We start from the raw sequence: 144,179 nt of genomic DNA, 5'->3' as shown, positions 1-144,179 counted from the left end.
TCTATTTATCTTGGATAGAGTATTTTATATTTATATTTTTTAGAACCATGTATTCTGAAGGATGCTTCAAGTAAAAAATGTTCTTGTTCAAAACAAGTAACTTTACTTGAGAGTACTTGTTTAAAATAAAGCCTATCAGAGGCGAGGTAGGAAGGGGGAGGGGTGAAATAGATGATGGTGACTAAAAGTATACTTATCATGACGAGCACTGAGTAATGATGTATAGAATTGTTCAATCACCTGAAACTAATATAACACTATGTGTTAACTACACTGGAATTAAAATAAAAAACAATAAAAAATGCAAGATTTATATACTTCAGATGAGCTACTCTCAGAGGTTACTGTGTTACTGTGACATTGTATTTTGAGACAGTGAGTTTTTTAGGTGGTAATACCATCATGGGTAATATTTTTAGTAAAATATGTTTTCAGGATGTAAATTTATCTCTGAGTCATAAGAACATTCCATAGTGTTAGTAAAAATAATAAATTATATATTTTATAATAAATATGAATAATAAAATCTGAGCATATTACTAGAATGGGTATTTGAAATGTTAGAGCTTTTGGTTTAAGGAATATTTTCGAAAACTAGGATTAACAAAAATAGTCTAATAATTTTTGTTTTCTCCTTTTTTGTTAAGGCTGCCATTCTGTTATCAATGTATGCATATTTTTTATTTTATATAAATTATCTCCAATTCTTATTCAAAATATTATTTCTACACCTTAATTTAAAGAGCATGTTTATCTTGGCACAATGTTCCAAAGATCAACTTTGGTAACATTTTCTATCCTAAGAATAAAGCTCACAGTTATGTGAGGATTCAAAAACAAACACAAACAAATAAAACTGACATTTTTTTCAATTGAAAATTAATGATTAAAATATATCTAAGGATTGTCAATATATTGATTTGAGAGAAAGAATTCTGTCAGTTTTGTAAAGTTATACTGTCATTAAGTTCTCCAGTCTTAATAATGAAGTTGAAAGAAATACACTATAATTATGGTCCATTTTTCAGGGAGACACATTTAAAAACTTAAGTCAATTTACTGAAATAGTAATTCCATGTTTCTTTAAGTATCATGCATTTAAATACATATTTTAGCTTCTATGTTGTGTTTTGGGTTAGATATCCTTTTAAAATTATTTCCACATGAAATTATTATTATTCTTTTTAAGATTTATTTATTTATTTTGAGGGAGAGAGAGCAAGAACAAGCAGGGGATGGGCAGAGAAAGACGGGGGGAGAGAGAGAGAATCCCAAGGAGGCTTGCACTGTCAGTGCACAGCCCAGTGTGGGGCTCGATCCCAGGAACTGTGAGATCATGACCTGAGCTGAGATCAAGAGTCACAAACACTTAATCAACTGAGCCACACAGGCACCCCAACATATGAAACTGTAATAAGAGCTCTTCACATAATTGTCTCAATCTCTTAGTGAATATGTATAATGTCTTAAGAACATAGATTTTTTAGTCCAATGGGCTATTTTAATTTAACTTAATTGGGCTTAGGCACTTACTAGGTATTTAACATTAAGCACATGATTTTACCTCTCAGTGCCTGAGTCTTTTAACTGTAAAATAAAATTACTAATTTTACCTCATAATGTGAACGTATAGGTTTAACTCATAGGGATTTATGAAGTAATCACTTGTAAATCACTTGGAACAATCACTAACACTTTATTAACTATTAGTAATCGTACATTATTTTACTATAAGTCCAGGGGTCTAGTTCTTCCTTTAGAGATCTACTAGGGACTAATTACTCATTTTTAAAATGAAAAAAGAAAAAGAAAAAGAAAATATAAAACTTTATTTGGTGTCATATGATATCATTTCTAAAGTGATATCATTTCTAGAATCTTTTTGCTTCTCTCTAAATTTCAACAGTTTAAAATTGGCATGTACAGCTTAAATTGTTATGTTTCTGACTTATCAAGATACCAAAATGCTTTACATTATAATACAGTTTCATTGTAATTAGTACATTATAATAGTTTCATTATAATTAGTATGTTGTGTTAACATATATTTATAGACTACTAGATAGAAATAAAGCAACATCTAGGGTTTCATTAACGCATGAGTTTATTAATAAGCGTTTAATACAAGCTTGTGATTTGCTAGGTAGTATGTTAGGTGCTAAGGATACCAAATTCACTAAGATATGATGCCTCCCTTAAAAAGCTATTGCATTCAATCCCAAAGTGCAAAGAATCCTTTAATAGTAATAAAGAAAAAAAAGAGCAATAGTTATATAGATAATGACTGTTCTACTTATTTCTTTTCCCAAAATTGTGCTGAATGATTTAGAATTTTGGATAGTGATTTCTTAGGCATGTTTAGACTAATACTCCCAACAAATTATTACTTAACCTTCAAAAATTTGATATCTTTCTCTGAATACTCTTGAACATGATTGTACATCCTCATTAAAAAAACAAATACAAAAAAAAAAACCATAAAAAAACAGTCCACCTATCTGCTTAACTAATGTGTTAATATTTCTTAATCTTTATCAGAGTGTATCATATTGTATCACTCATTTGTCACTTTTCATAAGTTAGGAGCTCCTTGGAAGTAAGTACTTTGTCTTTATCTCTTGTAGATCCCGGTTTCCAGTGTATCTGGATCATTTGGGTAATTATATACACACAGATGTAGACAATACGCTTGTCCAATGGTGAAGGCAAAATATATAGGAGGACATGAAAGAAGTGAGTAGAATAAACATAATTTTTATTTTATTTTATTTTATTTTATTTTATTTTATTTTATTTTATTTTATTTTTATTTTATTTTTATTAATTTATTTTCAACAGGGGAATTCAAATACCGCTTTCTTTTTCTAAAGTTTTTTACTTAAATTCTAGTTAGTTAACATGTAGTATAATATTAGTTTCAGGTGTGCAATATAGTGATTCAACACTTCCACACAACACCCAGTGCTCGTCACACGTACATTTCTTAATCCACCTATACCACCCAAGCCCCCACTCAACTCTCCTCTGGTAACCATCAGTTTGTTCTCTATAAAGAGTCTGTCTCTTGGTTTGCCTCTCTCTCTCCATCTCTCTCTCTCTTTTTCCCCTTTGCTCATTTGTTTCTTAAATTCCACATGTGAGTGAAATCATATGGCATTTGTCTTTCTCTGATTTATTTCACTTAGCTGTATACTCTCTAGCTCCATCCATGGTGTTGCAAATGGCAAGATTTCATTTTTTTTTTGATGGCTGAGTTATAATAGTCCATGGTGTGTGTGTGCAGTGCAATTGCCGGAACATCAGGTAGTTCTATTTTTTTAACTTTCTGAGGAACCTCCACACTGTTTTTCAGAGTGACTGCACCAGTTTACATTACCACCAACAGTGTAAGAGTAAACATAATGTTTTAAAATGTATGTATTTAGAAATGTGAAATAACAGAATGTTTGAAATGAAATTGGTTGCTACTAAAATCAGCAAACTACAAGTTTGATAAGAAAAAATCCTGTTTATCAATTTTAAAGGAAAAATTTGAACATCTCCTGAAGACATTTAAGGATACAAAACAAAGTGACTAGGTAACATGACATGAGCCCAGACCTCACTGAACTCTCATACACATAATTATAGAATGGTCAAGAAAGTATAAATATTGCTTTTTGTTTTTAACATTTATTTATTTTTGAGACAGAGACAGAGAATGAGGGGGGGGGGAGAGTCAGAGAGAGAGGGAGACACAGGATCTGAAGCAGACTCCAGGCTCTCGGCTGTTAGCATAGAGCCCAATGTGGGGCTTGAACCCACGAACCTGAGCTGATGTCAAATGCTTAACTGACTGAGCCACCCAGGCACCCCAAGAATGCTATTATTTTGAAAGAAACTTTAGGGAATTGTCTTTAATACAGTTCAATATCACAAAAATTTAAAAGCTGATTGCAAGTTAACTTGTCCCTGACATTAAAGCTTTCCTTTAGTATTTACATGGAAAATAAGCTTGGAGAACTTAACAAACAACCTTTAATTTGAAGAGACAGAATGCATGGGAAAAGATGAGCAATGATGAAAATAGCTAGTGTACATATTGGTGATACAAATCACCAACATTATTTACATTGGAGCTATAGATTATATGGATGCCTGTCTGTGTCAAGGTATGATGTGGGGTGTGTGTGTGTGTGTGTGTGTGTGTGTGTGTGTGTGTGTGTGTTGGGGAGCAGGGGTGAGGTGAGGAAATAGCTTGTTATAACATAAGGCATCTAGGAATATCCTCTAAATATACGCAAGGGCAGGCACAAATGGTAACTGGAAGCCGGACTAACTGCAAAGTCTAATGAACCCTGTATCCTAGCTCATAAGAAAGAATAAAACCGAAGGGAGAAGAAAGTCCACTTCTGGGATGGCTCATAGTTTTGACTGTCATACTGGTCTACCAAATTAATAATGTGTAATGTTAATTTATGTTAAAAAGCCCCCTCAAATTTAAAGTATGAAAAAAAGTTTAAAGTAATGCTGTTAATACTATAAATGAAATTTCTTCACATAATTGTTTGCCCTTACTACCTGCATCCTCCAACTGTCTCTGCCCACCCCCAAAAGAAAAACAACAAAATGAAAACAAAGATGAATTAAGAACAAAAAAAGAAAAATAATATCCTGAAGCAGAGCACAGAGATATCACCTATTCAGATACCTATCCTGCAGGCACCCAACTGATAAGGGGATGGGATTTGAAAAATTCTCACTAATCTCTTCCAATATGTAGAGAGAAGTACAGCAAATTCATACCCTTATTTTCAAAATCAATTTAGCATGTCATTTTTTTTCAGGACACTAACTTTCAATACCCAAATTTCCTTAGGGTCGCTACCATGCATATTGGTAATTATATGTAATATTTCCAATTTTAATGAATCATGCTCAATTATAATGACTTGTTATCCATTATCTCACTAGAATGTAAGTTACTTAAGTGCAATAGCAGTTTGGTTTACTTTTGTAGATTTCACAGATCATTAAGGCATGTTGATTAAGTAGGCAAGCACAATATAAGGTGCACTTTAAGAAAAATAAAAAAATCTAGCAACATGTTGTTAAAAGCAACATTTTAGTGTAATTGCCTATAGATATAATACTGTATACAAGTTTGAAAGAAATATATTTATATGATCATTTGTTTTTATAATAAGACCCAATGATCATGGCCAAAAACAATACCTAGTTTCCCTAAAATGAGATTAAATAACATTAATTTTGCATTTTGTTTACCTGATAGTGAGCAAGTTCGATAGAGGATAAAATAAGTGACGATACTTCTCTCCATAGTTGTGTTTTGCCTCTCCACCAAATTGTTGGTGAAAACAATGTATGTAAAAGATGCTGTGATGGGCACCCATTTTTCAAGTCATAGTGCTCACATGTCTAATCATCATGTATATTTGTTATATGAATAAAAAGTTATATACCATTTAAAAACAGTTGAAACTGTTAATTTCACCTTGAAAACTGAGTAAAGAGGAATGAAACACATCTGTCATACCCATGGAGGTACAGAACCAGGAAGCAGAGAAATATTAGAAAATTTTCAAGGAGATATACCAGGTTCAGTTTCTTTACATTCAATATTTATAATCTCCATTCATTTGCTACCCAAATAACTAGATAGCCCAATAAACAATATTAGCCAAATTACACCATTTTAAGTAATCACATTTTGAATGAACAAAAATTTCACTGAGATCAAAACTTTTACAAGAGTGGAAAGTTCAAGGGTAGTGCATCTTTACCTCAGACCCTACAAAAATGCTGGACAATAATAGTTAATGTTCACTTTAGTCTCTATTTGGAATAATTTTAGTTATAGTTAAAAGTCAAAATATTTTAAAATCGAATATTTTACTCATTATCTCAATGAATTTTATTTATCTAAAAAGTATTAGAGGGATGTCTGGGTGGCTCAGTCACTTGAGCATCTGACTCTTGATTTCAGCTCAAGTCACGATCTCATGGTTCATGGGTTCGAGCCCTGTGTCAGGCTCTGAGATGGCTTGGGATTCTCTCTTCCTCTCTCTCTTCCCCTCCCCCCATTCACACTCTCTCATTCTTTCAAAGAAATAAACATTTAAAAATAATAAACCGTTATTAGGGCTCCTTCCACTTATTGAGTACTTTATGACCAATTACTCACACACAGATTTTGAAAATAATTTTCTGCCCCTTATTGAAATGAGAAAATTTAGGTTTAGAGATTAAAGCAAGGTCACAGAATAATTCAGCTTGTAAGTAGCACAGCTTGGATTCTAATAAAGATCTTCTTAATACTAGTACATTATTTTCCCTACTATAGTGTGTAAAATATATGAAATAAATTACAATTGCATACAAAATTATAATTGGAAAGTATAATAAATGTTCTTTCAACAAATTTTATATTAGCATTATATTCTTTTTGAATAGATTTTTCATATATTACTGCTCTGTACTTAATACTCAAAAAGCAGGAAATTGTTCAGATATTTCCATCATATAAATTAGCAATTATCAGGTACTTCTTATCAGATACTTCTTATCATAAGGAAGTAAAAAAATACTAAAATAGCTCAAAGTCCTCTAAACTTCAAAGGATTTATGACTCTCAATCCTCTCATTAGCAACATATTGAAAATGTAACAATGAGAGTGGAGTAAATCTCATTAGCTTCAGGAAGGTACAGAATCCTTAAATTCTATTCTGGTCCTTAATTGTACTACACATACTTATTGAAATAAGAGGTGGACAAAATTATTTGACTACACAAATTGGGTTTTAACTACATATGTGGAACTTGAAAATATGTAACTGCTTGTGACTAAGTCTTTCTACAAGAGGTCTTTCAGGTTTTACCCCTCCCTTGTATTGAGAGTAGATTTTTGCTTTGGAGCTGTCTCAAAATGAAATTAAAATCATTTAAGTCAATACCCACATTCCTCCAAAGGTTGTATGGTTTGGTCATTGTGAAATATTGGTGAAGCCAGGAACCATATTAGCAAACATCAGGAAGGAGATAATCTGCATATTTACCACAGTTCTACCATACATTTGCTTGAGAACACTTATCTTTATGTCTATCTGAGTCATATTACCCATTCTCTGCCTATTCTAAATTTTCCAAGTCTTATTATTATCTCTGATTGTTATTATAATAAAGGGTAAATTAATCTATACCCATGCTTTAAATTACTGATTTTATGCATATGAATTACATCTTTCTTCACCCTAGAGCTTGTCTATGTCCTCAGAGCCATATATCTAACAGCCTATAATACAATTACTACTCTGATATTCTGTAAATTCCACAAAATCACTATCTCAAAAATTGTAATACTCATCTTCTTCCCTCAAATTCCCTCTTTTTCTAGAATCCTGTCAGTGAAGATAGTCACAATCCATAATTCTTCAAACCTGAAATCAGTGTCATTTCTGTTTCTTTTTTATCACTCCTTTTATTCAATCTGCAACCAAGTTTTAATTGAACATATTAGGGATTCCTTGCGTTTTAGTCCTCCCCACCCCCAGGACCAATGGCAGTTATCACAGATCCCTGAAATTCCTCAAATATGTGCATAATCAATGGAATCTCAAATTTAGTTTGGAGAGTTGGTTTCCTGGGACTACTTCTAGTACCAATTACTCAATCAGGGTACTGCAATGAAATACTTGGCATATTCCAGTTGGGTGATTTAAAGGGATCTTAGTAATGAGACCATTCACAAAGTTGTGAAGGTGTGGATAGGATAGAGTGGAAACAAACAAAACATAGTGTAGCCACCTCTAAACCAGAAAAAACAGAATGTCATTATTCCTCCTGTGCCTGAAAATAAGAGGGGAGTAAGGGAGAATCAGAACTTGGACAATGAGAGAGTTTGAGTTAAAGGTTTCCTGAAAGGAGATGTGACTTTAGGTTGAGGAATAGCCAGGCCACAGGAAGAAAATCTAAGGAACAAACACTTCTGCTCTTGTTTTGCATTGGCTGAAGCAGACACTAGAGAATAAAGCAGCCCATTAATTTAAATCAGACTCCCAAGCCATACAAAAGGATACAAAGGACAAAAAGTTATCTTAAAGGACTCACAGATGAACAACACAATCTTCAATCCTTATGGGAAAGAGCCTTCATGATGCCTGTCAGTAGGATTTCAGAGTTGGTATACCAGGGTTCAGTTCTTCCCTTTTTACAGAGGGGAAACTCACCAGGGTTTTCCTTTATTTTCTGCTTCACATTTGTATATTAAACATTACTGGGGGTGGGGGAAATTCCTCAGTTTAATTCTTACGTTGTCTAAGTACAAAAAGCCACGTGCAGAATAATGGAAAAGACAGAATATTACCAAACATTCTTGGATGCTGACTGAATATGACTTAGGTTGCTTCTGAACCAGAACAAGTTGAACTTACTCTGAACAGAATAAGTTGTCTGACAGTAAAAGTGGTACACTTTCACTTTGCTTTAATTTTATTATCAACAATTTTTGTATATTAATTTAGGTTTATGATGGATATCTGAGTTCAAACTTTTAATTTAAACTAGCAATTCTCAAGTTTGTTCTTAATATATGACAAAGTAAGTGACTTCAAACAAGAGAAACAATATAATTTACTAAGTGGTTTTGGGAGAACTGCAAGGCAAGTTGTAAAAACAAAAAAAAAATCTTTACTTGATCATACAATAAAATACATGTGAAGAAAGATTTAAGGTTAATCCTGTAAACAAATTTATAAAAATGCTAGGAAAAATGGATATTGTATCTGTGTGGACACAATAGGCATACATAAATACATATTTTCTATAAAGATTGAAAACAAAAATCCAGTTTTAAAATAGTTAACTAAAAATGACCCACATAGATATAACTGTATTTACAAATAAGGAATTTAAATGTATCTAATAGATAAACAGAAAAAGTATGACAAAATTTGAACACAGGTGAAAATGCAAATTTAAACTAATTCTTGACACTTGCCTTTTTTGCCTATAAAAGACAAATGAAAAGAGAATAAACATACCAATTTTCTGAATCCAAAAAGTCTTTTTTCATAATAACTCCTCACTGTTGGTGAGATTATGGAAAGTTGACAGTTCATATTCTGCAAGTGGCAATGTAAATTGTTACTTTTTCCCTTTGATCAACCAATATGTCAAAATGACTCAAAAGTCACAAAAATGCTCATTTCCCCCTAACCTATTATTCAAAGAGGGAAGAATTTATTCTAGCAAAATAATTCACCAGAGGAAAAACTCTTCCTGAGCTAGTTTGTCATTCTTTTGTAGGATAATATTGGAAATAATCTAGATTCTGGATAAGAAAATGATGCTTGTTACTATATGGCATCATTACATCTGAATTTCTTTTTATTCCAAATATAATTATGATTATTATACATACAACATAGAATATGGTATGATATAATAATAGTAATAGTTGTTTATATAGTATTGATTACTAAAACTATAAAATTGAGCAATTTATTTCGAGTTGAATGAGAACAAAAACATTTTTTTTTTTTTTTTACTTAAGATACTTTACAAGAAAATGTTTCTTAGGTCTCTTTCCTGTACTAGTCCCTTATTCCAATAATCCATGGGTTTTGACAGGAACAGAACAATATGAAAACTACACAAAGAATATCATATTAGGGAAGGAGAAAAACATTGCACATTGAAGTTATATTGATAAGTGCACCATATTTCTCTAATTCTTTCCCTCTTTTGTGTATTTATCTGTAATGTTCTATATACAGACTCTTTTGTAAATTCTGCCTTCCACAACATAGCCATATTCTCCATGTAATTCTTAGCCCCGTGTAGAAAAAAGATCTGTCAACAATAAAGACTGCAGACTAAACAGAAGAGAAATAAATCAATTTTAGCTATATTTTCAAAAGAAGCAGGTACAATCTTTTATAAATTACTATGACCCAAGACAGTAAATCATGTAATAAAAGAAACAGCTAGCAATTTTGGTCAGGGAATATTTTTTAAAAATATAAAGCTGTGTGAATTCAGTATTTTTATTTGATGACCAATAAAAGCTCTATTTCTTCCACTTATGTGTTGTTTCTTTGTTATTGATTGTCTGTTTCAGAGGTGTCATGCCAGTTAATGTCCTATACATTGGGGGGGGTTATTCTTTCATCAATTTATTTTTTGGAAACTTGGCATACATTGTGACAGACATGTGCTACTCATTTCAACAAACTATTATTTTAAACTTTGGTGGTCATATTAGTGAAAGAAAACATTTCATACAGATTAATGACTGGATAATCATTAAAATCATCTTTATATAATTGATAAAATGCAGGCATTTCTGATATCTACAAGAGAATCTTGGTTGGCTTCTCTGTTACCCCACTTTAGGTGAAAACCAAGCTACCATTGGTCCCATGATAACACTATTAAAAGAGAGAGATTTCTTAATATTTCTATTTTATTGACCCTTTATTTCAGGATGGTCAATATTCTTTTTTTTTCTCAACATATGAAGTTTATTGTCAAATTGATTTCCATACAACACCCAGTGCTCATCCCAAAAGGTGCCCTCCTCAATACCCATCACCCACCCTCCCCACCGTCCCACCCCCCATCAACCCTCAGTTTGTTCTCAGTTTTTAAGAGTCTCTTATGCTTTGGCTCTCTTCCACTCTAACCTCTTTTTTTTTTTTTTTCCTTCTCCTCCCCCATGGGTTTCTGTTAAGTGTCTCAGGATCCACATAAGAGTGAAACCATAGGGTATTTGTCTTTCTCTGTATGGCTTATTTCACTTAGCATCACACTCTCCAGTTCAGGATGGTCAATACTCTTATCACAAAATAGTAATATCAGATTCATTTAATTACTAAATACGACCATAGTATCTGCTAGGTTCTGTCCATATATATATTTTTTAAAGGTCATGCGTTCAAGTTGGGGAAGGGCAGAGAGAGAGAGGTGAGAGAGAGAATCCCAAGCAGGCTATATACTGTCAGAGTGGAGCCCAATGCTGGGCTCAAACCCATGAACATGAGATCATGACACTAGCTGCAGTCAGACACTTAACCAACTGAGACACCAAGGCGTGACTCTATCCATATGCTTAACGTTTGATTCAATTCAGTCTTATGAGGCAGTCATGGGGAAAAGCCATATCAAACTTACTGGAAAACAAACAAACAAACAAACAAACAAACAAACTCATTTACTCCATTATATCAACTGGATAATTAGTATAGTTCATATGTTCCCAAACATCTTTCAATAGATCTGATGCATTTTGCAATGCTCCCCCATTAAAGAAAAAGTTATTTATGTTAGGCCTTATCTTTTTACAAACACCTCAAAAAACACATTAATTTATGATCAGTCCAGACCACTTTGTTATATGTTCATTTTAATCTCCATTTGCAATTCCTCTGAATAGCTAACTGGGAACAGAGTATTGAAAAATTAATATTAATTACACTTCAAATTTATTCAATACTACACAATTTCCAAAGCACCTTAACAAATCTGTATCATTAGAAAACTATATGATCGGGGCAACTGGGTGGCTCAGTCGGTCAAGCATCCGGGTCTTGACCAGCTCAGATCATGATGTCACCATTCATGAGTTCGAGCCCCGCATCAGGCCCTCTGCTGTCAGCACAGAGCCTGCTTCAGATCCTCTGTCCCTGCCCCCCTTTCTGCCCCTCCCCTGCTTGTATGCTCTCTCTCTGTCTCTCTCAAAAATAAGTAAACATTTAAAGAATTATATATAAAAAAGGAAAATTACATGATGTATGCTAAACCCATCTCCCAGATAAGCTTCATTTGCCTCATACAATATATATTACTCATGACAAATAGAACAATAGATACAATGCTACTCTCTTGTTTCAAAATAGGTGCTTTTTCTGAGATACATGCAACCTGCTAGAAATACCGAAACAGAGGAAATGGTGAAACAATTTTTTCATAGAACTCCCAGATTGCCTGAGATTAAGTAAGATAAATATTTTCTTGGAGAAATGTTTGTTGATTATTCTCAGGCCCAAGTTCAAGAATAGATGACTCCGTCCCTTATTCACTCTTATAACTCCCTGTATATGCCTCACTGCAACTGTCCTTTTTTAAAATTCTATATTTACATAGGTATTTGATTAAAGTTTTTCTACCAAACAAACTTCACACTTGAGGGCAAAGATAAAAATCACCATTTCATGGACAATTTTGTTCTTAGCACGTGGCATATTTTATGCATGCCAAGTAAATATCAAGACTTCTGTTGAAAGAATGAATCAATAACATAAATAAATGCTATGATACAGTATGAATCAATAACATAAATAAATGCTATGATACAGTACTGTCTTCATTTTATTTTTTAAAAATTTCGATAAGAATACACTCTGCTTTATAAAAACCATCAAAGAACCTAAAGTATTCCTAGAATACACAATGTTATACCAACTGTAGAGACCAGCAGACACCAAGTTATTACCTAAATGACACCATAAATTCTAGACCTAACAATAACTCTGATTTTAAGGTCAAATTCTATTTCAGATTTGGACACAACTTAACTGGAGTCTTTTCCTCCTGTTTATGTCTGTTTTCCATAATCTTCTCCTGTCCTCAACACTCACGTCCAAATATTCCAGACATTTTCAATTTAGCTAATTATTTACTTGAAGAATGAATATTAATTACCCGATACAATTGTTACACAGCTAGAAACTGGATGTCCAATATGTATTTGAATTCTATTATTTTTCTATGTGTGCACTACCACTCATATTTAATCCTTGCCCACAGGTAACCCTAGTCATTCCTCACTTCACCAAGTATTATGATGTGTCAATGTAGGTTCATCATTCGTAACAAATATACCATTCTGATGAAGGATACTGATAATGGGGGAGGCTATGGGTGCGTGGAGCAGGGAGCATATGGGAAATCTCTGTACCTTCCTCTCAATTGTACTGTGAATCTAAAACTGCTAAAAAAAAATCGTCTTAAATTAGCCAAGCACATCAATATAGTTTTGCCCATGAAATAAAGTATATGAATTATTGTGCCAGAAAAATTACTTTTGAACTTTATCCTGCCAAATTAAAAGTGCAGAAATTAATCACATTGCCTTTTTTTGATAATTTAGAAACTTTAGAATGATACGAGGAATTCATACAAAAATAAATGATAGTTTTTTTAACAGTTCACTGAGCAGAATGTACCTGTAGTACCTATGCATAGATAGTGACCTGTGAAAAGGAATGATAGCAATAGTTTGATTTATATAATGTAAAACAATACATAAGACACATTGTGTCACTTTATTTTTGTGAATATATCAGTTCAATGATATATGGAATAAACTGAATAGCGCTGACTGATGTTTATAATGGGAGACATTTTCCCCTGCTGGTTAAAATTTTATTTCTCTAACAAAAGGAAAATCAGGTACTTATTTTAAGCATTTGGTTTTAAGGCCTATAATTTATGTTGTAATTAATATTGAAGTTATGTAAGACTTATTGTTCATTAATAGAAATCTTTTCAAAAAATGTTTTATGGTATAAATCTAAAGGAAATTTTAAGATGCGTGTCTTACATTTCATTATCTTGAACCATTGCTTTTTGTTGAGAATCTCATTAAGTGCCTAATAGCTTCTAATGTAATACTCACTTAACAACATGACAGTCTCCATGGAAACCAAACAGCAAGATATGGATGTAGTAACATAGGTTAATGTACTGTATTTTAATAGTGTAGGAGTTCCCTAAAGCACCACAGCATTGTTTTTTCAAAAAATGTGTGTTGTTAAATCAATGTAATATTTAAATAGGAAAAGCAAATAACTTCTTTTATAAGATCTATTCCTGTCAAGAACAAATAATTCATGTCAGTAATTATTTTGAGCATCTCCTATCTACCACTCTGAAGGCACTTATTTTGGGAAATAAAACTACATCAGTTACCTACAGTCCCTGATTTCAAGAAACGTCAAGATTGAGAGAGCAACAAACACAAATTATAATGCAAACATAAAACTAATGTGATGCCAATGCTGAGGATGGTGATGGCAACAGCTTCCTATGAACCAGGAAATGTGCTAAGGATCTTTCATAAGAAAAATCTATGTCATGCTAAACAGATATAAAGATATCCCTACTTTATTATTGAGGAAATTAGGCTAAAAAGAATTAAAATTTTTTTAAAAAGTGTAGGAACTGGAAGATAGGGCTACTATTTCAATGTCTCATTTATAATAGCTGAATAAATTAGATATGGTGATGTGGTAGAAACATTTCATGAATATTTACTATCATGTATTTAATATATAATAAAAGGTATCATTTGTTAACTTCATTTTAATTTTCAACTGGAAAAAGAATTCTTTCATACTTATTAAAAACCAGAGCATGATCTAACCAAACAAGGAGAACTGCTGTCTAAAATGCAATGACCCCAAGGAAGGTCATTTCAGCAACTCAATTAAGATGGTCTTCTTCATTACTTACAATTATGTGACTCTTGAATTAAACTTCATTATTCTTTCACTCTAAGAGAAATACATTTACTATTATGTCCTCACTTACAAAAACTGTTTTTTTTCCTTTTAATATATGATGTTTATTTGGCACAGCTTGACCTCCAAAACTACCCTTAATTACTATTTCATCCCTCTTTCAATTCTCTTCCATATCTTACATTTTCTTGGATATTACTTCTAGACTACTATATGCAACAATTATTTATTTTCACTTTTATAAGAGTAGTGTTTATATTTCACCGCATCATCTTACCCTGATAAGTATAATTTAATAACTTAAAACCAGGATATGATTCTGAAAAATTAGGTAACTTCATGTAGTTATGTATTAAAAATATATAAATATAAATATTTATGATGTATCTTAAAATATATATTATATGAAGACATGATAAACAAAAACATATACTATATATTTATATCTATTATACCTAAATTGAGACTAACAATTCTTACCTCATAGTTTTATTATGCATATATGTGCCAAGTAAGATAATACGCATAAAATTATCAGAAAAAAATTTAGACAGTTGTTGTAAAAGTCACTTTTAAAAACAAGTAAATGTAAGATAGCAATAGATCATAAATAATTCAATTTTATTGAAAATGGAAAATGTTAAAGCCCCAAATATGAAACATATTCCTGATAAGTAGTTGACAGTGAAATTAGAAATGAAGAAAGAAAATAAGAGGAAAACTTTCAAAAAACGTTAAGGTATATAGTGACTATAAGATTTATATCTTCAAAAAAGAAGTAGAAATTTCCCCTATTAGGCCATCTAGAAAACCTTAGCTTACTTTTTTATAGGAAACATATATTCTTCTTCATATATCTTTTCCTCACTTTTTTTTTAATTTTTAAAAAAATTTTTCAGTTTATTTAGTTTTACAGAGAGAGAGAGCGAGAGACAGCAAGAGCGAGAGAGCACGAGCAGGGGAGGGGCAGAGAAAGAGAGGGAGAGAGAGAATCCGAAATAGGCTCCTCTCTTTCAGCACAGAGCCCAATGTGGGCTCAAATCCAAGAACCATGAGATCAGGACCTGAGCCTAAATCAAGAGTCGGACATTTAAGAAACTGAGCACCCAGGCACCCAGATTTTTTCCTCACTTTATTAGAAAAAAATAATAAATAGAAAAGTCCAGAAAATTACACACTAAATAACCATGTCTTCACTACTTAGATCCTCACATTAATTGTGCTATAGTTTTTTTTTTTTATAACCTATCTATACATCAACCCTTTTATCCAACCAGTAATGTATGTTATATACCTACAAATTTCAAAACTGTAGTTATTTAGTAGACTTTACTCCTAAACATTTCATGATTATTATTAACTATAGATAAATTGTTGTTAACTAGAATTAAATATTATCTTTAGGTAGAGTTCAATATTTATTTAAAGAGTTTTTTGTAGTAAAACTCATGTAATGTTTTTAAACATATCTATCACTCAATGGTCTTTACAAATTCATACATCTGTGTAGCCCAGATCCCTATCAAGCTACAGAATTCCCATTACCCCCAAAATTTCTCTCATACCTGTTCCTAGTTCTTTTGTACCTAGAGGTAAATAAAAACAAGTTATTCCATCTTTTTTAAAATCTTTTAAAACTGATTCTGTTATAGACCTTTTATAAATGTGTTCAATAGAGTACATAGTCTTTTGTGTAAGCCTCCTTTGTTCAGCATGTGATTTACGAAATTCACCCATGTGGTTGTATATCCTTTTTATTTCAGAGTAATATTCCATTGATAAATATGCCTTTTTTTTTTTTAGTTCAATCTCTTGTGAACGGAAACCCAAGCTATTTCGAAGTTTTGACTATTTTAAATAAAGCTTTTGTGAACACTCCCATGCAATCTTTTCAGATACATGTTTGCATTTCTCGTAATTAAATATGTAATTGTGGAATTGCTGCATCATCTGGTAGGCATATTGTAGGTTTTGTGAGACACTGCCAGATCTTTCCCATAGTTATTGTACTATTTTGTTCTTCCACAAAAATGTGCAAGAGTCAAAGTTCTCTGCTCACTTTTCTGGTGGATGTACACTTTAGCTTGACGTAGTTTTAATTTGCATATCCTTAATGGGTAGTGATATTCAACACTTTTATGTGCTTATTGATCTTTTGTGTTCCATTCTTCTGTTTCATCCCATATCCTCCTACCTTTTCATAAGGTTATTACTTTAGTATTAATTTGTTGGTATGTTTTACATATTCAGGATAGAAGTCCTTTGTCAATTAATATGTTTTTTCTATTCTGTCAGTCTGTGACATCCTTATTCATTTTCTTAAAAACAAAAATGGGATGCATTTTCCTTTTATTTACATAAAGACATACTTAATTACAGTGAGGCCCAATATTTTATTTATGTTGTAGTCATTGTACTCTGGGCTCAGTTTCAGAACTTATGTATACATCCCAGTTGTAATTATACCTGTTATATTTTCTTCCAGAAATTGTAACTTTAGTTTTTATTTTTATGTTAATTTTTAATTTTTACATATGGTATCTGTTATTTTCAGGGCATATGTTTTTCTGTCCATTTACTTTCAGCTTACCTAAATCTTTATAATTAAAGGTCATCTCCTGCATTTGTGTCTTGTTTTTTCTATCAACTTTTATAATGTATGACCTTTTAAAATTAAAATATAATTAACATACAATGCTATATTAGTTTCAGATGTACACTGCAATGATTCAACAATTCTATAAATTACTCAGTGCTCTTCATGCTAACTGTACTTGTTTCTCTTTTATTTCACCATCCTCCTACCCACCTCTCCTATGGCAATCACCAATTTGTTCTCTGCTTTTAAGAGTCTGTTTTTTTTTGTTTTTCTTTTATTTCTTTATTTGCTCATTTGTTTTATTTTTTAAGTTCCACATATTAATGAAATCATAAGGTATTTGTCTTTTTCTGTCTGACATTTCACTTAGCATTATACCCTCTAAGTCCACCCATGCTGCAAGTGGCAAGATCTCATTCTTTTTTATAGATGAATAATATTCCAACATATATATCACATCTTCTTTATCCATTCATCCTTGATGGCCATTTGCGTTGCTTCGGTATCTTGGCTATTATAAATAATGCTTCAATTACTAAGGGTGCGTATATCTTTTTGAGTTAGTGTTTTTGGTTATTGGGGTAAATACCTAGTCATGGAATTACTGAACCATATGGTGAGATTATTTTTACATTTTCTTGAGGAACCTCCATACTGTTTTCCACATTGGCTGCATCAATTTATATTCCCACGAACAGCACATGAGGGTTTCTGTTTTTCTACACCCTCACCAACACTTGTTATTTCTTGTCTTTTTAATTCTAGTTATTCTGACAGTTTTAAGGTGATATCTCATTGTGGTTTTCATTTTTATTTACCTGTTGATGAGTGATGTTGAGCATATTTTCATGTGTCTTTTGGCCATTTATATGTCTTCTTTGGCAAAATGTCTGTTCATGTCCTCTGTCCATCTTTCATTGTTTTCTTTCTTTCTTTTTTGGTGTTGAGTTGTATAAGTTCTTTATATACTTTGGAATTAATCCCTTTTTGGATATATCATTTGAAAACATCTTCCATTCAGATGATCTTTGACTTTTAATGGACCTATTTAATACACATATTTAGATAATTATATTTAACATAAGTATCAATATGAATGGGATTTGGTGTGTCATTTTACTATTTTTGGCTTATTCAATCTTACTTTGTTATTCTATTTCTACTTTCCTAGAATCAGATATCCAGTTATATACTGGCTTTTTTTTTTTTTAATTTTTTTTAACGTTTATTTATTTTTGAGACAGAGGGAGACAGAGCATGAATGGGGGAGGGTCAGAGAGAGGGAGACACAGAATCTGAAACAGGCTCCAGGCTCTGAGCTGTCAGCACAGAGCCCGACGCGGGGCTCAAACCCACGGATCGTAAGATCATGACCTGAACCGAAGTCGGCCGCTTAACTGACTGAGCCACCCAGGTGCCCCTATACTGGCTTTTTAAATATCTTAACTAAGACACAGCTGACATGTAATAATCAGCACACATTAAAAGTGCACAGTTTGATAAGTTTCGACATATGAATAGATCTATGTAATCATAACTACACTCAATATAATAAACATATAAATCCTCCCCACATTTTTCTTTTTGTAAACCTTTTCTCTTATCCGCAAGCAACCACTGACCAGGATTGTTCAAGAGCAGCACTTTCACTTTTTGGTCTGGATAATGTCTTGTGCATGGTAGGTCATTTTGCAGCATCTCTGGCCTCTACCTCTGGCCACTTTCTCATTATATTCACAATAGTTACCTACACATTTATTACCCCAAATAATCAGTTTCCTTGAAATACTTTAATCATAAACAATAGATCAATACAAAAGACAATCTGATAAATCACAAATGAAGGAATGAGGAAAATCAAATAAATTTGGGTTCTGCAAACAATATCAGTTATTAAGATACCTTTTCTATCTGTAAGAAATCCACAGTATATAATGCAAAAGAATCCCAAAACAATGATTTCATTTTACCCACAACCCACATAGCCCAGACTTAGGTTGAGAAAATTCAGGCAAATAGTCGTATGATACATACTTACTAAATAAAAAGACTTCACAACAGTGAGCACAAGATGAATCTGTAAATAAATTTATCATTTATAATGGCTTATGCATTAACTTTTTGCATGCATTTGGCTTTGCATTTTACATTTAAATAAAAACAAATTACAACTTTTGAGGGGAGAAAAAAAAAAGATTTGTTAAATGGAATGAAGGAAATCTCATTTAAAATTGAATTGGGAAGGGTCTCATGGGTGGCTCGGTTAGTTAAGCCTCTAACTTTGCCCTAGGTCATGATCTGGCCATTCCTGAGTTCAAGTCCTGCATCAGGCTCTGTGCTGACAGCTCAAAGCCTGGAGCCTGTTTCGGATTCTATGGCTCCCTCACTCTCTCCACCCATCCCCCACTCATGCTCTGTCTCTCTCACTCTCAAAAATAAATAAACACTAAAAAAAAAAAAATCTAATTGGGAGGGCAAGAGGAGAAGCATTCACACCCTACCAACTCACGATCAATTGCAGAACTCAAGAGGAAGAAGTCACCCTGCATTTTCCAATAAGAAGACTACTTTACTAATCCATCAGGAGGGAGGATGATTCCTCTTCTTGGTGAAAAACATCTCAGTCAGGGAGAAACTGCTACAACTCAACAAATGAGAAACTGTCACCACTCTGAACTCTCATTTTCCTCCAAAGTACTTTCATTCAAAATAGCCCTTCCCAACTTCCTCCATATTTTTTCTATAAAGTAATGTCCTTGTCCTCTATTCTCTGGACTTGCCTATGGTTTTGAGATAGCTTGCATGTCCCAAACTGCAATTCCTCTACTATCTTCAAATAAAACTATTTTGCCAGTAAATAATTTGTTGTTTTATTTTCAAGTTCAACAGAATATTTTAGAAAGTCTAAGATAGGTTATTTTTTTTAACGCCATGTATTCTGTGGTGCAAACTTTTAATATAATAAGTGTTCTAGATATTTAGTGATGTGAAATAAACTACCCCATACTTAGGCACATAATAAATAGCATTCCCTTATTTTTACCATCTATCATAATCTCAGGATTGACTGGATTCTACTAATCTGTCACTGGTCAGAGTCTCTCATTCAGACAGTGGCTTGTGCTGGAGTCATTTAAAAAGTTCCTTATTCACTGTTTGGTGTCTGGTTTAGTAGGGAAACAGTTGGGAGTAGTTCAGACTCCTAGCACATCTTACTCTGTTTGCTCTCCTTAGCCCTGTAGCCTCCGTGTAACTGAACTTCTTCTTATGGAAGCTGGAGGGTCCCAGAGATGTGTTACAATAGAAACCAGCAGAAACTACATGTTTTTTTCTAACCTCATCTTACCAATTATCAGTCATCAGTACCACTTTCACCACAGTCTAACCATTAAGTCATTCAAAGGAGGGGCATTATTAACTCCAACTCTATCAAAGGTGTATCAAAGTATTAACAGGTAAATTTACATCAAAGAGCATGCAATAGGTCATTTTTATTTACTTGAACTATAAATCTGTTAGGCAGCTAGTTAGGCATGAGCGAGGAGAGAGAAAGCAGATGCTGGTACACTTGCAGAGCCACCTCAGTCTCCCACCCCCAGGGAGGGTTAATAGCCACATCTTCAGAGCCACCACTAAAGGCTAACAGAACAGGAAAGGCCTAACCACAGAGCTGGCTCAAAAGCCAAAAGGGGACTTTTAAGAGCTGAGCGTGCACACAAAGGTTGCAACTTGCCCTTAAGTATTTTCAAGGTCACAGCGAAAGCTCAGCAGACAATCATATATATACAGTATGTAAATGAGTACAATTATAACAGAATGCATCATGGGTAGGCACATATGCAGAGGCCAAAATGTTATAGAACCTCCAGCTGTCATTCAGAAATGTCAGTCAAAGCCACATTCACATGTACACAAAGCAGGCTTAAAAGGGTGAAGCTAGAGCTTCTAGGTGCCCTTGCCAATCTTATGCCGGTAATGGCCCACTTTCTTGAAAGTGTACTATCCTAATCTACTCAATGAACCCTATCTCCTCATTCTGATCTCAGGTCTTCCATTCTTTGATGCATCTGGGACAAGAACCGAGACAGCCAGGAACAAATCTATTTCTTTATTTAAAATTTAAAAAAAAATGATAATTACTTCAATCCTGACCTCATGAATTCATCATGAGGACTTTGGCTGTTCTAAATCTTCAGTATATCTGATTGTCTCATTCTACAGTTTTTCCATACCTGAGATATTACAGTTACATCGAACCTGTCCACTTGCATTCTGATGAGCAATAATGAAACCTTAGTTTACAAAAATTTTCTCCCATTTGTAAGCAGGCATGTGCATGCAGAAGTCAAGAGCGAGGGTAATCCATTTCCACCACTTTCATTTCTGCACCATGCATTCACTAGGCAATACACTTTATCATTATTTTGCACAAATCAAGAGACTTTCAAGAAAATGCTATTATAATATTACGATAATCTGTGGTATTTCAATTTTTTTCACATTTCTCATGATGGAAAATATTAATTACAAAGTCATCATCTCTTTCTAGAACAATAGTTTGGAGGAACAGGTGCATGTGATCTTGGTCTCAGTCTGGAGCTCATTTCAATCAGCTCAGGCGGGCTGCATTTTTAAAGACAGCGCTATTAGTTGTCTCATTTGTTACAACCACTCTTTGCAATTCTCACATCTGTCAAAGTCCATACAAATAGCCCCCTAGAGGAAGCAGATGTTACAAAGTTATAATTTAGATGTTTGTTTTGACTTTTAGACAAAATCTGGACAGCAAACATCCTGTTCTGTTAAGTAGCATTGTCAAATGCAAATGGGTGATGAATTTCTTTTATTAGTTTGTTACTGCTTTTGAAATGCTTATCTCTATAATTAGTACTAGGGAAAACATAATATTCTCAGAATGCTTAGCCTTTAAATAGATAGGGAAGTAGTGGGGCAGGGAGGGATGGAGGGATGTGATAGATAGCTGATAGATGATAGGTGGATATAATAGATGAGACAAATTTAAATAGATATTGATATATCTGAAAGTCAAGTGTGATTTTAAATTGTAATGATATAATAATGCTAAATTGGTTTAACAATATTCATAAATTTTTGATTTACCCAGAAAATATTACACCATTCATATTTTAATCAAAATAAAAAATATTAGATATTGATTACTGAAGGAAGAAGATAGACTTTTGCAAAATGTTAAATTAAGTTTTGGTTTTGATTTTATCTTGATTTTTACTTTGTTTATACAGCTTCTGTAAGCATATACCTATTATTTCTGAAGAATTAATGGCAGGTTAAGAAACCCTATTAGTTTTCACACTGCGGAATCTCGGGGTTTTTTTAAGTTTATTTATTTATTTTAAGAAAGACAGAAAACACGAGCTGGGAGGAGCAGAGAGATAGGAAAAGAGAGAATCTCAAGCAGGCTCCACACTATCAGCTCCTTCCCACAAACCATGAGATCATGACCTGAGCTGAAATCAAGGGTTGGCCATTCAATCAACTGAACCACACAGGTAGCATTTTCATTTCGCAACTTATATTTTAATTTACAAAACACAAAGAAGTAAATGAACTAAATTTAATTTTTAGTTTGATATACCAGTAGACACATTTTCTGCTTAATCCTTAGCAGATGTCCTATGATGATAACATTAATGATGATAACAAAACCAAGCTACAGAATGCAATAGATAAACAAAGATCAGGACATACCTTTTACTGTATAGAATTTTTTTTTTCCTGAAGTGATTTTGGTGTGTCAATATCCAAATGCAAATTTTTCCCTATTTTGAAATTCTAAAACATAAGTTTATTGTATAGAATTTTTACACAATTCTACATAGAATTTTTTTTTCTGAAGTGATTTTGGTGTGTCAATATCCAAAAATCAAATTTTTCCCTATTTTGGAATTCCAAAACATAAGTTTATTCTGCTTATATAATATTAGCCCTATTATAAATGTAATGAAAATATTAAAGCTACAGTGAATTGTCTATATATTCTTGTTTTCCCAAGTAGAAAAAGAATACTTATTTTTTCTACTAAGTTTATAGAAGATGGCATGATTTCTTTCTACAGTGAATGAAATCCACTTCATTTTCTTAATTCTTCCAAGCTAGGTTAAATGTTATTCTATCACATAAAAATGAGAAAATATCATCCTCCTTGTCTGTAAGTGAATATGAAAACTTATAAAATTATTCGTGATTTTGTAAGTTACTAAGAATAAAAATTATAAAGTATTTCATATTTCTATGATACAAACCAAATCTAGATATTCATGTACATGTATGTTATGCCATATACTCAATTGCTTTTGAAAATTTTTCCTTAAAACAGGGGTTAGATTTTTTTTATTATGAAATTTATTGTCAAATTGGTTTCCATACAATACCCAGTGCTCATCCCAACAGGTGCCCTCCTCAATGCCCATCACCCACTTTCCCGCCCCTACCACCCCCCATCAACCCTCAGTTTATTCTCAGTTTTTAAGAGTTTCTTATGGTTTGGCTCCCTCCCTCTCAACAGGGGTTAAATTTTAATAACACAAATTTGCAGAATGCTGTCAATAATTGTTCACGTTCTTCTTTGTTTCTCCAAAATCATTAATATGATCATGATTTAAATATGATACTTAAAATAATGGCTTGTATTAATTAAAAATAAAATTTGAAAAGGGGTGACTGAGTCTGTTGGTTAAGTATCCGACCTCCGCTCAGGTCATTATCTCACGATTCATGGGTTTGAGCCCCATGTCGGGCTCTGTGCTGACAGCTCAGAGCCTGGAGCCTGCTTCGGATTCTGTGCCTCCCTCTCTCTCTGCCCCTCCCCCGCTCACGCTCTTTCTTTCAAAATAAATATGTAAACTTTAATTTTTTTAATGTTTATTTATTTTTGAAAGAGAGAGACAGAGACAGAGCGTGAGGGGGGAGGGGCAGAGAGAGAGGGAGACACAGAATCCAGAGCAGGCTCCAGGCTCCACATTGTCAGCATGATCCTGACGCATGGTTCGACTCACCAACCATAAGATCATGACCTGAGCCGAAGCAGGATGCTTAACCGAAAGAGCCACCCAGGTGCCCCTAAATAAATAGACTTTTAAAAATAAAATGAAGTTATAACATTAAATTAAGTCAGTGTGGTTAAGACACTGAACGAACTCATATTTAAAAATTGCCATTATATTGTTCTATTTCTATTTCCAACGGTATTTTATAAAGTTTTAACTATCATTTGCTAATGCTAATTTTTAAAAATCTGCACCAATTTGATAAAGTATGCTATATAATTCTTTTTGTACAACATTTTCAAGAACTTATTAAACACTTGAAATCCTCATTTGTTGAATGAATTGTTATATCTTGCCATTATTATTCTAAGGGATTCACATGTATTTATCTGTTTTTGAAATCCATATATTTTTAAGTTTATTTATTTTTTGAGAGAAACAGCATGAAGGGAGGAGGGGCAGAGAGAGAAGTGGAGAAAGAATCCTAAGGAGGCCCTGCACATTCAGTGTGGAGCCTGATGTGGGGCAAAAATCCATGAACCATGAGATCAAGAGCTAAGCCTAAACCAAGATCAAGAGCTGGCCAATCAACTGACTGAGCCACCCAGATGCCCTTGAAATCCATATGTATATCATGAGTATTAGTATTCTAACATAATAATTATTAGAAAATTTCATTATCTTTTCATTTATTTTATGGTTAAATTTTGTATAAAGCATTTAAAATTATTTATGTTGTCTGTCATATCATTATTTTTATGTGACTTATTAGTTATATTTAATCAATAGAACCATTTTTATCCCAATATGATACAAATGCATTTACTAAAGAATTATTCTGTTTTTTTTTATTTACATTTCCTTAGACAATAATCACACATTGAAAGATCATGTTTAATATGTTAAGTTAAATTTATTTTAGTCCCCAATAATTAAAATTTGAGTAAATCATTATGAGGTAATTTAACTTCAATATTTGCTTATTTCAACAGTTATTATATTTCATGTGTATAGTATCAGTATTAGTGTCATGGTATGTCAAACATCATAAATTTTACATGGAAACATTCCTTCCTGTTATTCTTTTAAAATTCTTAATGTTCTTGTCCTATAATTCTTAATTTTTTTAAGTTTATTTATTTATTGTGAGAGAGACAGAGACAGCACAAGTCAAGGAGGGGCAGAGAAAGAGGGAGGCGGAGAATCCCAAGCAGACTCTGCACGGTCAACATGGAGCCCAATGCGGGGCTTGAACTCATGAAACTGTGAGATCATGACCTGAGCCAAAACCAAAAGTCAGATGCTTCCTGAGCTGAAACCAAAAGTCAGATGCTTAACCAACTGAGCCACCCAGGTGCCCAGTCTTGTTTCATAATTCTTATATGCTGTTGGTTCACAAACTTGTCCCTGTACATGGAGGGCAAGGAGAGACTAAAGAAAGAGGCAGACCAATCCAGATTAGCAGGTAGCAGTATTCATAAGCAAGGGAACTTATTTATGGGGCTTGTCTTGGGTGGCAACAATAAAAGTAGACCTCCATACTCACCCATCAAGTCTTAAAAGTATATGTAGAGGCCTTAACTGGGTTTAGTCACAATTCAGTCCCATTGGTCTCAATCCATCTACTCTCTCAAGGCTCCATGGAAGGGAGCCCAGTGTGGGTACAGTAGGCAGAGTGTACGTTCCAAGGAAGGGAGGGCTGAGGAACCTCTGATTTCCCTGTTGTAGATTTAGGGTCAACTGGTAGATGCATCCTCTTGATACGCACCTCTAACACATGCACATGAGTATGTAATTTTTTAACGTTTATTTCTTTTTGAGAGACAGAGAAACAGACCATGTGTGCATATGCGAGCGGGGGAGGGGCAGAGAGAGGGAGAGAGAGAATCCCAAGCAGGCTTCCTGTTGTTACCATGAAGCCTGACATGGGGCTCAATCCCACGAACCATGAGATTGTGACCTGAGCCGAAATCAAAAGTCAGACCCTCAACCGACTGAGCCACCCAGGTGCCCCATGAGTATGTATTAATACATGATGCATGCACACACACACACATAGTTATATATACTGAGTGTATTATATATAAATATATTGGTAAATAAAAAAATAAGAGCATGTATCTAATATCCTATTATGGACTGAATGTCTGTGTCTCAACCAATACTCATGTGTTGAACCCCTAACCCTCAATATAATCGTATTTGGGGGTAAGACTTTGGGGAGGTAATTAGGGTTCAATGATGTCATCTGAATAGAGCCATTATGACAGGATTAGTGCGTTTTTAAGGAGATGAAGAAGCCAGGGCTCTCTCTCTCCCATATGAGGATTCAAAAAGAAGGTTGCCATCTGTAAACCAGTAAGAGAACCTTCAACAAGAATCAACCATCGTGGCACCTTTATCTCTGGTTTCCAGCCTCCAGAATTGTAGTAAATCAATTTATGTTGGTTAATCCACCCACTCTATGGTATTTTGTCAATGCAGGCCAAACTGACTATGATATATTCTATTCCTATATCAATCAACGTAAAGAAAATTTGGGGAAATAGCACAGGTAGGTTTAAATGTATTTAAATATGCTCTTATTTATACTATAGTCTTACATATGTGGGAATCAAAACAAATAATTTTCAACATTATTAAAATAATTTCATTTTATTTTATTATAAACTTTAATTAATATAATAATATCAGAAACTGATTTTAAACCTATTAACTTTCTATACAAATATATGGGAGTAAAATATAATTAACTTATATAGCAAATAGCAAAAAAAGTTAATATCAAGCCAAACAGATACAAAATACAAATACAAATACAAAATACAAACAGAAAGCCAGTAATGAATATAAACATAATGTGTATCTATCTTTATGGATAAACTAGATACATGTTTAAAGGTTAAATGCAAAAAAATAAAATAAATAAACACAGATGTAAATTCCTTTAATCTTCCAGAGGGAAAAATGACTAATGAAGATACCTGAAAGTATTAAAAATATAGAAGACATTCTTTAAAAGCAAGTGTAGCACTGGTATTTTATAAAGAGAGCACATGATTGATATAACTAGACTAAAAGACCCTTTTATATTGGTAATGCATACATGCCACATCAAACATCTATTTTTATGAGACAAAATACATCACGCTGAAATACATCATAGTAAATATGTTACCAATTCTTTCTTTTTTTCTGGTTTCTTGTGTGGAATTTATTTTATATAGGTCACTGAGGTTTATTGTGTACTACTGTTACATTTGTCATGGTTTAATGAATGAAGCAGAAGTGCCCGACCTAAAGTCAGATTACGAGTATTTTGATAAAAATTATCTCCTTAGAGCATGACAAATGACTCAACAAGCCAGTTTCTTTCTAGAGACATATGGAAATGTCAGTTAAAGGTAAACTTTGTAGCTCTGCAAATGGTAGTGATTGAGGGAGCAGCATGACTAAGGTAGTGTGCTTATTAAGAATAACATGATAAAGTAGCCTGCATTTGTTCCTGTGTCCTGAATAAGCAGCTAGGCTCCAAATGAGGTTGTCTACCTCATGTGGTGTTAATAAAAGAAAAGAAATAATGAAAAGCCATGTTGCAATTAAAAAGGATAGACCACAAAACATATAAAATTGTATTCCACAGTATGTGGTAAAGATATCACTTAGTTGTGTGGATTCTATCCTGAAATAATTTAGACCAATAAGTAAAGGGAGTATCATTGCAAATGAAAAACTTCAAAAAACTACAAGTGACTAATTGTTTATACAAACAAGCACATAGACTGAATATTACTATGTTGTAGTAGGTTAAATATACAACTAAGTTATAATAAATACATGTGAGATATATTTTCATGTATTCACTAATTGCACATGTGTCACCAATCTGGAGAAGCCTTTGAGAAAAGATGAGTATTTCAGGTGATTTTAAAATATAAGGAGTGGTGCCTGGGTGGCTCAATTGGTTAAGCGTCTGACTTCGGCTCATGTCATGATCTCAATGGCTCATGGGTTCTAGTCCTGCATCCGGCTCTGTGGTGACAGTGTAGAGCTTGGAGCCTGCTTTGGATCCTGTGTCTTACTTTCTCTGCACCTCCCCCACTCACACTGTCTCTCTATCTCTCTCTTGCAAAAATAAATAAACATTAAAAAAATAAGATATAAGGAGTGTATCCAATTTTTATATTTTAAGTAAGAAAACAGAAAAATAAAAAGTATGTATCACAGGTATAAAATATGAAAATCCAACTGCCTTTCCCCAGAATTTCTGAGTGAAGTATGTGACAGAATAAGCATGAAAGTACCTCGACAGGATGCTTGACACAGAATAGATAATTGCTACATGTTGGATCCCTCTCTTTAGATTTAATTTTCAAGTTTTCATTTCCCTTAAGTTTTTAGAAATTCTAGGAGTCACAGACTGAATTAAACTCCTCCAGAGAGCAGACAGGCTATATAATGAGCAAAACCACTGTACTGGTTGTAAGAAGATAAGGAATGGTAAGGCATCGTATCATCACTGTGCCTTCACACTTACCAAGGTGTGTGCACAACCTCAACAAATTGATAAATCTGTATTCAAAAAAAAAAATTAATGTTTTATTGATTTTTTTAAGAGAGAGAGAGCACAAGCAGGGGAGGGGCAGAGAGAATGGAAGACACAGAATCCGAAGGGGACTCCAGACTCTGAGCTGTCAGCACAGAGCCTGACGTGGGGCTAGAACTCATGAACTGCGAGATCAAGACCTGAGCCGAAGTCAGTTGTTCAACCGACTGAACCACCCAGGTGCCCCAGAAAATCTGTATTTTTACTTAAACTTTTCTAAATTTCAATTTTTTGACAATTTAATCTTAATTAAAACACTGTAAAGAACAAATAAATCTTATTTATAGAGCACAATAAGTTTGCAGCCTTTGATTTTGCTAATATACAAATTTGATCATGATTATTGTCATGTTCTATGATGTTTATATTACAAGTAGCAGAAGGGAAAATGAAATTTTTTCTTGGTTATTATTTTAAGTATTGGCTGCTTAACAACAAAGGATGCAGGAACAGTCAATGTGATGTAAAAGAAATACAAAATAATAAGATTCTACTATAAATACTTGTTATAATAGTGATAATATAATTGATTTACTTTGATGTTCACTTTCCATACCTGAAAATGAAAAAATATGATTGGAAGATATTTAATATCTATTTAAATTCTCAAGTTCAAAGGTGAAAAATGGCATTGAAATTGTGTCTCAATGTTCAAACCTTTATACTAGTAAACCAGTTAGAATCAGCTGATAGGCTTTCTGTGAGGGATAACAAAGAAACTTCTTAAAGGCAGTTAATATGTATTATTTATCTTTATGTTTTTGGAATCAAATACTGGCCTCTTGAAAAGGTGGTGATTCCATATTGTTAAAAATGTTAAAAATATTTAATTCAATAAGCTTTAAAGTTAAATTTTGCACTGCTCTAAAAAAATCAATATAGGAATTTAAGGTGTCATTTATATCTCTCTGCATGCATAATTCTAAGTAAAGATATGAATAAAGTATGTAGTAAGAGAATATTCTACAGAGAACATTAACTTTCCCACCAAAATTTTACTCATATTCTTCTTGACAGTATTGTATCATGTAAGGTATTTAACACATGAGTGAAAATATAGAACTAGAAAAAAATAATTCTTGACTATTTTTTCTAAATATTTTTAAAATAACTCCTAAAACACACAAAAATTATCTCTTGCTCTTTATAGTAAAGAAAAACTGTGTATATCTATACCTATGTCTATATATCGATATCAATATTTTTATCTTCTATATTTAAGTGTAACAGTCCTGTATTTCAATGAGGAAAATTTTTATCCTTAAGCACGTATCCTACCAAAAATGGTATAATGATTAATGATAGAAAATGCCAGATGAATGGATATCATAAAAGCTGCCAAAACTTTGATTCTTTTGCAACTTACATTTTATCTTTCATAGTCTCTTGATGTAGTTATACATTATTAATGCAGAAACCTGTTATTGCATTCATGAATAATTTAGGGTGTACAAAATGGCTGATGGAAGGTTGAGAAAGAAAAGATGCCAGCACAGAGTTGTGCAAAGCACAAAAACAAATGCTACTCTTAACACTGTGTTCCATGTGTTCAATCAATTGCCTTGTAAATTTTGGTGCTAACTCTGTGATTAAGTAAAGTGAGGAGATCTCTGGCTTCACTACTTAGGAGGATATACATTTTGTTTTTCCTTTTGGAATTTTCCTCTTATGTAAATTAACTTCTACAACAGAGTGAAAAGCATGTAGCTATATTAGGAATGGTTCTTATGGACAAAGCTGATTTACATTCATCAATATTATAACAATTTATTATATTACTAAAGTGCTTTATTAATTATCCAGTTTTATTTTGCTAATGAATACTACATTAAGATGATATATGTGAGAAATGTATGTTGACATTCTTTAATATATGTGTAAGTCTTAATATGTTTTTTCTAGATTAAATAGTTTCTGCCTAAGTTTAATGTGTGGTTCAAACAAAGGTGGACAGGGGCGCCTGGGTGGCTCAGTCAGTTGATGACCGACTTCCGCTCAGGTCATGATCTCACGGTTTGTGAGTTCGAGCCCCGTGTCGGGCTCTGTGCTGACAGCTCAGAGCCTGGAGCCTGCTTCGGATTCTATGTCTCCTTCTCTCTCTGCCCCTCCCCCATTTGTGCTCTGTCTCTCTCTGTCTCAGAAATAAACATAAAAAAAATTAAAAAACAAAAACAAAAAAAAAACAAAGGTGGACAAAACCATCCCAATCTCTTTCACAAAAAAAATCATGTTTTTTTCATGTCGCCCATAAAAAGGGGGATATGACTAAAACAGGCTTTGTGTTAATTTATTAATCATTTAATTAGTGTAATTTTAATGAAACACTTCATGAAAACTTCTGATTCTGGTAACTGTAGGTTAATGCTGAAGGCCAACTTCTCTACTGAGGACACCAAAAATTATGAATAAAATAAAATAATAATTGAAATATGAACATCAAAGTGTTAACAGCATAATAAGGGTTTAATGGGCCACATTTTAGAAGAAAGGAAGAACCTATAAACATGTGTCTACACTTGAGTAGTTTTTGTATTCAGAGGCATTTTTCAATTCAGAAAATATCCACGTAGAAAATTGAGCTTCAGCTTTTAGAGAGAAATGGGAACATGGGTGTGCAGAGCCTGCTTAGCTAAAGAGGAGAGTCTACTCTATTTCTGTCTTAATCTGGAATCCCTTAAGGCTACTCCTTCAGACTGAGGGTGAAACAGACGTAAAACTACACCTTCAGCCTGTTCTACCTCAGGCCTAGAGTTTGGATTAAATTGTCCTTGTCTCCTAGTGCCCCCTGCCCTTCGAGTATCTAGCACAGAATTAAAGAATATATATTCTCAGAAAGTTAATATTATCCTAGATCTAAAATTCTTACTACAAATAAAGTTTTAAATTCTATATTAAGCACATACTCAATAGAAGCCAGGCACATAAGATTTTATTTTATTTATTTTTTTTTTTTTTAATTTTTTTTTTCAATGTTTTTTATTTATTTTTGGGACAGAGAGAGACAGAGCATGAACGGGGGAGGGGCAGAGAGAGAGGGAGACACAGAATCGGAAACAGGCTCCAGGCTCCGAGCCATCAGCCCAGAGCCTGACGCGGGGCTCGAACTCACGGACCGCGAGATCGTGACCTGGCTGAAGTCGGACGCTTAACCGACTGCGCCACCCAGGCGCCCCAGGCACATAAGATTTTAAATACCATGCCTGAGAAACACAGAAATAACAGACAATAGAAGCATATTCAAAAAGACAGATTTGAAAATGAGCACGTACTGGTACTGTGTGATTACAGATTAGTTATAACTGAATAGAGAAAATGAACTACTTTAAGGTTAGAATAAATTTTCCAAAATTTTACCTGGGGTAATAAAAAAAACTATCAAATATAGAGGAGGATGAAATAGGAATATCTCACATATGTTTAATCCCAGTACCAGAAGAAAGAGAATAGTAAAAAGCGATATTTGAAAAGTTAATGAATGAGGTATTTTCCAAAAGGATGACAAATACAAATCAGAAAATTCTACAATCCCACAGAATCGTAAGCAGAATAAATAAAAAGAAATCATCACGAGATACTTCATGGTGAAGCTGCCGAAACGAAAAAGTGCAGGAAATATTAAGGAGTACCAGATAAAATGTAAGACTTCCATTAAAGGAGTGAAAGACTATAATTAATTTTTCCAAAAACCAAATTGTCTGCTTAAAATACTGAAGTCACCAATGCACCACAGAAAATTGACTGTATTCTGTTACTCTATAATCCACACGCAAAAAATAAAAGACACAGAAAGTCATGGTCAATTGTGTGTCAATAAATCTGTTCATTGTGATAAATCTGAACAATTTCTAAGAATAATATAAATTACTAAGCCTAAACCAATAGTAATTACCAACATAATTACTCTTCCTTTTTCATGTCTTCCTGTACTTCTATCCTTTCATCTGAAGAATGTGGTACAATGTTCTATTTTTAGCAGCCATTTTAAAGAATTCTAATGATAAATTCTTTCAAGTTTCATCTAAACATGTCTACATTTAACCTGCATTTTGAAAGATAACTTTATTGAATATAGCATTCTAGGTTGGCAAATATTGTTGTTTTGTTGTTATATTCAAAGATGTAAGATAATATCTCTTCATCCTTTCATTGTTGCTGAAAATATCATCAGCTTTATTGTTGCTCCTTTGGAAAAAAAAATGATCTTTTAACTAGAGACATTTTTTTTATGTAATTATTCATGCTTAGTGTAAATATTGATTTATGTATATAACAGGATGATAAATTTGAATATTATTTCAAGTTATTACACTCACTTTTAGTAAAATCAAATGACCATGCTCTTCAGCCTTTTTAGGCTTTTCAGTGCCTCCAACTATGATCGGAATGATTTTTTCCACTGCACTGGTACTATGCTTTACCATAGGACTTGCTTTGTTCTATTGCACGTGGGCAGACGCCAAGTCTGCCAGGGTTAGCCAAGGACAATGATACGTCTTTGAAAGACATCGCAAGAAAAAAATAAAACATATACCTACATGCTGTCCATATAAATACATAGACATACAGATATAGATATGGAAATACATATATATACACACAAAAGAATCTAAATTATGTAACTATATCATATATAATTTACATAATTAATTTTTTTTTATTCTCAAGTTAGTTAATATACAGTGTAGTCTTGGCTTCAGGAGTAGAACCCAGTGATTCATCTCTTACATATGACACCCAGTGTTCATCTCAAAAAGTGCCCTTCTTAATGCCATCCACCCCCACCCCACCATCAGCCCTCAATTTGTTCTCTATTTAAGAGTCTCCTATGGTTCGCCTCCCTCTCTGTTTTTATCTTATTTTTCCTTCCATTCCCCTATGTTCATTTGTTAGGTTTCTCAAATTCCACATATGAGTGAAACCAAATGATGTATGTCTTTCTCTGACATTTCATTAGCATAATACCCTCCAGTTCCATCCACGTTGTTGCAAATGGCAAGAGTACAAAGAAAAATTGAGAATGATAAATGAACTCATGTTTATATCAGAATATAATACCAAATGGTATTGGTCATGTTGTAGTTTCAAAATTTTTAGTGCTCTTCATTTAGATGAGATCATTTCTAACATACATACATGGATTTCATTCAGGAATTCTCCATACCTTTTATAGACTTCCATGAGAGCAGTTATGCTTCCCAATGGACTGATACGATCATCACTCAGTGAGTGTCAAATACAAGTTTTGACAGTATTAACTCTAAATTTTGACTTATTTCTTCATGTTTCTCAATCCTCTCAGTCCTTCTCCCTCTTTTTCATTATGAGATCCCCATGGATGAATCTACCCAAATGACTCTGCTTTTTCAGTAAATCGTAGGATATATTAAATTCAATAGGATGTTACAGGCAAATACCAATTAATCAAATCTAGTTCAACAACAGTAACAAGAAAATATTATGGAATATCAACCTCTGTGTCAGGGCTCCAAAAAAAAGCTCTTTCTTCTCTTAGCCAGGTGCAGATACCTAACTCTTATGGTAAGTCAATAGAAATTTAATTTTAGTCTTCTAATATTTAGGTGAATATGTCTTATCGAAATAATGGTTAACAATTTTGATATAACACTTGAACCATTTCTAGTATGTGAAAATTGATTTCTAAACTGTTAACCTGTTCAACATCATGCTTTTATTTTTATACATTCTAAAATTAAGTTTTTCTCCTAATATATCAGAGATAAAATATTGAATTCCCATATTGCTATTAATCTCTTTAGGAGTGCTCCTAGTGTAAAACCACTTAAAACCATAAATGGCATAGTGATTGAGAGGAAAGAGAAGTCATACGCAATATATTTGGTGATTCCCGAGTCAAACTTAAATGTTAAGTTAAATTAAGTTGACTATGATAAATTGGCAATATTAAAACAGGCGGACATGTTGTAGGATGCTGTAAAGTTAATGAATGATCTTAAGGCAATTAATTTGAGATAAAGTAACAGTGTGGTCCTTAAAAATGACGTGATTATTTTACAAAAGGGAAGAGGATGTAGACATGTAGAGAAGTAGAAGTATTATTACATCTTTCTTTAGTTATATAGAGTCTAATCGTTATGGAAGAAATTGTCCTTTTATGTGTTATATAATTCTCAGTTTTTCTGGAAATTTCTTTTTATAAACTTTTATTTTGGTATGAATTCAAGTTTATAGCAACGTGAGAATATGGTAAGAATCTCCTGTATACCTTTTAACTATATTCACCAATAAATTCCATTTTCCCAGCTATTTGTCTTATTAATCCTCTTATCTGTTCTCGGTCTATATCTCTTTCATTATTATTATTTTTTAGTTATTATTTATTATTTATTATTATTATTTATAGTTATTATTTTAATTTCCCTAATGATTGTTAGTGTTTAGCATCTTTTCAAGTGCTAATTGCAATACAAATGTCTTCTTTGTAAAGGATTTTCTCAGATCTTTCACCTGTTCTTTATCGGGTTGCTTGTCTTCTTACCATTTGGGTTTTCTTATGTCTATATAGTCTTGATGCAAGTTCCTTTATCTAATATGCAATTTGCCAATATTTTTCCCTAGTCTGTTTCTTGTCTTTTCATTCTTCAATTAGTGTCTTTGGAGTAGCATTTTCTTTTTTTAATTTCAATGGCATATTGTTTGGGGCATGATATCTTAGAAATCTTTTCCTAATTCAAGGACATAAAGTTTTTCCTATGTTTTCTTCTAAATTTTACAAACAGTATTTGTTAGTGTTTTGGTTTTTTCATCATAAATTTGCGGCATATCATTAAGGGATAAAGACAAAATATCTTCAATATATAATTTGACTAACATGTACTAGTGACTGACATTTCAGAAAGTTGTGCACCATGAAGTTAATGAAGTTAGTATATGTAAAACTTCTAGAATGGAGTTTGTTTCATAATTGGCACAAAGTATCATGCTGTGCAATCAAACATGTTAATATGCTAAACTGCTTCAATAAAAATGTGATGCATGGTATGTATGTAATGAGACATATTAATGAGACTGTAAACACATACCAACATGTAATAATCACTATACAAGTTTGTTTCTGTGTTATTATCCTTTTTTCAAATTTGTAAATTTAGGTTCCTTTAATGGTATTGGCATTTATGAATCCTTAACAAATAGAATGCTTATAGCAGAAAAACAATTGGCTAATTTAGTAATATAGAAAAATGAATGGTAAAATCACTGGTACCATAGCAAAGTGGCAAATTATTGATTATAAATCATTTTAAAGAATTTATGTAAACAGTACTAATGTTCTCAGTGGTTATATATTTGGTTAATTAAAATATTTACATTTTCTATATTTCCTACCTGGATTTTATTTAAATTTTTTAAATGTTTATTTATTTTTGAGAGAGAAACAGAGGGCAAGCAGCAGAGGGGGAGAGAAAGGGGGAGACACAGAATCTAAAGCAGGTTCCAGGCTCTGAGCTGTCAGCACAGAGCCGGACATGGGGCTCCAACCCATCCACCATGAGATCATGACCTGAGCCAAAGTAACTGACTGAGCCACCCAGGAGCCCCTGGATTTTGTTTAATAGTTGATTATACTTTGGTATAAAAATGTACTCTTAAGGATTAATAACTTGAGGTTCTGAAAAATGGAATATTTTAAAATTAAGTGGTGCTAACACAGCCTTAAGCTAGAAAAAGATTGATTTATAACACATTTAAATTGTCAATATTTTATCATATATTCACTCCATTCATATCAGAATGAACAATATTAAAAATAAGTAATGTACTTAGCAGTTAATATTTTTGATGTGATTTTCAAAAGTAACTATTTTAATTAGGTCTTTTAAATTATATAGAAGTCTAGGGGCGCCTGGGTGGCTCAGTCGGCTAAGCGTCCGACTTCGGCTCAGGTCACGATCTCACTGTCCGTGGGTTCGAGCCCCGCATCGGGCTCTGTGCTGACGGCTCAGAGCCTGGAGCCTGTTTCGGATTCTGTGTCTCCCTCTCTCTGACCCTCCCCCATTCATGCTCTGCCTCTCTCTGTCTCAAAAATAAATAAACGTTAAAAAAAAAATTTAAATTATATGGAAGTCTAGTGTAGCATTCTCTATTAAAGTTAAATGGCCAAGTGAAAATTTTATTTACTCAGAGCAACACTTTCAATGGGAGTATATCTATGTGTGTGTTTTTATATTTTTAATACAGATTTTGAAGTATTCTCTGATAAGTGTGAATGCAAAATCTACCACCACTGACACAAATGCGGAATAAATATTTGTTCATTATATATTTGGTTTCCATTATTGTCCACTATATTTCTCAATTTTATTCTGTTTAAATTATTTACTCATTATACAAGAATTCTCATGATGAATCACAAATGCCCAAATATAAGAATCACATATTCAGTACTTATGAGAAAATGATGCATAATTATTATGACTTTTTGATGTATACTCACGCACACACAAAACCCTAATGACTAATAGACACCTCTACATGAAAATATGTGAAAACTTGTATTTTAGGCCAAGGATTTTTAAACATATGTCTTTTTTAACAAAAATAAATGTGATATCTTATTTTGGATCTTTGAAAAACCTCTGTCAGAACTTCAGAAAAATGTGAACAGAGTCTATATGTGAAATTATAGGACTGTATTAATATCAATTTTGGATTTTGATAATTGTTCTATGGTTTAATAATATCTTCTTGTTTTTAAAGTATATTCATTGCAGTACTTACATAATAGTTTATATATAAAAACACATGTATACAGTCAATATTAATGCTAAAGAAAGAGGAAAGGGGAAAAAGGAGATAAATTATAATTAAGTAAATATACATCATTTGGGGAATCTGTGTCTAATACTTATTCAGAAATTATTTTTGTAACTTTTAAAATACAAATTTTTCACAATAAAATATTTTATAATTGAGACTAATTCAGTGCTATAATTTTAAAAGAATATAAATATATCATGTTTTTATAAATTAAATAGTAATGAACATACAAATGAACATACAAATCTTCCTCATAAGGTTCCATAGCAATGCAAGAAACCAAATCAATATCCTGGCAAATGAAAAGTGACATGTATATCCTATATTCAATGAAAATTTTAAGCAATTAAGTTGCCTTTTATAACCTTCATATGCTCAATCCCCTAACTAACCTTTTCTCTATCTCTAGTGTTAGCTGATTTTAGATTAATGTATCATTTGATGTGCTTACCCTATACCAAATGTTCTGTGACAAATTATTTACAAATGTCAATGTTCCAATTTAAATCAGGGATGTTTTAATTTAAGTCAGATTTACTTTTCATTTAGTTTCCCTTGTGTTTTTATATTCTTACTGCAAGGATCAGATTAAAAGTTTTAAATTAAAAAAAAAAAACAAAAAGCAAACTATGAGATATTGATTAAACTAATGAAATGGTCTGTTGAAAGCATATCATCCATAATTAGCTACATTACTTTAATTTAATTCACTTAGTATTTTCCTATTTATGTTTTTCTATGCTTGTTCAAATAGGACACTTAGGTAAAAACAGTAATAAGCCTTAGATAGCTATGTAAAAAAGAAACTTGGAATACAGAATTAACTGAGACTTGATACTTGATTTGTATCCCAATCCATGATAATATTTACTATAGGTGCAAGAGATGATTTTACTGTTAAAAAACGGAGAGTAATTCTATATTTTCTACTGATTTTGTAAGAGATTAGTCTGTTTGCCACATTTCCTTTGGTAGATTCACCTACCCTCAAAACCCCTAACATCAGACCAACAAGTATTCTTGGGAGAAATTAATCAATAGTATCATCACACTTAGGAAAGACTTCTTCTCAAATGTAATTAAAATTGTGATATTTGGGGGTAATTTATCTACTATTTCTGTGTGACAACAGGACACCTGCCTTGTTTCTGCCTACTGTATCTTTTCCAGAGATAAATCTAAATACATTTAATGTATATTTGGGTTAATCTTATTTGACCTTTTTGTTATTTATTTATCTTTACTGTGCACTTTTGTTGAATTTTATCCAGTCTCATCATTTCCTTGGTATTTATGTTTTACTTTACAATTATTTCAGTGCTTAATCTAAAAATCACTAGTTGCATTTTGATGAAAGGCAAATATACATTTCCTAGGAAATGCAAAGACCTTGGAAAAATTCAACTGCATATAGTTCCCTTTTGAATTATATGTTTATTATGAATATTGGGGCGCCTCTGTGGCTCAGTTCATTAAGCGTCTGACTTTGGTTTATGTCATGATCTTGCAGTTCCTGGGTTCCAGCCCCACATCAGGCTCTGTACTTTCAGCTCAGACCCTGGAGCCTGCTTCAGATTCTGTGTCTCCCTCTCTCTCTGCCCCTCCTCTGCTCATGCGCGCGCTCTCTCTCTCTCTTTCTCTCCCTCTCCCTCTCCCCCTCTCTCTTTCTCTCTCTCTCTCTCAAAAACAAATAAACATTAGGGGCATCTGGGTGGCTCAGTCAGTTAAGCATCTGACTTTGGCTCAGGTCATGATCTCACGGTTCATGAGTTCAAGCCCTGCATCAGGCTCTGTGCTGACAGCCCAGAACCTGGAGCCTGCTTGATTCTGTCTCCCTTTCTGTCTGCTCCTCTCCCGCTCAGGCTCTGTCTCTCTGTCTCTCAAAAATAAACAAATATTTAAAAAATTAAAAATAATAACATTAAAAAAGATTTGTTTATTATGTATATTTTAATTATTTCTGTATGTTAAATTCACCAGACATTGTTACCCCAATATAGTCAATATTCATCTACATTTACTCAAATATGTAGCTCACTTTGCTCCTGAAGAATTATCTGTATCTGCTTTCTATTCACTTTCCTCCTATACCATCACACTTTACTCCAAACTATCTTACCCTTATTATCAAAAAAAATGATCAAGGACTCATTAAATAGACTTCTCATATCCAAATTACAACTATTTACTAGCCACCTGAGTTTTTAGCCATCTCATACTTAGAGTTTCTATGCCATAATTGTCTCATCTATGTAGTGAGTATTGAAAAAAAAAAGTATGTACCTTATTTCTCATTCCAATAAATAAGTTAATATATTTAATGTGCTTAGAACAGCACCTGCACATATTAGGTATTATACTTGTGTTATTTTTATCACCACCAATGAAACAGTTCCTTCTAAGGACAATACTAAACAAGATATCTATTTACCAATTTTTATCTTTTGATAAGCATTTTACACTATGGTTGCAGCATCACTTTGGATACACATTTTTAAGCTTTTCTGGCCCATTTTCTCTTCCTCTTAGATTGTTACTTCCATGTTTCTTTTACAGAATTAATGTCTTCTTCCCCAACACTGATTGGATTCCTAAGGATTCTGTCTTCGTCTTTCTTCTCAATATATTGTGAGAAATATATTTGCCTAAGCAATCATATTTATGCCCACATGTTTAATTGCTGGGTATACACAAGTATTTCACTAATTTATAAATATTTCCCAGTTATATTACTTCTATATCAGACATATATATCCAAATGCCTACCTGGCTTCTCTCCTTTGAAATCTCAAAAACATATCAAACATCAAGTGTACTCTTCCCACAAAAATAGACTTAAATTTTCTTTCCAGTATCTTCGCAACAACATAATCAACAATCCAGTTATGTGATGGTAACAATTTGATGACATCTTTAACTTACCCTCACTCTCCATACCTAATTGGTCACCAGATGCTCTCAATAGAAACTTCTGATTATATCTAAAACAATTCAGGTTTCTCTGGATCCCTGAATATTTTCTTATCCCAATATAAATCTATATTCTTCATACCAATTTACAATGATAGCCTCTATATATGATTTATTGTCATTCTGTCCCATCAATCAGAGGCAAATTCATTAATTTAAATATCCAAATAACTACTATAACTAATATTTTAAACTATTTTCTACTGCCCTGTTAACAAAGAATAATTTTTAAAAAACTTAATATGCCTTTATATTTTGGTACCTATCTCTGCCCGTCTGTACCTTGCAACAAACACACATCTTTGGTCTCATCATCGCAACTATATTACCCATATAATTCCTATAGGGCACCATGTTCTTTCCTATCATAGAGTCCTTGCACATGTTGTTCTGTTCTGTGTGGAAATCTCTTCTTTTGCCAAATTTGAGGCTACTAATACATAAGATTTAAGTTATTTCACTTCATTAGAAAAGATTTTCCATACATACTTGACTAGATCAAATTCTCCAACTGTAAAATTTCCTGTTACCACATATCTTTCTTCTTGTAACACCAGTCACAATTTGTACATGGCTGATTATTTTCATATTTTTCTGTGTATTTCATGGACATCTGTTTTTCCCATCTTTGGGTCTTTACGTCCTAGTATTTAAAAGGTTTATGAGGTTTATTGGATCCTGATTATGTATTTTTAGATCAATTAAGAGGTCTTGATTGAGATTCATCAAGTTATAAGTGAGAGAGAAGACAGGGGTTGAATGTATCACCACAGAGCAGAAAGCAAAGAGTATACTGACAGTCAATAAACTATTGGAAGAAGATGGGTCCACAAAGGATATTTGATAAGCCATGATAGAGAAAAAAAAATGTAAAAAGATGGAGTGGTTACATCAATAAAGTAGAAGATATTAAAGAATCAGTGAGTACAATATCCAGTGATCCTGAGAAATCAATAGACAAGCAGAACATTTTCAGTGGAATTAACAATGCAAAAATAATTGGCTATCTTTTTAAAAAATAATTGTCCATCTTAATCACAGCATCGTGCAGTGCTATTTCACAAATAACACTGTATGGGTTTGATTACTAAGTAGGAAATTATAAAGGAAATATAGACTCCTATTTAAGAATATTATCAGTGAAGAAAGACCATATAAGAGATGAATGAAGAGGAAAATTTTACCATTGTTATTTGAGATGTTCTATTTTTATATTAAATCAAAGAAATATAAAGATGAGGCTGAAGTTAATGGAAGAGGAGTGATTCCGAAAGCCTAGAACATGAGGAAAGAAGAGAAATCACAAGCTAGACACAATTAAGGTACATACGTGTGAATACAAAAACAAAAACAAAGCAAAACAAAAACAAAACAAACAAAAATTATATGATGGTGGAATTGGGTAGTTGAAAATTAAAATGGAATTGTATGTCAAGAAAAGGAACTAATGCAAGTTTTGCTTATCGTTATTGATCTTCTGTAAATTATCAAATTTCCCTTGGAAAATTAAAACAGAACGAGCTGAGAATATGCTCATGATGTTAGGATTGTAAAATTAATTTAAAAAATTGGATTAGCAGATGAGGATCTTTAGAAGAAGTTAAAGGGAGGCAAGGTCGTCACTGACTACTGAGGAGCACTCAAAAGAAGTAAGAATATATCAATTCATAATGTGACATCTATATATGTATATCATCTATATCTTTATACATATACATTTTCCATTTGGTTGTCTATTTGTGAATTTATTTAGTTATACATTTACTTACTACTGATTTATGCTTATTTGTAGTTATACTAAGGATAGTGTTTATAAGAACTGAAGGCCATATTTTACTTGATCCAAAGCTGAAGTGTCTTATGGTGGAGAAAATAAGTCTATAATAGTAAGAAGAAAGAGGATAATGGAAGGTGAGTGCAATAAAAGGTAATGAAAGTGGCGGAATCGTCAATTTGTTGTGTGTGTAGGCCATGGCTTCCCCTCCTCCTTGACAGCTTAGATTCTTCTTTTTCTCCAGGGTGCTCTTTTATTCACCTCTGTCACATTTCTCTGTCTTCATTATACCACTCCCACTGAAAGCCTAAGAGAACAAGAAAAAGAGAGGGAAAAAACAGAAAGAAAAGAGAGAAGAAAGAAAAAGAGGAAGGATTGAGAGATGAATAACCTATTTTGAGGAAATATACAAATATTCAAGATCAGAAATTCTTATATATTGAAGGTTTAACATGTTAAGTAGTTAAAAGTGAAGTCCTGAATTCAAGTGCAACTGTGATGATATAACCCTGTACTGAGAAAATACAGGAATAATAAGGATTAAAACACTGAATGAATGTAGTTAGAAAACTAGTTGAAGTGTTACAGTAAAGTAACAGAAGTGATATTTTGCAGTCATCTAAAATCATAAAATGTGTTAAGTACTGTAGCACATTCTGGAGCTACATCTCTGAAACAATATACAATTTTCTTACTTTTTTACATTTCCTATTTCTTTAAAATGGTATATAATCTGCAAGAGAAATTATTCAAGAATATTCATACTGAAATATTTGGAAGCATTTTGATGATTTGGGAAAATAAAAGAGATTATTGAGAATGATAGTCTCTGAAAATTATTGCCTAATACAGATTTTCATGGGTAGACAGGAAGTAAAAAAGGAAAGATAAATTAAGAAAATAAGGGAAGGAGAAAAAGAAAGAAAAAATGTAAATCTACGAAAAATAACAAATGATCACAGTTGAAATATGCAAAAAGTTTTATATTCAGTTACTTAGAAATGAGACACACTGATGTATATATTGTATATGCCACCTGTTAATAAATATTTAATGTCCAATGTGAGCTAGCTGGGGATTGCTAGTGGAGGTGTCTAGCTAAAGCAAAGGGTAATAATGAAGAATGCAAGGTAGATAGTCTTTGGAAGGAAGAGATTAAGAGCACAACACACATTTCTCCTGTCATTTGCAACTCCATGTTTAACTCTTCATATCATTTTAAATGTCCATTCAAATGTATTCACTTGACCAGCTGTTTTAAGTTTAAAACTGGGATTCTGTTAATTCCACCTGTGGAATCCTCCACATCCACTGTTAACACTTAGCTACTCTTCTGCAGCAGTTAACTCTCTGATTATGAACATGACGACTGAAGAGACATGATAGTCAAAAGCCTGTCTTTTATCATGGTGATAAAGGATTGTGCAATATTAATTTTTTGAAAAAAATCGTTGATTAAGCTAACCTTTATTTTAAAATCTCAATGGTCTGGTTGTTTGGTATCTTGTTTTGTTTTGTTTTCATAGGTTTGCTTTTTTTTTTGCTGTTATTTAGGGGAGTGGAGTTTCGTTAGTTGGAGAGTTTTCCTTACAGAGACAAAAAAAAAAAAGCATGAGCTTAAAAAAATCACTTAAAATCTTGGCATTTTAAATTATAAAAATGAGTGTGTAGTGGAGTGATGTTCTCTAAAATGTTCAACAGGAAAGCTTCAGAAGTAAATATTGTTCATTTCATTAAATTAATTTTGTCACAATTTAATCGTATATTTTATTACTATAGAGCATTTATAAGTCCTCCAAATATACCTTTAATTGTGTCATATTTCCATATATAGAAAACACCGAATGTCACAGCTATGTGGGGAAACCTTTGTCATATCAGGTAACTTGACTTTAATAAAACTCAAGAAATATAAGAGTAAGAAAAGAACTATGAAATATAAAATACAATAACTAATCGTTGCCCATAGACGACAAAAACAGACACACAGATCATGTTAAAACTAAAATAAAAAGCTCTTGCCGCTCACTAACTTGAGGGCAACAGTTTACCACAGGCAGCATATGTATATTTGTTAAGTCATATATCAGCAAAGCTCGGTAAGCAGTATGTGATATGTGCAGTTTTCTATGTAGATACAAAGGACGTGATGTACATCACCATTTAACTGTGATGGTTTATAAAGCAGTTGAGCTACCAAGTTATGCCACTCCTACTTAAAATAATATAAAATAATTGGCTTAGTTTAGTGGCATTTCAAAGTATTATACTGTGTTCACATTACGGTGTCTTAATGAATAGAATACTGATAATCAGGAAAATGATATGCCCCTTTACTCAAATTGATAGGCAATAATTCATGAAGAATCACCAAAAATGAAGTTGCAAGTCACATTTTATAGTAATTAAAATAATCTATATTGACATGAGAGGAAATTGCCACACTAGTCATATGCTTAATACTGACAAGTACAATTTTTTTTTTCTGTAAGCCTTTAATAAAAAATAAGGAACAAATATATATGGAATATTTTCTGAGATAGAGAAATCAATGGATATAAAACAGGCATGCCCTCAAAGACATTTCTCTCTAATTATGTAGTCAAGATATACACCAATGTTATCTTTAAGAAATATAGGATTCTAGGAAAAGGTGGAAGAAATATCACAGGACAATGTAGATAGAGTTTATCATTAATAATTTGTAACGATCTTTTTTTATGTAACCTTTAAATGACATGAGATATAAACACTGGTGGAGATGTATTGGGAAGGTCTAACAGAACAAGTGGGATTTGTTTGCGAGCTCTTAAAACAGGAAATGCTTTGTGAGTTGGAAGAAGTGTTTAGATACGTGAGAAATACTGAGGAGAAAGCTCAAAGGTACAAAAGTTCACATTGTAGTCCAAGTTGTTAAATAAATCAACTGCTTCGTGTTTAAAGAAGCAGTGTGTAATGGAACCGGATATTCAGTTTATGGCTTTCCTTTGTGAAGTCCCAGGAAATGTAGTCTAGGAAATGTTAATCATTTTCTAGACTTCACATACATCTTCATAGATATATATATTTATATTTGATCCTACAGTGTCACAAAATTCAGCTATGGCAGCACTGCATTCCTTTTCCTAAAACATCCTCTTCAATATAATATGCTGTAAAAGATAATAAAACCCAACTATACATTAATTTATTCATTAATTTGATATTTACGAGCTGTCATTTTGATAGATACTGTAAGTATACAAATATTGTGACTCAATAAATTAGAAGCATTTTCGTGTTAGAGTGGGAATGCAAGGGAACAGTATATCAACTCTGAATCAATAAAGGTCTCAGAGATGTGCTCCCCCATGATCAGTCTTGAAAGCATATATTACCACACAAGGGATATTGACAAGAATACATTCACAGCATTGGTCAGTGACTGAAAATAGAAAGAAGATTACAGGATGTCTTCAAAGTTAACTGTACTACTTTGAGATTCAGAGAAATTCGGTGTTATTGAATAAAGGGAGTTTTAAGGTAAGAGAATTAGTTCTAAAAATAATTACCTTTCAATTATGTCTTCTTTTAATGATAATGAAACAAAGAGATATGAAATTCTTTATTCAGACCTGAAATAATGAATGATATATATGTTGTCAAATAATGTTATCTGTACTTTACATTGAAAATATGTTTAGATTAGCATAAATATATGCAAATATAACAGTCATCTACTTAATAGCTTAGTTAGCTTATATGTTGAGGTTTGGGCAAATAAAAAGATCTAACCTTGAAAAATAATTTTAGAACTAATTTGGATATAGACGAAAATCAGTAAGAGGCAGGTCAAAATGTGGACTTTATTTTCTGATAAACCTGATTACAAAAATTGTCTTCATCCTTTCATATATTTAGTTACCTTATTTTTAAAGCAGACATAGATTTACCCACTCTGAAACATACAAAACTACAACACTGCTGATCGATTCTACAGGAGCAAGCAAGCCCCTTCAAATATGGCCACAAACCCACCAAAGGCAAACAACCTAAAGGAAGACTGATGAGGTATTGTGATATAGCTACCTAATTCCTTACCACAAATCCACTCGTATAATTCATTCCTGTGCCACTAGGGAGAAAGGCGTGAGAGGGTAGGACATGAGGTCAGTGGGGTAAATCTAGTAGATGTTCCTCCAGATGAGAATATAAGTATGGAACTATCGTCTTCTTTCACATTATAAAAGTAACCTTTAAAAAGAACAGTAATGGGCACCTGGATGGATCAGTCAGTTAAGCATCCGACTCCTGAGTTTGGCTCAGGACATGATCTCAGTCATGAGATCGAGCCCCACATCCAGCTTTGCCTCTGAACTGAGTGTGTAGCCTGCTTAAGTCTTTGCCTGCCCCTCCCCCACTTGTACACACACACTCTCTCAAAAAAAAAAAAAATTGAAAAACAAAATAAAAAGAACATTAAAAATAAAAGCAGAATGTAAGACAATTATTTGCAACTGGGCCTTTGTGCATGCTATTGCTTCTCTCTGAGATTCTATGACCTTGTCTCTTTCCACTTGACAGACAAACATCATTTACTAAGGGAAGATTTCCTAGGCAACCACCACCCTCATCCTGCATACATACGCACTTAGAACTCAGTTTGGGTATCGTTTTCTCCCTTTTGTACATCACAAACATTTGATTGAATAAATGTCCCCGTTGGCATTTACATGTACAATAGTGTTTTAGTTTTTCTGTTTAGTTATTTATTTTTCGAGGGGGAGGGCAAGTCAGGGAAGGGCAAAGAGAGTGGGAGACAAAAATCCCAAGTAGGCTGTGTGCTGGCAGAGCTGCCACGAACCGCGAGATCATGACCTGAGCCAAAGCCAAGAGTCTGACACTTAACGAAGTCTTGAGCCACCAAGGTGCCCCTACGCACATAGTGTGGTTTTTTAATCAGTGAAATTCTAAGCTGCAGGAAAGAAGAAACTGAGACTTTTGCTCCATACCCATTCAATTACCAAAACTAATAGATTGCCTGACAAAGAGAAATTTTAAAGTAAAAAAATTGTAAAGACATATTAATGAAACATTCAATAATACAATATTAAAATTCATTTTCCGCAAGTTAGGACAACATAAATAACTGCAAACTATATTTTTATGTCAAAATTGGCCTTTGAAGTATTACCAACCATTCACAATGACAGAAAAAATAAACTGCCTTATGATGAAGAAACATGGATGAATCTAAGGCATAATGATGAGTGAAAGAAGTCGGATGCAAAAGGACACCTACTATTTCTGTTTATATGAAGTTCAAGTAGAATGCAAAATTAATCTATGGTGATTTTGGACAAAATACAGATTACAGTGGAAGTAACTGCTGAGAGGAGGCTTGAGGAAATCTGTGATGCTGAAAAGTTATTTACCTTAGGTTATACATATGTAAAACTTCAACAAGCTGTACATCTAAAATTTGGATACATGTTGCCTATAAGTTATAACACAATTTTTAAGTTAACTTTAAAGAATGAAAGATTACCTTGGATAAACTTGGATATTTTCAATTCCGTATGAATTTAAAATCAACTTTTCAGTTTACACAAAACCATCAATTTATAACAGTACTATATTGAATCAAGGAATGATATTTAGGCAGAATTGACATATTTTACAATATTGCACAGAATCAACATTTAAAAATGTATAATAATTAGTCTTCTAAGCAATGCACTTGATGCCTTCCTTTAAATTTTCTTCAATTTGATTAATAAGTCTATAATTTTCTGTCTCGAAATCTTGCATATATTATGTTACTTATATACTTTTTTGTTTTCAAAGCTATTGTAAGTGACACTTTTCCTAAAACTATGTTGTAATTGCTTATAGTTATTGGGTATCAGTAAATTTATTTTCATATTGAACCTGTACATTATAAATGTACACTAATGTACTAAATGTACAATGTTACACTATTGGATTATCTAGATAGAAAATTACACCATTTATAAACAAAAATAGTTTATTTCTATTTCTTAAACTTTTAATTTCCTTTTATCTTATTTTATTGTCAATGTACTTCAACCCAGTGTTATACTGATGCAGTGATAATGGAAATGCTTTTCTTATTTCCCATTTCAGTGGAAAATACTGAAATTATATATGCTGGAGGGGCGCATGGGTGGCTCAGCCAGTTTAGGGTCCAACTTCTCATTTCCATTCAGGTCATGATCCCAGGGTAGTGGGACCCAGTCCCACGTCGGGCTCCACACTGTGTGTAGAGCCTGCTTAAGATTCTCTCTCTCCCTCTGCCCCTCTCCGCTGCTTGCATTCACTCTCTCTCTCTCAAATAAAAAATAAAAATAAATAAAAATAAAAATCATATATACATATATGTATATATGCATATACATATTAGACTGTTATTAGCTGAAAATAAACTTAGAATTGTTAAGTCTTCTACATAGAGTGATTCTTTTATCATTATGAAACATCCTTTTTTATCTTTCATAATGTTTCTTGCTTTAAAATCTACTGTTCCCTTGTGGGAAAAAAGTTATAGCAGATCTCTTTAGCTATTGTATATATGCTATATACTTTGTCCTTTTACTTACTTTGTAATACTTTGTGTCATTATTTTTAATTTGTACCTTCTTTTAAGGTAATGTGCATTTTTTTTTTTACTGACTTGTCAGTCTCAACCATTGATTTCTTAATGGAAATATTTGTTTTTGTTTCTTACAATACAATGTAATTGTTGATGCATTTGGATTTATAAGTTATTTTGCCATCTATGTTCTAGTTGTTTTATTTATTCATTTGCCTCTCCTTTTTGGTCAGCTATTAAATTAATGTTTGTAATATTTTATTTATATATATATATATATATATATATATATATATCATCAACTAGCTAATCCTATACTATTTTATTATTATTATAATGATTACCCTAGAGATTTCTACATACATCCTTGTCATATTGTAACTAAAATTATTATTTTATCACCTACTGGTCAATGTGAGAAATTGAAAGGTTACCTCTTATTTATTTCTCTCTCTTTTCTGATAATGGTGCTTTGTCTTATTCCTATGTATATTTAAATTTCTCAAGATAGTATGGCTATCAGTGTAGACTATATTAATTTAATACATATATTTAACCTTTGTATTTCTATTCATTTCTTCTTGCATCAATATGGAATAATTTTCCTCTGACCTAAAAAATTGTTTTTTATGTTTTCCATTGTAATGTTACACTAGTGACACATGTCCTTAGTTGGTTTTTCTAAAATTGTATTTATTTTCTCTCTTATTTAAAGAAAAATTTTGCTGGGTTTAGAGTCCCATGTTGGCATTATTCTTTTTTTCAGCATGTTGATGACATAATTTGATAGCTTTCTATTATTTATGCCTTATTTTATTTTTACTGGTAAGTAAACTACCATTCTTACATTGTTCTTTGCTTTCTAGCTACTTTTAAAATTTTGTTTATTTTATATCATCAGTTTTCATATAATACGCCAGATGTATTTCTTTTTAAATTTGCGGCACTTTGTAAAACTTCCAAAAGCTGAATATAAAGCCTTTTTTCAATTTTGGAAATTTTTTTCCAATTTTTCAATTTTTTTCAATTTTTCAAATTTTGGAAAATTTTCACAATTATTCCTTTAAATATTTTTCGTATCTATTATCCTGTATTCTTTGCAGACTCCTTATGAACCCTTCTATTACTATTTAAATTCTTATAATAATCATTTATTTTAAAGCATAAATCTTATTCATCAATCACTTCTGTATTTCATTCTACTGTCTTATTTGAATTGCTACTGTTTTATCTTTCTGAAAATCTCATTATTTCTTATTGAATGCTGGGTTATTTTTGTTTCCAAAGAAAAAACTGAGGAACAATTTATGGTTCTGCTGAGGTTATCTTCCAGAAAGAAGTTAATATTGCCTTTGGAAGCAAGTTTAATTATGGTTGATCATCTTAAACTAGTTAGTTTAAACCATCTTAAACCAGCTCTCATTAGGGCTTAGTTTTGCTGTAGATAAGGTCATGTCTATTTCTCATTCATGCTTACTGCTATGCAAGTTTTAGAAGGGCCCCAAAGAAGAGACATGGTATGTTTAACCAGGCCCCTCTTAATTGACAATTCTAAACTCCAATTTCACTGCTGCCCTACATAACTCAGGATAGTTCAACTTAACTTATAAGGTTCTCATTAACGGCTTTCTTCTCATACTCCTACAATTCAGCTGTAGTTTTTTGGGTTCGCCATTTACTCAAGAGGAAAATTAATGCCAAAAATGTGTTTAACCTCTCTGAGTTTCTAACTCTCTGGGATCTTGATCAATAGTCCAAGGCTTTGGTAACCTTGAAGAACATTTGTTTCATACAGTCTAGTCTACCATAGCTGAAAGTGGAATTCTTTATAATGATAAAAGAAAAAAAAAATACTTTCTGAAATTGTCTGAATATAGCAGAGCTGAATATTTAAATATATAACATATTAAATATCATAAGCTAATCCATTTTCTTACTTGCAGATCAAAAAAAAGGTTTAACAGTAGATTCATATGTATGATGTAGGAAAAATACAACACAGTAACAATAACAATAAAACATGCAACATAATATTGTCATGCCTCTGTATCTTTAAACTTCATTATTGCCTAGATCTGGATGTGTGTTGTGTCCCTTTCAACACTTGGTATCATGGGCTGCATATTTCTGAGATTATCATCTAGAAATATCATCATGTTTTGTGTTTCCTATAGTATCACCTTTTAGAAAGTTAACTCTTTTATGTATGTTCCCAAAGTACTTCTTTATTTGTTTTCTTGTTGTTGACATTTCAAGTGTTTATTTAAATTCTAGTTAACATATAGGGTAATATTTGTTTCAGGTATAGAATTTAGTGATTCATTATTTACATCCCAACAAGTGCCTTCCTTAATGCCTATCACCCATTTAGCCCATCCTTGCCCACTTCCCCTCCAACAACCCTTAGTTTGTTCTCTATGGTTAAGAGTCTCTTATGGCTTGCCTCCCTATCTCTTTTTCTTTTTTTCCCCTTCCTCTATCTTCATTTGTTTTGTTTCTTAGATACCACATATGAGTGAAATCATATGGCATTTGTCTTTCTCTGACTGACTTATTTCACTTAGCATAATACACTCTAGCTACATCCACTTGCAAATGGCAAGATTTCATCCTTTTTGATGACAGAGTAATATTCCATCACACACACACACACACACACACACACACACACACACACACACACACACCTCACCTTCTTTATCCATTCATTGGTTGATGGAAATTTGGGCTCTACCAATAATACGGCTATTGTTGATAGTGATGCTATAAACATTGGCATACATGCATCCCTTCAAACCACTATTTCTGTGTCCTTTGGGTAAATATCTAGTAATGCAATTGTTTGGTCATAAGATAATTCTATTTTTTAATTTTCTGAGGAACCACCATACTGTTTTACAAAGTACTTGTTAACACATGCATCCACTAATGCATTTATCCCATTGATCAGAATTTTTTCATTGCCATCCTTTTGTTTTTTGTTTGTTTTGTTTTGTTTTCCTGCTAGATGATGAATTCCTCTAGAATAGGAATTATCCATCAGAATAGCAGAGACATCTATCACAGTGAAAAATCAGGCACTCAGTATAATTACTGATTCTTAAAACAGGATCCACAAGACACCAGTAAAAAAAAAAAAAAAAAAAAAAAAAAAAGCTCGTAAGTAAAATATCAGACCAGGAATTTAAAACAACAATGATTAATATGCTAAGAATTCTAATGTAAAAAGTACACAATTTGGAAAAACAGATAGTTATGTATAGAGAGAGATGAAAATTCTAATAAAAGAATCCAAAAGAAATGCTAGAAATTGAAAACAATATAACAGAAAGAAAGAATGCTTGTTGCAAAAAAAAAAAAAAAGTATCTTCAATAAAAACATTTATCTTGAATGGGGAAAAAAAATTCCATAGAGAGTGAGCCCATGATCTTGGATGAAAAACAAACAAAAAATTACACTTTATTTTCACTAATGTCTAAGTGAAATTTAGTATTTTATTTAGCTATACATATAGGTAAGAAATGTATTAGTATTAGCAGTATCTGTGATTTTGTTACCACTAAACACCCAAGATAGTTTCATAGCAAAGTATGGGGTTTATTTCAAGAAATTTTGAAATATGATTTAATGTCCCTGCTTTGCAATGATGGTAATTATTAATAAGTCACTAGATCATTTTATTTACTATTTTAATGGAGAATGATAGACAGACAGACCAAGTGATCAATAGGTCAGTAGATAGAGAAATAGATGACTATTTCAATAACAATATTTGTAATTACATCTATTTTAGATATTTAAAAATATTATTCTAAGAAGATGGTCCATAGACTTCCCAAGAATAAAGAGTTCATGACAAAGATGTGTAAGTACCCCTGGAAAACATGTTTTTTGAAGAAAGAATATCAAAAATGCTTTATCGGTGTTAGACAACAATTTGTTTTCATTTATATTAAAAATTAAATATTTTTCACAGGATATAAATTCTGTTTTAGTATAGCTTGCTTATTTAAAAAAATAAAAATTAACTTTAGCATTCCACTACTTATTTGGCGCTTTGAAAACAAAATTTAGGCCATGGTATTCACTTTCTCATGGATGATATGATTACACATTCAAAATGACAACTTTAAGCAGAGAAAGTCCCAGAAAATTCCATGTGTTAATTTATTTATTTTTTGGCTTGCCTAATTTCCAAGACAGATTAACCCAATAGTGAAAGCTCTTATCTCTTAAACTATTCTATTTTTAAAAATGAAAAAGAAAAGTGGAAGTCATATACTGGGCAGTTCTGTCTCTCTCCCTCTCCACCTTCTCTCCCACCCAATAAAAAAATACAAGAATGTTGGTTAAATATTCCTCAGACCTTATGGCCTTAATTCAAGAAGGTATTTAACTGCACTAACACCAAATAAGAAATTTTATCCAATTAAACTGTGAACTGAAAAAAATTAATAATAAAATAATGATGAATATTTTCTTAAAACATTTGTTTTCCAATTGGATCATAACCATGCAAATCCAAAAACCTACATAAAAATAGAAATATTTACCTGTAATGTTAAAATTTTTCTTATTCGTTATTCATTTGATAAAAACATAAATACATCCTAGTTCAACCCAGTAATTATAAAAATTTCAAGATTCACATCGAATATGAATAAAATGGTGACTTAAAAATGATACCAAGTTACACATATTTTAATCAGACCACAATTCAGTGTATTCAAATTAAATCACACAGAACGTGTAATCTAAAAATGGCCAAGAAAAAAATAAAATTTACTTCAGAAAACAATTTTCTTTCAACTTTAGACTACCAAAATAAAAAAAAAAGGAAAAGAAGAAAGAAAAGATAGAAAGAGGAGGAAGGAAGGGAGACAAAGCAAAAGCAAAAATCAAGTGCTGAATGGAAAAAATATATTAGTATTTTCTTAACTATTTACAGGAATTGCAACTTTAATATCTTGAAATTAACTGGTCAAGGCCTGTATTTGTCAAGTCCTTTACAGTAAGACATACTTTACTGAAGAACAGAGCATTTTTCTAGAATCAATTTTCATTTATTAGTGGGTTAATAAGGAGCTTATTGTTAGTATTTTCTCTTCCGTAGAGGTATTCTTAAGAACTAAGACATTATGAAGAACTAAGACATAATGATCCTAACACTTGCTTTAAATGATGATGAAGCTAACTTTATTAAGACCAAAAAAAAAAAAAAAAGGAATCAGATTCATGTGTAGAAAATATTTCTCAAAGATATTAGAATTCCAATGCATACTATGCATATATGTGAAGCCAAAGGCTGAATTGTTGCACGTGAAGTTCCTTTTTTCTATTATAATATCTTATCTACAAATTGGATATGGTCATGTGTCACATAAATTCTGAATAAGAAGCTAGAATGTCAATTTTATCAAAGTTCCATCTGATTACAATGCAGAATAGCTTTAAGCAGAGGCCTTTGGGGGCCCTGCTTCCACTAATAGAGATATGGATAAATTATAAGCTTGCTTGCTGCAGAACCCATAACTTATACAGTAGTCTCTTTTGTAACAGAAGCACTAGAATAGAAATGAGATTTCACAACAATTTTTTTAGTATATCAAGGTTATTACATTGTGTGATTAAACTCATGTAAAATTAACAATCAAATACATTTGTTAATTAATTGTCAACGTTAAAAGATCCCCAACCCTCTCACAGACAAGACTGCCCATGCAACATAATCATAACTAATCACAAACGCCCAAATACATTGTTAATGTTTTACCCCAGAAGTGGAAGTCTTTAGGGGCTGAGCTAGGAACCTGGGGAGGGTTTAGCTTCCCAAAGAATAAAGAGGAAAAACACCCAATAAAGACAGTTTGTGTCTTTCTCATCTATTCTGGCCAGAAATGTGAATGTAAGGCCTAAGGGATAAAGGAGACTCCAATAACATGAGAATAAAGTTGTATGCTAATAACTGAAGGACCTAGTTCTTTGACAACAACGTTGACTTGGAATACCAGGTTTAAACTCTTAGCCTTTAACATCTTTTCACTTATAAATAAACCCATCAACTGTTTCTTAAATTTTTTTAATGTTTATTTATTTTTGAGAGTGGGGAGAGACAGAGAGAGGGAGACACAAAATCCAAAGTAGACTCCAGGCTGGCAGCTGGCAGCACAGAGCCAGGCACAGGGTTCAAATTCACAAACCATGAGATCATGACGTGAGCTGAAATCGGACACTTAACCAACGAAGCCACACAGGGCACCCCCCCCCCAATATCTGCTTTTAATTATCCTTAGTGGATTAGATTTCTAACATATAATTTAAAGATTCACTTATTAGTCTATCATGTAATAGATCTCATAAACCATAGAAATTCTGAATTCCATAATCATGTATATTAAAGTACCTCAAATATCAAATAATTAGATTTATTGCAATCATGCTATACTTAAGTCCAAATTATATAAAATAATAATGATGTTAATAAAGACTTTATAATTAAATATACATACACATATGTAACATAACACTGCTTGCCATTTTAAGTACCAGCAGTACCCATTAAAATAGCAACTTGTATACATAAAAACATTTCAAATTCATATACAATGCCACTTCCTCCTTAGAATTATGTTTATATCCTCATTATCATTACATACACTTTATTATTTTATAACATATGTTATAAATATTAGAAATTCTAGGACAAATTTTCTTGCTTTAAAGTATCCATTTAAATAAAAATAAAAAAAATAAATGCTATACATTTGCTTAGCATTCTCAAATATTTTAAAAAATTCTATTCAATGCATGATATTTCATGAAATTTTCAGTTAATTTAAAAATTGACCAGTAGTTACAGATGGATACTATTTTTCATTTTGCTCCTAGACACATTAATCAACCAGCAGGCATGTTGGGATCAATCAATTGCATCAGTTGTGTTCATTCATTTTTGTCCTGCCATTCATTCCATGGCAGCAAGGAGCACACTGTGTAATTGAATTTGGTTGAAATCTAATATAAGGGCAAACTGTGACACAGTAGCAATAATCAGTTTGATTCAAAAATTTTAGCAGTAATTTTTGTTTTCTGCGTTCAGCAAAAGGAGTATGATATTTTATTCTGTATACTATCATAAGTGAGAGCTCTGGGGAAAAGGCACACAGCATGCTTTAGGACACATCAAGTGATCATAGATTCTCAGCTGAAAAATTAGAGATGGTTAGAGGAAGGAGAGTACTAAATACAATAAAATGTGTATAGAAAATAAGGGAATAAAGCTAAGGCTTCGAGGATTTCTCAAGATATATAAGAAAGTTTATGTCTTAAAATTTTCTTGTTAACTATACTGGAATTAAAAATATTTTTTCCATAAATACAGTCATGAATTTCGAGAAAGTTATGTGATACAATAAAGTTCCTTGTTTTAGAGATTTGGAGATTCTGAAAATTATATCTATACTATATATCTATAAGGCTAAGGCTACATCCATATTTATACATAATTGTGTTTAAAGCAAAGCTTTCTCTAGCTCTTTTTTTAAAGTTAATTTTGAAATGTGATCAAAACTAGCCTATGTGAATGAGAATAATCATCTGGAATTATTTGGTTTTATATTTTAAGAAAGTAACAAGTTTTCTCCATTCCACTTCTAGTCTAGTCTTCTAGTCTAGTCTAGTCTTCTAGTCTAGTCTAGTCTTCTAGTCTAGAATTAAAGTAAATTTTTGGAGAGATTTGAGTCTACATATTCTACCTATTTATAAATTTTCCATCATACATTCTGAGTTACATTGAAATTTTCATTATTAATTTTTAAATGCCATTTCCTGTATCATTATGATTTTCCCTTAACTAGGTAACTGAAAAAGTTTTTATCTCAAAATGATAAAGACTAAATTCAGAGACAAAAGATACTCAGACAAGTTTTTCCTATGGCTGGTTTCAATGGAAAACGCTCATTTTTTTCAGTTTATTTATTTTATTTATTTTTTGTTTCAAGTTTTCATTGAAATTCTAGTTATTTAGCATATAGGGTGATATTGGTTTAGGAGAATTTAGTGATTCATCACTTACATATAACAGCCAGTGCTCATCACAAGTACCTTCCTTCATATCCATCACCCATTTAACCCATCCACCTGCTAACCTGCTCTCCAGCAATCCTCAGTTTTTTCTCTAATTAAAAGTCTCTTTGGGTTTGCCTCCCTCTTTTTTTCCTTTTCCTCTATGTTCATCTGTTTTGTTTCTAAATTCCACATGAATGAAATCATATGGCATTTTCTTTTTCTCTGACTTACTTTGCTTAGCATAATACATTGTAGCTCCATCCATGTCATTGCAAGTGGCAAAATTACATTCTTTTTTATGGCTAATATTCCAGTGTGTGTGTGTGTAGACCACATCTCTTTATCCATTCATCAGTAGTTGGACATTTAGACTCTTTCCATAATTTGGCTATTGTTAATAATGCTTCTAAAGCATCAGGATGCATGTGCCCCTTTGAAAATGGTAAATACCTATTAGTGCAATTGTTGGGTTGTTCTATTTTTAGGGTAGTTGTATTTTCAGCTTTGTGAGGAACCTCCGTACTGTTTTCCAGAGTGGCTACACCAGTTTGCATTCCCACCAACAGTATAAGAGGGTTTCCCTTTCTCTGCATCCTCGCCAACATCTGTTGTTTCCTGTGTTGTGAATTTTAGCCACTCTGACAGGTGTGCAGTGGTATCTCATAGTAGTTTGGGCTTGCATTTCCCTGATGGTGAATGAGTGGAGCATCTTTTCATGTGTCTTTTGGCCACCTGCATGTCTTCTTTGGAAAAATGGCTCTTCGTGTCCTCTGCCCATTTCTTAGCCGGATTATTTGTTTTTTGGGCATTGAGTTTGATAAATTCTTTATACATTTTGGATACTTAACTCTTTATCACATATGTCATTTGAAAATATCTTCTCCCATTCTGAAGATTGCCTTTTACTTTTGTTGATTGTTACCTTCGCTGGGCAGAAGCTTTTTGCCTTGATGAAGTCCCGATAGTTCATATTTGCTTTTGTTTCCCTTGCCCCCAGACATGTGTCTAGTAAGAGGTTGCCTATGGACGATTCAAAGAGGTTGCTGCCTGTGTTCTCCTCTAGGATTTTGATGGTTTCCTGTCTCACATTTAGGTCTTTTGTCCATTTTGAATTTATTTTGTGTATGGTGTAAGAAAGTGGTCCAGTTTCATTCTTCTGCATGTTGCTGTCCAGGTTTCCCAACACCAATTGTTGAAGAGACTGTCTTTTTCCCATTGGATAGTCTTTCCTGCTTTGTTAAAGATCAGTCGACCATATAGTTGTGGGTCCCTATCCCGTCACTTTCAATCTGCAGGTGTCTTTAATTCTAAAATGACTCTTGTCAGCAGCACATAGGTGGGTCTTGTCTTTTTATCCATTCTGATACCCTATGTCTTTTGATTGGAACATTTAGTCCATTTGCATTATTGATAAAAATTTAGTGCCATTGTATTACCTATAGTCCATGTTTCTGGAGATTTTCTTTTTGTCTTTCTAGTCTTTGTTGCCTTTGGTCTTTCTTTCCCAGAGTCCCCTTTAATATTTCTTGCAGGGCTGGTTTAGTATTCATGAACTCCTTTAGTTTTTGTTTCTGAGAAACTCTTTATCTGTCTATTCTGCATGATAGTCTTGCTGGATAAAGTATTCTTGGCTGCATATTTTTACCATCAGCATGTTGAATATTTATCTCATGCCTCTCCCTTCTAGCCTGTCAGGTTTCTATGGAGAGATCCACTGCTAAACTGATTTTTCTTTCCTTGTAGGTTAGGGATTTCTTTTCCCTTGCTGCTTTAAGGATTCTTTCCTTATCTCTGTGTTTTGCAAATTTTAATATGATATGTCTTGGTATTGGTCTGCTTTTGTTGATTTTGATGGGAGCTTTCTGTGCCTCCTGGATTTAGATGGCTGTTTTCATTCCCAGATTAGGGAAGTTTACAGATATAATTTCTCAAATAAACATTATGCCCCATTTCCCCTTTCTTCTTCTTCTGGAACTCCTATGATACAAATATTATTATGCTTTATGAAGTTGCTGAGTTTTCTAAATCTACTTTCATGATCCAATATTTTTCCTTTTCAGCTTCATTATTTTCTATAACTTTGTCTTCTGTATCACTTATTCATTTCTCTGCTTCCTCTATATCTGTGGTCATTACGTACAGTCAGTTTTGCATCCTGATCATAGCAATTTTTTTTTTATTTTGCCCTGACTAGTTTTTAGGTCTTTTATCTCTGTGGTAAGAGACTCCCTGGAGTCTTTCATGCTTTTCTCTATCCCAGCTAGTATCCTTATGATTGTTGTTTTAAATTCTGGTTCAGGCATATTACTTATCTGTATTGATCAGTTTTTTGGGGGGAAGAATTCCTGCATCTTGGCATTTTGCCTGGGTTTCTATCTTCTGTGTGTTTGAAAGCCATTTACGCTTCCTGCTCCTGAGAGAAATGGCTATATTAAGAGGAATTCCAGAGCCTGATGCTTCACGAAGTGTTTCTGGTATATGCCATGTGCATTCTGGTGTTGTGTTTTGGCTGCTGTTTCCCTCAAGTCAGTCCTCTGCAGAGTTTCTCCTTGACCACATTGGAGAGTGTTTGGACCTTGTCCAGTGTTTGGTGAGGTTTAACTAGGTGTGTTTTGGACTGCTTGTTAAAAGAGGCTATATCCTATTTCCCCTAGAGCTGAAGCTTTGTACCACTCTATGGTCAGTAGACTTGGTGGGTGCAAGGGCTTTGTGCTGGTCTCCTGGGGCAGGGGCATGCTGCACTGATTCTCAGACACTTTGGCATAGTTAAAAAAAAATAGCACCTGCAGAGCGCAGGGCTTGGTCTAAGTGGTCCAAGCCTCCACTGGCTGCTGTGCCAAACAAAGAGGTGAAGTCTGTCCACGTTGATTGTGTCTGCTGCTGTTCAGGAAGCCCTCACAGAAGACTGAACCATCTTTCGCCATTTGTCCAGACTTCCCTCAGATCCTTGCCTTCATCTTGTCTGTGTCTGAGCTGTTTGCTCACCTGATGGCATAGTGCTCCTGTGTTTTATCTCAGGCATGCAGGCTGGATTTCAAAATTCCAAATTTTAAGGACCCAGTGTTCCACAGAGTAGTGCTGATCCTCAGCAGGAGGGTTTTGCCGCATTGTGACTAGTGACAGTCTGAGAATGGCATTCACATGAATGCACACGGGCTTGGAGTATATGGTAAAGTGCAGCAAAAAGCCTGGGTCCAGGTTAGCTGCCCTCAGCAACTGCTTCTGCTCCTATGCTAATAAATGGGGAAGCTCAGTGGTACCCACTATCTCTTTGTCCCTGGAAAGTCAGTGCCACTTCTCCCAAATCCACTCCAAGAAGGGGAACTGTCTCTCCCTGTGTGACCTAGAGGTCCTCAGACCACACTGTCTGCTCCTGGACCTCTGCCCTCCTTATCCACTGGAGAGAACCTCTTTGCCTGCCAGGATCCACCCTGGCGATAGACGAACTTTTAAAAAAACTTCAGCCTTTAGCTCCACTGCTTTTAAAAACTTGTTATTCACATCCCCTCTCATTTTCCCAGTCAAGGTTTTGGGGATATGTTTTACGTGTGCAAACTCTGTGCCCTGCTCATACACTCTCGCATGCTCTCTCTCTCTCTCCTCTTGCTGATCAGGGCGCCCTCCCCTGTGTAGCACCAGCAGTTCTTTTCTCCCTGAAATCATGTCTCCACACCTCCTACCTTCCACAGTGTGCCCTCTTTTCTCCCTCTAGTTGTGCAGTTTGTTCTCTCAGTCCTCAGATCGATTTCCTGGTTCAGAATGATTTGATATATAACTAGCTGTGTTCAAGGGACAATGTAATCATAAGGTCATCCTACTACTCAAACATCTTAATACCTACACTCTTTGCTTAGCACTTTTAACTCTAGAAACCACCCTGTGCCTGTTTCAGAATAGGTGTTCCAAAATGTATCTAACAAAGAAAAGCGAAATATATATATTCAGTTTCGCTTTTCTTGGTTAGAAAATATATACACACTCTGTTGTTATTGTGTAGAGTGTTTTGCATAGACTTTTAGGTCTAGTTGGTTTATAATATTGTTAAGTCCTCTATTTCTTTATTAAGCTTAAGCCAGGATGTTCTATCCACAATTGAAAGTGAGAAATTTAAGTCTCCAACTATTATGGTACAGCGTTTTGTTTCTCCTTTCAATCCTGTCAAGTTTGCTTCATATATTTTAGGACTTTGTGTCTATATGTTTAAGTGATTATATCTTCTTAAATAGTTGACTTTTTTTTCAATGTGTAATGACCTTTTTGTCTCTGGTAACAATTTTTGATAAAGTCTGTTTTGGGGCGCCTGGGTGGCTCAGTCGGTTAAGCGGCCGACTTCAGCTCAGGTCATGATCTCGCGGTCCGTGAGTTTGAGCCCCGCGTCGGGCTCTGTGCTGACAGCTCAGAGCCTGGAGCCTGTTTCAGATTCTGTGTCTCCCTCTCTCTGACCCTCCCCTGTTCATGCTCTCTCTCTGTCTCAAAAATAAATAAATGTTAAAAAATAAAAAAAATTAAAAAAAAAGTCTGTTTTGCTCAATATTGATATATCTACCTAAGGTCTCTCTTGGTTACTGTTTTCATTGAGTATCTTTTCCATCCTTTCACTTGAAACCTACTTGTGTCCTCGAATCTGAAATATGAGTTTCTGGTGTACAGCATGTAAATTAATCTTTTTTTTTTCTTCTGCCAATCTCTGCCTTTTAACAATAAGTTTAATATATTTATATTTAAAGTAATTACAGATAATGAAGGAATTATTTCTGTCAATTTGTTGTTTGTTTTCTCTCTATATTTTTTTTTTCTTTATGGTTGCTTCTTCAGTTTCTCCAGTAAGTCCTTCTTCTGTGCTTTTTTTTCATTGTTCTATTTTGATTTTGTCTTTAGTTAGTTATAATTTTAGTTCAGTTTAGTGTTTTTTGTTTTGTTTACCAATTACCACTGAAATTATAGTTAACATTCTAAATTTGTACCAGTCTAGTTTGAAACAATAACATCTCAACTTTAATAGCTTGTGTTAACTGCATTCCTGTCCACCTCTTCTTTTCCCCTTTATGTTATTATTGTCACAAATTACAGTTTTTGTTGCCACAAATTTAACCTGTACACTGTATTTTCATTAGTATAGATTCCCATTAATGTAAAATAATAATTAGTATTTTATTCATTTTAAGGCATATAGGAAACACAAAGAGGGTTAGAAGCAAAAAAATATATATAATGTTAGTTCTTATATTTACCTAATTAGAGATCTTTATTTCTTCATGTGGCTTGCAGCTAACACTTAGTATCCTCTTCTAGCATGACAGACTTAATTTAACATTTTATATGGGACATTCTATTAGCATCAGACTCTACTGGCTTTTGTTTACCTGGAAATGTCTTGAATTCTTCTTCATATTTGTAAGATAGCTTTGCTGAATATAGAATTTTTGGTTGACAGTTTTTACTTTCAGCATTTTAAGTATGTCTTCCTCCTTCCTGGCTTCTATGGTTTATAATTTTTAAAAAAGCTATTAATCTAATTGAAAATCTCTTGTATCCAATGAGTCACTTTTCTCTTACTGCTTCCAAGATTTTCTTTGGCTTATGCTTTGGGCATTTTGATTATAATGTGTTGCAGGGTGGATACCTTTCTCTTTATCATGCTTGAAGTTCCTGATCTTGAATATGTAGCTTCATGATATTCATAAATTTTAGGAATTTGGGGGCATTTTTTTATTTAAATATTTGTCACTGCTTATTTCTGTATACTTTATGAATCTTCCATGAGTGTGTTGGTGTGTGTGAAGAGGTTCCACAGGTTCCTTAGGCTCCATTTATTTATTTTTTTCATTTTTCTTTCTCTACCTTAATCTATGTGATTTCAATTGCCCTATCTTCTAGTTTGCTTACTCTTTCTTCTACCTACTCAAGTCAGTTATTAAATACCTCTAAATGAAAATTTTATGTCAACCACTGTATTTTTTGAACCAGAATTTCTATTTCACTTATTTCTATAATTTCTTTCTTCATTATTGATATTCTTTACTTTTTAATTTTCTTGACTTCCATTATTTATTTGTCCATAGTTTCATTTAGCCTTCTGGGCATATTTAGGATTGTAACTTAACATCTTTGTCTATGATGTTCAATATCTGAATTCCTCTGGGACAGTTTTTGTTAATTTCTTTCTTTCTTTCTTTCCTTTCTTTCTTCTGTGAACGAGCTATGTCTCCTTTTTATATGATTTATAATTTTTTTCCTTGTTGAGAACTAGACATTTTGAATAATATGATATCTCTGAAAGTCAGATTTTCTGCCTTTCCCAGGAATTGCTAATATACCAGTGGAGTGTTTCAGTAGTCCATTTGTTAGTGACTTTTCCAAACTGCTTCTGCAAGGGCTGTATTCCTTGTTCTGTATGGTCACTTATCTCTCTTCTGTTATCTCTATAGTCAGCAACTGACCTGACAGAGATTTCCTTCAATTCCTGGGAATAAGGAGAGAGAAAGATAAGAAATATTCTGGTTTTTTTTTTTTTGAATTCCCTCTAACAGTTGTTACCAAGAATGTTAGTTTAGACTGAGGAGGCAGAAACAATGGGCATTTCTTGTACTAGTCCCTCAGTGAACCACCAGGCAGATCAAAACAAATAAACTTGATCCTTAGAGGATAAAGTTCTATTGCCCAACCTTGCACCAGCAAGCCACACAGGAATTCAAGCCAAATCCCTCATAGCTGCCTGCCATGAGTCTGGGCCTTGGACGATAGTAGTTGCTATACTAAATACTGAAATTAACCAAAATTTACCAACTTTTTTCTTCATCAAGTACTCCTTTTGATGCTGGAAGTGTTCAACTGGAATCAAAGGTTTTAAAATAGTTGATTCTGATGATTCTTGCTTATTTCCTGAATTCTCGCTTCCAGGGGGTTGTGATTCCTGGAACTTCCTACTCTGTCATCATTTATTTGATCTTTTTCAATATTTATGTAATATTTTCATTAATATAACAGAATGAGCAATATTACATTTTGTTTTTTTTCTTTATGTTTTTATTTAAATCCAGGTAGTTAACATACAGTGTAATATTAGTTTCAGGTAATATTACATTTAAAAAAATAAACTGATTTTAAAATAATTTGCCTGTTTTTAAATTAGCACAATGTAAATATTAAAATAAAATAACAAATAGCCAAATTATATTAACAGCCATTCTCCAACATAAGAAGAATTAGTTCCTAAATGTTTCAAGGCTACATTGTATACAATGTTTTGTTTATAGTCTTTATAAGTATTTTTGCACCCATTTTGAAAATGGGTTATTATTTTCTCTTTTTTCATATATCTCTTCCCCCATGAATCCAGATTTTCAAATATGTTACTAGATCCACATTTAAAGGTATTTTTTTTGTTTTTTTCTATAATTATGAAGAAAGTAAATCTCACTATATTGAAGTAAAACCTGATACCCACCCTTGATTCTTTTTTGTGTGTTTGATAACTTTATCTGCTATATTTAATACTAGCCTTTTGTTGTTGTTTTTTCTAGGAATGTTTATGCATATTCAAGTTACCAGGATCTTTAATTTTTTAGAACTATATGGCTGTTGACCATAGAAATGGGCCCCAGACAGGAAATATAATTCAAGTTCATATAATATCTTTTGCTCTCAAGACTGTGGATATTGCCTAAAATTCTGGCTTTAAAAGTGATTTTAGAAGGAAAAAACAAGTTTGTATTTTTTCCGCTATCAGTGGCCTCCCTTCCCACCCCTTCCGTGCCCTCACTTCTGTGGAAGCCAGAAAAAGACTGTAGTTTTGAGCACCAGTAATATAATTAGCATATATTTTAAAATCAATTATGGTTTTTTTTCTTCCTTATGATAAGATATACCCTGTGATCTGAAATTTAGTTCTCTCATTGGAGTTCCCAACGGAGGGAACTGTTTCTCTGTTTTAGCTTAAAATTTTCTGTTCTGTCCATTTAGGTTCTCAGCACAAGGGGGAAATACATGTATTGTTGACTTACCTATATGGTTCCTCCATAGATTTTGTTTTCTCAGTTGTTAGTTGAATTTTTTTTCTTTCTTTCCTGCATTGCCTATGACAATCTCAGTTTTGCCCTCTCTGCCTTTAATTTGATTTCCATCATGAAGCTTACTCTCCCTTGTTATTTATGTTATGGAACAGATAGTGTTATTTTTTTTAATTTTTTTTTTAACGTTTATTTATTTTTGAGACAGAGAGAGACAGAGCATGAACGGGGGAGGGTCAGAGAGAGAGGGAGACACAGAATCCGAAACAGGCTCCAGGCTCTGAGCAGTCAGCATAGAGCCCGACGCGGGGCTCGAACTCACATACCACGAAATCGTGACCTGAGCTGAAGTCGGACGCTCAACTGACTGAGCCACCCAGGCGCCCTGATAGTGTTATTTTTTAAAATCCATTTTTAGCCATTAAATCTCTGTTTTAATGTATCATTTAATAAAATACATCTCATTTAACATATTTAATATTTGCACATTTTATTAGGTTATTATACCATACAAAGCAAATAGGGAATATTTTCTTATGTTGATTAGATTTTATTTTTATCTTAACTGAATTCTTCTGAATCATGTGTGATGGTTAATTTTATGTAATACATGCTTACACACAATGTATGGTACCCTGTTGTTGGTCAAAAAACAGTCTGGATGTTGTCATGAAGGTATTTTTTAGATGATTAACATTTAAATCAGTAGAGCTACCTTCCATAGTGTGCATGGGTCTCATCCAATTGGTTGAAGGCCTTCAGAGGACAGAACAGAGTTCCACAAGGAAGAAGAAATTCTGCCTCCAGACAGCCTTTGGAATCTAACTTGCAACATCAACTCTTCCCTGAATTTCCATCGTACCCAGTGACCTATAGATTTCAGACATGCCAGCCCCCAGAATAAGATGAGCCAATTCCTTAAAATAGTCTGTCTGCTGATGGATAGTTTGCTACAGATACACGTATATAGGTATATTAACATATATGTACACATGTATATGATGTATATATACATTTACATATTATTTGTGTGTGTATATGTGTATACACACACACACACACATACGCACACATGCATATATCTTCTTGGTTCTGTTTCTCTGGGAAAATCTGACTAATACAGCATATCTCACTCTTTCTCCTCCCTTCCTCTTTTCTCTGCCTTTCCCTTTCTCCTTCCATGACATCAGCACTTTGCTACTAGCTCTACAGATTATTATCCTAGATTAAAATTACTCTGGAATATGACAATCCCTGATAATTATTCAGTGTGTTGTTCAGTGAGCTGCTGCAATAATATAAAGGATTCTGAACTAGAGTATAATTGAGGAATTTTACTTAAACTATTCAATTATAGTATCAGTTTCCTTCCTATTTAATTATAGTATCAGTTTCCTTCAGATTCTGTTTGATTTCCTTAAAATGACTTTTTTTAGTCCTTATAAGGTTATTTCTCCACAGTGCTCTAAGGAATAGGTTTAGGCATTTTGCTACAATATGCCAGAAAAAATTATTTTATACTTTAGCCAAAACTTTTTGAACATATCACCAGATTGTTTTACTTACACAAAATGTGTGATGAATGTGTCTGTATTTGAGTTTTGTGACTAAGTGTGAGAATAAGAAAGTCAATAATAGAATCACTCCATTTTGAAAAAAAATCATTATAAAACACATGACAGCTAGTGTATTTGAAATATTGCCTAATTTACCAATCAGCTTAAGAAATGGAGCATTTATTTATTGAGCCTTTGCTTCTTTAGAATTGTGTTTTAAAATTTTCAAATATGTGGGGTTTTCCTATATATTTATTGTTATCTAATTTAATTCACTTTTGGTCGGATAACTCCATATGATTTTTGCCCTTTCAGATTTATTAAAACTGATTGTTTTGCCTAGCATATGTTCTATCTTGGAGAATATATTATGTACACCTGAAAAGAATATTTAGTGTCTTGTAAATATCAATTAATTCAAAGGGATTGAAGTTAAATAGGTATTTGCAGGTGTGCCTGGGTGGCTTGGTTGAGCAGCTGACTCTTGATTTCAGTTCAGGTCATGATCTCACAACTGGTGATATGAGCCCCATGTCGGGCTCCTGCTTGGGATACTCTCTTTCTCCCTCTGTCTCTGTCCCTCTCCTGCTCTCACTCTCTCTCTCAAATCAATAAGCTTTAAAAACATAGGTATTTGCACATGTGTATCTAACTGTTCTATTAATTGCTGAGGGGGGTGGTAAAATCTTAACTATGATTTTAGAATTGGCTATATCTCCCTTTATGTCTGTCAAGTTTTGTTCCATATATTTTTGAGTTCTTATATTAATTTACATATAAAGTTTATATCTTAGTAATAAATTGACCTTTTGTCATTGTTAAATGTTGCTCTCAATGTCTTTAATACCTCACATTTTGAAAACTGATCTAATATTTAAGTAATGACTTTCTTCTTATTATTCTTTGTATGATACACATAGGATCCATTTTATCTTTATATTTAAAGCACGTCTCTTACAGGCATCATATAGTTGAGTTTTGCTTTTTTTTCATCTGTTCTGACAATTTCTGCATTTGAATTATGATGTTTATTCTATGAACATTTTTCTTTTGCTTTCAAGCAACATTATTGAGATATAACTTACACACAAAATATTCATTAATACTGAGTGATCAGTTCCAAGAGTTTTGACAGATATATACAGTTGCATAACCACTACCATGATCATGATACAAAATTGCCATTACGGTCTCCCTACCCCAATCTAGCAAGGAAAACTTATCATTTGCTTTCTGTCAAAATAGTTTTGCCTTTTATAGAATTTATTATAAATGGAATCATACAGTATGTAATCTTTTATATCAGCCTTCTTTCACTAAAAATAATGCTCTTATGATTTATCTATGTTGCTATATGTAACAATAATTTATTCTTTTAAATTTTGAGTAATATTTTAGTGTATGGATATGTAAAATTAGCATATAAATCAATACTTCAGTTAGTGTATCATTTTGTTGTTTCTAACGATGACCATTATGAATAATTTTTTTAAAACAGGGATATTTGAATACAAATCTTTGTGTTGATGTATTTTTATTACTTTTAGGTAAGTCCCTAAGAGTGGAACACATGGGTCATTTGACACATGTAATTTTAAGAAAACTGCCAAACTGTTTCACAAAGAGACTAGATTTCTTTTTTCCATTCTTGGCAGCAGTGTGTGAACATTGTATCTGTTATGCATTTTTGCAAATACCTGATATTTTCAACATTTAAAATTTTATCTATTCTGTGTACAAAGTGATACTACATTATGGTTTCAATTTGCATTAAATGTTGCTTAATAATGTTGACCATATTTTCATGTATTTATTTACCATTGAGATATACTTTTTGATTAAATGCTTGTAAAGTTTGTACCCATTTAAAAATAGGTTGTCTTATGATTAAATTTTAGAAGCTTTTTATTTATTCTATATACAACTAATTTATAAGATATATTATTTGCAAATATCCTCTTCAAACATGTAGCTTGTCTTCATTTTCTAGCACAAAAATTTTAATTTTTATGGAGTCCATTTGATGAAGGTTAACTTTTTAATGTTTCTTTTTTTGTATGCTCTTTAAAATATCTCAACCAAATCCAAGGTTGCATTTTTTATCCTGATTTTGTTCCTAAAACACTTGTATTTTCTTAGCTCTTGTATAGCCATATGAAACATTTTGAGACACTTTTTATATGGTGTAAGGATTGAGGGTTGTTTTTGTTGTTGTTGTAGTTGTTGTTTTATGTATGCATATTTAATTGTTTCAGTAACTTTAGTTGAAAGCATTATCTCTTTCAATTTGAATTACTTGGTATTTTGTTAAAATTCAGCCCATCACCTATGTGATGTCCATCACCAAAAAAGTCTTTTAGGGCTTTGTTCCAATTTTTACATTTCCATCCCAATACCAGGAAAACAGTATTGGTTACTATGATTTCATCATAGGTCTTGAAATCAGATCATGTAAATTCGTCAAATTTTGGCAAGGGGGGATTATTTTGGCTATTCTAAGGCATTTCTACATACATGTATATTTTAGAATTAGGTTGTGAATTTATACCAAACAAAACCTTCTCTCTTTTTATTGGGATTTAGTTGATTACAGAACAATATAGGATTAACTGGCTTTTTATCAACACTGTTACCTGTCCAATGAGCATAGTATATTTCTTAATGTATTTAATTCTTTAATTTCTTTTAGAATTGCTCTGTGGCTTTCAATGTACAGATTGATGTATATTCATAAAGTTATATATAAATGTATCACTTTTTGATATTTTAAAAAATATCTCCATTTCTAGTGTTCTATGTAGTATGTAGAAATATAAATGATAATTTAGATTTATCTTATGTATTTTGACCTTGCTAAACTCACTTATTAGTTTTGGTAACTTTTTTGCAGAGACCTTGGAATTTTCCCTAAGATCTTCAGTTGCCTGCAAATAGAATGTGTTTTACTTATTCCTTTCTAATTGGTACTTTCTTTCTTTCTTTCTTTATTTATTTATTTATTTTTCTTTGTAAAAATGGTTATTGCATCCAGTACAATGAGTAATAGAAATGGTGAAGATGCATATCCCTGGCCTACTCTTAATCTTTCTTTAAATTTTTTTTTCTAATGTTTATTCATTTTTGAGAGACAGAGAGAGACAGAATGTAAGCAGGGGAGGGGCAGAGAGGGGGGAGGCAAGATACAGAATGTGAAGCAGGCTCCAGGCTCTGAGCTGTTAGCACAGAGCCCAGGCCGGGCTTGAACCCATGAACCATGAGATCCTGACCTGAGCAGAAGTTGGATGCTTAACCAACTGAAACTCCCTGGCGCCCTGGCCTACTCTTAATCTTAAAAAACATTCAGTGTTTTTACCGTTCAATATGATATTAATAAGAATTTTAGAGATACACCCTTAATTTGTTTCCTTTCTTTTATGAATTTACAAGGCCTTTTTTTGCATTTATCATGAATGTTAAATTTTATCTTTCATTTTTACATCTATTGAGATGACCATGTGGTTTTAGTTTTTTAGTATATTAATATGGTAAATTAAATTAATTGATTTTCAAATGTTAAAGCAACCTTATATTCTGTTAAATGAAATCCGTTTTGTCATGATTGATTATCTTTTTTATATTTTCTTAGATTTTATTTGGTAAAAATTTATATTTCCCTGTATTAAATTTGCTATATATATATTTTTTAATTTTGTATTTAATAATTTTTTAACATGTTATTTATTTTTGAAAGACAGAGACAGCATATGTGGGGGAGGAGCAGAGAGAGAGAGAGAGAGACAGAATGAAAATCAGGCTTCAGGCTCTGAGCTGTCAGCACAGACCTTGATGCAGGGCTTGAACCCACGAACTGTGAGATCATGACCTGAGCCGAAGTCAGTCGCTTAACTGACTGAGCTACCCAGGTGCCCCAATTTGCTATAACTTTATTAAGGTTTTTTGTTTGTTTGTTTGTTTTTATGAGAGATGTTGTCTGTGGTTTTGTTTCCTTATATTGTTTTTTTGATTTTGTTATTAGGGTAATATAGGATTTATGAAGTCAAGTTGAGAGAATTCTCTCCAGTGTTATTTTTGGAAGAAATTGTGTAGACTGGGTATCTTAAAAGTGTGACAGAATTCATTAGTGAAGCCATATGGCATAGGGTTTCCTTGAAGGGCTTAAAAAAATTTTTTTTTAAGTTTATTTATTTTGAGCGACAGAGAGACAGAGAAAATGCAAGTGGGGGAGGGGCAGAAAGAGGAAGAGAGAGAGAATCCCAAGCAGGCTCCACACTGTCAGTGCAGAGCCCTATGCAGGGCTTGAACTCAGGAACTATAAGATCATGACCTGAGCAGAAGTTGAATGCCTAACCAACTGAACCACCCAAGTGCCCTGAGGGGATGTTTTTAACTACATGTTAAATATCTGAATGTATGTAGAGGTAGTTTGGTTATTTATTTTTGTGGGTGCTTTCACATTTTATATCTTTTAAGCAGTTTGTCTACTTACATTAAGTTATCAAATGTGTTGGTGTAATATTATTAGTGATATTCCTTTATTATGCTTTAAGTTCTTAATATCTATAATCATGTCACCTCTTTGTTTTTAAGATTGGAAATTTATAGCTTCTTTTTCTTTTTTTTTAATTTGCCTGGCTATCTACCTGCTTCACTGATGCTATTTATTTTCAAAACTGACTTTTATTCTCTTCTTTGGTGTTTTGATTCATTGATTTCCACTCTGATGCTTATTGTTTCTTTTCTCTTGCTTACTGTGAATGTAATTTTCTTTTTAAAAGGGATCTTTTGGGGCACATGGGTGGCTCAGTTGGTTAAGCATCTGACTTTGGCTCAGGTCATGATCTCACAGTTCATGAGTTTGAGCCCTGCGTCAGGCTCAGAGCCTGGATCCTGCTTCAGATTCTGTGTCTCCCTCTCTCTCTGCTCCTCCCTCGCTCACACACACACTCTCTCTCTCTCTCTCTCTCAAAAATGAACGTTAAAAAAATTTAGGGGCGTCTGGGTGGTTCAGACAGTTGTGTCTGACTTCAGCTCAGGTCATGATCTCATGGTCTGTGAGTTCAAGCCCCATGTCGGGCTTTGTGCTGACAGCTCAGGCCCAAAGCATGCTTCAGATTCTGTGCCTCCCTCTCTCTCTGCCCCTCCCCAGCTTGTGCTCTCTCTCTTGCAATAATAAATCAACTTTAAAAAATATTAAAAAAAATTTTAAAGGAATATTTTGATCATATCAGGTTGGAAATATTTCAGGACATTCTTAGTTATCACAGTGATGTGTGATTCCTATTATCTTGTATTGACCTGATTCAGGAAAAATAACCATACGACCTCCTATACATTGAAACTTTATTAAATAGTAAGAAACCATCCATATGTTAGTACATGTTTATCAGATTGGTATGTTCCTCTATTACTTGAGACACAGAGCAGTACAGTTTGCTGGGGAAGATAGAAATCAGGCAAAATATAATTTGGGTTACATGAAAAAACTAACCTGCATGTGACAAGAGTCTACAGAAAGTAGTGCCAAATGATGGCCATGTGAAGGGTCCAAAAATAAGCTTCTGCTTTCTTAATCGAATTATGTTTGTGCTATTTTTGATAATTTTCTAAAATATTACAAAATGTTTATGTCATTATAATAAAGAGCAGATATCAATTTTAAAGAGCAAATATCAATTTATAAACCTCAAGAAAGGACTAAAAATAAATATTTTTAATGCATTGTCTTGGCAAACTCCTTCAAATATAAAGACTCCTAGCACACTGAACTTATTCCCATGAGATTAGTTTGGGAAACACTTTTATTTACACCAAAAGCCTTTTATACAATCTAATACCAACTAAATCCTTGAAGGATTCTGCATAATACAGCACTAAAAAGTACTGCATTCATACTGCCCATTTCTATGCAAAGAGACAGAAAATGGATCATTTGGAAGAAACTAATCTCTACTTATTCCTAAATTTAATTTTCTTAAGGCTTTGAATCATTTGTATTTAAACTGACTGACATTTCCAGTTTATCCAACTGTTAGCAATATAAAATTGCAGATCACAAAAATCGTGTTTTCTTTAAAATATAAAAAAACACATATTTGGAATCTTCTCAGAGTAAATATATTTCAAAAAGACCTTTCTGCCATTCCCACTTTTATCTCAAAAAAGTGTTTTTGGATTTATAACTATCATCTATCCCTTGCTTTCACCAACTTACTGATTCCTAATAAGGGTTAATACATGAAGGTCTGTCCATTCCACTCATTATGAAGCACCTGCAAACTGCCACAAATAAAGTTGAATGAATCTTTTATGTTTTACAGTAAAGATCTTTGTAGTTCAAAATTCTTGCATTTATAACTTCTTGAAATTTATGTCATTCTACTTGTTTTTATTTTTAAAACTACAAAATGAGACAATTCCATTAGTGTCTCTCTCTCTCTCTCTCTCTTTTTCTCTCTCTTTTTTTTAAGTTTGTTTATTTTGAAAAGGATAGCTAGTGAGCAGGGAAGGGGCAGAGAAAGAGGAAGGGAGAGAATCCCAAGCACACTCTGCACTGTCAGCCCAGAGACCTATGTGGAGCTCGAATTGATGAAGTTTTGAGGTAATGTGAGGTTGGTGTGGTCCAAAAGAATTCTTGAAGAAGGCTTTGGAGCAAAAAGGTGATTTGATTAAAGCCTGGGGACAGCACCCATCAGCAGGAAGAGCTGCACTGTAAGTGTGTGGGTGGCTGGGGCATTTTATGGAGGTGGGGAAATAAAGTCTAGAGGGAGTTTCCAAAGAGACTTTCACATGCTAAAGACTTACTGGAGGCCAAGCTATTGTTAAGTTAAAGTTGGTTTTTGCTCTAGCAAGACGTGGGGTTTTCTGATAAACTGGTGGAGACTCTTATTAATTTGACCTTTTGTTTTTAGTCCTTTCCCATTTTGGGGTAGCCAGAAGTGTCCAAAGAATATCACACATGTCCCACAGCAGCGGGGCGTGCTGTTCACCTGCACTTGACCTTCAGTTTGTCCCACGCTCCCTCATCATAATGACTGGAGCCGAAACCAAAGAAATGGATGCTTAACCCACTGAGCCACCTAGGCACCCCTCCATTAGTATCCCTCCTACACAATGCTTTGCCTTTTATGGCCCATAACTACCACTGTAATCTACATGTTATATTATTATCTTTTCTCAATTTTATAAAATTTATTTTAATCATTTTAACTAGTTAAAACATGGAATGAATGTGAATATTGTATCAGTAAAATTTTTGTTAATCTTTCAATAAAATACATTTGATACAGACTCAACCACTACAGAGAGATCTAGACTAGATTTAGAATAATTTAAATACACAGTCATTTTTAAATTGAAGTAATCCACTAATAACTTGACCAACTTAACCAGTATTGATCCCTTTTATATTACCCACCAAAGTTAGAGAAATCAGAGTTAAGTCATACTGATACATTTCCACAACTAATGGTATAATTTAATAAATTATATTATGAATACATTATGAATGGAAAATTGTCATTACACTTAGCTCTGGGAACAATAGCAGTTAATATTTTCTAATATATTTTATCTCATAAGAATAGTTTGCACACTAGTCTCACTTGAAATCTCATCAGAATTGATATATATTCCTTACCAAAATTACACAGTTCTTGTAAAGTGATTCTGAAGAATCTTTTTTGCTTGTTTTATGAAAGGAGAGACCTCATAGATCAAAGTGGAAAAGAAAATATAAAAAACAGCAAACAAAAATATACACAGTACAGCAGAATAAAAATTTCTAATCAAAGCAGTTCTTTCAGTATATTCTTTTAGAAGGTCAAGAAGTGGTACAAAGGTCTAGGTATATTTTTCCTTACATACTTTTTACTCCCAATAAAACCTTTACTTATCCCAAGAAGGTAGGGAAAATAGTACACAATTCATTTTTAATAGGTTTCATAAAAAGAAGAAAAATGTAATTATTTTTGTAAACTCTACTTTTCATTTGTACTCCATAGAAAACCAAATAATGGGATAAAAATGCTATCTGATATGGATAAATATGATTTAGTCAGTTAACTATATTATGAAATTCAAAAAAAGAAAATATCAAGCATAAAACTTGAGGTAGGGAAATCACTGAGCAGTAAATGAGTTAATTTATGTAATTACATATTCATAGACTCACAGAATGTTAGAACTGGGAGAATTTTGAAAATATGTTATTTCACAGATTAGGGAATTTTTGCTATGTGCTCAATAAAATTTTGGTGATTAATTTGATACGGTTTTTAACTTTAATAAGCAACTACTTTTTATTATTTTTCATGATAAGCAACAGAAAGATGAGTAGAAAATTCCAGTGGCTCCTCTTTAAAAAAGTATTATTCAAATTTAGTCTTATTTTATCTTATAAAGATAGTGGTGGGTGAAGACTAACCCAGTTAAAAATGAGTCATTTTCAGGGGCAACTGGGTGGCTTAGTCAGTTGAGCATCCAATTCTTGATTTCTGCTCAGGTCATGATCCCAGGGTTGTGGGATGAAGCCCTGCATTAGGCTCTGCACTGAGAATGGAGCCTGTTTGAGATTCTCTCTCTCCCTGCCCTTCTCTCCTGCTTGTGCTCTCTCTCTCTCTCTCTCTCTCTCCCTCTCTAAAATTTAAAAAACAAAAAACAAAAAAGCATTTGTCCTCATCAAGACCGTATGGTACTGACACAAAAACAGACACATAGATCAATGAAACAAAAGAGAAAACCCAAAAATGGACCCACAACTATATGGTCGACTGATCTTTAACAAAGCAGGAAAGACTATCCAATGGGAAAAAGACAGTCTCTTCAACAATTGGTGTTGGGAAACCTGGACAGCAACATGCAGAAGAATGAAACTGGACCACTTTCTTACACCATACACAAAATAAATTCAAAATGGACAAAAGACCTAAATGTGAGACAGGAAACCATCAAAATCCTAGAGGAGAACACAGGCAGCAACCTCTTTGAATCGTCCATAGGCAACCTCTTACTAGACACATGTCTGGGGGCAAGGGAAACAAAAGCAAATATGAACTATCGGGACTTCATCAAGGCAAAAAGCTTCTGCCCAGCGAAGGTAACAATCAACAAAAGTAAAAGGCAATCTTCAGAATGGGAGAAGATATTTTCAAATGACATATGTGATAAAGAGTTAAGTATCCAAAATGTATAAAGAATTTATCAAACTCAATGCCCAAAAAACAAATAATCCGGCTAAGAAATGGGCAGAGGACACGAAGAGCCATTTTTCCAAAGAAGACATGCAGGTGGCCAAAAGACACATGAAAAGATGCTCCACTCATTCACCATCAGGGAAATGCAAGCCCAAACTACTATGAGATACCACTGCACACCTGTCAGAGTGGCTAAAATTCACAACACAGGAAACAACAGATGTTGGCAAGGATGCAGAGAAAGGGAAACCCTCTTATACTGTTGGTGGGAATGCAAACTGGTGTAGCCACTCTGGAAAACAGTACGGAGGTTCCTCACAAAGCTGAAAATACAACTACCCTAAAAATAGAACAACTCAATAACTGCACTAATAGGTATTTACCCAAAGGATACAAAAGTACTTATTCAAAGAGGCACATGCATCTGGATGCTTTAGCAGTATTATCAACAATTAGCCAAATTACAGAAAGAGCCTAAATATCCATTGACTGATGAATGGGTAAAGAAGATGTGTTATACATATACAATGGAATATTACTTAGCCATCAAAAAGAATGAAATCTTGTCATTTGCAATGACGTGGATGGAATTATGCTAAGCATAATAAGTCAGTGAGAGAAAGACCAATACCATATGATTTCATTCATATGTGGAATTTAAGAAACAAAACAGATGAACATAGAAGAAGGGGGAAAAAAAGAGAAAGGCAAACCAGAAGAGACTCTTAACTATAGAGGAAAAACTGAGGGTTGTTTGAGGGGAGGTGGGTGGGAGATTGGCTAAATGGGTGATGGATATGAAGAAGATACTTGTGGTGAGCACTGGGTATTATATGTAAGTGATGAATCACTAAATTCTACTCCCGAAATCAATATTACCCTATATGTTAAATAACTAGAATTTAGATAAAAACTTGAAACAACCAAACAGAAAAAAAAATACATATATATATATATATATATATATACATATATGTATATATACATATACACACACACACACACACACACACACACACACACACACACACACAACTCAAGTAAGCTAGCTAGCTAAGCAAAGGGAGCAGGTATCTTGGAGGGAGGATGATGATGGGAAAGAAAACAATGTAGAAGTAAATAAATATTTTTCAGAATGCTAACTTGTGTGAAGAAGAAAAAAAACATGGTGGTGAGAAAAATATAGAGAAAATGACATTTCGTGAATCCTGACTGACAAGAAGGAGCCTACAATGAGAATGTAGAGAGTGAGAGAATTTCAGACGAGAGGCTGAAAAACTGACAAGATCTTAAGGTCAGATACGTTTAGAGTATTCAAGAAATGGAAGGGAGCTTTTTGGTTAAAACACATTAACAGGAATTGTATAGGACGAGGCTAGAGATGTACAGGACCAAACAAATACCACTGTAATATTGACAATGTGGAAAATTATCTGAGCCCTGTGATACTGGAAAATCCTCCTGCTTGTTTGTGTTAAGGAACCTTCTTTCAGCATAGAGACACCCATGTGACTTTAATAACAGATGACGAGGCCAGGCTCAGACCCTCCAAATTCTCATTTTTAGCTCCATAAATGATTGGGTGAAGTACATGTGCGTACTGATAAATCAGAAAAAAATGATTATTAATCTGACCTGATGAAACTTTAGTTAAGGTTCCTTCAAGTCCCTGACTTTGAGAAAACTTCAGCCTTAACTCCTCCTGGGAATAAACTGACCTCTGAGTAAAACATTCTCTAATCTACTGTCTGATTATGCCCCATCAAACCTGTTTATTCCACTTTCCTACACAAAGCTGTATTTAGTGTTGTTTACTCCTTCTTGTAGAAGAAAAAAATCTTTTTTGACTAACCTGGGACACCTTTGCAGTCTCATGGTCAGAGCTTTCTCCATCTTTCAATAGTCCATCCCCCTATTACAACTCCTTTTTCCAGTCTTATAATAATCCTTTTGAACATAGTGTCCCTTACCCAAGCCCTGATTTTTTTTTTTTTATTTAATAGGCATCCATGTTATGCATTTAGGATTTTTTAAATTAAGTCCTTGGAAATCCCTGAAATATATAAAATAGGAGACATATGTGATCCACTGGGTTTTACTATATTTCTCTGACTGAGCCATGAAGACAGACTACAGCAAGGCAAGAAGGTCTCTTTAGGATATTGTTGCAAGAATGGAGACTAGAATTTATGGCTTGGGCTGTACTAGGCACAATGGAGGAGGAGGGTTTTAGGAATCAATGTGGAGGTTGTGAAAACAGGATTAGGCTAATGGGTTTAGGCCTGAGTTGTGACAAAAAAAAGAATCAAAGTTGATTTCTGGGTTCTTGGAAAGAGCAATGGATATAGGAAATTGGGGTTCATTTCTAATGGAGATATCAAGTGACTTATTAAATTTTTAAATCCTGAGCTCAGAGGAAAAGAGAAATATGGTCAGAAAATACTAACCAGAACATCCTTAGCAAAGACATTAAATGAAAGCCATGGGCCAAAGAAAAGAATGAAAACAAAGAGGGGACCTATCCCTGAGCTCTAAGGCACTTCATTTCTGTGAACCTGATGAAAAAGAATCAGCAATGAAAACTGAGGCAGCCAACTCTGACATAGGAGGGAAACCAGGTGACTTAAATGTCATGTCCCACAATGGAAAATCTTTGTAATTTACTTCTTTATTTTGTTCTACTGTTACAGTATAAAGTACTCCCACCTACTGTTGTGACTAAAGCTAGGTATCCTTTGTTTCATTGACATCTCCCTTTCTTCCCAGTAGTCCACTCTAATTTCTGATCTAATTTCTGGATCAGGTGCTACAGAAATGTGTTCCAATAGGCTCTGCCTATATTTAGAGTTTATCTAACTCTCCTTTCTACTCATTCAATGGCTATATTCTGTATTCTTCACTACACTTTGAACTTGCAGTTCTGTTCCCTCACTTAAGAGAACATTGCAAATACTTGTACAAATTATTAAAATGTAGAAAGATAAACAAGTTGAAAGGGATGATAAGAAATTCTATTTGTGGCACAGTGAGTTTGAGACACCCATTATACTCAGGTCAAGACAAAGTAATGGAAATTTTAAGATGCTTCAGCCTAAGTCCCTAAATACTTTGGGTTAATGCAGTTTTTACAAAGAAAGTTGAGTCTGAGTGTTGTGTGAGAAAAGTTCTCACTTTAGAACTAGAAGAAGGTATTGACCCTACTGAAAGTTAAATTCTCCAACTACAAGAGATAGAACTCTTCAGAATTCATCACTTTAGGGTGTACTTCCACTTCTTCTATAAGTATATTAATATAATTTCATGGGTGGGAAACAAAAAAAAAATCAAAATCTGACAGCTAAGTATCTGAGACCTGATACATATTCTCCATAAATATTAAGACTTCTGTCCTTTCAAATTTATAATAGAACATGAAATATTTATCTGTGCTTCTTGGAGTTTAAGGAAATGCTTGAAATGGAAATACCTAAAATACATTTACTTTTTATTTTATTAATGATACTTTAAAAATAATTTTGAAAGTTACATTAATACCAAATTATTATTGTGGTCCTTCAGTTCAAACGGGTGTAGAATAATTCTGAATATAGTCAAGTGACTATTAATTATCATGGCTGAAATTTCAAACATGTTTAACATATATAAATAAAACTATATATAATATAGCTTTATATTTATAAGTAAATTATTTTATGATTATAATATGCATATATTATAATTATATAAATAACATAAACTTAAATACAAAACTCTATAAATAGTACTTTGGATATCCACACAGATATCACCAACGATGCAATTACTGACTTGAGGATATACGTTAAATCATAAAATATTTAATAATGTTTATTTTATACAAATTGGTTTTTGACTACAAAATAAACCATGAATTTTTAATTCTCTTTACTGTTGATCATCATCTTCCTATATCAGGATTAGTTTGTAACTGTGTCATAAAATAATCAGGTGCCTACTGTTTAGGACACATTTACCTCTCATTAAAAAATTGTTACCATTTACACCATTTGGGAGAAAATTTCCTAAGTTTTTTTTTTTAATTAATCCTTTAAAAAAGTGAAATGTGTAGAAAAAGGAAAACAAATAATTCAATGTAAAGAAATAATTTACCTAAAATGACAGTAAAAAAGTTAAATTTGATGTCATGCTGGGAATCTTTTTTAGGTAGTTGATTATGTGAATTTTTCTGAAGGCTGATTCATAATTTTGTCTTGATTCTTATAGTGTTTGTAGAACAATAAAAGCTACTAAATTCAAGAGAGTATCAACTAATCTAATTTGAACCTTTCATTATTTATATTCATATTGTTTTCCAACTTCTCTATAACTTTTTTTTAATCTTTCACTAATCTGGTACTTAAAATTATTCAACAGAACTTGGTTTGATTAGTGCAGATTCTGTACCTAAAAGGCAATTTCCAACTGCATAACAATTTGTTAATCTGTCTGGAATGTCCAAACAAAGAAAAAAAGCTCTTTTCTTAATCAAAATAAAATTTTAGACCACTGGGCCCTATTTGTTCGACAAGTTTACCCTTTGGACTTATTTTTTAGGATTCATTTAATGCTTCCATTGAATGGTCTGGCATTTGAAAGGTTTTAAAATGTGAATTGTCCATTCTACAATGTGGAAAAAAAAAATCAATGATTTCTACAAGTGCTAAGGGCATAAAGTATTGACCCATTTAAATCAAGCAGTATAGAATAAATCTGCACAGTTTTAATACTGAATTAATTTTGTAAAACATAATTATGCTGATTTTTTTATTATATTGTTAAAAGATTAACTTAAAATTAAAATTATGTTTGGGGCCCCTGGGTGGCTCAGTCGGTTAAGCGTCCGACTTTAGCTCAGGTCATGATCTTGTGGTTTGTGAGTTTGAGCCCTACATCGGGCTCTGTGCCAACAGCTCAGAGCCTGGAACCTGCTTCGGATTCTGTGTCTCTCTCTCTGCTCCTCCCCTGCTGGCACTCTGTCTCTCTCTCTCTCTCTCAAAAATAAATAAACATTTTAAAAATTTAAAAAAATTAAAAAAATAAAATTATGTTTAATCATTTTATCTGTCAATTTTGTTTTGGTTGACAGATTATCAGTCTGACAGAAGATAATTTACTTATTTTAGCAAATGACTAATCTTTTTTTGGTTTTCATTCAATTCTATTTTTATTGTCTGCCCCAACCAATTTAAACTGGCTAAATCAATGTACAGATCTGTTGCATTTCTAGACATCAGCAATGAAGCAGCAGAAAGATAAATCAAGAAATCAATTCCACTTACAACTGCACCAAAAACCATAAGATATCTAGGAAGAAACTTTACCACAGAGGTAAAAGTTCTGTACTCTGAAAATATTTCTGATAACAATACCAGATACAGATTATGATAGATAGATACACAGATATATTGATAGATATCAGTCTTAAAAGTCTACCTCGTCAATGAAATTACTTAGATACAATGGCAGCTATATGGAAGAAACAATCAGTAATTGACTTGTCAAATATGAATAATTTTCTATTTTTTTTACCTTTGATACTTTTATCAACATAATCATCTTTTGTTTTGGGAGAAGTGATTTGTTTCACATTCTCTCTCTCTCTCTATCACACGCGCACACACACATACACACACACACACACACGCAGAAAAGGGAGGGTTGATATCTGAAAGTCTCTTAAAGCATTTTTTCAAAGTATATATGTCATTATTTAGAAAACAGTGAAATGTTCCAAAATATTTCATATCTCTTTAAAATTACTAGAATACAATTAGAGCTATTCTACATATTTTTTGAAATAAAAATTGCTAAGATCTTTGTTTATACATTGGCTAACTGAATTTGCCATTTAAATATACATATATTAGCATACGATAACACATATAATGTACTGGAAAAGAAGTACATAAGTCAAACTGGAAATTTTCATTTTTTTAGAAAATTTTCCTGGAAGTGAATGCCTTAAAATAAAAATTCAACCAAAATAAAAGGCAAGGAAAGATAATTTAAAATAAGTAGCAAAATGTCTACTTACTGAAATGAAAGAAGATAAATTTAAATAAGAAATGACAAAGAACATATTTTAATATACAAAGAATAAGATGTTTTTGATAATTTGTCATATGATTTTTTTAATATTTATTGTGTGAAAGATTGTATGGTCAGGGGTGCCTGGGTGGCTCAGTCAGCTGAGCAATCAACTCTTGATTTTGGCTCAGGTCATGATCACAGGGTCTTGGGACCACATGGGATTCGCACTAGGTGTAGAGCCTGCTTAAGACTCTCTTTCTGTCTCTCTCTGCCCCTCTCCCTTGCTCTCTCTCTCTCTCTCTCTCTCAAATAATAATAAAAAAGATTGTATAGGATTTTTGAGGATAAAAAGGAAAAAATAAAAAGCCATCTTTATTATCAAGGAAATTGTTATAAAGAATATTTAAAAAGTTAATTTTAGGTTGATTATATAGTAACTGATTTTAACCAAAGAATATGTCAACTATTTTAGGGAAATTTCTAAATATATTTAAAACTTCAATTGGGCCTTGAACTTGGAAAAGTAGAACATGTTTCACACTAATGATAAAGTAATCTTAAGTGTTTCCATAGTGATAACATTTACAGAGAACCAATGTTTCCATTTCAACAATGTTCATGGTGACTACAATCCAGATTTGCCAATTTACCATGTAGACTTTTTAATTTCATTTCATTTTTTTTTTTTTTTTTTTTTTTTTTTTGCTTTTGGCCAGACTACCCTAACTCTCAATAGTTTCCTTGGTTCTTGATGTCCCTCAGAGCTTGACCATCTAAAAGCAGTAACTATAATGTTAGTTAGAGGGAATTTGAATATCCATTTAAATGTAATGAAAATGTGTGACTGACTAGAGTTGGTCTGGGTGAAAATACAGAGACCATGCATATTAAATTAGAAAGTATGGTATCTTTTCTTGAAAATCTTATAAGTACTAGAATACAAATGCTTCACATTTTAACATAAAATTTGCCTAAAATACATACAGCTATGTACTGAAGGTACTTGCATAAAATAATATTGAACATACATTTTTGTTATATACTATCAATAATAGAGGCACGAAGAGAAAATGATTCCAGTTTTTCCATTTTATTTGGGCAAACTTAACACTACCCTACCTTAGTTAGGTCATCTAAAATATAGGAAAAATAACAGTAGGTAGCAGCTAAAAAGACACTTGTATTTGTTAGGGTTCAACCAGAAAAACAGAATCACTAGGAGAAACATATATACATAAATTGCAAAGAATTGGCTTTCTCGATCATGGGGCCTGGAAAGGCAAGATCAAAGTCCTTTGGGCAAACCATAAGAAAGGGCAAGCTGGATGAATCTCAGGCATGAACTAAAGCTGTTATTCATAGGTGGATTATTTTCTTCCATCAGGAACGTTTCCTTCAGCTCCTAAATCCTTATACCTAATGAAATCAGGCACACCCAGATTAATTGGGATAATATTAAAGCCAACTAATTATGGACTTTAATCACATATACAAAATACCTATGGGGCAAAACCCAGATTAGTATTTGATTGAATAGCTGGAAACCATAGCCTAGCCAAATTGACATATAAAACTTGCTGTGGTAACACTGAAGACATGCTGTAAATTTCAGACAATAAGATACAATACAGAATAATTAAATAATTATATTTATCTTTAGTTTTATTCTTACTAAAGCTCCATTAAATAGATATAATTTATTACTGATATAACATAAGGAAGCTGAGAAGAGGTACTCGGTGTTGATAACAAGCAAAAGGCAGGAATTAAAATCAATGTTTGAGATAACACATGCTTTCTTTATTTTACACTGTACTGCTCACAGAAATAATGAAACAGAAATAATGTGGACCATTACAGTCCAAGAAGTTTATTTAGAACTATTGTTTTCTGTGATGTATGGACTTCTTTTGTCTTTACTGACTACCTTCACAGTTTACAAGTCCTCAGGTACCTTTGCCATCTTTTCCATTTTAATTGTGAAGTATGCAATTCTATTTCATCTGAAACACACTGATACACTTAAAACAAGTAACTGAATTGCCAAAATTTCACAATTTGCATTGTTTTCTCCCTATGAAGTAAAAATAATACAGATTTTTTCATTAACTATTTTCCTAATATAAGAGGACACATCATCATTGTGCCCATTGTATATTAATTTCTTTTTTTGGCAATAGAATAATATTTTTGAAGGATAATGTGATTTCAACAAATAATCAACTGAAAATACATATAATTAATATGTGTTGTGATAGCAGTATTTGACAGAATATATGTGTGTACCTATCAAATATAACTTAAAGGGTATAAATACAAGATAAAAAATATTTCACAAAAGGTATTAAATATATTATGCTACAGACTATGTGTTGATAACACATGCAGTGCATTTTACACATAGAACTTTAATAAATATTGCTGATTATGTAAATAAATATTTGTACTGCCCATGATTATTATTATTTGCTGTAAGCTGGTTCAAAAGGCAAGCATAAACATTATCTAAGATGGTAAAATGAAATTATGAAGCTAACAAACTTTCCAGAGCTTCAGGACTATCTAGAAATATTTTACCATTATTAGAACAAAAGACTGTTAAATATCTATAGCACTTATAACTAATGGACTATTTCTTGATACTGGTGTAAACTTAATCATTTATATTCACTCCAAAGAAGCAGTGAGGTATAAATAAGCTTCAAAAAGTACTGACAATGAATAAATGGAAAGGTAGCCATTTAGGTAAAGATAATGTAAGTAACTTCTTTGCGCAAGATGAATTTCAAGGTTGGTTTGAAGACATAATCTGAGTCTCGATACTAAAAGACATCATTTGAGAGAAGAGCACATGTAAGAAAATAATTCAGGAAAACTTGTAAAATTCTATTAAAATCCCACAACTTTAACATGTTTTAGCACGCATTACAAAATTTGTTGGCTTAAAACAACATAACTATAGCCCACCATTCTGGAGGCCAGAAGTCCAAATTCAAGGTGCTAGAATGGCAGCACTCTCTCCAAAGTCTAGGGGAGAATATTACCTTACTTCTAGCTTCTAGCAGCTCTATGTGTGGCCTCCGCCCATAGTCACATAACTCCAATCTCTTTCTCTGTCTTTATACAGTCTCCTTTTCTCTGTCTCTGTTCTATATGTTTCTCATATTGATATCTGCCCTTCAATTTAGTGCCCACAAGAATGGAAAAGAAGATATCTTCTTGACATTCTCTTTTTAATTTTTTTTTATGTTTATTTCTAAGACAGAGACGGAGCATGAGTGGGGGAGGGGCAGAGACAGACACAGAATCAGAAGCAGACAGAATCTGAGCTGTCAGCACAGAGCCCCACATGGGGTTTGAACTCACAAACCGTGAGATCATGACCTGAGCTGAAGTCGGTCACTCAACTAACTGAGCCACCCAGGCACCCCGACATTCTTAACTAAATATATCAGCAAGACCTTTTCTCCAAATAAGGTTTCATTCATACCTTCTGGAACATGTCCACATCCTTAATGGGGACATTATTCAACTCATTACATCTACTGCCTCCCCCCAACCCCAATTTATACCCCACATACCAAATACCTTTAACCCATCTAACATCACAAATGCTTCAACCAATTACAATATCAACTCTAAATTCAAACTCTCATTTAAACATAATCAGCCCCAAAAGTCCCCAATTTCATGACTTAAATCAGATACCCATGAGAATCAGTATGATTCATCCTGAGACTAAGTTAATCTCCATCTATGAACTTTTAAAATTAGAAAAAAAAGTATCTGTTTCTATAATATAATGGTGGGGCCAGCATAGGTTAAAGATTCTCATTCCAGTGGTGCCTGGGTGGCTCAGTCGGTTAAACGTCCGACTTTGGCTCAGGTCATGATCTCACGGTTCGTGTATTCAAGTCCCATGTCATGCTCTGAGTTACAGCTCAGAGCCTGGAGCCTTCTTTGGATCTGTGTCTCCATGTCTCTCTGTCCCTCCCTACTCATGCTCTCTCTTTCCTTCAAAAATAAGTAAACATTAAAAAAAAAAAAAAAGACTCTCATTCCAAAATATAAAAATTGGAAGGAATAAAGTAGCCACTGATCTGAAGCAAATTTGAAATCTAGCAGGACAAATTCTGTTATTTTTCAATGTCTGAGAATAATCCTCTGTAATTCCATGTCCTGACCTCTGGAACCGCAGCAGCCCTGCCTTCTGCTCTGCCCATGGCAATCCTACACATCTGTGCAGTGCATGGAGGCTCCGCTTTCAAACGCAGTCTTCCTTCTTTGGAGGGTAGAACATTTTGCAGCCAAGTAGGTCTCTGAATTCATTCTCTACCCTCATAATTTTTGGAATCCCCACAACATTCTCTCATTCTATCCTGCATTATTATTATTATTATTATTATTATTATTATTATTTCTTCTTCTTCTTCTTCTTCTTCTTCTTCTTCTTCTTCTTCTTCTTCTTCTTCTTCTTCTTCTTCTTCTTCCTTAAAGTTTATTTATTTATTTTGAGAGAGAGAGTGTGCACAGAAGGGGCAGACAGAGAGGGAGAGAGAGAGAATCCCAAGCAGGCTCCATTCTGTCAGTGCAAGGAGCCTGACGCAGGGCTCAAACTCACGAACCCATGAGATCATGACCTGAGCCAAAACCAAGAGTACAACTGAGCCACTCAAGTGTCCCTATCCTGCATTTCTTCTGATATAGAATCCTCAAAATTCTGATCCTCCTGTGTGAAACAGGGGTCCATGCCATTAGATCAGAAGGACCTCTACACATCTTTCCTTATTAAACCCATCTCTATTCCTGGCTTCTGTTGAAATGGTTCAGTAGATCCAAGTGTCACACAACTGTTTTCTTCAGGAAAACATTTAAGCCATACATTTGGTTCTCTGTCCTGAGCATGCTTTTCCAACAATGAATTTACTAATTTTAGTATCTTTTGCAATCTGGATAGGCCAAGAACTTCCCATTCACTAGAGTGACTAGTGAATGCAGTCACTAAAAACTGCATTCGTTTCTTAGGACTTCCTTAACAAATTACCACAAACTTTATAGTTTAAAAATAACAAATTTATTTCTCCACAGTCTGGGTGCCAGAAATCTGATATCAAGATGTCCCCAGGTTTTTGCTTCTCTAAGAGGCTCTTGGAGAAAATCCTTGTTTCTTCCAGTTTCTGGTGACTCCAAGTATTTCTTCTCATGTAGCTGCATAACTCCAATCTTTGCCTCTGTCTTCAGATGGCCTTCTTTTCTCTGTAAGTGTTTCTATTCTGTGTCTCTTATAAGAACACTTGTAATTTTATTTAAACTTCGCTGGGATAATATAGCATGATATCATTTCAAGATCCTTAATTTTGTCTACAAATATCTCTCCCCACCCACATTCCAGAAATTAGATCACATTCATAGGCTCTACAATGTGAATGTATCTTTGGGGAGCTAACATTCAGCCCAATGCAAGGACAATAATAGTGTCCCCGTTCTAATCTTATTAGCTGTGTAAAATATAAAACTAGTTATGTGCAACAGACCCTAAATATTTGAGGTTATATGATCCACCAGAAAGATTTTTTTTTTTTTTTACATCCCTACTGGATAAATCTCTACTATGTTTAGTGTTGATCAAAATAGCTAAGACAGGGGCACCTGGGTAGCTCAGTGTGTTGAGCACCCAACTTCAGTTCAGATCATGATCTCACAGTTGGTGAATTTCAGCCCTGCATCTGCTCGCTGCTGTCAGCGTGGAGTCGGCTTTTGATCCTCTCTGTCCCTTCACCCTCTCTGCCCCTACCCCACTCACACTCTCTCTCATAAAATAAATAAATAAATAAATAAATAAACCTTTAAAAAATAGCTAAGACAGACTTTGTATAAATGTGACTTTTTTAGATTTCAAGTATATAAACATAATAATATATATATATATATTATATATATATAAAATATAATATAAACATATAGGTCGATATATAATTCAAATCTGTGGTAGTGAGAAACCACTCTGTCGGCTAAATCCAAATACAAACAAGGCATGAATGATACAGTCAATGAGGTGGTTTTAAATAAATAAACAGAATACTTTGCAGTTATTGTATTTTGCAACAATTTTAAATATAATGATATTCAAAAAGTAAACCACGAATTCCAGGGAAACATATAAACTTAACATAGGTCAATTACCTGATTAACAAAGAACCAATAAGATGCTGTGACTGGCTCAAAAATCATCTGAAAATTCATGATATATCTAGGTAATTTAGCACAAAAATGGGTGGATGAGATTATTGTGCAAAATATAAAACTGGTTATGTCTAAAAGACCCTAATATCTGAGGTTATATGATTCACCAGAAAGATTTTTTTTTAATCCCTACTGGATAAATCTCTACTAATTAGCAAGTAACTTCATTAACCTTAAGACGTTACAAAATAAAAAAACAATGACACGAACTGAATAGAGTCCCCTGAGCAATATTTGGGTATTTTTTGTTTTGGGGTGTTTTTTAAAGATGTGCCACCATCTTTTCAAGTTTTTTTTTTCCAAAATAGGATAATTTTTCTGACATATTAAATTGATAAATGAACAATTACAAATTACCAGGGATTACCATAATCATATTTACTACTACATAAACTTCAATATATCAAAATGGAAATGCAGCCATGAAAAATAATTGTAATTCTCATTATTTGATTGTAATGCAGATAACTTGAATATAAGTTGGAAGATAAAATAATGGCGATGCAAACAAATCTATTTCAGGGATTTTGAAAATTATAATTACAAAATAAATTATTAAATTAATACTTGAGAAAAAGGAAAACAGAGCAACAGTTATAAATTATATGAGTATTACTAAATATATTAAGTAATATGAATTTATAATCAAAATCTACCATTTATATGTTAATGCATACATGATTACAAATTATACTATTAAGAATATTATTGTATAAATTAAGATAAATGTAGCTGCTATGACATAACCTTAATTCCCTTTTATTAACTATATGTTAAGCTATTTTGTCATCCTTTCTGCTGGCCTAGTTATCTTATTACTAATGAATTTTTTTTATTTTTCATTCAATATAGTGTTCTCATTGTCACTATTAAAGTCACCTGTGGGATTACAATTGTTTCTTCATAAATGTTCTCAGTAAAGGAATTGCTTCAATTGATGAAAGAGTGGAATTTAATATTCAAAACCTGAAACCCTGAACAAGGGAAATTATACACTTATATTTACATTAGAATATTTAAAATGAGCAAATTATAAATACACAATTTTGAAACATTATTATGAATCATTTATTATGAAATCATAATATACTCAAAGTTAAACAAATAATGTACAAGTATATAAGTGGACAAGTAGAGCTAAAAATAAATTGTAGCAGTAGAAATGCAGGGGGAGTGCAATGTTTACTCAATTTATTTAAAGGTAATTAAAGCATATTCCTAGGTTTTACTTGTATTATTTAGGTTGTAGTATAATTTTACTTAAAGTCTGCAAGTAGATGATACAAAATGATTTACATCTGAAAATCTAAATTTTTAAATATGAAGATTAAAAATTTTAAATAAAACTTTTATCTAAGGGATGCCTGGGTGGCTCAGTCAGTTAAGCATACAACTCTTGATTTAGGCTCAGGTCAGGATCTCACCACTCCAGAGTTTGAGCCCCATGTCAGGCTCTGTGCTGACAGAGTGAAGCCTGCTTGGGATTCTCTCTCTCCCTCTCTCTCTGCCTCTCCTTTGCTCTCTCCCTCTCTCTCTCCCTAAATAAATAAACATTAAAAAAAAAAAAAGACATTCTGAAGACTCAATAATCTAATTTACAAAGAAACTCAGAAGATAGGAGACATGAACATATATTAAAAATATATGTTTCTTGGATGAAAGACCTAAATGTGAGATGGAAAACCATCAAAATCCTAGAGGAGAACACAGCCAGCAACCTCTTACAAGCTGTAGTTGTAGCAACTTCTAACAAGATAGGTCTCCTGTGGCAAGAAAAACAAAAGCAAAAATAACATGGCTTCATCAAGATAAAAACACTTCTGCAAAGTGAAGGAAATGGGTCAACAAAACTAAAGGCAACTTTCAGAATGGGGGAAGATATTTGCAAATGACATATCTGATAAAGGGTTAGTACCAAAATCTACGAAGAATTTATCAAACTCAATGCCCAAAAAAGCAATCCAGTTAAAAAATGGGCAGAAGATATGAAGAAACATTTTCCCAAAGACACTCAGATGGCTAAGAGACACATGAAAAGATGCTCAACATTACTCATCATCAGAGAAATACAAATCAAAACCTCAATGAGATATCACTTCACACTTGTCAGAATCACTAAAATTAACACAGGAAACAACAGGTGTTGGTGAGAACGTGAAGAAAGGGGGACCCTCTTATACTGTTGGTGGAAATGAAAACTGGTATAGCCACTCTGAAAAACAGTATGGAGGTTCCTCAGAAAGTTAAAAATAGAACTACCCTATGATCCAGCAATTACACTACTTTGTATTTACCCAGAGGACACAAAAATACTTCTTCAAAGGGATACATGCACCCTGATGCTCATAGCAGCATTATCAACAATAGCCAAATTGTGTAAAGAGTCCAAATGTCTACCAACTGATGAATGAATAAAGAAAATGTGGTATAGATATAGATATAAATACAAATATAGGTATAGATACAGATACATATACGGATATTATTCAGCCACAAAAAAAAAAAAAGAATGAAATCTTGCCATTTGCAATGATGTGGATGGAGCTAGAAAGTATTATGCTAAGCAAAGTAAGTTAGAAAAAGACAAATACCATATGATTTCACTCATCAGTGGAATTAAGAAACAAAACAGATGAACACAGGGGTAAAAAGAAAAAAAGACAGGCAAACTAGAAAACAGACTGTTAACTATAGTGAACAAACTGATGGTTACTGGCAGACAGATGAACAGGGGAATGGGTTAAATGGGTGATGAGTATTAATGAGGGCAGTTGTGATGAGCACTGGGTATTGTATGTAAGTGATGAATCACTAAATTCTATACCAGAAATTAATATTAAACTGTATGTTAACTAACTGGAATTTAAATAAAAATTTGAAAAAGAAGAAAATGTGTATGTATGTATATATATATTTCTACCTTATGAGTGTGGACAAAAATATACATGTATATTTCATACTCATATAAACAGTTTATATCCACATATATCCATATATATGTAGTTTTTATGAGCACCCCAAGACACTAAGATGTATGTGTATACATTTTAATTAACTTATTGTGATGCTAAAGGTTTTTCTTTAATCTGAAAGTTATAATAAACTTTACAATCAATAATTTTTTAAAGAATTAAGTGTTTAAGCTCATTTTGAGAGAGAGAGAGAGAGAGAGAGAGAGCGCACATGAGCACGAGTTGGGGAGGGGCAGAGGAAGAGAGAGAATCCAAAGCAGGCTCCACACTGTCAGCACAGAGCCTGACTCAGGGATTCATCTCCCAAACCAGAGATCATGACCTGAGATGAAATCAAGAGTCTAATGCTTAACCAACTGAGCTCCCCAGGAGCCCCAAGAATTAGAGTTTTTAAGGTAACCCATACACCAATTATCATTCAACCCTTCCATTATTCAGTAATACAAATATGGAAATAAAAGCTAAATAATTTAACATCCTTCACAGAATTTTTTTTAAGCTTCATTAATGGCTTGTGATTTGGTCAAAAGGTCTTGAATGATTAAAAAACTTGAAAAACTAATACAACTCAAATAACCTGATGATGTCTTTTATTTCTTTTTCTTGCCTTAAATGCTGTGGCTAGGACTTTCAATACTATGTTAGATAAAAGTGGTGAGAGCGGACATCCTTGTCTGGTTTCTAGTCTTAAAGGAAAAGCTTTCAGCTTTTCATCATCAATTTTGATGTTAGCTGTGGGTTTGTCATAGGTGGCCTTTATTACGCTGAGGTACATTCTCTATACTTTTTTTGAATCAATGCTTATTTAAATGAAAATTGGTAGAGCTATGCCATGTCACTTTTTTTTTCAATAAAAGAATAGTGTGCATGTTTCAGGTTATAAACAATCCTTCAGAAATCAGTTTCACACAAAAGTTATTTTTATGTCGAGTAGATATATACACATTCTGTAAATACACTCACATGTACATAGATATAAGTGGGATTTGTCTACTTCTTGTGGTTATTGATTTTAAAGCATGTTCAGTTCACTTCAACCTTGTGTAGATTTTATGTAGAGATTTTACTGCTTTTCTGGTTACTTTTCTCATTATTTTTAGTTATAATGGTACAATTATTATCATGGTACATGATACATGGGGCAATTTTTCAAGTGTCCTAAGTAGTAGGAATAACTTTGCTTCAATCATTATAAGGTATCTAAGATTGATGACACCACTACAACCAATTCTTTAAATCTGTCACACTGGAATTCTCAAATGATTAGGAATTACTCTTCTGTGGCTGTTGTTTGCAAAGAGCAGCTAACCAAAGCATACAGTGCATAGTAAAAAAGAAAACAATGATAAGAGAATAAGAATTCAGACACTGCCAAATGCAGTCTTCTTGACATTGAAAAATGATCCCCCCACTTTTTTAATGAACGTAATTTTAGCAATCTTATGTGATTTAGTGACTGAATACATGGTCCAAAACTAAGATTTTTCTGACAACATATATGGATCTTTTCTGAGACTCATGAACTAATTAGACACGTATGACTTTTTGCTTTATACAGAGCTGGGACTTGGTTCTTGTTCAGAGTGATGTCTTCAATTTAAAATGGGATAGAGTTAACTAAGGAAGAAATATGAAACAGGTGTCCAAATCAAGAAATGGGTATTGTTGGCTCAAGCTGATCTAGAAAAGTGTGTGTATCTGACCAGGATTTGAGGAGCAAGTGAGAAGAGGAAAGAATACAAGTAGTCTAATGTGGAAAGTAGATTGCTGCCAAGGATTCCTAGGAATAAATTTAATGCATTTGTGAAATTGTGTATATATTTTAATGGATTCTGCCTTTGATGGGTCAGAGAAGAGATGATTAATGCATCACTATACTACCCATACATGCTGTGGTAAAATATCAGAAAGCTTAAGAAAATAGATAATAGAAATAACAATAATAATAATAATGGAAAATTACTTTTTTAGTTATGTACTTCATTGCATTTTATCAAAAATATTCTGTAAAGCATAGAATGGTAAAAATGCAAATAATGAATTCACAGAATCTTGAATATAAAGATATTTATAATAAAATATATTTCTAGGGGTGCCTGGGTGGCTCAGTCAGTTGGGCATCCGGCTTTGGCTCAGGTCCTGATCTCACAGTTTGTGAATTCGAGCCCTGTGTCCATCTCTGTGCTGATAGTTCAGAGCCTGGAGCCTGCTTGTGATTCTGTGTCTCCCTTTCTCTCTGCCCCTCCCCTGCTTGTGCTCTGTCTCTCTCTCTCTCAAAAATAAATGAAATGAAAAAAATAAAAAAAAAGAAAATACATTTCTATACAAAGAATTAACAACAACAACAAAATTCTTAACACTAACAAGTGTTTACAGCAAGTTTACAAGATGCAGGTTGATAGAAAAGTGTTCATTGTTGTTCTATATATCATCAATGAACAACTGGATTTTGAAATTAAAAACACAACACCATTTACATTAGCACATACACATAAAACATGAAGGGCTTTAGTATAAATCTAACATAATATGTACAAAATCTATATGAAGAAATCTTTAAAAAGAAATGCTGATGCAAGAAATCAACAATCTAAATGAATAGTAAGATATTCCATGTCTGTGGTTAAGAAGAATAAGTATTATTAAGATGTCAGTTCTTCTCAACTTGATAGCATAATCGCGGTCAAAATCCCAGCAGCTTATTTTTGATATTAACAAACTGACTCTAAAATTTAGATGGAAAAGCCAAAGACCCAGAATAGCCAACATAGCACTGAAGGAAAAAACAAACAAACAACAACAACAACAAAAAACTCAGAAACTGACACTGACTGACTTCGATATTCGTTGTAAGTCTAGTAATCAAGACAGTGCGGTACTGGCAAAAGAATAAGCAAATGTATCAATGGAACAGAAGTGGAAGTTCTGTTAACTAACTTTGACAAAGGAACAAAGGTAATTCAGTGGAGAAAGGATAATCTTTTCAATAAATATGCTGGAATAACTGAAAATTCACATGCAAAAAAAAAAAATCGATACAGAGTAAGATTTTACACTCTTCCCCATACACACACACACACACACACACACACCCTCAAAATTTATCATGCACCTAAATTTAAAGTGCAAAACTTAAAAAACTTGTAGAATATAATAAAGAAGAAAACTGATGACCATTTTTTTTTCATATTTTAAGCAATTAAATTAACATTTATTTCCATTTGGATTAAAATATACACATCATAAACTACTTACTGTTCCCTAATTTCAGAATATTATATAATTACCCAAGCATTGGGCTAATGGATGGATTCTGGACATGGGCAGTGAAGAAAAAGGAACAAAGAACTCAGGAACCTTAAGATTGCTTTTTCTATTTTAAAACAAAACTACTGACTGACGAGCTACTTTAAGTGATTTTCCTTATTCATAATGGTGATGACTCTTTAGATACAACACCAAAAGCATAATTATGAAAAAAAATGAGGGGCGCCTAGGTGGCTCAGTTGGTTGAGCGTCTGACTTCTGCTCAGGTCATGATCTTATGGTTCGTGAGTTAGAGCCACGCATCGGGCTCTGTGCTGACAGCTCAGAGCCTGGGGCCTGCTTCGGATTCTGTGTCCCCTTCTCTCTCTGCCCCACCCCTGCTTGTGCTCTTTCTCTGTCTTTCAAAAATGAATAAACATAAAAAAAAATGGTAAGTTGGGACTTCATTAAAATTAAAAACTTCTGCTCTGTGAAAAAACAGTTAAGAGAAAGAAAAGACAAGCCACAGACTGGGATAAAATATTTGCAAAACATATTATTTAAAAAACTGGTAACTAAATTTTTAAAAAGAACTCTTAAAACTCAACAGTGGAAAACAACCCAATTTTAATCTTTTTTTTTTTTTTTTTTTTTTTTAATCTGGGGTTCCTGGATGGCTCAGTTAAGCAGCTGACTCTTGATATTGGCTCAGGTCCTGATGTCACAGTCATGAGATCAAGTCCCATTCAAGCTGCGTGTGGAGCTCCGCTAGAGATTCTCTCTCTCTCTCTCTCTCTCTCTCTCTCTCCCTCCCTCCCTCCCTCCCTCCCTCCCTCTCTCTGTCTCTCTCACTCTGCCCCTCCCCACCCTTGCACGTGTGCTCTTGCTCTCTCTCAAAAAAAAATGAAAAAAAAATATATATTATATTAAAATAGGTAGAAATCTGAATAGATACCTCACCAAAGAAGACATACAAATGTCACATAATCATAGGAAAAAATACTCAACAGCATGTGTCACTAGGAAATTGCAAATTAAAACAGTAATGAGATATCACTATACAGCTATTAGAATGGGTAAAACTCCAAACCCTGACAATACCAAATGCTGGTAAAAATGTAGATTAAGAAAAACTCTCATTCATTGCTGGTGAGGATGCAAAATGGTACAGCCACTTTGGAACACAGTTTGACAGTTTTATACAACACTATTTACAGAATACCAACATGATTGGGCAATCCTGCATCTAGGTCAAATGACCCAAAGGAGTTGAAAACTTACATACACAGAAATCTGCACATGAATGTTCACAGATGCTTTATTCATAATTGCTAAGACGTGGAATCGGTCAGCTGTCCTTCAATAGGAATATGGATAAGTAAAATGTTATATACATTCATACAATTGAATAGCATTGAGAAGTAAGAAAGTAATGAGTTAATCAAACCACAAACAAAGACATGGAGGAACTTTGAATGGTATTGCTAAGTGAAAGAAATCAATCTGAAAAGGCTACATATTGTATGATTCTAACTATAAGACATTCTGGAGAAGGCAAAACTATGGAAATTGAAAAAGAAAAAAAACCACAAAAACCAAAACAGTGATTGTCAGGAGGCTGGAGAGAGTTGGACATAATGAATAGATGGAGCACAAAGCAATTTTGGGCTGTGAAACTACTCTGTACGATACTTTAACAGTACATGTGTGACATTATGCATTTGCCCAAATCCTTAAAACCATATAACACAAAGAGAAAAAGCTCTTAGGTAAAATGGACTTAATAATGTATCAATGCTGGCTCATCAACTGTAATATAATTACAATTACTGTGCAGGGGGACAAGGGGGTTATATAGGATTTCTCTGTACTTTCTTTTTTTTTTTAATTTTTTTTTTTAATGTTTATTTATTTTTGAGAGAGAGAGAGAGAGACAGAGCATGAGCAGGGGAGGAGCAGCAAGAGAGGGAGACACAGAATCCGAAGCAGGTTCCAGACTCTGAGCTGTCAGCACAGAGCCCGACACGGGGCTCGAACTCACAAACCACGAGATCATGACCTGAGCTGAAGCTGGACCTCAACCGACTGAGCCACCCAGGCGCCCCTCTATACTTTCTGCACAATTTTTCTACAAATTTAAAAAGTGCTCTAAAATTAAAATCTATTAAAATATAATTTTAGACTTTTTATAATTGTTAATGTTTATTTATTTAATATTTATTTGTTTTTGAGAAAAAGAGAGAGAGAGAGAGAGAGAGAGAGGAAGAGAAAGTGTGATGGGGGAGGGGCAGAGAAAGAGAAACAGAAACTAAAGCAGGTTCCAGGTTCTGAGCTTTCAGCACAGAGCTCGATGTGGAGCTCGAACTCATAAACTGTGAGATCATCACCTTAGCTCACAACCTGACCTGAAGGTGGACACTTAACCAACTGAGCCACCCAGGCACCCCCAATTTTGTACTTTTTAAACACAGCTTTTTCTTTTCTATTTTTTTTTTTTTTATCATAGGTAACTGTAGCAGATTCAAAGTAAGGAGAAAATGTACATCTCCCTTGGCTTTGACTTGCATGTCATTTTATTTTTTTCATTTGGTTAAAAAAGGCAACCACAGATTAATTATATTTGTGACCTCCAGTGTGTAAAACACTGGGTTTTAATTCTGTCCAGAACACCAGGTATTTATAATTTCATAGAAACATGTATGGAATCAATCAGAGATGTGGAGGCTTTCTGCAAATAAATGTAAGGCACAAATAGTGACTTATGAAGCAGGGTCTTTAATCTAAAGCACTTCCTAAATATTTACTGTTGTGACGTTATTCCACCTCCTACACCTTACTCTGAAACCATATGAGAACAACATGCTAAAAAAAACACTGAAACTATCACTACACTTACATCAGTAACTTATGAATTAATTCTGAAAGCCTGGCACAATTTAAACTTTTACAAAGTCATTGTTTTTTTTAGACATCTATTTCTTTTAAAGACTGCTTCATTTCTTTAGTATGGCAATTTCAAATAATATGTTGCTCTAAAATAATTATCTTGTTTTTAACATATATGAAGAATGCTTCAAGGACACCAGTGTGGCTCAGTAGGTTAAGCATCCAACACTTGATTCTGATTCATGACCTCACAGAGGTGGAGCCTTGCATCAGGCTACATGCTGACAGAGCATAGCCTGCTTGGGATCCTGCCTCCCTCTCTCCCTGTCTCTCCCGTGCTTGCTCTCTATTTCTCTTTCAAAATAAAATTAAAAAAAAAAAAAGATTGCTTTAGAAATTTATATGTACAAAGTTTATTTATTTTGAGAGAGAGAGTGTGGGAGAGAGAGAATCCCAAGCAGGCTCTATGCTGTCAGCGAAAGAGCCCAACAATCAGATAAGTCGATTTATCTTCACCTTTCCTTCTTTTACTCCATCCCATTTTGTTTCAGTACTAATCAGAAATCACATTCAAACAATGATAGTTAATAAATACAGAGCTTAATGCAATTTATCTGTTCTCTATCCACTTATATTCATTAAATTGAATGGTTTCATTTTTATTAAAAATGAGGGTATTCTCAGAAATATGAACCTTTTGGGGCGCCTGGGTGGCTCAGTCAGTTAAGCGTCCATCTTTGGCTCATGTCATGATCTCACGGTTCATGAGTTCGAGCCCCGTGCCAGTCTCTGTGCTGACAGCTCAGAGCCTGGAGCCTGCTCTGGATTCTGTGTCTCGCTCTTTCTTCCCCTGCCTCTCTCTCTGTCTCTTTCTCTCTCTCTCTCTGTCTCTCTCTCTGTCTCTCTCTCTCAAAAATAAATAAACATTAAAAAAATTTTTTTAAAGAAATACGACCTTTTTAGGTTTCCCATAAAAGCATATGTTGAAAATCAATTTAAGGAAGGGTATCTAAGCTTGTACATCCTAGCCTTCATATCCTTCAGCAAAAAGTCTTGCTGGAATAACATAGGTTAAAGATGTGACAAAATAATCTTAATAAAATTATAACATCTCCAAAAATATTTCTTTGAAAATAATAAAAAGAAAATAAATTTGAGTGGCTCAAGTAGAAAATTATGCTCTCATAGAAACAAAAGGTAAAGTTAGAGATTATTTACTTGTGAATATGAACTTTAAAAGTAATAAAGTAGGTAAAAGGACAGTAATATATTCACTTTAGAAGTTCTAATAGAGAAAGCATTTTTATCCCATTAAAATTGATCAAACTAAGACTTTCATTAAAAAATAATAACATTTGAGGAAAAATAAATTTATTTCTATCTTTAAATAAAACACATTAGTTCAATATTTAACAGAGCTTACCTTGACCTCCATTTGGAAAAAGAGATATATGTGGTAGAAATATTATGAAAATATTTTTTTCAATATTTGCATCTGAAATATAGCAGGAAAATTAACAGAAGAATATACTTTTGCTTCAGGCATCCCTTCCTTCAGTCACTCTATATACATTTCATTATTCTCTTCACACACACACAAGATACACAAAAACCTGCATTCAATTTGTTTTCATTTGCATTTAGTTTTCTTCCTTTTATCAATTTTTTTTTAATTTTTTTTTTAATCTTTATTTATTTTTGAGACAGAGAGAGACAGAGCATGAACGTGGGAGGGTCAGAGAGAGAGGGAGACACAGAATCTGAAACAGGCTCCAGGCTCTGAGCTGTCAGCACAGAGCCCGATGCGGGGCTCGAACCCACAGACCGTGAGATCGTGACCTGAGCCGAAGTCGGACACTTAACCGACTGAGCCACCCAGGCGCCCCTCTTCCTTTTATCAATTAAAAAAAATATCTGATAAATGGATTCTCTATGCTTTTGTGATCTGATATTATTTGATTTTAGCAGCAACTTTTGAGTTAAGACTATTTAATACTGGAAGGCTCTCTATAAACATGTTTATGCAACATGGCAATGAAATTTTATTTAGTTGATTTTTAAGTTTACTTATTTTGAGAGAGTGAGAGCACAATCAGGGAAAGAACAGAGAAATAGGGAGAGAGAGGATCTCAAGCAGGCTCTGTGCTGACCGCACACAGCCCTATACGGAACTTGAACTCACGAACCATGAGATCATGACCTGAGCTGAAATCAAGGGTTGGACACTTAACTGACTGAGTCACCCAGGCATCCCAAATTTTATTTAATTGTGATTATGGTTTTAAATTTTATTATACATATACTCAGACTGCAAGATACTATTTAGAAAAGAAGCTTCACAACTATATTAAATACAAATTGGGGTTTGATGATTTCATATCTTATCAAAACCTGAAAACTGTATTAAACACAAATTGGGGTTTGATGATTTCATACCTTATCAAAACCTGAAAAAAATGAATCTTCACAATTCTTAGATGAACCTGTTGTGCTAGGTAGAGTTTGGAAAGCTGCATGCCTAAGCCAACAGTGGAAAACTTTAAATACTGCCTATCAACCTCAAATGTCAATGGAAGATTATTAGTAATAAATATCCTGGGGAGCTCTAATTACCTCCTACTGCTCCACTGCTTTAGAGAAGATGTTCTATCCACACAGGTCATGCTGTGTAACATATTCATCAAATATTTTCTGTGCTAATGAGAATTTGTACAGGAAAACAAACAAAAAATAATGCTTTATCAAAAACAACAGTGAAAGAACAGCACATACCAAAGCAAAGAATTCTTGCCATTAAGAAATAAAATCTCCAATTTACAAAAATCATACTGACTGGTATTATACCTTCTTTAATATTCTGTCTGGAAACAAACAGGTAAAGAGGTATTTACACATCATTAAGGCTATTTTATTTGTCCTCCATCCTTTCAGAATGAGGTACTACATTTTTGCACACTTGAAAATCACTTTAAAAATGCATCTCTAGTGCCACAAGTTTCTCTTCCATTGTCATCATATGAGTTATTTAAATATCTAGTATATTCAAAATGTTATTCATTTATGGGGATATTTTCACAGTTATGACATGAAAAATTTTAATGTGCCAGTTCTTTTAAATGTAAGTCTGTTTCCCTAAAAGATAACTTTCCAGAAAAACAAATGGCATTAAAATTTTTTTAATCCAAATTAGGATTTGAATTTTAAAATTTCATAGGTCTATTTTAATGTTCTTTACATTTTAACAAAAGACAGAAAGATTAACATAGATTTGAACTGTGTGGGCCCACTCATATGTAGATTTTGAACAGTACAATACTGTAAATGTATTTTGACTTTCTAATAATTTTCTTAATAACATTTTCTTTTCTCTAGCTTCCTTTACTATATGAATACAGTGTATAATAAATATAACATACAAAATATGTGTTAATCAATATTATGTGTTTATGCCTTTATCTGTAAGGCCCCCAGTCAACAGTAGGCTAACAGTAGTTAAATTTTTGAGGAATCAAAATTTAGACGTGTGGGACATCACTGTGTCTAACCTCCATGTTGTTCAAAGGCCAACTGGGATTGAAAATTATTTTGGGGGCACCTGGGTGGCTCAGTCAGTTAAGTGCCCAACTCTTGATTTTGGCTCAGGTCATGATCTCATGGTTCAAGTTCTGCATTGGGTTCTGTGCTCACAGCACAGAAACTGCTTGGGATTTTCTCTCTACCTCTCTCTTTGCTCCTCCCTCTCTTTCTCTCAAAATAAATAAATAAACTTAAAAAATTATTTTTTAAGATCCTTCAGTGAGTTATTACAACTATCTACGTTCTAGAGTTTTTAAACAACTGAACATTCTGCTAATCATCTGGATTTCAGTTGGTTATTTTTTCATTGGTTCCACGTCTGCTGCTTCCTCTCACACCAGGTCCTTCAAAAAAACTGATGTCTTTTTCATCCCATAACCTTCCTACTGCAGAATCCACAATCTCTTCAAATTCCTTTTTTAAAGTGACAACCTTAAAATATGAGATTTCTATAATTATAGTTATCTTAATTATTCTCTTTCTACAATTAGACTTCCTGATCTACTTCACTTGTTCACTATATGAAATTATAGTGTATCTGATGGACTCTCTCCCCTGCTATATTAAAAACAGCATGAAAGCAGTATCTGACTGCTTCCCCAAGGTTTAAGTGTTCTAGGATACAGTAAGTATGAAAATGGATTAAATCAACATTAAGCATTTTTAATTTCATTTAAATTTAATTAATTTAATTGTCTATAAGCCTACCTCAAATCTCCAGAAGATTTTTATTTAAATTTATTCAAATAAATTACTATAAAACATATTATTTATGTCAAAGTTTTTATGAGAATTAAATGAATATATATATATGTATATGCATACACACATACTAGAAAAGTTCTTGGCACACAATCAACATTTGTGAATTTATTTAATAATGGGTTTTTTTTTGTAATTTATCAAAGAATTTTTTTACACAACTGTCTGTGAAATTCTAATATACTATATCTAAAACTTATTATTGGGACAATTAAAATTATACAGACCACTCTTTTATAGAAGCTATTTTGGTAGTGGGAAAAACAAAACACTTTAAATTCTAGAATTTAATATCATCATTCCTAAAACATGGATCATTATTTTGAGAAACTTTATGTTTTCCAAATTAATATTTTATGTCTACAGTCACACAACACACACACACACACACACACACACACACACATCTCATCTCATTTTGGATAAAATTATTCTATATCCTGGCAACCAGGATACTAAATTATACCTTATTAACTGCCTGCCTAAAAGTACTGAGAGTACTGACTTTGGACTCAGAATCCTGGATCATTTTTACCATGTTCTTCCATTTGGTAATGTACCTTAAGCAAGCTATACACACTTCTGAGGTTCTATTTCTTCCACTGTGAAATAAGGAATACGATTCTATTCCTCAGAGTGTGGTTATAAAGATTCAATTAGATGATATATGAATCAATATGCCTAGAATTCAGTAAAGATCTAATAAATGCTACATAGATGCTGTGTTATTTTTATTTATTACTAGGTTCCAAAGCATTCACTCTTAGAAACATAGGTTGAGAGGAATATAGCTGTAATTTGAGATGGTGATTCAAAAGGGGGTAGACACAGAAATTAGACAATGGAAATCAAATTCTACAAAAAAATTATTTATAACTCCTAAACATATTTGTGCCTAAAACGAATTTAAAAATCTCGGGGCGCCTGGGTGGCTCAGTCGGTTAAGCGGCCGACTTCGGCTCAGGTCATGATCTCACGGTCCGTGAGTTCAAGCCCCGCATCGGGCTCTGTGCTGACAGCTCAGAGCCTGGAGCCTGTTTCAGATTCTGTGTCTCCCTCTCTCTGACCCTCCCCCATTCATGCTCTGTCTCTACCTCAAAAATAAATAAACGTTAAAAAAAAATAATAATAAAAATCTCTTTGAGGGGTGCCTGGGTGGCTCAGTTGGTTAAGCATCCTACTTAGGCTCAGGTCATGATCTCACAGCTTGTGAGTTCAAGCCCCATATAAGGCTCTCTGCTCTCAGCACAGAGCCAGCCTGCTTTGGATCCTCTCTCTCTCTCTCTCTCTCTCTCTCTCTGCCCCACCCCGGCTCGTGCTTGTGCTCTCTGTCAGAAATAAATAAATATTTAAAAAATAAATAAATAAAAATAAAAATCTCTTTGAAATCTCTGAGTTAAGTTCATCTTCTATGTGAATAATTTATAGTAGTAAATGTGTGGAAACCAAGGATCATCATTTATAACAAAAACTATATTCATATTTACTTTTAAAATCTGCAGTGTTACTCCATGTTTGGATACCTGTTTTTTTTTTTTTTCCATATGTTTTCTTTGAAAATATTTCCTCTCCAATTTAGAAAAGTGGATTGGAATGAAAGAAACTTTTTTACTATTTGTATTAATCTAAAATTCTACAACCTAAGTAAATAAAGCAAATACGAAGTAAGTTCTACTCTAAACCTAAAAAGAAGTTTAAATAATTGCTTAGGATTCTAGTTATTAGTTGAAAGTATAATTGAGGCCAAATAATGAAAAAAGGAGCCTCATTATTTTAAAATGAAAGCTTAATGTTTTATCTTAACTGATATGTGAATATGCAGATTTTTAAATTAATTAAAAATATGCAGCATTTATGTTTCTGTTTCACAACTCAGGTAAACAAAAAGCTACTTCTCTAAGTTTTTATGTAAATTCCAGTTAGTTAACATACAATGTAATATTAGTTTCAGGTGTAGAATTTAGTTATTTAAATTAATAGAATATTCTTATTGAACTCATCATGTCTCTGATCAAGTAGTGATGAAATGAGATAGATTTAATTTGCAAATTAACATTGTAAGTTTGTCCAGGTATATATTATTCCTGGGTTTTGGATTTTTCCTAAGAATTTAGAATGCATAAGCAAGAATGTGTCAACAAGCAGTAAGTAATCATCACAGTTAGATTTTGTCTCATGTGTCAGTCCTCATAAGAAAATATATTAAACAGGGGCGCCTGGGTGGCGCAGTCAGTTAAGCGTCCGGCTTCAGCCAGGTCACGATCTTGCGGTCCGTGAGTTCGAGCCCCGCGTCAGGCTCTGGGCTGATGGCTCGGAGCCTGGAGCCTGTTTCCGATTCTGTGTCTCCCTCTCTCTCTGCCCCTCCCCCGTTCATGCTCTGTCTCTCTCTGTCCCAAAAATAAAAAAAATAAAAAAATAAAAAAACGTTGAAAGAAAATATATTAAACGGTAATATAGGCCAACTTTTGAGGGTTAGCCTATTGGAGAATCCTTATTTCTACATGACATTTATTTTTAAAGACAATTGTAAACTAAGTTAACATACAATCCATTACTCTTCCTGTTACAGTTTTTACTTATTCTGTACAGAAAATAATTTTTTTAATATCACAGACTAATTATGAAATCATCTTTTTTGCAGTTAAATAATTGAAAACAAAGGTGAACAAGTATATAAAACATGATACAATGTAGTGTACATGTCTACACATAATAGAGATACATGTATTATGTGTATACATATACATATGTGTGTATATATATGTATATACACACACATATATTGTATACACATGTACATACAGTAAAGCCTTGGTTTCTGAGAATAATTCATTCTAGAAACATGCTTGTAATCCAAGCACCTATATATCAAAGCAAACACTCTCTATTGGCTCAATGGAATCTTTTTCTTTTCGTGCAATGTTAACAAGGAACCTATCCAATGACACTTGTGTTTGTCTCCTTTTGAGAATTTCACATAAGTATGACACTGCATTGTCATTAAACTGATTGATCGCTTGCACTGCTACAGCATTATTCCTGTGGTGCTTTTCTACAAAATTTTGCACTGTTTCCCAAGATATAAAATCTTGCAATTTTGTCCACTTGCATACCCGTGTTTCTCGATGATTTCCTTCTTAGCTTCCACCGCAATCATCTCCTTCTTATCACCTTTTTTTTCAACTTTTCTCTGCATGGGGACCATTGTATACACTCCACAGATGTTGACTACAGTATGGTATTAATAAACTCTTGTCATATACTGCATTTAATGTAACTGGCAATAAGGCAGGAGAGGAAAAGGTCTATATCTGCAGGCAGCCTGACCTAGAATGAAGCAAAACATACCTAAGCTTACTCTCGTATGGAAAATAAAGGAGTGTCTGTAGGTGTTCTGAAGTGACAACAAATACACTAGTGCCAGTCGTGAGCACCTTCCAACATTCCAAAAAAATCACTGATTTCTGCAAAACACTGCGGACTGAGATGGAGCACCTGAGCATGAGTGATGATCACCCACAATCCCACAGCAAGAGACAGAGAATTATTGGCTCAGTTGTGATGTGACATTCAGCGTCACGTCACATACTACTCGTACTGCAAGACACTGCTCATTTATCAAGCTAAAATTTATTAGAAATGTTTTCTTGTCTTGCAGAACACATGCAGAAGAAGTTACTCATAATCCAAGGTTTCACTGTATTTGCCTACATATATACATACATACACACAAGTATATACACACATACACAAAGATTATCATGGATATATGCATATGTAATTGAATATTCTGTCCTCTGGCATGTAGAGAAATGCATGACCATATATAATGAATACAATATATATATTTCACATATGTATTCCAAATCACATACTCCTAAACAAAGTCAGCTAGCTACACCCCAAATCAGTGCATATTATAAGTGGATTCTAGCTCACTTCAAGCTTTCTTTCAGTGAATAAGCATTGAAGTGGCTTTGCTTCATCTTTACAAAATTGAAATTTAAAACAATATGTAACTCATAGAGCATTTGTAAAAATTAAGTACAAAAATGCATGGTAAATGATTTTCATAATATCTATATATGTTAGCTAATATAATTATCACGATTATAATTACCAGTAGGGCCTAAAATAAGAATATACTATATCATAAGATATCGGCTCACAGAATTTTATATCCTCCAATGTCTATAAACTATAAAACATTTCTATTCTGTTAATGAGTTTAATAACTTTGTAGATACTTTGACATTTATAATCCAAAGTTTTGAAGAGCATTAGCTCCAGAAATCTTCATTATTTTTAAAGATAAATATTTTAGAATATCAATATTAAAATATGTCAAAGTATTTTACAATTATTTAAACTGTATGGAACATTATAAATAACATTTTTCTTTTTAAAATACATATATTTGAGGGGGTGCCTGGGTGGCTTAGTCGGTTGAGCGTCCGGCTTCGACTCAGGTCATGATCTCAGTTTGTGAGTTCGAGCCCCACGTTGGGCTCTGTGCTGACAGCTCAGAGCCTGGAGCATTTCAGATTCTGTATCTCCCTCTCTCTCTGTTCCTCACTCACTTGTGCTCGCTCTCTCTCTCTCTCAAAAATAAATAAACATCAAAAAAAATTTTAAATACATATGTTTGAGTCTATGATACAAGAAACAGACATGCATGAATGCTTTTTCAAAGTCTAATATTTTACTAGAGCACTGAAATATTTCAATTGTTTGTTAAAAGATAAACTGAGGCATATTAAAAACATTAAGGGTTTATTTGAGCAAAACTGATTCAATACAGCAAATAGAAAGAAGCTCAGAACAGCTGTACAAAATGAGACTTTTATAGACAGAAGGAAGCAGGAAAAAGGAAGTTATACTGGCAAAAAAAGCAGGCTTGTTATTGCAAAGTTACTTTCCTTTAGACAATGGGAGGGATCCATTAGGCAGATCATCTAACTAGTGTTGATCGGGTGATTCCTGATTGACAGGTTTTAAAACTTCATTTCTAGGAAAGCTGTAACTGTCAAATCTCAGTTTGGTGACATGGTACTTATTATAAGTGACTCCATTTTGGGCCTGTTTTATTTTCAACATGTTGAACATCTCTAAAAATGTCTATAGAAATATACCGCTAGTTATATATATTATGTATATTATCTTTTCAACTTAATACATCAATGAAAATTATTATATTCCAAATAAATTTTACATAATTGGAAACAGAAGAGTCAGGCAATGTATACTCAGTAAAATTTTGACTTGTTTACTGATGTAGAATCTTTTGGAACATAGCTTCTAACCAAGGGACCCATATGCTGAAGGATGTGTTCTGAATAGCACATGACCCTGGGATCCACAATTTTTCCCATACACCACATCACCCAGAGGTACACAACCTGAAACAACACTGAAATGTTGTGTCATTCCAGAGTCACACAACACTGGCATACGAAAACCTTGGCTATAACCCCTGGAGGGTTTGAGTGTCATTTTTCAGGATGCAGCATAGGCACTGACACACACAAAAAAATGATATACTGTATAGAGGTAGAATCGATTCATCCAACCATCATTCCCAATATCCTACTTGCAAATTTTTTTTTTTTCCATTCCTCCTGGAGGCTGTATCAAGTAGAGGACTGTTCAGTAAATATTCAATTCCCATTGCTCCCAACCCACTCATACACATGCCATGGAAAGATTATATTTTTCTGCTCCGTTGATGTTGAATTTGGCAATATAATCTGCTTGGCTCCTTAAAGTATATTGCCCCACACTTTGACTTTGGGCTCAGACAGTGACTTGCTTTAATCAGCGGTATGGTAGCAGAGATGACTCATGCAAAGGCTTGATGTGCACTAGCATAGTTAAACAAGGACGTGGGCCTTGTCTCCCTGTGTTTCTGCCACTATGAGAAGGTAGCCCACTTGATCCCAAAAGAACAAGAGACACATGGAGCAGAACCAATCCAGTCAACTAGCAGACCCACAGCTTAAAGAGGAGCTTTCCCAATAGACCTCTGAGCATCATAATAAATGCTTATTGTTTGGAGATTTTAAACAAATACATAAAACAACCTTATCAGGTTATCTATAGACTCTACCCTAGTTGTTGTGACAGACAACTTGATTTCAAAAATTCAAATAAAAAAGGAAAATTTCCAGAAGGCTAAATCTACCTCTTATTTTTCTACTATTTCCTACTACACTCTTTTGATACTATTAGGTATTTGAAAACGTAATTGTGTAATTATAGATTTCCTATATTTGGCAAAAACATAGGAGAACCCGGTTAAGCATATTTTAATACTAACTATAAGAGGGGACATTATGCTGAGTTTTTTCCCCTCGTTTTAAAATATATTCACCGTTGCAGTAAAACACCAGTGTACTTTAAAAGTGCCATTATAGCTGACCCCATAAATACCAAATTCACATTAAAGTAAGTGCTGAAGAATTCATGAATTGCTAACAATCTACTATGAAGTGTATTCTTTGTCTTTTTTCTTTTCCCCAACAAAGATGAAAACAGAAATCATCAATTTAATTACAGTGCTTGTATTCCCTCCTTTGTTATCCAAAGGAAGAACATTGTTATTTGTGACTTATTCAACCTACCACAAAATGTGCAAGTTAATTTCCAACTTTATTTTGTAACGTGAAGTAGGGAGTCTTTAAGCTGTCACAGCCCATGACAGGTATTTAAAACTTGTGTTGCTAGTTCTAAACATATTCAGAAAGCTGACAGTTCTGAACAGACTATGTCTCCATTCTGACTGGCAAGAATATTTAATGGAAAAATTTATTATTCTTTATTGAATAAAAAACATAGAGTAAAATTGAAACATCTAGAAAAAGTAACTTTTGCAATTAATGTAGTATACGTTCAATTAAATATCAAAACAAAATGCTATTTACTGAACATAATTAGGCCAAACCTAACTCTTCGGCTAATACTTTATAACATCAATCAATCAGCCTTTCTCTTGACCTGCAAGAAATTAATCTATTGTTAGATCTAATACAATACTGGTTGTAGAAAACAAATCAATATCTTCTATGTCTGTTTTACCTATATAAATAAAATCATGACAACTCTGATACACTGTCATTTGGCCAATAAATTGAATTTAAATTATATGTTGATTAGGAAACTAAATTCCTACAAAAAATTGTTATGTTACAATTCCTGTTATGTTACAATTCTTAAGAGGTGAAATTCTCATAAGTAAAACAGAAAATCCAAGATTTTAACTTAATTAGTATTGATGGTACAACTTATGTTAAGAGTCTTTAAAGTCATGAACTAATTATTTACCCCAGCTATTTTATTATGCTCCAGATGAACTGCATAAAATGTATAATATATGTTGTATTTCCTATAACTATCATATATACAATCACATAATATATAAAATATATAATATACAATTATAAAATAAATATGATAATAAAACCTTTGCACTTTAAAAATTTAATATTAAAATCTTTTATCTAAATTCACTTAATCTGTAAAATATAACTGTAAATTTCTTTGTTTATATTTATTTGTATATCTGACACAACAGTGCTCTAAGTCAATACCTTTTTGAATAGTGACAATAATTCAGTACCTTTCCATAAATTTCCCAAGACAAGGATGATTGTTTCTGGCTCCAAAGGAATAAAAAATTAGCCTAGACTCTTTAAAAAAAAGTTATTTTTTATCCTCAATTAATTTATAATGGTCTATTCTCTTATGGAAATATAGCAAATAATCAACAGCATGGAATTAATATACAGAATAATGAAGACAGATGAAGAAAAAGATACTGGGAAAACAAACTATTCCAATAATAGCAAGTGTAACAGACATCTAATGTGTTGAAGAACTTATGAAAGCAACAATAATTATTCTTAAATATGATACCAACTAATAGACCAGAGACAGGGGTTATAGGCCTATGGAGAGGAGAACACAAATACTCCTTTTAACAAGATAGCATTTAAAGGGAGAACTCCAAAGTATATTCAAGTCAAATCAATCATTCTCCAGAAAGAGCTCCATGAAAGCAAAAATTTTACTCTATTGTTCATAACCATAATTCTTAGTACTTAGAACCCTGCTTGGCATGTGGTTAGCACTTGATAAATATTAAATGAATATATGAATGAATGAACCTCTTGAATAGAAGCCTTTTGTAAGTTAGACAAAGAAGTGAAAATAAAAATTCCAAAGGCAAGGGGTGCCTGGGTGGCCCAATCAGTTAAGCCTCCGACTCTTGGTTTCAGCACAGTTCATGGTCTCATCATTTGTGGGATTGAGCTTGAGATTCTCTCATTCCCTCTCCTTTGGTCCCCTCCCTGTCACATGCTCTCTCCCTCTCTCTCTCTCACACAATAAATAAATAAACAAACAAACAAACAAACATACAAACATTTAAAGAGACTAAGAGGGGCACCTGGGTTGCTCAGTTGGTTAAGCCTCTGAGCTTAGCTCAGGTCATGATCTCACAGTCCATGGGTTTGAGCCCCAAATCGTGCTGTGTGCTGACAGCATGGAGCCTGCTTTAGATTCTGTGTCTCCCTCTCTCTCTTCCCCTCCCCCACTCATGCTCTGTCTGCTCTTGCTCTCAAAATAAATAAATAAATAAATAAATAATCATTTTTTTTAAATATTAAAAAAGACTAAGAAATAAATTTATAAAAAAAAAATTCGAAAGGCAGGAATGATATCCTAAACTTGAATGGTTAAAGGGATAAATACTATAAAATGGTATAAAAAGTCAAAATGGTATTTTAAAGTATACAAATCCCTGAAGAATCCCCATGGTACTTGGGGAAAAAAACTGATTACAGGTCTGGTAGAAAAGGTACAAGATGTGCCTGGGATATTGTGCAAACAACAATGCAAATGAAACAATAATAGACAATTTTAGTGATGTCAAAAATATAAGGATCCAAATTAGAGAAACCTCCACTGGTTAATACTGAGATATATGTGGATGAAATCATACAATATCTAAAACTGGCTTAAAAATAATCCACTGGGGTGGGTTGGTGGGGTGCTTGATAGGATCTATAGATAAAACACAAACAATTTTGAGTTAATAAACAGAATCTAGGTAATGACTCCTTGACAGTTCATTATACCAGAATACATTTTTCCACGTGTGAAAATTTCCCTTAAAAATATTAACTAGAGTTTAAATGTAATGTATCCTGACATACAGGTAGTGTTTTGCAAAAATGAAATACACTGTTTTAACAAAATGACATTTCTTGTTTCATAAAGGTTTATATTTCATATTCTTAAGTAAATGCTTAAAAAATAAAGAAATTATATAGAAAAAGAAACATGTAATAAACATACAATTTTGTATTTCTAGAACTCTGATCATCTTTTGCTTATAAAATGGTCTCTCCTTAACACATAATTAGGCTTGTATGTCAAGCTAGACCAAACAGACAACTCCTCTAGAATGTGTGCCACAACTTTTAGATAAGAGTAAGCCTAAAAAACTTGTAGGATGTAATCTAAGGACATCATGTCCAGCAATTAGCTGGAATATGTCTAAGAGATGAAGAGATGAACTGGTATCAGAGATCTCTTAAGCATTTAGTTTCAGCCATACCTAAACTCCTGGGTAAAAGTAATGTCCTTACTTTTTTTTAAGGTATTTTAAGTTAGAATTATTTCACTTTCAATCTAAAATATGTTAATGAATATAGGCCAATAATGACCAATGATAGAATCAGATGATAATTAAATTGAGATAGTTTTGTAAATCAACTAGTATGGATACTATATGTATCAGAAGTTAGAAGAATGGTCCCTATTAAATCAGATACAGGACAGTGAAAAAAATCTAAGGTAAAACAGAGGATCATGCCCACAGTGATTGGTTTAATGGCTTGATAAGAATATTGCCAGTGAGATAACCAGCTGCCTTAGGATACTAGATAAAGAAAGATGGTTAGGAACAGATTTATTGCAATTTATATGCAAATACCTTCAATATATTAAATGTGGAATTACTGAACAAGTAAAGACTGAAAAGAAGAGCCTTGATACATATAGAAGAAGGCAGAAAAAAATTAAAATAATAATAAGTAAAAACTAGAAAGAAGACTACTGACCATATTAATACAATTTATCAGTCAGAATCTGTGGAGAGGAGGACCTAGTTAGAGTTTTATATAAGAATCATAGCTTAATGTATATTAATTCTTTTGAGTTTCAGGACATATTGGAGTTAAATATAAAAATAGTTTATAAGTCATTTGTCTTTATGGGCACAGTCACTCTTTTGCTGTTCGTGTTTTTAGTATACAGCTTAAAAGCAAAACAAAACAAAAAGAATTTCCAATTAATTTTATACATCAAAACATAGAGATTTTGAGGCTTTTATTTCATAATTAAAGTCAGAATTTTGGTGCCAGTATAAAGTATATTCATGCAAATATCACACACTAAGGGAAAGTACCTTTGTTATACTAGGAAATACAGGAAATATAAGAGTAAACTCCCAATTATAAGAGAAGGCAAGGAAGATTTGCTTGAATAAATAAAGTAACATTTCAAAGAATAGATGATTTTATTCAGGTTGCTCTGTGAATGTTTGTTTTATTCCAATAGTATTCAGTATTTGCTCAGAAAAAAAAAAGAAAAATAAATGTTTCTAAAAGAAATAATGTTTCAAGTATGAAGTTGTCAATGAAATACATTTCTACACCAAATAAAAAATGTATTTGTATTTTACTTAGTTTTATATTCATAGAAATTCTCATTTCCAATGTACAGATAAGAAAATCTACACTTCATTCAATTTTCTGCATTTCCCACCTATTTCAATCAAAAGTAAGCTAAAGGGTTTTTATTGCTTCTTCAAAATTGTTCAGAGTTACCATAGCAAGTTTTTATAGTTATTTCACAGTCCTATTTTAATAGATTATTGTATATTGATACTTCATTTAATATAGTTTCTCAGTTAAAAAAGAAAGAAAAAAATCTTGGTTTTAATACTGTGAAGTCTCTTAAAATCTCATTTAAATGGCTTAAACATCACTCTGCCAAAAAAGCAAAAAGACATACATTCCTCCTTATGTAATTATTGCCTAATTTTATTTAAGTTTATGTATTTATTTTGAGAGACAGAGAGAGTGTGTGAGTGGAGAAGAGCAGAGAGAGAGAGAGAGAGAGAGAGAGAGAGAGAAAGAACCCCAAGCAGGCTCTGCACTGTCAGCTCAGAACCCAACACAGGGCTCAATCTCACAAATCGTCAGATCATGACCTGAATTGAAATCACAAGTCAGACGCTTACGCAATTGAGCCACCCAGGTGCCCTAGCTGTTGCCTAATTAAAAAAAAAAAAAAAAAAAAAAAGTACTTAAACTGAACACACAGCATTCTTTTATAAACTTTTAAATGATTTATTAAGTTGTAACTAAATCACATAATTAATTAGTTAACATACAGAGATAATGATATTTAGGAGACATCATCTCTCAACACTGCATTAAAAAAATTTTTTTTAATGTTTATTTAGTTTTGAGAGAGAGAGAGAGAGAGAGAGAGAGAGACAGAGAATGAGTGGGGAGGGGCAGAAAAAGAGGGAGACACAGAATCCAAAGCAGGCTCCAGGCTCTGTGCTGTCAACAGAGTCCAACACATACTGTGAGATCATTACCCGAGCCAAAGTCAGATGTTTAACCACCTGAGCCACCCAGGCACCCAAACACTGAATTTTTAAAATGCACCTGACAAACATTTATAAAAGTCGATACATGCCTAGCTATTCTATATTCCATGTATATGATAGAATAGATATAATCTGTCTTCTGAAATGGGGTGGGAAAGGAGGCAATGGTTTGAAAACCAAATAAATGACAAATGTACAAAAAACACCAAATGTAAACTTCGGGTGGAAGAAAGTTACCAAAAGCCGTTACAGAGAATGGTGTGAGGGGGGCATTCAAAGTTATCACAGAAGGCTTAATTGAGATGATATCTAAGGTGAGCCATCCAGGATGATTTAGAGCCACAGCTCCATAAGAGCATAGCCTGTTCAATGGCCTTAATCCTGGAAAGGGTTTGGTATATTTGTCGAATGAGAAACAGTCCTGGCTGACATTGGCTACTAGGGCACAGGTGGTGGAGCATCATGGGATTTGACTGGCATAATAGGCTGCCTCAGACTATTATGTGTCAGAGCAGGAACCATAGAGTTTACTCTGAATGGAAAACTCCCAGAACATAAAGCTAGTGGTTGGGGTAGGGTGGGGAAATGTGGGCTGATGGTGCTATTGTATAATGTGATTTAGGTTGTAAAAAGATCACTGGGCTATTTATGAAGAATACACTGGAGTTTAGAATTCCAGTAATGATTCCTTATGCATTTTACCTATAAAAAGCAAACACTGAAACTTCTTTAAAAAATTAGGTGAGACTCTCCGTATAAATATAATTACATATATTTCTTTACAGTGGTACCACTAGATTACTATTCAATTTTTCAAGTGTGTGACTTTCCTGACAAAAGCATACGAAATTACATATAAAAATTCTTTTAAAAACACTGCATTTGAATTTCCCCTCCAACTATACTTTTGTATTGGGTATTATATATATATATGTATTTTATATATTTTGTATATATGCCTCTGGTATCATGCGGGTACTAAACATCACAATGTGCACATGGCAAACCCCGCAACAAACAATATTGTAGCCTTAAATACCAACAGTGTTGTATCTGAAAAATCCAGGCTTACCAAGTCCCTGTGAGTAACATAAAATGACTAGGAACCAGAAACATTATAGAGAGAGCAAGATGGAGTCACTCATGTCAAGCAGGGACCTGTGTCAAGCAATGATGCAAGAATAACGGGCATTGCAACTACCAGATATCCCCAAGATCGACACCAGATGATGACACAGTCTGAACTGTTAACCAGCAGAAACACAGGAGGTCTGAAAAGGCCCAAGACTGATTAAATCCTTTAAAAGAGAGGATTTGTGCAGCAAACTGTCAGACTCCTCAGACACTGACCCTTCTAAGTCTGTCTACTTCAAAAAGGCACCTGCCTCTGAAGACTCTGCCTCATCTCTGAAAAGAACAGAGATCCTTCACTGCTTGAACATTGCAAGCAGTAAATGCCGAGAGAGATCACCCGGACCCCAGACCCAGGCCTTATTTCAACTGTGCACCCGCAGACTGACTTCTAGTTTAGCTCCTTAACTTCCTACCCGCCTCCCTTTCTATCTTATTTGTGTGACTTGTCTTGTGCCTCGCTTTGCGGGAGGTGTGAGAAGCCAAATTAAACGTGTGGTGAAATATCGCTGATTTTGGGATCCTGAACCTGCATTGTTAACCTTGCTTTATGACTGAATAAACATGACATTATGGAAACACACAACTCGTGTGTGAGCCTTCACAGCCTTCTTATAACAAGCATACAACTTTGTCCCGCGTCAATTTACCATTAAAACAAGATGCAATCACAAGGATAAAAAGAAACTGAAATTAACTTGACAAAATGGTGGAAGGAGAGGTGCCCTGCTCTAGTCCCTCCCACAGAAACTCCCATTAAGCAACTACCCATGAGGCTTTGGGAGACTTCTGGAACACAGGCGGAAACGTTATAGTTCACCTGCCAAACAAGACAAACAAAAGACCTGACAAACACTGCATTACAAGGGTAAGAAAAGCAGTGCCATTTTACTGCCACACCCCTCCCGGAAGTGCATTAGCACAGCGCTGAGAAAGTCCCCGCCCACATTTCCTCCTGTGAGGGAGAGACCTAGAAGAAGTCCAACTCCATGGGCTTCTCCGACACTGACAGAGAAGCCCACTTCTGATTCAACTGTGAACAACATGGGGTCCCGCACGTTTACACCATCTGGGGACAGCGAGGAATGAGGAAAACGGGTCAGGGTTTTCTGTGACCAGTCCTTGGAATCTCAGTGATGCTGGCCCCTCGCCTTTCGGGCCAACCACAGAGCAAAAGGGTTTGCTCTATCACACAGATGAGGAGCCTGTCGCCAAGCTTGCTCTGCCTCATCCTCAGGGCCTCCCGCAGCGGAACCCACACCTGGAGCTCTTCTCCACGGCAGACCCTGCCAGTCACCTGGCAATCAGAAACCCACCTACCAGTCTGTGCGCGGCACCACTGGCAGTCTCATCCCCCTGAAGAGCCTCATCAACAGCTTTCGCCCAATGCTGGAGCTTGTCTGGAGGCCGCCTTCACCGCGAAGCCCTGCAAGTGTCTTCCTGAACCCTGCGCGCCACTCACGTCAACGTCGACGTAAAGCCCTGCTCCTGGCCACGCCCACCCAGAAAGCCCCGCGGGGAACCGTCACTTTACAGAGCCCAGTTAGCGGTTTTGCCGGACAATCGAGCCCAGCCAGCCGATTCAGGTGACCTCAGCGATTTACTGGCGGTGTCCTCACCAGAACTCAGAGCTCAGCAAGACAGCCCTGCCGAACTGCAGGGCCGTGGCAGTGTATCCTGCCCAATTGTGGACCCTGAGACCCCAACCCTGATCCTTATCCAATTGCAGACCCTGGCAACAGGTCACCCACCGGGCAAAGACCGGTCAGCTGGCCCTGCTGAAACTCTGAACCCACCAGGCAGCCCCAGCCCCCTCCAGAATGGATTCCAAGAGAGGGAACTGGCTCACTATGGACACCACCAACTGATGTGCCCAGAATTGTTGGCTGGCTGATGTTGGCTTGCACCCTCAGGAGTTTCCAGGTGAAATCTGAAATTGGCCCCATACATGGAGGACAAGAAGAGACTGAAGAAAGAGGCAGACCACTCCAGATTGGTAGGTGGCAATTCTAATAAGCAAGGAAACTTACTTGGGAGGCTTGTTAGGCATTTGCAAGATAAGTAGATCTCTACCCCAGCCTACCAGAATTTTAAGTTTATATAGAGGCCTTCACTGGGTTCAATCAGGTATACAGTGTAGATGGTCTCAACAGCACCTTACTATCTCAATGATATTTCTTTGAAACAGCGTCTAGTATGGATAAAGCAAGTGGAATGCATGTTCCAAGGACAAGGGAAGCGGTGTAGAGCTTCCAATTTCCTGGGTCCAGCCTGTGGGTCAAATGTTGGTCATGTCCTCTTGATAATGTCCTCCAACAATCCACCCCTCTTGAGGAGCTCTTAAAATCTTACACACACCTCATTCCCCTTCCACACTGTGCCCTGAGAGGTCAGCAAGGGCTTTCACTGACATAGAAGTTGCTTGTTTGGCAGCTTTCTGGCTGTATTGGAAGCAGATGCTACAGCGACAGTACAGGCATATGCAAGAGAAAACACAGGTTAAAATAATGATGCCCAAAATAAGTAACATTTTTTTCCCCAGGAGCTCAAAGATCTAATCCACTGCTTTATTAAGTCCCCTAGGCTGAGAGTTGGATCATTCAGGGCATTCAATTATTGACTAATGTGATTTAATAAAGATAATACATTAGCTGACTCATGGATGTGAACACACAACATTCTCTTTGAATGACAACACAGTTGCCTCCTTGCAAGGTAGTGATAATGTCCAAGGCCCTCCTATTTTGGAGGACAGCTTGTCTTCTTAGACACATTTCCAGTGTTCAGGAGAGACTGGCTTTATCAGCTGTCATTCAACCCTTGCTTGGCGAATGTAGTAAGGGCTTTTATGTACGCTATAACATCCTCCATGCCAATGGAGGGGATAAAGGTGGTGTCCTGGATGACTGTACCAGTGGAACACAGGATGTGCTCATCTGCCATTGAGGAGAGGGAGGTTGGCAATGGTTACCATGAGGCAGATTCCCCTTTGTGCCCTGGGTAAACCCAGAGTGCAATGGTTCAACCACCCAAGTGGAAGCTAAGCCCAGTGCAGAGCCCAATGCAGGGCTTGAACTGCCAACCCTGAGATCAAGACCTGAGCTGAGATTAAGAATTGGACACTTAACTGACTGAGACACCCAAGCACCTCCAGCCAAACTTTTCTTAGTTCAGGTCACTAGCTTCTGTGGTTCATAATTGTTTCCATTCAGATGGTGTCAGTGTTGAGGTGAATAGTGACTACAGTCCTTGTGGGCAGATTGTCCTGACCAGATTCATCTGTATTCCAGGCATCGATGGGAATTTCCCCCAGTCCCTCTCTGCAGGACACAATGGCCACCACAGAATAGGGGTGGGGGCATTTGGAGTATCTACCCACTCTGAAGGGCCTAGTAGCAGCTACATTTCTAGAGCCAGTGGTTTGGAAAACAGGATACTCCTCTGTTGCAAATAGGCATGCCACTTAGTCAAAGTGAGGGTAAGTCATGGCTCACTTTGTCTCTCCCACTGTGTCCAGCACCATTACTTCCACAGTCACAGGCACATCTAACTGAAATGGTAGCCCTGCTTAGGAGATGGCCAGAGCTTTAATCTACTTCACCAGTATTTTTGACTGCTCAAAGGTGACTTGCTGCTCTGATCCCCAGCCCCACACTTGCCCTTTATTTATTCAGCAATATAAGTGATAAAGACACAATGCTAGGTAGGCAATAAAAGTCCTCTAAAACCCCCAAACCCTACAAAAACTTGCACCTCTTTCATACTCTTAGGCTTGCGCCTAATCAATTACAGTTTCTGGGTAGGCTTACACCTAATCAATTATGGCGTCTGGAACAACACATTTCTTACCTGACCAAACAACTCCCAAAAACTTTATGGCAGTACCTAAACCTTGAATTTTCTGGGGGTTCACTGCCTGTCATCTCCCTTGCAGATGTCCCAGCAAAGTCTATAGAGTGTCCTGTAGCAGAAGCAAGTCTTCACATGTTATCATTATATCATCAATGTAATGAGCCCATTTTACTAATGTGTGGAAGGAGAACAGGGGCAGTTCATGAGTTACTATCCCATTACATACTGTGGGTTTATGCAGGTAACCCAGAGGAAGCACTTGAAAGATCCATGATGCTCCTCCCACATCAAGGTAAATTGATCTTGTGACTTAGCAGCCAGGGATATATTTAAAAAAAAAGTATTGACTAAATCTAGCAGAGTATGGTACATTTCTAGGACTGTGGTCAAGGTATCTAAGATGGTGGCAATGTCAGGCACAGCTTCATAGATGGGAGATAACACGCTGTTCAGTTCTTGATAGATATCATCTATCATGAGCCATGTGACTTTTTTACCAGCCAAACTGGGCTGTTGGAAACAATATGGGCAGAGTGTACAATACCCAGCTGGTGCAGCTCTTGGATATTTCTCCTATTTCATTGTGCCCCTGGGCAATTTATATTGTGTGACAGTTACCACTCTTCCTTGGGGGAGGCAGGTTTGGCAGCTTCTCATTAGTGTTTCCCCCAGCACTTGTGGAATGTACCAATCGAAGTTTGTAGAGCATGACTTTATAGGATATCAGTGTTAAGTATGTTTCTTGGTATTGGAGAGATAAAAATCTCATATTCTCATGGAAAAGAATGCCCAGTTAGCAATGTCAAAAAGACCTTCTTGACCATAACTATTTGTCCTGTATAACCATTGGTGGCACTGAGGGGGCCAGAAAACTTTTGAGGGCTAGTATCAACTAGAGTCATCATCTTTTGTTTATTTCTGGGGAACCAGTGAATATTGAGCTCAACCTGATGTCTGGTCACCTCCAGTGGCCCTCTCCTGCAGGCAGTCTTGGCTGAAATTATATAGTCAGGGCATGGGAGACACCTACCCTGAGTAGGACTATATTCCTGAGGTCTTTGCTGAAACAGGAGGGGCATCAGAGAGGGTAGGGGCAGGTGAGAAAGGTCTTAACTGTTGTTAAGGTTTTAAGGCTTTACACAGGCCACCCAGCATAGTGTTGTGATACTGGTCTATCTTTGTAGGTGGGATCATGGCAACAGTGAGGTCAAGCCACATGTGCTTCTACGTGACTTTTATTGGACCCTTTACACATGATTGGAATAGCCTTTTCGCTTTTCAAGTTCCCTCTCTGTGTTGGGTCTTTCCAATAGCCTGTACCCATTCCTAGGATTTGTGAAATTACCCCAGATGAATCATGGATTTCCCAACATTATGTATGCTTGCCCATGACTGGCTCGGGATATCTATTCCATACTATGTGATGGGTGTGGACTGTAGTGTCTCACTTTCATTTCTACAGTGAATGTGACCTAATCAGGGCCTTGAAACATCAGGGCATAGATGGTCTGTCTCATTCCCAACTCCCTAAGAATTTTTGTACATTCTCTATAGATTTCCAGGGTCCTACATGCCCAGGGAGAACCCTTTCATTGGACTCAACCTCCCTGAAGGCTAGAATAATGCAAACTATAAGGGAATGAGTATCTTGAACCCCCCAAATGCAGTGTGGGTACTGCCAGAGGACAGAGAGTGTGGTGATGTTCCTGCCTGGTCAAAGAAGTACCATTTCTCTTCCACATCCCATAGCTGCACTAACCCTCTAACCATGTCTGGATACTTTCCCTGGCCTTTTACTGGAATTTGGCATCTATTATCAGTAAGCTCAGCAGGAGTAAGCTCATCATGAACATTTCCTGATTTAGGGCCTGCCCCACTGGGTGGCATTGTTGTTGTGGTGGTTTTGCTTTCCTTTTTTTTTTTTTTTTTTTTTTTTAAAGTTTATTTTTGAGACAGAGATAGAGCATAAGTAGGGGAGGGGCAGAGAGAGAGAGAGAGAGAAAGAGAGAGGGAGACACAGAGTCCCAAGCAGGCTCCAGGCTCCGAGCTGTCAGCACAGAGCCTGGCACAGGGCTCGAATCCACGAACTGTGAGATCATGACCTGAACTGAAGTTGGACCTCCAACCGAGCCACCCAGGCGCCCCTACTTTCCTTTGTATTAGGAGTTGGATGGCATGGTCCCATGAAATTTCATCTATTTCACTGTCAATTATCACAACATCCTTCTCTTTGCTCTCCTAAATCCCCCAGGGATTCCACCTCTTAGGGTTCTAATCGGGCTTTGTCAAAGCGCTTGGAACTTAATCCAAGGCAACTTGCACCCTCCTACCTTTGCAAAACAGCATGCTAAGGTCTCCAATTTATATTATAATTCTATTCTCCCACCTTATCTACTAGACCCAAAGCTAGCAGAGTAGTGGAGAGCCACATGTTCTACTCTAAGTCAGCTCTTCTTTCAAATTTCTAATTTGAACTTCAGCCTCTAATTGGACATCAGTGGCCAAACTGACCACAGCAGGGGCCAGAACACTGTGTCAGCTATTTGTTCCCCTCTTTGCTTCAGTCCAATATGCATCAAACCAGCCACTGACTTGGGAGCATCCCCATACTAACATGATACACAAGTATCTAACATATGGATCACCCCTCCACACATAAAGGTCAATGGCCAACTCAGGATTTCCCCCATAAATGTTTGTTTTGTTTTGTTTTGTTTTTCCTAAGACCTATTTATCTGGTCTTCTACTAGCTAGCCAAGTGTTAGTGAGCTCCCTCAGCAGCTTCCCAGGTGAAATCTGAGGCTGACCTTGCACATGAAGACTAGAGAGAATGAGGAAAGAGGCAGGCCATTCCAGATTGATAGGTGGCAATTTTAATAAGCAAGGGAAATTACTTATGAGGTGTGTCTTGGGCAGTCACAAGATGAGTAGATCTCCACTGCTCTTCAACAGAATCTTAAAAGTTTATATAAAGGCCTTCAGTGGGATCTGTCACATATACCATCCAGATGGTCACAACAGCACATTGTCATCTCAAGGCTGTGTCATTATGGGAAGGCAAGGGGAATGCACATTCCAAGGATGGAGAAAGGGCGAGGAGCCTCTGATTGCTGGGGTCTAGGTCATAGGTCAATGGGTACTTATGTCCTCTCTGTAACCTCATCCAACAGCTGACTGGTGAAATCTTTCCTTTGCCAAAGCCAGCCTGTCAGACTGGAAGAGATCTTCAAATGTGCAGAAATAAGGCAAGAATGCAAGGATTAGGAAGAAACAGGAAAACATGACACCTCCAAAGGAAGCTAATAAATCTCTAGCCACTGATCTTAAAGAGATGGGGATCTATGAAGGCCCAAAGAAGAATTCAAAACAATTCTCTTAAAGAGGCTCAGTGAACTACACATAATGGAATGAAACAAGATATAAATAATTGTGAGGAAGACAGGTATTCACAAACACATTAAAATTAAACAACATATTTTTAACAACTTTTTGGTTCAAGAAAAAATCAAGGAAGAAATTAGAAAGTACCTTGAGAGGGGCACCAGGGTGGCTTAGTCAGTTAAGTGTCCGACTTTGGCTCAGGGCATAATCTCTCAGTTCGTGGATTCAAGCCCCACGTTGGACTCTGTGCTGACATCTCAGTCTGGAGCCTGCTTGGATTCTGTGTCTCCCCCTCTCTCTCCCCCTCCCCTGCTCATGCTCTGTCTCTCTATGTCTCTCAAAAATAAATAAATGTTAAAAAATATTAAAAATAAAAGGAAGTACCTCGAGAAAAATTAAAACAAAAACACAGCATACCAAAACGTATAGGATGCAGCAAAAGTAGTAAGGGGGGAGTTTATAGCAATAGATAATGACCTCACAAAAGAGAGAAAGCTCTCAAATCAACAACCTCAACAAACAGGAAAAAAAAAATGAAGCTCAAAGTTTGCAGAAGGAACGAAACTTTAAGATTTAGAGCAGAAATAAATTAAAAATAAAAATAGAAAAGCAAAATTGATGTGATTTTTTAAGGATAAAATTTTTAAAAAATACTTAAACTTACTAAAAAAAAAGAGTGAAGTCTCAAATAAATAAAACCAGAAATGAAAAGGGAGACATTACAACTCATGCCACAGAAATTTTGAAAACATCATAAAGGGTTATTATATATCAACAAATTGGACAACCTATATGAATTGGATAAGTTCCTAGAAACACAATTCACCAAGACTGAACCAAGAAGAAAGCTTGAACATTGCAGTTATAATCAAGGAGATAGAATCATTAATGGAAAACCTCCCAACAAATAAAAATCAAGGTGAATTCTACCAAACATTTAAAAATAATAATAACAATTCTTTTTTTAAAAGCTTCCAAAAATATACAGAGGGAACACTTCCAAACTTATTTTTGAGGCAGCATCACTTAAGACAAAGAATTGAAACCATAGAACTAAAAGAAAACATACTGGAAAAATAATTCTTGATATTGGCCTTGCCAGTGAATTCTTGAATGTGACACCAAAAGCACAGGTAAGAAAAACACAGACAGACAAATGAGACTAGATCAAGCTGAAAGGCTGCTGCACAGCAAAGGAAATAATCAACAAATGTAAGGCAAACTATGGAATGAGAAAACTATTCTCAAACCATATATCTGATACGGGGTTAATATCCAAAATATATAGGGAACTTTTATAACTCACTATCAAAAAAAACCCAAAAACTCAAATTAAAAATGAGCAAAGGACTTTTATAGACATTTCTCCAAAGAAGACATACAAAATTCCAACAAGTATATGGAAAGGTGCTCCACATCACTAATGATGAGGGAAATGCAAGTCAAAACCATTGGAAGATATCACCTCACACCTGTTAATATGGCTATTATTAAGAAGATGAGTCATATATAATAAGCTTTGAGGAGAATGTGGAGAAAAGGGAACCTTCATACACTGTTGATATGACTGCAAAATGGTGTAGTCATTATGAAAGATAATATGGACGTTCCTCAAAATTAAAAATAGAACTACCATGTGATCCAGAAGTCCCAGTTCTGAATACTTATACAAAAGAATTGAAATTGGGATCTCATAGAGATATTTGTACTTTCATGTTCATTGAAGAATTATTCACAGTAGTCAAGATGTGGAAACAACCGAAATGTTAATTGATGGATGAATGGGTAACGAAAACATGTAGATAATGTGTGTAGACATATGATAGAATATTAGTCATCCTTGCAAAAGAAGGAAATCCTGTCATTTGCTACAATGTAGATGGACTTGGAAGGCATTATGCTAAGTGTAATAAACCAAACATAGACAGATACTACATGATCCCACTTCTATCAGGAATCTAAAATAGTCAAACTCATTGAAGCAAAGAGGAGAGTAGAGATGACCAAGGTTTGGGGAAGGGGAATCAGAGACATTGATCAAAGGGTATGTAGTTTTATTTATGAAAGATAAATAAGTCCAAGAGATCTACTGTACAGCATAGTGCATATAATTAACAATACTATACTGTATCCTTAAAAATTTAAGATGATCATATATTAAATGTCCTTAAAAAAGAGGAGGGAAGGAAACTTCTAGAGGTTATGGTTGAGTTTAAGGCATTGTATATGGTGACAGTTTCATAGGTGTATTCATATCTTTAAATTCATCATAATGTCTACATTAAATATATAAAGCTTTTTTTGTATGTCAATACTTCCTAAATGTTTTTAAATAAATAAAGGGGGCTCCATGGTGGCTCAAGTGGTTAAACATCTCATTATTGATTTTGGCTTAGGTCATGATCTCACATTTCCTGAAATCGAGCCCCGCATTGGGTTCTGTGTTGCCAGCATGGAGCCTGCTTGGGATTCTCTCTCTCCTGCTCTCTCTACCCCTCCCTTGCTTGCACTCTTCCTTCTCTCTTTCAAGATAAATAATTAAGTAAAATATAAATAAATAAATAAGTAAATAAATAAATAAATAAATAAGGGAAAGAGCACACTGAAATAGAGAAACTATGAGATGATAAATGTAGTTATTTTTATGCCCCCTACCCCCTCCAAAAAATAATAAAAGAAATAGAAATAGCAAATGATAATATTTACGGTCTCAGGGAGTCAAAGGACTCAAGTGAGCTAGAATGTCCTTTGCTCATGTTACAGGGGCTTTTCACTTCTAGGACACTGTTTCTAGGCATACCCTGACATTGACATATCTTCTAGAGATAATAATTGTGATCTCTTAATCTTTAATTTTTTTTTAATATTTATTTATTCTTGAGACAGAGACAGAGCGTGAACAGGGAAGGGGCAGAGAGAGAGGAAGACATAGAATCCGAAGCAGGCTCCAGGCTCTGAGCTGTCAGCAGAGAGCCCGACACGGGGCTCGAACCCATGAACTGTGAGATCATGACCTGAGTCCAAGTCGGACGCTTAACTAACTGAGCCACCCAGGCACCCTGTGATGTCTTAATCTTTAAATGTTGCCAATAAAACTTCACTTTTTAAAAACGTGGTATGGGCTAGCAAAGTATGATACAAATTATGTGTAGGCCTACTTTGGCAGGACTGTAATATGGAGGTCTTTGGTGATGATCAAGAACGGTTTCAGTGTTGTATTGGGACTGAAGGTACCGGAAGTTATTTAGGGAGATAGTGGTGTGAGGATGCAGTGTGACTTACTGTAAGATATGCTTTTTAAAAAATTTTGCTGTGAGTTTATAGCTGAAAAGGGGTATGGATTGAAGTTTGGAATGTATGTATAAAGAGATACATAGTTGGATAGATGAAGATATATTTTGAGATGTGAATTTTATCTTATTAGTATGCTATAGGAATGATTTAATAGAAATAGAAATTGATCACATATGAGAGAAAAGCAATAATTGCAATAATGAGATCTTGAAAGAAATGTAGACTCCAGAGTGAAAATTGAAGCCTTGATTTTATAAAAAGAAACTAAAAATAAAAAATAGAGAATACTGTACAGCAGGTATAAGAAGGATGATATGTTTGGAGATGAGATGAAAAAGTGCTTGTTTCTTTTTAGGTTAAAGCAGCAGGGATTGGCTAAATAAATATTACTTAAATATATACACATCAAATTCCATTTGCCCTGGTAGTCTGAGAATCACACTATATGCCTAAAGAAGTAAATATTCTATGTGCTTTGAATTATTCTGTAGTATATGGACGTTACTAACACTATCAATGTGATGTCTATAACTTATTTCCTTAATCTTTTAAAAACATATGTAGTAGTACCTGGATGAGTTTATTAGTATTTATCGTATGCAATATCATACCTGCCAAATCTAATTATCATTAATTTTACATGTGTGGGTATGCTTTGTTATGAAAGACCTGAAAATTTTGTGTTCATATATAGAAAAATCTCCCTATGGGTAAAAGTACATCTTATATATAAATGGTATATTTATATTATACATTTCTATATGATATAAAATATATATTTACATATTCATATATTTATATATGAATGTACTGTTATCAGTCATTTTAAAAAAAGCAACTTGAGGAGAAAAAGTAAAACTGAAGTAATATTGAAAGGCATGATAAGTAATATCTGTTTATACATATAGAATTAATTGCTTAGTTAATATTATTATAGACAACAGCATACAATTTCATTTTGAATCATGTTTAACAACAAAAAAAAATTTGAGTTTTTTGCTATTTTCTTTAGCAGTTGATTTCACACACCTACATGCCATTAGTGCTTTAATCTTCTAATCAACCAAAATAACTTGACCCAGAAAAAACTTGCTTCCAATTATCAGCAATATAAGAAATATTATTGATTAAAATTATGTGACAATGTCAGAGCCACAACTATTTGTAAGATCTATAAAGCTGTTTAGCCTCCAACAAAAGGATTTTCAAACTGTGTTCAGCATCATACTGTGTCTATCATAATGTTAATAGTTCTCTTTCAAAATGCTTCCATTGCCCATAAAATTGACAAGTTATTATTTTTACCTTTCTAGATATTGTCAGTTTAAATTAGTATATTAAAAATATGACAAATCCTACAGTAAATAAATGATAACTTTTTATTGTATGTATTATTTTAAAGTTTATGTATTTGGGGCACCTGGGTGGCTCAGTCAGTTGAGCATCCAACTTTGGCTCAGGTCGTGATCTCACAGCTCATGAGTTCGAGCCCCGCGTCGGGCTCTGTGCTGACAGCTCAGAGCCTGGAGCCTACTTCAGATTCTGTGTTTCCCTCTCTGTCTGTCCCTCCCCCACCCATGCTCTGTCTCTCTCTGTCTCCCAAAATAAGTAATAAAAAAAAGTTAAAAAAGATAAAAAAATATGGTAACAATGGCCTTATTTATGCTCAAAGGTAACCTGCCAACATACCCTGAGAAATGAGACACTACTGTTCTAGGGATCTGATAGAAAAATGTTATTTTAGGATATTCACCATACCTCATGTTTAAGGGAAGGGAAAAGATTTTATAATTATGCCTGTTAATGGCAAAGGCGCGCGCGTGTGTGTGTGTGTGCTTTTACTTATGTCTTCGCTTCTCTGGTGAGCCAACATCATAATGAAGGATAAAATAAAAGCCATCTGACTTAACCATTCTTGTGAGATGTCTTTTATTGTTGTTAAACAATTCCACCATTCCAGCATAAATCCCTCTCTCTGTTCTCCCAGGATCACCTCATACCTGACTATTTTCAAATAGAATGGCAGGGGCACCTGGGTGGCTCAGTCAGTTAAGTGTCTGACTTCAGCTCAGGTCATGATCTCACAGCTTGTGGGTTCGAGCCCCATGTCGGGCTCTGTGCTGGCAGCTCAGAGGCTGGAGCCTACTTCGGATTCTCTGTCTCCCTCTCATTCTCTGTCCCTCCCCCACTCACACTCTGTCTCTCTCTCAAAAAAAAAATAAATAAACATTTAAAAAAAATTTTAAAAAAGAATGGCTATTATCAAAAACACAAGAAATAAGTTTGGCTAGGATGTGGAGAAAAGGGAAAATCTGTGCACTGTTGGTAGGAATCCCACTATGGAAAATAGTAAAGAGGTTCCTCAAAAAATTAAAAATAAAAAGACTGTATGATGCAGCAATTCTACCTTTAGGCATTTATCCAGAGAATATAAAAATACTCAAAACAATGTTTGCACTCCCATGATTGTTGCAACATTATTTACAATAGCCAAGGCAAGATATGGAAACAATTTAAGTGTCCATCAACAGATAAGAAAGAAATGATATATAATAGAATGTTATTCAGCCATATTAAAGAAGGAAATCTTGCCATTTGTGACTTGAGTGGAACTTGAGCACATTATGCTAAGTGAAATAAGTGAGACAGAGGAAAACAAATACCATAATACAGAGAACTCATAAATACAGAGAACTTATTGGCAGTTGCCAGAGATATGGGTTGGGAGGTGGGTGAAATGAGTGAAGGAAGTCAAAAGGTATAAACTTCCAGCTATAAAATAAATGTCTGGAATCCAATATACAACATGGTGACTATGGTTAATAATAGTATTTCATACTTTAAAGCTGCTAAGAGTTTGGGTCTTAAAAGTTCTTATTAAAAGAGAAAACATTTGTGTAACTATGTATGAAGACAGATATTAATTAGGCTTATTGTGGTGATCATTTCACAGCATATGCAAATACCAAATAATTATGTTGTACACTTGAAACTAATATAATAGTACATGTTAATTGTATCTTAATAAAAATCATGTGTAAATGTAAAGGGCTTAAGTAGCCAAAACAAATTTGAAAAAGATAAATAATATGGGAGCACAACCATACAAGATTTTATGATTTATTATAAAGTTCCAGTATTAAAAAGAGTGTGATATTGACATAAATAAAGAAATGGAACATGAATCTAGAAATAGACCTACACATATAGGGACAACTGATATTTCATAAAGATACAAATACAATTATTGGAGGAAAAAAGTGTCCTTTTCAAAAACTGATGTTGGAACAATTGGATATCTATATTCAAATAATAGACTTCAATGGATACCTTACAATATATGAAAAAGTTCAAAATAGATCAAAGATAAAATTATAAAATCTAAAACTATTAAGTTTCTAGAATAAAATATATAAGAAAAATTCTGTAACTATGGGTTAAGCAAAGATTACTTTCTTTTGATAGCAATGAACGTGATCCAAAAAGAATATGTTGATAAGTTGCACTTCATCAAAATTAAAACCTTCAGGTCTTCAAAAGACATTGTTAAAGATTAAAAGTCAAGTCATAAACTGGAAAAAAATATTTGTAAAACATATATCAGATAAAGGACTCATATATAAAGAACTTTCAAAGCTCAATTATAAGAAAACAAATATCCAAATTAAAAATTGACAAAAGATTTGAGCAGACACTTAACCTGAGAAGATACAGAAATACTGGAGATAGAGATTTTAATCATTGTTCCTTTGCGTGGAACACAATGCTAAGATTTGTCAGTGGAGAAATATTCTAAGAAGAAGGGTTTTCATCATTTACTTCTTGCTTGTTTTGAACAGCTGTCAGGGTAAGAGTTATGGGGACATTCAGCGATACTCTATTGAAGCTGCTCACTCAGAGCGTTCAATCCCCTTGACTTCACAATTCCAGCTCCAGTAGAGTGAACATCTCTCTTCAGTTCTCCCACTTCAGAGACCACAGAGCCCAGGTCTCATTCTGCATTGCAAATGAGAACTCTCCCTGTATACAAAGCATTCTTTCTGGGAGTGTAGACTGGTAAATGTCCACATATGAATCGCTTTTCAGTAACCAGCTTCATCCAAAGGAAAGAATGTGATCCAAAAAGAATATGTTGATAAGTTGAATTTCATCAAAATTAAAAGCTTCAGGTCTTAAACATCACCCTCCCCAGGATCATATCAAATCTAATGACTGGTGGATGTGTAGGTATGAAGTCCCAGTCTCCTTATCTTAATTTAGGCAACTTTGAAGGACCTCCCAGCTCCAGAACTTTCCACGGTATTAGCTGAGGCCTTTCTTTAGAATTGTATCACAGTTCAATTTCTCTCTCTCTGATTTGCTTTCTTACATTCTCATCAGTGTAGTTTTCAAGAGCAATTCCCAACAAACTTTTGGCATGAAAAACTCCATCTCAAAGTCTGGTTCTACCTTGAAATTACGGCTCTCAGTAATTACCTTAAAATAATAGATAGACTCAAATTTTATTATACTTACTTTTCTATAATATTTGATAGCAGTATATTTTGTAACATGAAAATATTTGTTCCTTTTATCTTCTTGTGTAGCAAATTACCAAAAACTTACTGGTTTCAAACAACATATATTTATTGTCTCACAGGTTCCATAGGTCAGAATTATAGATGAAGATCACTAGGTCCGCTGCTCAGGGTCTCACCCAACTTTAGATAGGTTCTTGGCCAGATCTGCAAACTGACCTGAGGCTGAAGGTTACCTTTCAAGCTCACTTGTTGGCAGAGTTCAGTTCTTTGTGGTTGTGATAGGAAGTCTCTCTCTCTCTGTTTTCTTTCTTTTCTTTTTTCCTTTTTTCTTTCCTCCATTCCCTTTCTTTCTTTCTTTCTTTCTTTCTTTCTTTCTTTCTTTCTTTCTTTCTTTCTTTCTTTCTTTCTTTCTTTCTTTCTTTCTTTCTTTCATTTTCCTAGTTATTGGCCAGAGATACTCTTGGCTCAGAGGTTGGCAACCGATCATTGCCACATGATCCTCTCCATAAGATCTCTTACAATGCGGTAGGTCATTTCCTCAAGACCAGGTCAGGTGAAATCATCTGATACTTTACTTTCTTTAAGGGCTCATCTGATAATCTTTCTCACCCAGGATAATATCACTTTCGATTTACTCAAAGCAACTATTGGTAACTGCTCATGGGAGTAATAGCTCATCATATTCAAAGGTCTTGCCCACCTCCAAAAAGGAGTGATTTGTAAAATATGGCAATAAAGGTTTGGGCCACTGGGTATCAGTTTAACATTCTGCCTACCGTGATATTCATATAGCATCTTCCTTCATGTGATTATGTAACTTTTAAAAAGTGTCCATAATACTTTAGTTAAAACGTGAAATACAGATTGCAGTTTTGTAGGCATAATTGAACTGTGCTGGTGAATTTCACTGAGAAAGAAGTAATGGAAGAGGAGTTAAGGAAAGGAAAGAGGGAGGAGAGAAAGAAGAATCATTGGATTGATTTATCTTTTGTAATGCAATCCAAAGTCTATTATGAATAAGAAATTGCTTAAAGTAGGGGCACTTGGGTGGCTCAGTTGGTTAAGTGTTCAGCTCTTGGTTTCAGCTCAGGTCATGATCTTGCAGTGAGTTTGAGTCCCATGTAGGGCTCTGCTCTGACAGCACAGAGTGTTTGGGATTCTCTGTCTCTGTCTCTGTCTCTGTCTCTCTCTCTCTCAATCTCTCTCTCTGCCCTTCCCTGCTCTCTCTCAAAAAAAAAAAAAAAAAACTTTAAAAAAAAGAGAAATTGCTTAAAGTAGAAATACAAAAACTAGAAGTGACAACATTTAAGTTTTAAGATGTAATTTGTAATGTAGTATAACTTCTTATCCTTTCCTTTTTAAAGATTATTCTTGCCGAGTAGAACCAGATGAAGTAAACTTGGAAAATTCCACTTTTATCTGTGCCCCTGTTATTCATTCCTTACCTTAGGAGAAGAAGCAATTTCCCAAGTGAATGAGTTTTGCATTAAGCAATTGTACATGCTATACCCATCTCTTTTGAGCACATCTTTCCAGATTTACCAGTAAAAAGGACATCACCCTGCTCTGGTTTCCAGCCCACAGAGTTCCCTGTATCAGAGGTTTGTGGTTGTCTGTTTCTCTCTGATTCTGAATTTGGGCAGGGGAGGAAGAAACACTAATCACTGGCTCTCTAAACTATCAGCAACCATTAAATGTATTTAATGCATGTGCATTTAGAATGATGAAGGGCAAGTGGAAAATCCCTAGAAGATCAAGCTCACATGCTTTACAATTTTGAAAAAGGTTAATGGCTTTAATATGTGGTGCCCTTCTATATTTGAATTCTGTACTTTGGTTAAAGGTATGCATTTTAATCTTTTAATAGTTTTTTTTTTCAACTTTGTTAGTTATGCATGCTTTGCACCTGCTTCCACAGCTGTTAACCACTATGTCCTCTAAATTACTTCTTGGATTTTTTTTTAGAACTTTATTTTTCTATGCTTCCTATTAGTTCTCTAATTTGGTGTCATGGAGTGGATTTCCACTTCTGAATTGATGATATGCTAATTTGTCTGGAAAATAATTTCTGAAACCCTGAGAATTTTTGTTCAGTGCCATATTTACTACAGGGCATCAGTTTAAACATCAGGCAATTGGTTATGTCTTGGTGTCAGATAAGGCTGATTGCCTTCAGAAAGCTTTTGGCATAGCTTCCACATCGACATCCTGATTGTATCACATTCATAGGGAGAAACACATTGCCATCCTACTGTGTTAACCAAGTTATTAATTATAGATTTCCACTATTTCCACATCAGGCACAAGAGTAAAGGTGACAAACCTGTAATTATGCCTATGGAGTGAATGTATTGCTATAACAAATTAATATTTATAAAGCTCTTTCATATTATTTTAGAATGCTTCCAAAATCTTATTTACTAGATGGGTTTTAGCAACATTCTAAATCACACAATCACACTTCATTTTCAGAATTTTATTTCTAAATATAATCCTAATCCTTCTCTAGGCTTAGAAAATAAAATTAATGTGGTTATATATATTTCTATGTGTTCTCCCACCTGGTTAAACTGATACATTAATCAAAATACCTGATAGTCTTTGATGTCTTACAACCTCAATTTGTGCCATTTGGGGAGATACGCTTGCTATACTTGTAACATATAATTTTGAATGAAATATAATGTGATATTTATGAATAAGAAATTATTTTTTAAAAACATTAACATGTTATGTGACATGTGGATAGCTTATAGTTTTAAAATGTCCACTTATGTGTATTTAATATTTTTAATGAGGATTAGGGTTTTCCTATATTAATATGTCATTCATGCAATAAATGCTTACTTTAGGCATATGTATGATGCTAAAACTGAGGGAAATTATAATATTCTATTTCAGATTTTTTTATATCAAGTAATAGATTTATCATGCTTATTTTATAGAAGTGTTCTCATGTACTTCTATTGTTAATTCTAAGTGAAATATTCATAGAGACTTCACTGCACTTATAAAATTCAGCTTATATAACACAATCCTAGAATCTATGGTGAATTGCTTTAGTTAACTCTCATCAGACCCTATTTATTCATTAATGCATGTATTCATTCAGCAAATATGGAGAGTCTCATTCTGTGCAAGGTATCCTGCTAGACCTAAAGATACAAGAGTAAACTGCAGAGCTGAGGTACCCAAGTCCATGGAGCTTCAAGTTGATACTTTAAAAACTATATTTTATAGTGGCACCTGGGTGGCTCAGTCAGTTAGGAGACTGACTCGTGATTTCAGCTCAGGTCATAATCTCCTGGGATCAAGCCCCACATTGGGCTCCACACTGTCAGTGAAGAGCCTGCTTGGGATTCTCTCCCTCTCTCTCTATCCACCCTCACCTCTCAAAATAAATAAATAAACATAAAAAAATACATTTTATAGATATAGAAACTTTGGTCTACAATATAACTCTCTGTTAGAGCCACTCTGCCAATCTCCAAACCTAGATCATCCCTACTTATTACTGTATTTTAATAGCACTCATACTGCTGTTGAGCCGACTGCACAAAGGAATATGCAATGTAATCAATACAACTGTTTTTATTTTGTTCCTAAGTCCACTACCTTTTAAAAATCTTCAGAACATTTTCTCTCATGGAATATAGCAAATCTACACCCATAATATTTACTAACAGCTATTGCCTTGCTTATAAATTCCCCAGGAGTTTTACATAAATGTGTACCTAGGGAAACAACCTTTTGCATCTATACTCTACCTAACTCTATCCTAGAAAACTCACTTCCCCACTCCCCTGTCATTGCATGAACAGACATTTCTCTTTCCACAAGGGTCCCATCTACTTACCCCTACATAGATCCTTAATTTTTGTGGACTTTCTTCACATCTTAAATCTCTGCCTTCAAGAGATAGTCTATGGTATGTGTGTTAGTCGAGAAATCAGGGTTTCAGGATAAAAAACAATTCCAAGTGATCATGGACATATTCATATCCAAATGTAGTTTTTCATATATCTTTCTCATCCATGTGATGTATTGATACTCAATACATAAAATCTTAGTGTACCTAAAACTACTTTAACATTCACCTATGCATATATCCCTTTCATTTTAGTATTGCATTCAGTTAACCTCACATGTAAGTGTGGATTCATTCATTTAGCCTGAGAAATATTTCATAATTTATACTTCCAGCTCATATCCTCCAATTCAACCATTATATCTATATATAGCAATTAGTATAATTTTCAATAAATTCAACATAAAACTCACAATTATCTTTCTTGACTATCTTTTTACATCAAAGTCATATTTGTCAATAACATTTCCATGCTTTCTGTTTTGACTAATTTTCTTTTATGTCTGAATAATAGTTGGCACCAAAATTTGAAATTCCTTCCTTTATGTGTCACACCTAATTTATAGCCCTTGGGTTAGTATAGAATAAACAACTCATGTTCCACTTTACTAGATATACTTAATCTTAACAACACAATTACATTTTTCCTATCATAATTTGAATTGTTCTATCATTTCCCCATTAAATTAGATTTTATGGTAATTATAAAGAGACGTTTTACATATTGTGAGTTTGTTATAAAATGAGAGAGTAAATGGATTGAACACATATTTTGTATTTAAGGTATTTGATTTTTGAAAGAAGACATATAAAAACAAAAAGGAAAAAGAAATGATGAAAATGCATTTTTTTCTAACGAAATTATTATAAATATATGCCAATTATTTTTCAAATATAATACCTAATATATAAGACATACATAATATACATATTTTGTTTGTTTGTTGGTCACGTTAAGAAATGTTAATATAATAAGGAAAATGCCTTAACTCCTGGGATTTACTGAGTAAAAGGTTATAGATCTTCTGAGTTCCTGTTGTTCTAGGTCATTCTTTGGGGAAAAATATTTCAGGCACTGCTTAAGGAAGGGGGAAAATATCGGACTCTGAGCTTGATTCCTTTTAAGAATCTGGCTATATATATATATATATATATATATATATATAGCTATAATCACTACATAGCTGTTATGTAGGCACATACATAATAGATTGCTATGAAGCCAAAGTGGGATGGAGCAAGGATAGAATGACTATTGCCTCCAAAAAAGTTATGTTACATTTAATGGAGTAAATAGTTTTTCTCCCTGTGTAAGCATGTTTGCTTGTAGACCTCAAACTACAACTGGCTTAATGTTTACAGATTTTTAAAAATTTTTTTTAATGTTTATTTATTTTTGACAGAGAGAGACAGAGCATGAGCGGGGGAGGGGCAGGAGACAGGGAGACACAGAATCCAAAGCAGGCTCCAGGCTCTGAGCTGTCAGCACAGAGCCCGACGCGGGGCTCAAACTCACAGACCGTGAGATCATGACTTGAGCCAAAGTCGGACTCTCAACCAACTGAGCCACCCAGGCACCCATATTGTTTACAGATTAATAGCAGTATCTGTTATTTTTGTTGCATAAATTGTGTTAATATAGATTTAAAAAATCAAATAACTTCAGATAGAAACTTTTGAAAGAGTCTTAAAAAACAGCAGTTATAGACTGAATGTTTGTGTCTCCCCAAAATTTGTATGTTGAAGACCTAAACACCAAGGAAGGGTTATAAGGGGATGAAAGGAGAAGGCAACCCAAAGGGAGAGCCCTCACCAGATATAGACATTGCTGAGACATTAATCTTAGACATGCAAACTCTAGAATTGAGAGAAAATAAATTGCAATTGTTTAAGCCACCCAGTCTAGTATTTTGTTATGGTAGCCCAAGATGACTAAGACAAATATGCAAGTCAGTATCTATACATGTCTAAATGTTTGAACGCTCATGTGTTTATTTTACCATAAGTAGGAATATGAAAGAAAGTTTTAACATTATAAACAATACAAATGTATTCAAGTATTTTGTAAAAATATTTTTAAGTGAGAAACATTCAATAATGCATTAATACAACAATTTAAACCACTCTGTGGGATTTTCAACTATGAACAGATTTTCAACTTATAAAACAACAAAATTCAGAATAGTAGTATAAATGGAAGTTGTGAAAACATATGGTAATAAATACCAATAAGGATACTCTGAGAAGGGCACCTGGGTGGCTCAGTCAGTTGAGTGTCTGACTTCAGCTCAGTTAATGATTCATAGTTTGTGAGTTCAAGCCCCACGTTGGCTCTCTGCTATCAGCACACTTCAGATCCTCTGTTCCCCTCTCTCTTTGCCCCTCCCTGCTCATTCTGTCTCCCTCTCTCTTTCTCTCTCCCCCCCTCAAAAATAAAACATTTAAAAAAAGATACTCTGAGAAAACAGGCATTAACATTTGATCTTATTATTTCATACTTCATTATTATCCTAAACAATACAATAAGTACATATGTATGTTTTATAAAATAACTTGACCATGTGGTGGAGGTGAATTTATAATAGTAAAATAATTTATTATTAAAATATAAACCTACATTTAAAAAATGAATGCTACATTTATAAGTTTATATAAGTATACATTTATATATATTTGCATACATTTATAAGTATATATATTTATACATTTATAAGTAAATATTTATACTTTTATTTATAAGTATATATATTTGCATTTATAAGTATATATATTTATAAGTATATATATTTATATACTTTTATAAGTATATTTATAAGCATACATTTATAAGTAATATATTTATAAGTATATACATTTATAAGTATATATATTTGCATGTACTTAATAGTTAAAAGGTTGCTTAGACATATTATTATGTACATGATACATTTTATGTATGTATGTACAAAATAAAAAAGTAACTGGTAATATTCCATTATCCCATATTAATGTCATAATTTAATATTCAAATGAAAATCTTGTAATATAAATTCTAAACTACACCGAGTCTTCTAGCAACCTTAATGCAAAATAAAATCTTATTATTACCTAATGAATTCATAATTTACATTAAAATATCAAAATGTATTTAAGACTCATGGTTTAAAAGTTTGCAACTATAAAACTTATTATATTGTCAGGTTTTAAATGTGAATTGACCTAAAAGTCAAATGAAAGTACTTGAATACTCAATTAAAATGCTTAGTTAATGTCACTTGAAGAAGCTAGAGAATTAGTTAATATGATTAGAAATATTTTTTTTAAAAGAACATTTAGTAATATATTATTGTGATGGACATAGATAATGTTCTTTTTTTGAGAAGTAGCATAAGCAGTTTTTTACTACCTTTTAAAACTGTGTCTATGGGGCACCTTGGTGGCTCAGTCGATTAAGCGTCCAACTTCAGCTCAGGTCATGATCTCACAGGTCGTGGGTTCTAGCCCCGCGTTGGGCTCTGTGCTGACAGCTCAGAGCCTGGAGCCTGTTTCAGATTCTGTGTCTCCCTCTCTCTCTGCCCCTCCCCTGTTCGCACTCTGTCTCTGTCTCAAAAATAAATTTAAAAAAAATTTTTTTTAAATTAATTAAAAAAAAACTGTGTCTAAACACTTTACTCCTACCTACAATTCTGAAATAAAAATTAAATCTGTGTTTGTTTTTAATGTAAATGATTACCTTCCACAATTACAATATTATAAAAGGACCATGAATAATAGACAAATAATCATGAATTTGACACCATTTCATTAAAAAAAAAAAGGTTTCTTGGTGCATTCTAAAATACGGTCAAATGATTTAGTGACTTTTCTATTTTATTATGCATAGAAAAAATATCCAATATAATTATTTCAGTTGTAAAATAATGTCAAGGAATTAAACACAGTTAAAATATATAACTTATATTTAAATGGATAGCATAGAATAGCATTTTTAGGTCTTAGTTATTTAAGGCCTTGTTTACCTTGTAGTTATACAAAAAAAGTGTTTTACGTTTTTCTACAATAAAAAATCTACTGAATTTAAATATTTAATGGTTGCAGACTTCAGTGTACCACTATTTTTTTAATGATAAAAAAGTATATTATTCTATGTAACGGTTGATCTAGTTACATAGATCATAGGTTTATTGAATTAGAATACAAATAATTCTTTCAAAAGATTTTCTTTCAATAAGCCTTAAAATGATAAAACATGCAATATATCATGATCAAGTATTACATGTGTTTTAATGACATCTGGATTTATATCAATTTAAAAATAGAACTTGTAGAAACATTGTTTATTAATTTTAATGAAGTATTTTAGTAAGAATTTTGACATTTAATTCATAATTTGACTTAACAAAACAACTAAACAAGAAATATTAAAATTATTTAATATTTTTCCCACAAAGATTTGGGAAATTCAGTACTTAAAAAGGACAATGAAAGCTAAGTTGAAGGAACACACACACACGCGCACACACACGCACATCTACAACAAAGAGTTTTTAAAATTAAACATGAAAATCTGGTGTATCATTATTATAAAATCACTAAGAAGGATAGTATATCAGTGTATACATACTTATTATCATAAGTGATGGAGCTTCATCAATTTATCTCTCTGGGATTCATCTCCTTTTCTTAAAAAAAATTACTACAAGGAGTAAAGTTTCTTTACAGTTTCACTTTTGGGTTTTGTTTTTATTGTTTTTGGGGGTAGTTTTTTCTCTGGTTCTAAATAATGGTCTTGATGATGATATAAGACATACTAGATATATATTATCACATAAATATTGCCAGGTAGTCTATAAGCAAAAAATAGAGCCAACCTAAAATTAATGAGAATTTGGCACTTATTTACCCTAAACAGAAATCAGAAAGTCTTAATAGATTGCAAAATCTCTGATTAAAAAGATAAAATTATTACATAGTATGGCTATTAAATGCTCTTAGAGATATTTTGCATTACTTTTTGAGTTGTGAGGACTTTTTTTATAACAGGTAGTAAGATATAATTACCATGACATAAAATCCATCCTTTTAAAGTGTACAAATCAGTCTTTAGGTATATTCAAAGAGTTTAGCATGCATCACCACTTTGGGAAATTATCACTAATAAAAGAAACTCCACACTGATTAGCAATTATTCCTCATTTTCCCTTATGCCCAGACCCTGGAAATCACTAATCTACTTTCTGTCTTTATGGACTTTCTATTCTGGACATTTCATATAAATGGAATCACGTAATATGGGACCTTTTATGTCTAGTTTCTCTTCCTTAGCACAATGTTTTGTTTTTTAAGATCCCTCCATGCTATATTATGTATAGTTACATATCTCAGAGTTCAACTTATCTGTTTCATCCTGCTTTCTTCACTCCTTCCTAAGTACTGTTGCAGAGTACTCTCCAATAAAGACTGTGTATGTGAATCACTTTCTCTGAATTGTTTCCAGGGAACTTGGCCTTGGACACAGAGTACATAGAATTAACCTGACAAAAAGAAAACAAGGAGTCTTCCCAGTAGACATTAGCCAACTCAATATGCTTTCTGTAACACTTAGCTTAATTTGTTTTATTATTACAGCACACCAGCCCTATAAAGCATGTGTTTACTTCATATTTCAATTCACTTTAGTGTAGTGATTGAGGGAACTGGCTCTGAAGATAGACAGATCTGGGTGTAAATGCCAGCTGTACCTCTCACTAGATCTGTAGTTACACACTGCCTTCATGAGAATTTGATGGCAACCTTTAACATATATAAACCTCTCAGCATAACACCTGACATATAAAAATAATAAAATCAGTGTTAGTTGTACCTATTATTAGTAGTAACTAAAAATGAATACAACAAAGTATTCATAATTTTAAAAATTAATATAAGTGGACATAAAATCTCTATAGTTAGATGAACGGTCTTTCCATTACATACAAGGTATTTGCCTAAGGAAGTTAATATATTTTATTCAGATTTCATATTCCAAGGTTTTTAAATTTGCTGTTTTAATAAAATTTTAATTTTTAAAAAAATTTTTTTTTTTAACATTTATTCACTTTAGAGACAAAGAGAGACAGAGCATGAATGGGGGAAGGTCAGAGAGAGAGGAAGACAAAGAATCTGAAACAGGCTCCAGGCTCTGAGCTGTCAGCACAGAGCCCGACGCAGGGCTCGAACTCACGGACCGCGAGATCATGACCTGAGCCGAAGTCAGTCGCCCAACCGACTGAGCCACCCAGGCGCCCCTACAATTTTAATTTTAAAATATCCCTCTGTGCTATTGGGGATAGAAGAAATGCACTAAAAGTACATGATAGGGTTTTGCAAGTATTGGCCTCTCCTAGCCACGTTCCATAATTACAGGCTCCAACTTAATAAAAGTTTATTGCTGTTAGGTTTTCATCCGAAGTATAATATTTCATCCAGAGTGTTACAGTTGGCTGGTTTGTTTGAAGTATTTTTTGTTTGTTTTGTTTTGTTTTGCTTTGCTTAGATTATAACATTAAAGCATAGAATCTTTGGTGTAATGTATGTCATTTTCCCTCTAATTTAAATAATAGACTGAACTAAAAATCCATGGATGATAAGGAAAGTAAAAGATCACAAGAAACATAACACCAAGGGAAACTGTTTAAGAAAATGAGTTGTCACCTTCGGGCCCTCATTTTAAGGTTGTTCTGACAATGGAACCAGGAACTTGTAAAAGACTAGATCAATCATCATTTCAATTAACTTTGTAACTACCTGGTTAAGAAGTATAGTCTTATTATGTTTCAATTATAATTCTGTCTACTTGGTGCTTAAAATTGACACATTTTGTTAAACAGTAAAAATTGTATTTTCAAATTATAGTTATGAATTATTCTAGTTATGCAAGAAATTAGCAGGGTGCCTGGGTGGCTCAGTCAGTTCAGTGTCCTACTTAGCTCAGGTCATGATCTCATGGCCTGTGGGTTAGGGCCCCACATCGGGCCCTGTGCTGGTATCTCAGAGCCTGGAGCCTGCTTTGGATTCTGTGTCTCCCTTTCTCTCTGCCCCCTCCCGTGCTTGCGCTCTGTGTGTGTGTGTGTGTCTCTCTCTCTCTCTCAAAAAGTAACCATTAAAAAAGTACATTAGAAAAAATTTTCTTTATTTTTATTGAAATTATTCTGCATTATAAAATAATAAACAATGCATACCATTTTTATAAGTTTAATCACAGTATGACTGTACTTTCAGTTGTATTAGAGGCATTGTTGACTAAAAATAATGTTTTATACCAAGACTAAATTGAAATATTTAATTAATTAATTTAATTAATTAAAATTGAAATATTTTCTCATTTCTTTCTAATTTTTTCATCTTTATCTTTTAACTTATAACTTTAATCTTGTAATTTTAACTTTTTATATTATAGTCTAACCTTTTTATTTTCACCCTTTTTGTTTCAACAAGTATTTCCAAAACTGCTCTTACTCTTACACGTTATTTTCAATAAATATGGAGATGACAATATGAAAAAAAAATGGTGCCTAAAATGTTCTTATTTGTTCTGAATTGGATTTCTTAATTATAATTAATGAGATATCAGTTGTCATTACAACCAGATAGGTAAGAAAGTAGAGATTAGATGCAAATAAAAATACAGATAATTCAAAGCAATGTGACATTCTAAAATTGTCATTTTTATACATCATTTGAGACTATTTTTTATAAGAACTACTAGTAGGTATAAATATGATTTAGTCATTCATCATTCAAATATTCCTGCATGATTTTTTAATTCGAACCTTATATGTTTGAATGTTACATTACATTGCTACGACATTTGAAAACTCAACACATCTAACTAAATATGTTGGTTCACTTGAAACTATATCCAGTTCTTGACTTAATATGCCCTAATTAATATGATGACATTAACATATTTTCTAAATACATTGGCTTACTTGGGGATTAGGAAATATATAACAAGTTGTTATATCAACTAAGCATTCTTATACAAATACAAAAATATAAAAAAATACATGTAAATACCTGGGTATCTTATTATAAACTACTACATGATGAACCCAGTGTAAATTCTAATTACCAAATTCAGTTATATTTTAAGTTGTTTTTAATTTTTTTTAATGTTTATTATTTTTGAGAAGGAGAGACAGAGAGAGAACAAGCAGGGGAGGGGCAGAGAGAGGGAGACACAGAATCAGAAGCAGGCTCCAGGCTCTGAGCGCTCAGCACAGAGCCCAACAAGGAGCTCGAACTCAAAGACCGCGAGATCATGACCTGAGCCGAAGTCTGCCGCCCAACCGACTGGGCCACCCAGGCTCCCCAAGTTGTTTTTAATTTTTAAAATAAAAATACTGCATTACTTTTATGAGATGGTATACAAGGATTTAGCACTACTTTTCAAAAAGATTATAAAATTTGATAATGTTAGTATAAAGTAAACCACTTGTACCTAAAGTTACTTTAATACAATACAGATATTAGTTTGTTATCTCAATTAAATTGAGTTCACTTATTTTATTTAATCAGTGTGCTTTAACCATCTTGAAGCTTAGGTTGTGCCTTTTGATGTCCATTGGAGTTTCCAATAACTTGAGATTCTATCCAGTTGTTAAAGGTATATGTAAGGGTCATATTTTTAACTTTTATTTCCATCTCCAATTTTATATGCAATAAGAGTGTACAGGAGTAATTTTTATTGCTTTGTCTTACGTATTAATTGGGTACATTTTGATTATTTTTTTCCATGAATTGTGTGGGGATTTTTGTAAATCTCATTGATAATACATTTTTATAAGTTTATATAAAACTCAGTAAAGCATAAAATATTTTGATAACTTTGAAGTGTTTGATGAGGCTGATCTTTTCATTTTCACTGAGTTTAATGGAATATCCCTGTAATCTTATATTTTCGTATTTGTCATTTTTCCTTACATGTTTTCTTTACTCATTCTAAGCCACAGAGTCAAATTCTGAGTAGATTGAATAATTCAATTTTAAAGTATTTTTTTATTCACTACAGAATGCACATAACAATATTTGCTGAGAACATATTACTGTCAGAAACTCATTTAGGCATTAAAGATAGAATTGTTAACATTTAATTAATAACTTGAAATTTTATGGTTTTATTCTATCACAGAATTAACAAAATATTTATTTATAAATTCACTGAGGGGTCACACATCACTATTCCCTACATCAATGAAAATAATCTAACACCTGCTATTGGTGTCATGGCACACATAAGTGAGAAATTTCTGTTTCCTTTGATTTTTTTAAAAATGAGGTCCCATAATTCAATTGCATTTGTATATCATTTTTCCAAACTCTTTTTGAAATGAGCCCGTATTACTTAGATTATTTAGTCATTCCAGTCATGATGATTAAGATAATTTTTTATGTAAGAATACTGTTTATTTTCTAGCTTCCCTTTTGTGTTTTTATACACACAACTTGGTGCTTGCTATTTTTGTTATATTAAACTGTTCACAAAGTTTTCACATGATGTCTTAATTTGTGTGTAAATATGTCCTCTATAACTTTTAATTTTCTTTTCTATCATTATGCAGAGTTTATATCTCATAATGTGATAGAAACACCCATCACAGAAGAAGGTGAATTTACTTACTAAAGATACATCTAACTAGATGGATTCCCAATATTCAAGCAATGTTAATGGCAGGCACTGTAGTGCGTGACTGCTGGAAATCAAACAAACTCATGTTTACATATTCATTTCCAGTGTTCATCTGCTTAAACATCTTGTCCCTGATTACATAAACAATTTAATGTCACAAAGTTTTCACAGATATATTCCAAGTGCTATAGATGTGCAGATTATGAAAATGTTAACATTATCCCCTGGAAGGAAAAACAGCTCAATTATTTGTTACAGTCTGTTTTAAAGTAAATAGTTGGCTTTTACTTTTTTTTTTTTGAAGAATTTTCTGGGGGAAAAAAAAAAAACAGTGAACAATGAAGAAAAAGGAAAATGAGAAAGTATTTAATGTATATTCTCAGTTTTAAATATTTGTTTCATTGAGGTATGAAAATCAAATATCATTAACAGTATCTTTTCATCTGGTTAGTATGTATTACATTTTCTTATTTTCTAAATCATAGTATTTATTATCAATTCTAATGTGATTTCACCTTACCATTTAAGTCATGATGTAAGAATCTTGGCATCTGGTGCTTCTTACTTTATTCCAAGTTAAGGTCAGAGTTCAGTGTTTCTCAAGCAATGTGTTTAGCTTCTCTAGAATTCTGCTTTTATTCAAAAGGTAATCCTAAAAAAAGACATTTTTAATCAGTTATGTTTAATAAATCATTTTAATGAAAATAACTTAGTACTACAAAGTAATTTAAGGACATATGTTAGTTTTGACCGAGTGAAGGCCAAAAATACCATAGCATAATTTTTTTTAATAAATAAATTATTGTAATTTAAAAAGGGTAATATAGGGATGGTTTGTTCTTTACATAGTATATGTTAGATAAATAAGCCACAAAATGAGTCACTTTCTATTCAACACAACAACATATATCATATATTTTTAATGTTGTATTTTGCATCATTTGTACTAATTTTGGATATTTTTATTAATTTTCTATTAAAGTATAATTTTTCAGCTATATTTATGTTTTCAGTTATATAAATAATATAGTAAGAAAACCCAATTTAAGACCATATGAGCGTTCAAAATTTTACTTATTATTTAAAGACACTCATGCATGATTCAACTTATTATGAACTTGGAAGTTATCAGTGTTGATTTGTAAGTATTGGGCACTTCTATCTTAAAGGGCATCAAGGTTGTCAAGTCTCAGAGATTCTGTATAACATATTATCTACTTCTTTAGCCATGTAGCTGGGAATGGGTATAAACATGGATGAAAATGGTATGATGGGAAGGTCTATTGCATTCATAATCTGACAATATCAGAGTATACGCAGAGGAAACTTGTTTTTCAATATTTTTCTGATTCCTCGTTA

General features: G+C 33.7%; 1 long non-coding RNA gene across 2 annotated transcripts; it reads right to left on the bottom strand.

Moving 5' to 3' along the window:
• Positions 1–42,248: 42,248 nt before the first annotated feature.
• Positions 42,249–115,658, bottom strand: LOC122238028. Of its 2 annotated transcripts, XR_006216984.1 has the most exons (4): positions 115,577–115,658; positions 62,317–63,416; positions 45,845–45,907; positions 42,249–42,600 (listed from the first exon to the last, which is right to left on the bottom strand). It is a non-coding gene; the product is annotated as an uncharacterized LOC122238028 (long non-coding RNA). The 2 variants fall into 2 exon arrangements; XR_006216983.1 differs by lacking the exon at positions 62,317–63,416.
• Between the last annotated feature and the right edge of the window lie 28,521 nt (positions 115,659–144,179).

The sequence above is a fragment of the Panthera tigris genome, chromosome B1, assembly GCF_018350195.1.
Source record: "Panthera tigris isolate Pti1 chromosome B1, P.tigris_Pti1_mat1.1, whole genome shotgun sequence".
NCBI classification, from domain to species: domain Eukaryota; kingdom Metazoa; phylum Chordata; class Mammalia; order Carnivora; family Felidae; genus Panthera; species Panthera tigris.
This window is presented reverse-complemented; position numbering and strand designations above follow the sequence as displayed.